This window comes from Physella acuta, unplaced genomic scaffold (genome assembly GCF_028476545.2).
Source record: "Physella acuta isolate Inbredline_101_S28 unplaced genomic scaffold, ASM2847654v3 ptg000006l, whole genome shotgun sequence".
Taxonomy (NCBI): Eukaryota; Metazoa; Mollusca; class Gastropoda; family Physidae; genus Physella; species Physella acuta.
In genome coordinates this window covers 1,380-145,558 of record NW_026731526.1, presented here as the reverse complement: position 1 = coordinate 145,558, position 144,179 = coordinate 1,380, and the positions used below count along the sequence as shown (strand labels likewise).

At 36.5% G+C, this 144,179-nt stretch overlaps 7 protein-coding genes and 1 long non-coding RNA gene across 13 annotated transcripts in view; 4 read left to right on the top strand and 4 right to left on the bottom strand.

Moving 5' to 3' along the window:
• The window catches only part of LOC131938274 (collagen alpha-4(VI) chain), a 27,012-nt gene extending 8,386 nt beyond the window's left edge, over positions 1–18,626 (top strand). For 3 of the 4 annotated variants that reach the window (XM_059296425.1, XM_059296357.1, XM_059296282.1), the window contains exons 4-20: positions 3,126–3,258; positions 3,747–3,879; positions 4,612–4,687; positions 5,932–6,369; positions 6,905–7,045; positions 8,799–8,816; positions 9,871–10,007; positions 10,455–10,738; positions 11,823–12,013; positions 12,610–12,816; positions 13,267–13,446; positions 13,961–14,107; positions 14,645–14,840; positions 15,489–15,654; positions 15,977–16,082; positions 16,516–16,598; positions 18,290–18,626. In XM_059296425.1, the coding sequence (XP_059152408.1) occupies positions 3,126–3,258; positions 3,747–3,879; positions 4,612–4,687; positions 5,932–6,369; positions 6,905–7,045; positions 8,799–8,816; positions 9,871–10,007; positions 10,455–10,738; positions 11,823–12,013; positions 12,610–12,816; positions 13,267–13,446; positions 13,961–14,107; positions 14,645–14,840; positions 15,489–15,654; positions 15,977–16,082; positions 16,516–16,598; positions 18,290–18,328 (2,675 nt within the window). In that variant the 3' untranslated portion in view covers positions 18,329–18,626. The remainder of the gene's footprint in view (positions 1–3,125; positions 3,259–3,746; positions 3,880–4,611; positions 4,688–5,931; positions 6,370–6,904; positions 7,046–8,798; positions 8,817–9,870; positions 10,008–10,454; positions 10,739–11,822; positions 12,014–12,609; positions 12,817–13,266; positions 13,447–13,960; positions 14,108–14,644; positions 14,841–15,488; positions 15,655–15,976; positions 16,083–16,515; positions 16,599–18,289) is intronic. The other variant, XM_059296504.1, reaches the window with a different exon arrangement.
• Positions 18,627–38,681: 20,055 nt separating this feature from the next.
• Positions 38,682–40,222, bottom strand: LOC131936727 (uncharacterized). Its single transcript, XR_009386095.1, has 3 exons — positions 40,171–40,222; positions 39,333–39,419; positions 38,682–38,769 (listed from the first exon to the last, which is right to left on the bottom strand). It is a non-coding gene; the product is annotated as an uncharacterized LOC131936727 (long non-coding RNA).
• A 21,611-nt stretch (positions 40,223–61,833) lies between these two features.
• Positions 61,834–65,561, bottom strand: LOC131937805 (F-box only protein 36). The gene is made up of 5 exons (XM_059295493.1): positions 65,336–65,561; positions 64,308–64,425; positions 63,779–63,948; positions 62,626–62,760; positions 61,834–62,069 (listed from the first exon to the last, which is right to left on the bottom strand). The coding sequence occupies exons 1-5, from the start codon at positions 65,477–65,479 to the stop codon at positions 62,001–62,003; spliced, it is 636 nt and encodes a 211-aa protein (XP_059151476.1). The 5' UTR covers positions 65,480–65,561; the 3' UTR covers positions 61,834–62,000.
• Positions 65,562–74,793: 9,232 nt separating this feature from the next.
• LOC131938105 (uncharacterized) lies at positions 74,794–79,473 on the top strand. Its single transcript, XM_059296040.1, has 7 exons — positions 74,794–74,860; positions 75,687–75,808; positions 76,249–76,407; positions 76,740–76,818; positions 77,021–77,179; positions 77,840–77,949; positions 78,696–79,473. Exons 2-7 carry the CDS (start codon positions 75,695–75,697, stop codon positions 78,750–78,752), a joined length of 678 nt encoding a protein of 225 aa, XP_059152023.1. The 5' UTR covers positions 74,794–74,860; positions 75,687–75,694; the 3' UTR covers positions 78,753–79,473.
• On the bottom strand, positions 79,421–91,196 carry LOC131937990 (nuclear pore glycoprotein p62). Of its 2 annotated transcripts, none has more exons than XM_059295825.1 (10): positions 90,925–91,196; positions 88,693–88,866; positions 87,988–88,338; positions 87,262–87,441; positions 86,901–87,045; positions 81,268–81,424; positions 80,731–80,915; positions 80,340–80,451; positions 79,919–79,985; positions 79,421–79,556 (listed from the first exon to the last, which is right to left on the bottom strand). In XM_059295825.1, the coding sequence occupies exons 1-10, from the start codon at positions 90,950–90,952 to the stop codon at positions 79,465–79,467; spliced, it is 1,491 nt and encodes a 496-aa protein (XP_059151808.1). In that variant the 5' UTR covers positions 90,953–91,196; the 3' UTR covers positions 79,421–79,464. The 2 variants fall into 2 exon arrangements, with proteins under 2 accessions (XP_059151808.1, XP_059151902.1); XM_059295919.1 differs by having other exon boundaries at positions 87,262–87,435.
• A 243-nt stretch (positions 91,197–91,439) lies between these two features.
• Positions 91,440–95,999, top strand: LOC131938199 (small ribosomal subunit protein bS21m-like). The gene is made up of 2 exons (XM_059296150.1): positions 91,440–91,610; positions 95,786–95,999. The coding sequence occupies exons 1-2, from the start codon at positions 91,525–91,527 to the stop codon at positions 95,961–95,963; spliced, it is 264 nt and encodes an 87-aa protein (XP_059152133.1). The 5' UTR covers positions 91,440–91,524; the 3' UTR covers positions 95,964–95,999.
• Positions 96,000–103,319: 7,320 nt separating this feature from the next.
• Positions 103,320–122,325, top strand: LOC131937876 (uncharacterized). Of its 2 annotated transcripts, none has more exons than XM_059295611.1 (5): positions 103,320–103,474; positions 114,525–114,668; positions 115,499–115,615; positions 118,906–119,047; positions 120,841–122,325. In XM_059295611.1, the coding sequence occupies exons 2-5, from the start codon at positions 114,604–114,606 to the stop codon at positions 121,063–121,065; spliced, it is 549 nt and encodes a 182-aa protein (XP_059151594.1). In that variant the 5' UTR covers positions 103,320–103,474; positions 114,525–114,603; the 3' UTR covers positions 121,066–122,325. The 2 variants fall into 2 exon arrangements, with proteins under 2 accessions (XP_059151594.1, XP_059151690.1); XM_059295707.1 differs by lacking the exon at positions 103,320–103,474 and adding an exon at positions 111,623–111,674.
• Positions 122,326–122,684: 359 nt separating this feature from the next.
• LOC131936634 (myelin regulatory factor-like) lies at positions 122,685–140,778 on the bottom strand. Its single transcript, XM_059293718.1, has 19 exons — positions 140,658–140,778; positions 139,684–139,954; positions 139,144–139,268; positions 137,853–138,024; positions 137,299–137,494; positions 136,927–137,003; positions 136,603–136,804; positions 135,981–136,181; positions 135,139–135,363; positions 134,475–134,656; positions 133,843–134,064; positions 133,045–133,280; positions 132,465–132,614; positions 128,290–128,372; positions 127,703–127,850; positions 127,115–127,268; positions 126,306–126,411; positions 126,015–126,107; positions 122,685–125,733 (listed from the first exon to the last, which is right to left on the bottom strand). Exons 1-19 carry the CDS (start codon positions 140,776–140,778, stop codon positions 125,650–125,652), a joined length of 3,048 nt encoding a protein of 1,015 aa, XP_059149701.1. The 3' UTR covers positions 122,685–125,649.
• Between the last annotated feature and the right edge of the window lie 3,401 nt (positions 140,779–144,179).

Sequence of the window (144,179 nt, the reverse complement as noted above, 5' to 3'; positions counted from 1 at the left end):
CTTGTAGAAAACGTTAGATAGATGGTGTGAGTTGGTGGGGGTGGGTGTTTAAACTGCAGACTCAACTACGTCGCTATTTTTTGTGTCAACTTGACCTAATTATCATAAGAGTAACGCATTCGGTAGCCCAGTAAGAAAATACTTGTAGTAACCATGCGTATATCAAAAACTGTAAGAACAATATATATATATATATATATATATATATATATATATATATATATATATATATATATATATATATATATAGTTAATATATAGCCCGGGGCGAATCCTACCCTGTTGGGGCACTGTCAGACGCGCCTGATTCAGTTTAGTGAGCGACTATCAGGGCCGGCGCTACCTATAAGGTGAACTAGGCGGTCGCCTAGGGCGCTATCCATAGGGGGGCGAAAAATGTGTTATCTCCAATAGCAAAAAGTACCTAATAATTAATAAATTTGGTTACATTATATAAACTTTGGACAGGGTAATATATAAAGGCGTGGCTATCTATTTCGGTGCCCCGGACGAACTATCAATTTTGCACCCCATCTTCAAATTAGGCCTATACATAGTTATTCGCGTTGATAAAAATGCACCCCCCATCACTCTCACCAGGAAATGTCGGGGTGCTTTTTACCAGTCACTTTGGCTTTTTACTTTGCTGCCAAGCAATGGTTGTAGAACACAATTAAATAAGTCATTAATACCAAGTAGCAATCAACATTCTTTATTTCAACTGTATAATATAATTCAGTAAGGAGCTTTTAATATTAGTATCTACCGCGTTTGGCGCCCTCTTTTGATCGGCGCCTGTGCAGTTTTGTTTTTTAAATAGAGCTAAGTCCCATATTCTCTCACTTTGAATTAGAACTCTCGTTAGACAGTGAGAGATTTAGATTTTTTATTGCTGGCACCACAAGACCCTAAACATAATTTTTAAGTAATATTCTAATACACACACATATATACACAAACAAACATATAAATATATATATATTATATATATATATATATATATATATATATATATATATATATATATATATATATATATATATATATATATATATATATATATATATATATATGTTAATATATATTAAGTATATACACTCACACACACACACATACATAGAAATAGGGGTCCGTAAAAAAAATTGCGAGGGGTGGGGGGCGTTTTAATAAGTTTTGCCTAGGGCGCTAAATAACCTGGCGCCGGCACTGGCGACTATAATACTACTTCTTTTCCATATTCTATCACAATCTTTAAAACGAAAGGCGAAATGGAATTTTCTTTTCGCAGAAACTTCCCTATGAGTATTCTCAACAACTTGCCAAAGTTTCATAGCGATCAGATGAAAGGTGTAGCAATGCATTAATGATAAAAATAAAAATCTGACGAAATATATTAGGAGGGTTTCATCAATGCTTTGCCAATTATGTATTCTTAGCCGCGTGACCTTGTTTTCTAAAACTGAGTTCTTTAAATGTAAACAATGACTGCGCTTGGAACATATTTCCCTACTCTACCGCCCAAAACAAGCCCTTGTCGCCGGCGGATGCGCCTGTTCATGTTTAGTGAACGACTCTAAAAACCAATCGTATGCATAGTTTTTTGCAATGTTTAAAACAAACGTAGGCGCCATAGCGCTCACGGGAAAGACTTGGGCGCCAAATCGCAACTTGACGGAGGGGGGGCGTGCGAAATTGAATTCCCCCACCACCAGAAACATTCTCGGGAGTATCCTCATCAACTCTCCAAAGTTTTACGGCCCTCGTATAAACGGTGTCGAACCGCATTCTTCTTTTATTTTTTAATATACCGCATATAGAGAAGAATCATACGTTAATTATAGGATTATATATTTTTAATGTTATACGTTTTGGAAAAATAATGTATTCAAAAGCTATTGGCCTAAACGCAACACTACAAGTTGAGATATTAGTGATAAAGTACAGAAAGAACTAAATAACTAAAAATCCGGTACATTTAAAATCAAAGAAATAACTAAATAGCTAAACATCCGGCACATTTAAAATAACAAAGGCTACTAATACTTATTAGAAGAACCCAATTATATACATTATAAGTCAACACAACACCATATTAAATGAATACACTGATCAAAAGACTTAAATGATTCCGTTAAAAACCTGGCTGTGCAATTGTATTTCTGTTGTTTTTTAAAGTAATTTGTATTACTTTTGTATTACTTTTGGCCTAGAAATGTGTATACATTTCATAGCGTGCGTTTTGATAAGTAGATCAATAGATCTAAACCAAACTTCATATTCTAAAGTTGGAAGATGACGCCATTAGTTTTGTGTACTTTCCGTATTTTAACCTTGTGGCACGTGACGTCATTGTTTTTGATTGTTTGTTGTTTTTTGTTTTGTTTTTTGTTTTTTGCGAATTTGAAACCTCCCTTAAAGTGTTCTCATCAGCTCCCCAAAGTTTAATGGCATTCGGATGAACGCTGTCGAGCCACATCCGACTTTTATTTTTTGTATATACCGTATATAGAGAAAAAACGCACCCTCCCGGGGCGCCGCCCTTGTGAAATTAGAAGAAATTTTTTGTAGAAACCTCCCCTAGAGTGTTCTAATCCCCAAAGTTTCATGGCGATCGGATGAACGGTGTGAAACCGCAATCGACGTTTATTTTTTATATACCGTATTTATAGAAAAAAATCGTTTTCTGCCGGGGCGCCACCCCTGAGAATTTGAATTTTTTTAAAATCCGCACAAACCTCCCTAGGAGTATTCTCAACAATTTCATGCCGTTCGCATAAAAAGGTAGTAATGCATAAAAGACAAACAAATAAACAAACAAGAGACACACACACATACATTCCTTTATAAATATATATATATATATATATATATATATATATATATATATATATATATATATATATATATATATATATATATATATATATATATATATATATATATATATATATATATATATATATATATATATATATATATTTATTTATTTATATATATATATATATATATATATATATATATATATATATATATATATATATATATATATATATATATATGTATATATATATATATAATATATATATAATATATATACGTACAAAGTATTGATGTTTGTCCATCAGATATTAACAACCTCACCTACCCTGACGAACAGACCAGAACTGATCTGGCCATCGACAGGGCCATCGAGATGTTTAGCACACAAGGCCGCGGGCCATCGGTGCCCAAACTATTGATGGTCATCACAGATGGAGCGTGAGTACATCTCGGTTACACACGGCAACACACGTCACACACATGACACACGTCACACGCGTCACACGACAAGACACGTCAAACACATCACACACGTCACACACATGACACACGTCACACACGTCACACACGTCACACACGTCACACACGTCACACACGTCACACACGTCACACACGTTACACGTCACACGTCACACACGTTACACACGTCACACACTTCACAGGTCACACGGCACACACGTTACACACGTCACACACTTCACAGGTCACACACGTCACACACGTCACACAGAAACACATGTTTGACTATAACCCAGCACGATCAACGTTTTTTGTGTAACACATCTACTTTATTGTTTATAATTGCTTCGTTCATCCCAACTCAACTCTCCCCCTCGTTTAAACAGAGCCTAAACCAATATAGCCCCCCCCCCATTCCCTAATCAGTATTGTCTGGCACCAAACATAAACGAATGACCGCTCCACAGGTCAACCAAGCCTCTCCTGACCCAGAGTTCTGCTGCCACCGCCAAAGCCAGGAACATCACAATCTACGCTGTGGGCGTCACCGCCCAGATCGACAGGAACGAACTGGAGAGCATGGCCAGCAAGAAAGAAACGGTAACTCCTTCAAGCTTGGCCTCTGTCTATCTGGCACTTTTCTTACCCACTCTCTTTCTCTCTAGCTCTCTTTTTCTCGTTCTAACCAACTCGTCCTTTGCCTCTCTTTCTAGCTCTCTCTCTCCCCTCTATCATTCTCATCCTGTCACTCTTTCTCGCACCCTCAACACTTCTCTCACTCACCCGCTCTCTCTCTCTCTCTCTCCTGGGTTACTCTGTACTCGTCTCGATACACTCTGCGTCGTGGTACTACCATGCCAGCTACAGTTGACATCTACAACATCGTTCAGTCATTCAGTCAAACACCAACACAATCACTTAGGTAGGGCTGACTAATACCAGATTGTAATCGAACCCACACACAATCACTTAGGTAGGGCCGACTACCACCAGCTTGTAATCGAACCCACACACAATCACTTAGGTAGGGCCGACTACCACCAGCTTGTAATCGAACCCACACACAATCACTTAGGTAGGGCTGACTAATACCAGATTGTAATCGAACCCACACACAAGCACTTAGGTAGGGCCGACTACCACCAGCTTGTAATCGAACCCACACACAATCACTTAGGTAGGGCCGACTACCACAAGCTTGTAATCGAACCCACACACAATCACTTAGGTAGGGCCGACTACCACCAGCTTGTAATCGAACCCACACACAATCACTTAGGTAGGGCCGACTACCACCAGCTTGTAATCGAACCCACACTCTTCATGTCGCAGGTCGTCACCACTAACGACTTCACCACCCTAGAGGGCAGTTTGGTCAACGCCACCAACAGGGCATGTGTTGACGTCGGTATGTACTCACCTACACCCGCATACGTCTGCACTACCGACATCTTTTGCTTGCTCACCTGTTTAAAATTGACATTGTCCCCTCGTATCCAGCATCGGTCCCCACCCACATTCTCCTACCCACACCCTCAGCCCCCAACCCCATCGTAACCTGTGTCCTACCCACACGCCCCATCCCACACCCTAACCACAAATCCATCTAATCCCGTACTCTATCCACCCCTCCCATTAAATACAATAAAACCCCTGCCCTCCATCTCTACCCCCTCCCCCCGCCCAATGAACTAAACCCCCATACATTTGAAGCAAGCATTAGATGTTGATTATTCTCTAATACACGGAGATTTTTACTCTCATTATAACCGGATTTTCTATTGCTTTAACTCTTTAACAGCAATTTAACTAACTAAAAATGTGGCTTAATATTATTGTATATAATCAAGAATTGTTAACAACTTAACATAATATAAGGAAAAAACTAATTCTAAATGTAATAATTTAAATAGCATTTATTCGATTCTAACAATAACATTTTGTGCACCTTCTAACTTTAACATTTTAACACATTTCTAACCTTAACTCAACTTCTCTTTCTTTTTATCGTCATTTTTCTCAAAATCGAAGAAATTACGTTCAGTTTTAATTCATCTAAATTTGAAGAGACTTTTCTTACTTTAAGTTATAATTTTTTTTTACTCGAGAATCTATTTTCTATACCAAAGCTGAGAGGCGGATCAATCTTCTTTCTTAAAATAGAATTATTAATAACCAAGTCATTTTCAAAACTTGCAGTATCCATATTCTTTTTAAAACGTGTAAAGACTTCAGATTTCATCGAGATTTCCCTAATATCTCTTTCTTTCACAAAAAGATCCATTTCAGATTTTTCTGTTTTACTAACTTAATTAACGGCTGCACTTAACACCAATCACTGCACAGATAACATCTGCACATTTGTGCACATTTGTGCTCTTACGTGCACTTAACTGATTCCTTATAATGAGGATGAAATCAAATTTTTCCCCCTCTTAAATGTCTCTTAGCTATCCAGATTTAGCGAAAAGAAATCTTCAGTCTCTAAAATGGTGTAAGTTTCGTATGGTTAGTCTAAAGGTGCTGCTAAAATTGTATGTGTATGTCTCTATGATATGACGACCTAGGTTTCGTAATGTTAGTCTCAAGGTGTTACTAATATTTGTATGTGTATGTCGTCCTGTCTGAACTAACACCTCCAGCATTTCGCAGAATGCTACGACGCACAGGTCGACCTAGTCTTTGTTCTAGACTCCACTAACAACATCGGAGCCCAAAATTTCCAGGAAATGATCAGTTTCGTTCAGGACTTTCTGATCTTCGCCTTCGTCGATAACGGCAACTTCCGGGTGGGCGTGATGACCCTGAGTGACCAGGCGTACGTTGAGTTCCAGATGACTAGATACGACCGCAGCAAGAAGGCCTTGTCCAGCGCCCTCAACAGCATCCCGTACAGGACGGGCTACGCCAGCAAGACGGAAGCGTTCGCGGCTCTCAAACAGAATATGTACACGACAGCCAACGGTGACCGGAAGGACGTCCCCAATGTCGTCATCCTGCTGACCTCTAACACGGCCGGCTCAAATGTCGCCCAGATCATCAGCGAGGCCGAGGGCGTCAGGGCTCAGGGGATACAGATCTTCGCTGTCGGTGGGTTCCTTTTCTACTTTCGCTTTCAAACCGGAAGTTTGCAAATGGGTACCTATTGAATAGTGTTAGCAATACCGAGAAAACACATAGTAATTATGGCGAAAAAATGTTTTATTCAGTAAATATTTAGACATGTTACTTGCATAAAATCAATTAGAAAAAAAATTGAATTTATTACAATGGATTATGCGACTAGACAATATAGTATAAAATTAGGTTTTTTATAATACATTGTTAGACTTAGGAATAGGTTGAGGATTAAGGGTATGCTAGAGAGAAATTGGTCCTGCATTAAGGAAACAGTATTAGCTAGGTTAAATGTTAGTATGCAAGTTATGGAGAGGACTTATATTAGTGCAGCATAGTTAAGAAAATATTTCGATTCGAATATCTCCTGCCGACGTATTGAAAATACTCTTCGAGATTACCGAAGTTTATCCCCACAAGCGAAAAGCTGTTAAGTTACAATTTAGTATCAACACTTCAAGTTAATTAAACTCAATTAATTAACCCTTCTTTGGTTTGAAATCATCAGGTATCGGATTATCAAATACTCAAGAGTTGGACGGTATCGCCAGCAAGCCTTTAATCGAAAATCGATTCACTATCCCCAACTTTTACCAGCTTCGCCCAGTAATCGAACAGGTCTACAAAAAATTTAATCGATTCTGTGAAAGTAAGTTTGTCCTCTGTCAACACAAATCGAGAATGGCGTACCAAGTATCGTGGTTGAAATATACCGATACTGCCCGAATGCATGAGAATGTTAAATCTATGATAGATTTTACGTGCATGCCAATGTTAAAATTAGGCGGCATTATTTTAGGCATGTTGGTGTTAAATTCACGACACAAAAAAGGTGTATGCACTTGCATGTTAAACTATGACCGACAACAAAATCATACGAATAATAGTTAGAACTTTGACAAAAACATTTTTACTTGTGACTATGAAAAACATATTTCCTTGTGACTATGACAAAAACATATTTATTGTGACTATAACAGACACATATTTGCTTGTGACTATAACAGACACATATTTGCTTATGACTATAAGACACATATTTGCCTGTAACTATGACAAACATTGGTTTCAATAGAAATGTTGGTGATGTTCATTGTAGGTTTTTTTTCTCATAGAGAAAGAACATTTAGAAATGTTTTATGTTCTTCAGGAATATATCCAGGAGAAACATGTACGCTTTCTCTAGACGTTTTCATACCCTCTGTTGTAACTCTGTCATATATATATATATATATATATATATATATATATATATATATATATATATATATATATATATATATATATATATATATATATATATATATATATATATACACGTATATCTTTTTTAAATTGTTTTTTTTAAACTCAGCACCTACTTGACCCAGCATGACTTAGGTAAATGTACCTACCCTATAACTATTTTTACCAACTCGTAGCTCAGCCAGCAAAAATAAAAAAATACTCCACTTAACCCTAATACCCCCCCCCCCCTACCCCACAAGGTGACGTTCACCTGATGCCCTATAAGATCTGAGTATATTTACTTTTCTCTTCTGGTAACTCTTTCTGTTGACTTTTCCTTTCATTTGGAGATCTCTGACAGGAGAGGTTCGAAACAGGGGAGATAATTACATATGCATATAGATTTTTCAAAATATGTTTTAATAACATTAGTTCTTTTCTTAAAATAACATAGTTCTGTTTATACATAGAAGTAAATTAGTATTTTATCTGTGTCTGTATAGAAATAAAATAAAATAAGAGTAATGACTAAGTAAATTATATTTAACCTGGTCACCATTTTTGATTCCCCACCTTGCATTTTTAACATTCTTAATTTTACTATCTATCAGAATTCTTAATTAATTTGCGTACTGTAGTGCTCTAGAATTCGCTTTATTTGATTCTACCTCTCTATTTGATAATTTATTTGCACGCTTTAAAAATAACACATCTCATCTTTTAGTTAACATTCACCTTACTCAAGGGTCACCTGCAAAACATGCACTAATAAATTAACAACACTTTTTTCTATGACTAAATTAATATGTAATTTATATTTCAGCTCACATTATGAAAATTGTTTAGCCATGTTTCTTAGAGTAGCATAGAATAACTTTATTAAACTTACAAGCTTAGCGTAAACAATAAATTAGAAAATAACATACCATATGAATAACTTTAAATACACATTTGAGTAAATGGAAATTAAATTAAGTCAGAACTGAACATTTTAAGGTTCACGGTATTTTTATAGATTGAAATGAAATTGAAGTAAAATAAAATAAAATATATTTTTTAACAGCGATTTAATTTGTAATTATATTATTAATGAATATGAATTTCCTAAGCAATACATTTATAACAACGAATACATCACTAAACACAAACTAATCTTTTAAACCTCATCTCCACAGCCCCTCCCCCTGTTCCAGGTGAGTTTACCTCATCAAATTCTCACAGTTATCTCATTGAAATCTCAGTTTTATATTATCAAAATTTAAAACCCCTGTTTTATTTCATTGAAATATCAGCTTTATCAAAATCACAGATATATCTCATCAAAACCTGACTTTTATCTCATTAAAGTCTCAACTTCATCTCATCAAAATCTCACTAGAAAAAAATAAAAGGATTTAGTAAGTCAGTAACATCGTTCATTCATTCCATTGTTTGACCTGTGTATGAACTATCCCATAGTTTGACCTGTGTACCATCTATCCCATAATTTGACCTGTGTATCATCTATCCCATAGTTTGACCTGTGTATCATCTATCCCATAGTTTGACATGTGTATCAACTATCCCATAGTTTGACATGTGTATCAACTATCCCATAGTTTGACCCGTGTATCATCTATCCCATAGTTTGACCTGTGTATCAACTATCCCATAGTTTGGCCTATATATCATCTATCCCATAGTTTGACCTGTGTATCAACTATCCCATAGTGTGGACTATATATCATCTATCCCATAGTTTGACCTATGTACAATCTATCCCATAGTTTGACCCGTGTATCATCTATCCCATAGTTTGACCTGTGTATCAACTATCCCATAGTTTGGCCTATATATCATCTATCCCATAGTTTGACCTGTGTATCATCTATCCCATAGTTTGACCCGTGTATCATCTATCCCATAGTTTGACCTATTATCATCTATCCCATAGTTTGACCTATGTATCATCTATCCCATAGTTTGACCTATGTATCATCTATCCCATAATTTGACCTATGTATCATCTTTCCCATAGTTTGACCTGTGTATCATCTATCCCATAGTTTGACCTATGTATCATCTATCCCATAGTTTGACCTGTGTATGTTCATCTATCCCATAGTTTTACATGTGTATCATCTATCCCATAGTTTGACCTATATATCATCTATCCCATAGTTTGACCTATATATCATCTACCCCATATAATGACCTGTGTATGTATCATCTACCCCATATAATGACCTGTGTATGTCCTGTCCACAGCCTGCTATATGGGAGACACTGACCTCTGGTTTGTTGTTGACGTGTCCAGTAAGGCTGAGACCATGTCCAGACAAGACTTCCCGGGGGACTTTGCTCGCCTCAAGAATGGTCTGACTAAGCTCATGGACATTGTCATGGTGAGGGCATCGTGGAAGGGGGGGGGGGGTGTTGTTGAGGTGGGGGAGATATTTCGATGAGGGGGGGGGGGGGGGCGCCAGTGGGGATAACAAAGTAAACATAATCTATAGTTGAGGTTTAGAATAATTTATACGTTATTGTTTTCAATGTAATTTTAAAATTGGTACCAATAGATGTGCTAGAAATGTATGATAATAGTCAATGTGGTCAGTATATGGTTATAAATTATTCTCGTTTTCTATTTAAATGTTTAGCTGTAGCATGTTGACTTACATAATATAAAATTATCCTATTACATTTTTTTTTCTATTTTTTTTCATAAAAATTACGTTCATTCATTTCTAAATTTTTAAACTGAAAAAAATGTTATAAAAGTTTTCATTTTAAATCTTTCAACGTTTGAAAACCTCAGTAAATATAATTTTCTAACGTCCACCCCTCGACAGGACCCCAGTGTGTCTAACCCAGGCATCCACACCGGTCTGGTCACCTACAGCGACACGGTACAAGTCGCCTATGACGTCAGCTCCTACAACTCCGTCTCCCAGACGGCTCAGCTGCTCAGGTCACTTCCGGGCGGCCTGAGACAGGGCGGATCCTACATGACGCCCGCTCTAAGGGCGATAACCAACCCACCCCGAGCCACGGAGTACAAGAGTTACGTGGTGATTGTCGCCCCTGAGACCGCCTACACCAGTGACGCACAAGGGATCCAGACTGAGATAGCCAGGTGAGTTGTCTCTCACATGTAAGGTCAAGGTCAGCTCTGTCAACATTGTGTGGTGCACTTTTAAAATTGTATGGTGCACTATCAACATTGTGTAGTCACTATTGAGATAGTGTAGAGCACTGTCGAGATAAAGTAGTGCACTAGTAACGTTGTGTGGTGCACTATCAACATTGTGGGGTGCACTATGAACATTGTGCGGTGCACTATTAACATGGTGTGGTGCACTGTCAACATTGTATGGTGCATTGTCAACGTTATGTGGTGCACTATCAACATTGTGCACTGTCAACATTGTGTTGTACACTATCAACATTGTGTGATGCACTATCAACATTGTATGGTGCACTGTCAACATTGTGAGGTGCACTGTCAACAATGTATGGTGTACTGTCAACATTATGTGGTGCACTATCAACATTGTGTTGTGCACTGTCAACATTGTGTTGTGCACTGTCAACATTATGTGGTGCACTGTCAACATTGTGAGGTGTACTGTCAACAATTTGTGGTGCACTGTCAACATTGTGTTGTGCACTATCAACATTGTGTGGTGCACTTTCAATTTTGTATTGTCCGCTATTTTTTTGTCTTATATGTGTGTGTCCAACGTTGCTTTGTCCAATTATTTATTGTTCACATTTTAATATCTAATATATTGTTATCCAAATTTTTATCGTCCAATGATTTTCTGTCCATTGTTTTACTGTCAAATGATTTATTACCCGATTATTTATCATTCAATGTTTTGTATCCAAATGGCTTTAAAGTCTACAGAATTATAGTCTAATATTTTATTGCCCAAAGTATTACTGTCCAGAGTTTCTTCCAGGCATCTCTTCGGCGAAGCCCTCCCGAAAAAATTCTACCGCCCCCCCCCCCCCCCCCTCCCGAACGAAATGAAATTTATATAATTTATATAGAAAATGTATACTTTTAACAGTGTCCGCCCCCCCCCCCCCCCCAAAAAGGTCTACCGCCCCCCCCCCCCCGAAAATTTCAAGTGCCCCCCCCCCCGGAGAAAAAAGTCTGGAAGAAACACTGTTACTGTCCAAAGTTTTATGGTCCATTTTCTATTGCGCCACAGACTGAAGAACCTCGGCTACACAATCGTTCCATTCGTCGTCAAGGAGACGGGTGTCTTGAACCAGTACGACCTGATGAGCAGGGCCAGTGGCTCCAACTACTTCTACGGCTTCAACAGCTACTCCGAGCTGGAAGCCGCAGCTAAGAACTTCACCAGAGACCGACTCTGTAACGGCTACGTCGGCTCCCCATGTAAGCTGTGTGTCTGTCACGCTATTGGTCGAATCGCTTACACACAACTACATACATTGCATGTGTGATTGGCTGATACATTATCTAGAATCAAAAATGTTTAAGAATCGTGGAGCTGTAAGCCAACATATCGTCTTGCAACTAAAAAAAAAAACATGTTTTTAACAAAGATCTATATAGGCTATACTGAAACCGAAAGGCAGAGTTTGTAATTATATATTTTTTTTAAAAGTAGTTTAAACAAAGTGTTTATGAAACTGAATAATTGTTTTAAAATAATATCAACTTTATATATTATATTTTTTAAAAAGTAGTTTAAGCAAAGTGTATATGAAACTGAATAATTGTTTTAAAATAATATTAACTTTATACATCTAAACCCATGTTTACACAGTCTCCGAAAAAAATAATAAATAAAAAAATTAATAAAAATTTAATAAGTAAATACAGAATGTAATAGCTGAGAGAAACTTTAAAATCCAAACTACAAAATATGGTAGTACTGGTTCTTTATTTTTGTAGTTTTCATGTGTACAAAACTGAATGTAAAAAAATTGTGTTCCAACCTTGACCTTTGACCTTGGATTGGTCTACAGCCGCCGGCCTGTGCGCCAACAGCGGCCACAAGGAGAACGGCATGAGCCTGGTGCCCCACCCCTCCGACTGCGACAAGTACGTGCAGTGCTACTACAACAACCTGACCAACCTTGACCTTGGCGTCGTCAGACAGTGCCCCATGGGTCTCTTCTGGAGCCAGCAGAACAAAACGTGCAGCCCGCCCAACCTCGTCCAGTGCCCGTACGGTGAGTATTCGCTGAGTTGATCTCTGGATTTAGCTCGCTTTTAGGAATGATGTTAAAGTAAGAATTTTTTTCTGTTTTACGAATGGCGTCAAAATTAGAATTTTTTTTTTTTAAGAATTGTATTAAAATTAGAATTTATCAGTTTCAAGAATGGCGTTTAAGTTAGAAGTAATTTGTTTTAGGAATCGAGTAAAAACAAGAATTTATGTTTTAGGAATTACGTTAATATTACAATAATCCTGAGGAATGGCGTCAAAGTTAGAATCTATCTGTTTTAGGAATAAAGTTAAAGTTAAAATATATCTACAAATATTTAAGCTAAACTATTTTTTGCTTTCAAATTATTGTATACGAATACTGTGGCTAAGCTAATCTAATTTTACTAACACCAAAAGAACCCCATAAATGACCGCGAGAGATTTGTATTTCCTTCCCACCTGCTGCCCACAGATCACTGTAAGGAGGACTGCGAGCCTTACAAGATGGAGGGAGCCTGCGGAGCCTACTGGGAGTGTGAGAACGGCGTGTCCTCACCCAAATGTTGCCAGGAGTACTTCTCTTTCGTGCCAGGCATCGGTTGCCAGTTGGACTTCACGTGCAGGGACAAGTGTGGGCCAGAGAAATGGTGTGGTGAGTTCACACACACGCACACACACACACATACACACACATACACACAAACCGAGTTCACACACACACACACCACATACATACACTCACATACACACATGAAGTCAGATTTACTATTCCAGCAACCCTCGCCACGTACACTTCCCTGTAACCCCCCCCTCCACACACACATACATACACACACACAGACACACACACGCATACAACCGAGGTGGAATTATTGTGCAACAATTACCTACCCTCCCACCCCCATGTAAATTAATTCCTCAGTAACTGATAAGGGAAGTAGTTGGGTACGAGGTGCTTTTATTTCTCTCTTCTCAAGGCACGCACCGTGATTATTAATAATTACTGTAACACACCTAATCACGAAAAGATAAACAAACTTTGAGCTTCAATAAAATACATCAGCACCTGCAAGTTTTACCTGTAACTTAAGATTTGTGAAACCTACCACATGCATGCATTAACATAAGATTGTTTCAATGACATATATTTTAAAAATATTGTTCAGGTATTTGCCAGAAGAAACCCAACTGGGTAGTCGCCTCCGGATATGACGTACAGCTGATGAATGGCGTCCTAGGGTGGATGCCCCGCCCCTGCTTCTATGAGGACTTTGACGTAGTCGACTGCGAGTGTTCTGCCCCTAGAAACCAAGGTAAGCTCGTCTGGTTGTTGCTAGTGTTTAGTTGCAACAGTTGCAGTGGAGCATGTTTATAGGCTCAGTCATTTGGGCTCAGTCATGTGGACTTAGTCATAAGGGTCCAGTCATATGGGTTCAGTCATAAGGGTCCAGTCATATGGGTTCAGTTTCTATGTGTTACTCATATAAACTAAATCATAAGCTCAGTCATATAGGCTAAGTCATTTATGGCTTCAGTCATATAGGTTCAATCACATCCATAGGTTTCTCATATGAGCTAAATCATATAGGCTTAGTCATATGGGCTCAGTATGTGAGTTCAATCAGGTGGGTTCAGTCATATAGACTCATTAATAAAGGTTCAGTCATATGGGTTACTCATATGGGCTCAGTCATATAAGCACAGTCATATGAGCTCAGCCATAGAGGCTCAAATGCACGCATAGTAATACGCATATACCGCCGTTAACAATCACACCATTATCCACACACACACACACACACTCCACCACTGCACTCTCTTATTAACGCTCCCTTAACCCCCCTCCCCAGTGTGCCCACCTGACCGTGAGTACAACTTTATGGACGCCGCCACTGTCAAGTCCGTGCAGGACGGCAGGAGTGAGGGTATCCGTGTGTCCACTGTGTCCAGCAACAACCTCGCCCTGGTCCTCAACAGCCGCAGCGCCGTCCACGTCGACGTCAACAAGATGGCCACTGGTGACGAGCCCTTCGTCATCAAATTTGTGTAAGCTGGGGGAAATATTTTTGATGTTATATTTTAGTCCTAGGTTGTTGTTATTTATTTACAAATCGTGTAATCATTTACCAATTTAATCTAACACAAAAATAACAAAGATATCTATTTTTAATTGATTCTCCTTAAGACAAAAGGAATTACATTGAAAATCCATGTATAAAGTTAAATTAAATTATTTTTTAATTACAACAAAGTTTTAAATTTTAGACTAGATATTGGCCTACGTTACAAAGCATACTCAGTAAAAAAAAAAAAAAAAAATTATAAATTTTTTTATAAAACTTAAAATTTTATAATTGATCATTCTACGAAAACTTCTAGTGTATAGGCCTACACCGCTAACATTTAAAAAAAACGATCTGTAGCCAACTGTATTAAATACCCAGAAAAAAAAACTTTTTAAAATAAAGATTAATTACGTATTAATGTTTATTGCTCAATACCAAACAAATTAAACTTTTATATTTAGGCTAATAATGTTTATTATGAGCTATATATATATGTATATATATATGTATATATATATATATATATATATATATATATATATATATATATATATATATATATATATATATATATATATATATAGTGAATTTATCGAAAATAATGTTCAATGAGTTTCCATGGTTACAGGTACAAAGAGAACACCCCCTTCAGCCCTTACGGCCAGACCCTCTACTCCTCTGGCGTCCAGTGCGGTAACGGCAACGCCCTTATCGTGTCCTCCAATGACCAGTTTGTGTTCGCTGAGATCCGGGCTAGTGATGGCCGCGTTGCTGAGGTGAAAGTCCCAACAAAGGTACGAGTTGACGCTCAGTGTTCAAAGGGAGATAACAATGAATATTAAAATTTTTAAAATAAAGTGCCGTGATTACCTCCCCTTATTTAAAAATATGGATAAAAAATATTGAATAAATAAATGTAACATAATTCCACTTTTTAAATAATCTAGTTAACAAATTAAATTTAAAAATATAAGACAACTAGCTTTCACATTCTAAAGTAAAAAAAAAAAAGATAAATGGTTTTCCTACTGGTTTGTTTGTTTGTTGTTGTTGCTTTTATTTTTAGAATGGACTGTTAGTAAACTGTAGTTAACAGGTTTTGTTTTTGTTTATCAGGGATTCAGCATGAATGACTACAAGAACGTGACCCTGTCATACAACGAAGGAGTTCTCTCCCTGTCCATCAGCACACCAAAACAAGAATACATCGCTCAAACTAAAGGTCAGCCTCGAATGTTTTAAGTTATTACTAGCATAAAAATCTTCAACATAACTATGCGACATGAATATATTAAGATATATAAAGATAATAACAGCTTAAAAATTTAGCCGTGTGGAACCTAGTTTTTCTTTCCCGTGAAACCACAAACAGACGTTCAAATACCATATGCCAGGCCTTCGATTGCAAAAACGTTATTTATTTGGAGAACACCAATACAGCTGTAGGATGAAACAACAGCTACCAAAACAATCTGCAACAACTTTTACTAACGCTATACAACACTAATTAAACATGTCATGTTCCAATAATGTTATACAACACAAATTAAAGTTGACATATTTCACTTCTGCTATACAACACTGAGTAAACTTGTTAAACTCCACCAGTGTTACACAACTCTAAGTAAACTTGTCATTTCCTCCCCCCTCCCCAGCCCCCGCCCACATGTGTTTCTCCTGTGGTATCGACATTGGCGCCGGCCTGAACAAGAACAGTTTTGACGGGGAGGTCCAAAAGGTGAGTCACGTGATGAGGTCAGAGGTCCAAAAGGTGAGTCACGTGATGAGGTCAGGCTGGAACTTTGGCCCGTGCCAGAACACATCTCTGCTGAAAAGTTATTTTCTCTTAATGATTGCCATAACTTACTGATTGTCATAACTTACTGACTGTCATAACTTACCGACTGTCATAACTTACTGACTGTGATAACTTACTGACTGTGATAACTTACTGACTGTCATAACTTACTGACTGTGATAACTTACTGACTGTGATAACTTACTGACTGTCATAACTTACTGACTGTGATAACTTACTGACTGTGATAACTTACTGACTGTCATAACTTACTGACTGTCATAACTTACTGTTTGTCATAACTTACTGACTGAGTAGTCCTTTTGTTAAGAAAAGGCCTCGGTAGAATCGATCTTCTATGGAAAGTATGAGCCAGTACAATAGTATCTTTCTTCTAAAATACGACCCAGTAGAGTAGTATTTTTGTCCAAACTATGAGCCAGTAGAATAGTTCTTTCGTCCAAAGTACGACACAGTAGAACAGTTCTTTCGTCCAAAGTACGACACAGTAGAACAGTTCTTTCGTCCAAAATACGACCCAGTAGAATAGTTCTTTCGTCCAAAATACGACCCAGTAGAATAGTTCTTTCGTCTAAATAACATCTCAACGTCATGAGTCATTTCATCCCTCCAGCTAACAATTTTAAAAAGTTGAGTCATGAGTCAGAAAGAGAAAATTTACTTTTTGATTACGCAATATAAAACAATTTTTTTAAAGTTTCTTTCCTGATGTGTTATGTAAATGAACAGTTAACGTGTAATGTATTCACGTGTGAAGAGTAATTTATTCAAGCACAACCCCAAAAACTTTTGAGACACTGAAACATGGGTGACTTATCTAAAATTAAACCTTGCAGTAACGTACATATAAATATTATACCTTAATCTAACGTACATAAAAAGTTTATGCCTTAATCTAGCGTACAAATAAATATTATACCTTAATCCCTGGCACCTAAATAAAAGAAAAATGTGTACGGCATGTGGTCGGTATATCTTACGTCAAGTGTAGTTTTTAGCACATTTAGAAAAAAAATGATGACATACGGCGTAGTTTCAGTTTTTAGATTCAAGTCTAGCCTTTAAATTTTCTTGGCGTGAGTACCATGTCGTGCCCTTTGACCTATTCCATTGTGCTGTACAGCCCGTTATCTCAGCATCTCTCTACCTCTCTACCTCACATGGTGGAGGGCCAACGTTCGCGGCGTGCAGGCTCTGATTAGGATCAGGTTTATACAAGGCTTCAACAAGGTTTTAACTAGGTTTCAACAAGGTTTTAACAAGGTTTTACAAGATTTTAACTAGGTTCTAACTAGTCCGCTGGGCATTAATCAAGGCTGGTTTCATTGGTCAATGAGCTGGTAGTCGACTTACTAACATGTGTGTATGTGTGTGTGTGTGTGTGTGTGCGTGTGTATATGCATGCGTGCGTGTGTGTGTGTGTGTGTGTGTATGAATATTATAAATATATATATATATATATATATATATATATATATATATATATATATATATATATATATATATATATATATGTATGTATTTATATATATGCGAATAACACTTACTTGTAGCCTAAATGGACTCTGACAAACGCAAAATATAACTGGATATCTTTTGTTTTCTTTCAGATATCTGTACATTCCTGCAGTCTGTCGAAGCTGTATTAAACTGTTTTCTGTCTTTTAATGACAGTCGTTTATTGTTACTCTAAAAATAATTTATTTTTTTAATTAAAATGAAAAAAAATATCAGTTTAATATCAAGGCAAAATATTTCATGATTATATAATGTTGAGGTGGGGTGGGGGGTGGGGGGCTATGTGATTTGGTTTAAGCCATTTGTGTTGTGGAAAAAGTTACTGTCTTGTATTGTTTGTTAAATGCCTGGTGTCACCTGGGATGCCTAATTAATTTCCTAAAAAAAATTGTTTAAAGGCGTTCAATAAATAAAAGTTTACTTTGCCTAGCTTGTGTCCATTGTTTGGTTATTCTGCTATATTTTGTTTTGTTTTAAATTGGTTTTGCTGTGTTAATTAATAATTATGGAGAGATGGGAATATATGGGTTGGGTTAGCAAAGTTTTTTTGTTCCTACTGAAATAATAATTTACAGTAGGGCCTATAATATGAGGGATATGTATTGACTGTCAAAATAAGTGAAAAGAGTACTTTTACATATATTTGTATTTGCACAAACACACACACACACAAACACACACAATTTAAACAGAATTAACTCCATTAAGGATACTTTTGTCAAATTATTGGCACCAAATCTTAAATTAAAAATGTCAACTTCATCGTGTAGTTTGATGAATCAAATATTAACGATACAATAATATTTTTTTTAACTTTACAAGTAAATGATTTATCAGTTATAAAGTTTTGATAGACATCGTTTACGATGGCCTATGTTTTTAAATAATGTATCCACTTTTTTTTCTTTTAGTTTTTTTTTTATTTAATACCTTTATCTACAATTAAATCAAGTAACATCAAGTTGTGTGTGAGTGCATTTGTCTGTAGTAATATATAAAGGATTTACAGCAAACCAATTTACATAAAATGTACACATAAGTGCATAAGACATCTAACATTTACAGAATACAATGCAAAAATGGAATTTTAAAAATGAATTTAAGCTAGGGGTAGGGAGAAGTTGAAAATTGTGTGAGGGGTAGGGTCATAGGGAAGAAGTCGATTAAAGGGAGGGGAGAGGCTGGGGTTAAAGCATGTAGGTTCAACAATTTAGACAATGGCTTATTTTAATCATGTGCACATTACTAAGAGTAAAAGTTTATAACACGGTGTAAACGAAGGCTTGTAAAACATTTGCTACATTGTTTTTTTAAGTCTTTTTTTTTTAAATAATTTATCCGCTACCTAAGAACAACAACCAATAATTCAGATTAAAAAGCCAGACTATTTGTTTAAACAAAAACTGAAAAATAATATTGTTTTCTCATAAAAGGTAAAAAGAGTGAATAATGTGAATTCTTATTTACATTTTTCTACTGCTACTAGTTATTCAGCTTTATATTTATGGAATTAGAATTACATCAAATATAATTCTTTAAAAATTGATAAATTAATTCATAGGTTTTTAAAAACGTGCGTTACAAGACGACTATTTGCTTCCCTTGTCTGTTTAAATATCCCTAACTCTCATGCGTTAAAAAATATCTTTGTAGAATAGTTTTTTAAATATCTTTACTTCACACTTGAAATATAGATCTAATTAAGTTTTAAAGATAGATAAAATTTTATTTTCATTCGACTTGTTTTTAATTTTACTAATGATAGAGAGGTCAATCAACGTAATATTTCGATTAACTCCCTTAAACAAATGTCAGTTTCTTAAAATAGAATCTATTTTTATTTTTACGTAAAGTATGTCTAATTTTAGTACTAACCCAATATATCTGTGACCTTATTGTTATCTTTACGGCCATTCAGAGGTTTTAAATTCTTCAATCGTTTTATGAAGCAAAGACAATTTTACAGCAGCATATTGGACCTTGTAAGGCAACATTGGTCGGTGTAAGACAACATTGCCTTGTGTAATGAGACCATCTCGAGTGTTCCGTGTAATGAGACCATCTCTAGTGTTCCGTGTAATGAGACCATCTTGAATGTTCCGTGTAATGAGACCATCTTGAATGTTCCGTGTAATGAGACCATCTTGAATGTTCCGTGTAATGAGACCATCTTGAATGTTCCGTGTAATGAGACCATCTTGAATGTTCCGTGTAATGAGACCATCTTGAATGTTCCGTGTAATGAGACCATCTCGAGTGGTCCGTGTAATGAGACCATCTCGAGTGGTCCGTGTAATGAGACCATCTTGAATGTTCCGTGTAATGAGACCATCTCGAGTGTTCCGTGTAATGAGACCATCTCGAGTGTTGCGTGTAATGAGACCATCTAGAATGTTCCGTGTCGAGTTGGGCGCCACATTTTGTTACTGTGACACGCACAAGAAAATTGTTGTACATTCGTTTATGCGTGAGACAGCAACTAACGTAGCTGGACCCGTGTCTTCTCCTGGTGAGGCTGGGGACATGGGACAAATGTAGCCAGGGACAAAACACACATGTAACCGGGGACAAGGGACAAATGTACCCAGGGACAAAACACACCTGTAACCGGGGACAAAACACACCTGTAACCGGGGACAAAACACACATGTAACCGGGGACAAAACACACATGTAACCGGGGACAAAACACACATGTAACCGGGGACAAAACACACATGTAACCGGGGACAAAACACACATGTAACCGGGGACAAAACACACATGTAACCGGGGACAAGGGACAAATGTAACCAGGGACAAAACACACATGTAACCGGGGACAAAACACACATGTAACCGGGGACAAAACACACCTGTAACCTGGGACAAAACACACATGTAACCGGGGACAAAACACACATGTAACCGGGGACAAAACACACATGTAACCGGGGACAAGGGACAAATGTAGCCAGGGACAAAACACACATGTAACCGGGGACAAAACACACATGTAACCAGGGACAAAACACACATGTAACCGGGGACAAAACACACATGTAACCGGGGACAAAACACACATGTAACCAGGGACAAAACACACATGTAACCGGGGACAAAACACACCTGTAACCGGGGACAAGGGACAAATGTAGCCAGGGACAAAATACACATGTAACAGGGGACAAAGCACACATGTAACCGGGGACAAAACACACATGTAACCGGGGACAAAACACACATGTAACCAGGGACAAAACACACATGTAACCGGGGACAAAACACACATGTAACCGGGGACAAGGGACAAATGTAGCCAGGGACAAAATACACATGTAACCGGGGACAAAACACACATGTAAACAAACATGTAACCAATAACACCACACCTTTAGACACACCTGTAACCAGGGACAACGCATACCTGTCACCGGGACATGGCACACATGAACAGGCAGTGACATAAGTCGCCTGTCGTCAAGGACAGGTAATTTTTGCAACACACATGTTAGCAACACACCAACATCACACACCTGTTAGATACACACCAACATCACACACCTGTTAGATACACACCAACATCACACACCTGTTAGATACACACCAACATCACACACCTGTTAGATACACACCAACATCACACACCTGTTAGCAACACACCAACATCACACACCTGTTAGATACACACCAACATCACACACCTGTTAGCAACACACCAACATCACACACCTGTTAGATACACACCAACATCACACACCTGTTAGATACACACCAACATCACACACCTGTTAGATACACACCAACATCACACACCTGTTAGATACACACCAACATCACACACCTGTTAGATACACACCAACATCACACACCTGTTAGATACACACCAACATCACACACCTGTTAGATACACACCAACATCACACACCTGTTAGATACACACCAACATCACACACCTGTTAGATACACACCAACATCACACACCTGTTAGATACACACCAACATCACACACCTGTTAGATACACACCAACATCACACACCTGTTAGATACACACCAACATCACACACCTGTTAGATACACACCAACATCACACACCTGTTAGATACACACCAACATCACACACCTGTTAGATACACACCAACATCACACACCTGTTAGATACACACCAACATCACACACCTGTTAGATACACACCAACATCACACACCTGTTAGATACACACCAACATCACACACCTGTTAGATACACACCGACATCACACACCTGTTAGATACACGCCAACATCACACACCTGTTAGATACACACCAACATCACACACCTGTTAGATACACGCCAACATCTACATCAAGGGATTTAAAAAAACAAGGAATTACAAAACATTAGCATCCTAGTAGGCCTGCGCAAAATGTATAGTTCAAATTCTGCAATGACCAGATTTTTTAAACAACTATGCTGGAGAGCTCTATCGCCCCTTATTTACTATAAACACACACAAACCTCAACATGCGCTATATCCAATTTGTGTAGGTGTACGGGGTAGGCGGGTTGTCAAAGCTCGTTGATATACACACGACAACCCAATTCACGAGCACAATGAATTTCGTCTAAAACACTAAAACCCGTCGACAGTTCCAAAACACAACCCGCCGAGCGTTTTAATTCCGCGTGAGTAAACACTTCCAATGCACGTGCATCCAGCATGCTCACAGTGTCCCCCAAATTCTGGTAAACATTTTCGTCAGGCAGCACCAATCTGGCACCTGACGTCTGCACTGAGTCATCTACATCGTCCCCCCCCCCCTCCTTCTCTGTTTCTATCTACATCGTCCTCCCCCTCCTTCTCTGTTTCTGGTTGGCTTTCAATACAACGGCCCGTTTAACAACACTGCACATCTCTTTAACTCAACCTTAAGCCCGACTGTTAAAATGTCCCCTCTTTACTTAATCCCTTAACCCTATCTTTTGTCTGACTCAGATAATCTCAAGTACCACTAATCTGATGTCTGCTACTTCTACTCATAATTACAACTATCTCTTCATATTCTTATAACCTTCAATCATTTGACAATTTCCTCCGAACCCTTGCTCTTTCATCTCTCTCCACTAATCTTAATCTCAACTTTCTGATCGGCAGCTCTCTGCCTCATATTCCCTCAATCCCAACTCACCTGCACCCTCTTCTATCAATCATCTGCCTCTTTTTCTCTTAATCCTATATAATCTGCCTACTACCCTCCATCACTTTTTTGTTTGCAATCACTTCTTTTAATCCTAACTCGCTCTATTGCTTATCTCAATCTTATCTTTTTCCTTCCGTCTGTCTGTCCTCTTTTTTTTCTTCATTCTGTCCTCTACTTTCCTTCTGTCCCCTCAAACATCTACCTTTAGCTCTCCGAAACTTACCCCGTCGGTCTACTCACTCTATATCTCCCCCACCTTACCCCGTGTCTACTCACTCTATAGCTCCCCCAACTTACCCCGTGTCTACGCACTCTATATCTCTCCCCACCTTACCCCGTCTGTCTACTCACTCTATAGCTCCCCCACCTTACCCCGTGTCTACTCACTCTATAGCTCCCCCACCTTACCCCGTGTCTACTCACTCTATATCTCTCCCCACCTTGCCCCGTGTCTACTCACTCTATATCTCTCCCCACCTTGCCCCGTGTCTACTCACTCTATAGCTCCCCCACCCTACCCCGTGTCTACTCACTCTATATCTCCCCCACCTTACCCCGTGTCTACTCACTCTAGAGCTCCCCCACCCTACCCCGTGTCTACTCACTCTATAGCTCCACCACCTTACCCCGTGTCTACTCACTCTATATCTCCCCCACCCTACCCCGTGTCTACTCACTCTATATATCCCCCACCTTACCCCGTGTCTACTCACTCTATATCTCCCCCACCCTACCGCGTGTCTACTCACTCTATAGCTCTCCCCACCTTACCCTGTGTCTACTCACTCTATATCTCCCCCACCTTACCCTGTGTCTACTCACTCTATATCTCCCCCACCTTACCCCGTGTCTACTCACTCTATATCTCCCCACCTTACCCCGTGTCTACTCACTCTATATCTACCCACCTTACCCTGTGTCTACTCACTCTATATCTCCCCCACCTTACCCCGTGTCTACTCACTCTATATCTCCCCCACCTTACCCTGTGTCTACTCACTCTATATCTCCCCCACCTTACCCTGTGTCTACTCACTCTATAGCTTCCCCACCTTACCCCGTGTCTACTCACTCTATATCTCCCCCACCTTACCTCGTGTCTACTCACTCTATAGCTCCCCCACCTTACCCCGTGTCTACTCACTCTATATCTCCCCCACCTTACCGCGTGTCTACTCACTCTATATCTCCCCCACCTTACCCCGTGTCTACTCACTCTATAGCTCCCCCACCTTACCCCGTGTCTACTCACTCTATATCTCCCCCACCTTACCCCGTGTCTACTCACTCTATATTTCCCCCACCTTACCCCGTGTCTACTCACTCTATATCTCCCCCACCTTACCCCGTGTCTACTCACTCTATATCTCCCCCACCTTACCCCGTGTCTACTCACTCTATATCTCCCCCACCTTACCCCGTGTCTACTCACTCTATATATCCCCCACCTTACCCCGTGTCTACTCACTCTATATATCCCCCACCTTACCCCGTGTCTACTCACTCTATATCTCCCCCACCTTACCCCGTCGGTCTACTCACTCTATATCTCCCCCACCTTACCCCGTGTCTACTCACTCTATAGCTCCCCCACCTTACCCCGTGTCTACTCACTCTATAGCTCCCCCACCTTACCCCGTGTCTACTCACTCTATATCTCCCCCACCTTACCCCGTGTCTACTCACTCTATAGCTCCCCCACCTTACCCCGTGTCTACTCACTCTATATCTCCCCCACCTTACCCCGTGTCTACTCACTCTATAGCTCCCCCACCTTACCCCGTGTCTACTCACTCTATATCTCCCCCACCTTACCCCGTGTCTACTCACTCTATAGCTCCCCCACCTTACCCCGTGTCTACTCACTCTATATCTCCCCCACCTTACCCCGTGTCTACTCACTCTATAGCTCCCCCACCTTACCCCGTGTCTACGCACTCTATAGCTCCCCCACCTTACCCTGTGTCTACTCACTCTATATCTCTCCCCACCTTACCCCGTGTCTACTCACTCTATATCTCCCCCACCTTACCCTGTGTCTACTCACTCTATAGCTCCCCCACCTTACCCCGTGTCTACTCACTCTATATCTCCCCCACCTTACCCCGTGTCTACTCACTCTATAGCTCCCCCACCTTACCCCGTGTCTACTCACTCTATAGCTCCCCCACCTTACCCTGTGTCTACTCACTCTATAGCTCCCCCACCTTACCCCGTGTCTACTCACTCTATAGCTCCCCCACCTTACCCCGTGTCTACTCACTCTATATCTCCCCCACCTTACCCCATGTCTACTCACTCTATAAAGACATCCGCCTGTAAACAGAGCTTACCCTGTCGCGGACCGTGACCTCACGAGAACCAGATGTTTGACCCTTGTATCATCGGAGACGCCGCACAATTTGACATTTACGCAGACACTCTATTATCCTTTGACCCCCCCCCCCCCCATCCCCCATATTTCCCCCGCCACCCATCAACAACAAAACTTAACACAACAGATTAGTGAAGTAACATTTACCATTTGTCTAACGATACTTTTATAAAAACGCGCAAACGAATGTATGGTAAATACTAATTAATCACTGATGACAAGAAAATGTAACGCAACTTGCAATACAGTAGGAACGAGTAAACTAATTTGGTGACAGAAAATACAAGAGATACCTTTTAAAAACACGAGTAAGTTCATTATTAAATAAAATCATTTGGGCAAATGTAAAATGTTAGAATAAAATTCAAATGATCTTATAAACTCATTATCTAGTGCTGGGCCGATAAAAAAGCTGATTTATAATCCACTAGACCACTCCACCATATAATCCACTAGACCATTCCAACACATTATCCACTAGACCACTCCACCATATAATCCACTAGATCAGTCCAGTATATCATCCACTAGACCAATCCACCACATAATCCACTAGACCACTCCACCAAATAATCTACCATATAATCCACCAGACCATTCGACCTTATAATCCACTAGACCACCCCACCACATAATCCACTAGACCACTCCACCGACACACCAGAAACGTCTGATGTTCTTACACCCAAACAAATATGTTGCATAACATTTATCCTCCAGGCCCTACGATCTGACGTCATCTGTCTATAATTAATTTGCATACATCGCCTGTTTGGGGACGCCTTTGTTTTCAAGACCTTTTCAGACGCATGTCATGTCGTAAGCAGACGGCTTGAGTTATTTTTTCCAATCCAACTTTTTAACTGACATTTTCATTGATTCGGTTTTTTATTTTTTACAATCCTATTCCTCAATTTTAATATCTTACATTGCGAGTTGGAAATGGGGGGGGGGGTCGTTACGGTGGAGTTAATAATAGCGATGGCTTAAGATCAGACTTGAAAATATTAAGTTGGGTGGAATAATGACTAATTTAATATTTAATAATTTCGAGAATTTTTTTTTTTTTTTTTTTTTTTTTTTGCCATTTAATTACGTTGTGTCTTTTTTTCTAATTAGTTCACAACATCAATTTGGGGTTAAGACGATAATACGTACGCTAACAACATCTGCTTAACTAGAAAATCATTTCTTTATCTCATCAATTATCTCAAACGATCATATCACCTACATATCATTGTTCAGTTCGCAATAATTCACCGCGGTTGCTTTTAGAATTATTTCCCCTTTTAGCAAAGGGAGATAAGCGAGCGATACACAGATAACCAGTCCTTGGGGAAACAACTCGTCGCAGATGTGAAATGTGGACCTGTGATTGTGTGCTGTAGAACCAGTCTAAAACAGTTGCTCGTGTACATGGGGAATTAATCACCGCTAGCCTAGAGGGTTCTTTAACAGTTGCTTTAAAGGAGAGAGAAAAAGCAAACAGATTTTTTTTTTTAAAGGGAAGGGGGTGGGGGGGGGGGGGGGGATATATATGTCTTGACGAACAATAGAAACTAAAGAATGTATCTTAAAAAATGTAATAAAGCTCATATTAAACAATGACTTTCCACGCAATTTTGTGCATTTTAACACGGTTTAAATTTAACACTTTACAGCAGGTTTGTTTACTTATCATCACAATAAATTAGACGAATAGGAAAAATTACTGTTGAAACAAAAAAAAGCTCAACTGAATGTATTTCTTTAGACTTGTTAATATGATAATATATATATATATATATATATATATATATATATATATATATATATATATATATACATATATATATATATATATATATATATATATATATATATATATATATATATATATATATATATATATATATATATATATATATATATATATATATATATATATATATATATACAGCTAAGGCTTATGTATGTGCTAGGGGACATGTACTCACGTGACAAAGTCCTCTATCCTGACTTGCTGGCACCACCAACACTAGTGCTGTACTGACCCCAACATAAACCTCCCTCCGGTTTTATAAGACCCTATGGACTGCTACATCACCTCGCCACTGCACTCAAAGACAGCTGACTCGATGACTAGAACTTTAGCTCAAGTGTTCTACTCTCGTCATTGTTCTAGGTTATAGTTTTTCCAGTCACATCTGAGGTATCCCCCCTCCCACCCTGCTCTTATATCAACCATACAACATTACCAAACAAAGATATATCAAGTTAGCCTATCCCCACCCCAACCAACAATACAAATAACGGTCTACCCTCTCCCTCTACACCACCCCGACCCACACCATCCTTCCCTAACACACATAAGCAAACAACACTGTATCACACTACAGCTGCTAGAAGCTTCTGATGACGTCTTATCTACTTCAGCCCCTCAACAAAACTCAACGACCAGTTCATGTTGATTTAAACCAACTTAGAACTAATTAACTGCTTAAGTTTATCATCACGTGATGCAGGTACTCAATGCCAGTACTTAGTCAAGAATAATCAGCTCCTGATGTTCTGATGGGTATAACGTGACATGGTCATCTATACATACGTACTTACCTAACTAGCCGATTGTCCACCTGTCAATATAAGGCGTCAAATCAATCATCTTTCTAAAATTTATACAGAAACAACTAATGCTCCTGGGATGTATATCAAGTTATCCGCAAAACAATATGATGCTAGAGGGTGTGTTTTTTTTTTTAGTTTTAGAGAATTGTGTTATATTGCTGCCCACATAAGCCCCCCCCCCCATCCCCACCCCACCCCCACCACTCACACAAACCCCACACACATACCAGCACCACCAAATAAAAACGTTTTATTTTATTTGTGGAAAAAATCTTGATCTCGCATATATATATATATATATATATATATATATATATATATATATATATATATATATATATATATATATATACTTTTACTTAAAGCAAACAGCTAATACTAATTAGGAAATGCGTATATGCTAGACACTGAACTCAACATAAAAATACTAAAATATGCTAATTTAAAATGTCGAAATAACTCGAAATTAAAACAATAGAATACCATCGTACCAACCCTAATACAAATTAGAGCTTTAACTAATAAAAAAATTACTGTTATACTCCAGAGTATCAAAGCTTAAAAATTAAGTTACCACAAGAATACACAAAAAAACCTCTGAGACAAGGGTAACGCACTAACAAGATAACAATGGTCCTTGTGGCGATAACAATTAGAAAAAAAAAACATCAAAAGAAAATGATGGTTTAAATATTGTAATGTACAGAGAACCCCTAAACCAAGTGATTGAATAATTCAATCAATACATTTTCGATTGGTGGGTAGGTTATCTATAAACAAGATAAGTGAATATGTCAATAATTGCATTTTATAACGGGAGGGGTCCGTATATTTAGACAATGTTATTGAATATTTGAATATTAAATTTTGTCATAAGCGAAGTCAGTATCTGAATATGGTTGAATATTTTCAATTAAAATTGTGAGAAAAATATAGTTGATAACTGTATGTCTATTAAGTCGACGTTTGTGGGATTAAATGTTATCTAATTCGGTTTTACGTTATAGATTTGTATTTGTGGGGTATGGTGCACTTTTCAACGTTTCTCTTTACAATTTTCTTTAACCTACCTAGCCATGCGTCTTGTACCACGTGACGTGTTCTAGCCGTTAATTTGACGATAACTTGTCTCGAGAAATTCTTATCTTAATCCAACGTTCTCAGTCCCTCGGTACGCCTTGCATCAGCAGGGGGAAAAAAATCAGGGGGCTTAATCTATGACTCAATTTTGTAGTTGTTTCCCTTTGTTTAGCTTGAGCGACTGAGTCCTAGTTTAACAATTGTTTACTTAAGCGGTGTTGTGTAGTCTTCTTTCACTTTTTGAAGCTCGCTTTAAACAAAGGATAGGCCTAAAAAGAATGTTCATTTGTCGGTATATAGGTGGGGACTTGTGGTAATTTAAATAGGAAAACAGAACTAAACTAAAAGCAAAAAAAGCTATTACAACTGCATATATATATATATATATATATATATATATATATATATATATATATATATATATATATATATATATATATATATATATATATATATATATAGGCATATATATATATACGTGTGTTTACCGATATGTGTACATAGGAGAATATAAATATATTAAAATAAAAAAAAATGCAATTGTTTCTATTATAGGTATTTATTTAGCCTTACTTGAAAGTGCATTGCTTATTAAAAATATTCCATCCCCCACACCTTCCCCTAATTACAAAACATGATTACGTACCTAACAACTAAAACATTTAATATACATACCGACACTTGATACCTGAATAACTAAATACTCACGGCAAAATAGAAAGAAATACTGTCGGAATCTTCCTTTTAAAAAAGCACATGTGAAGAGAGAAAGCACACTAGTACAGAATGGCCCACTTTATAGCACGGTGGTAGCTGAAAGGAAGGCTGACGTTTCGTTACATTTTCTGTTATCAATTTACAAAACAAAAACACGGCGAGGTCGAAGCATATCCCATGTGTCTCTCGCTAAAACTTGACAAATGTGTACAGCAAAATTTCACACACTTCTGATTTACAACTAGATTTTTTTTTTAAAGTTAATCTCCATACGTTTGTAAAACAAAAAAAAGAAAATTGCAAGTGACACGCATACTTTAACACAAAACAAGTTTCAGGGAAGACATAGAGGGGGTGGGGGACGGGGTGGGGGCAAACAGGATGAAACGATTTCGGCCTCTCGGTACAGTCGCGTTAGAAAGGGGAGAAAACCCCCGCTTGCCAGGTAGCGTAGCATTCCGTGTCACGTACCGACCCGGTTACCTGCCTTTCCGCACGTTTGCACATCTACTGCGTCGATGGCCTGGGTGGAGAGATACTGGTCTGAACATTGATTTCATTCTGACAAATGTTGTAAACTGATTTGTGCGGCTGTTGTTTTGAAGGTGTGTCTTTTAAAGATATTCTGCATTACATGACCTATTTGAACTTGTCTCCCCTCAAGCTAAATATAACTTGTGGTAAAACTTTTATTGGCGCCATAGTTGCACCACATACCCTTGGCGCCCTAGTTGTAACACATATCCTTGGCGCCCTAGTTGTAGCACATACCCTTGGCGCCCTAGTTGTAGCACATACCCTTGGCGCCCTAGTTGTACCACATCCCATAGATTACCCAACACATACCCAGTTGTAAGTCTTCCACCCCACATTGTGACGCCACTGGTAGAGTGCATTATATGCCTTCGTGGTTTCTGTGCTATTTCAAAGTGAAAAAAAATGGCTTGATCCAGGTCACTGTATATGTTTCATTTCTATCGGGATCATGCTAAGTGGACCGTGATGACCTTGGGTTTTGACCTGTGTTCAGGGATATCCTGCCAGTGTCTATGGCTAAACTAGTTCCATAGAATATAATAGGAGTGGACTTTATTTTAAAGTGTGCCAGACACGACTGATGAAAATGGTACATTACAAAAATAGCCACACGCTGGAGCTGAAGGTTAATAATAAACTGAATCGTTATTCATAAACATGCGGCCTTGAGCTAACTTGATTAACAATTAGGACTCAAATGTTGATGTGCTCTGTGTGGCCATGTTAACTGGTCCAGCAGTTTAGTCGTGTTTCGTCTTTGTGGTCATTGCTGCTTATATATATATATATATATATATATATATATATATATATATATATATATATATATATATATATATATATATATATATATATATATATATATATTGATGCTGGGTGTTTCGCCGTTTTATGACTAAGATTGTTGACGGAGGGAGTGCGACACCCCCCAATCCTCGCCCCTCCCCCCCCCCACACACACACATATATATATATGTGTGTGTGTGTGTGTGTGTGTGTGTGTGTGTGTGTGTGTGTGTGTGTGTGTGTGTGTGTGTGTGTGTGTTGGGTATGATAAAGATTGTTGACGGAGGGAGTGTGGCACCCCCCCCCCCCAATCCCCGCCCCCCCCCCCCACACACACACACACCGACTGTGTGAATCCTCCAATGCCCATCACGACCCATACAGCTATAAAACCTTTATACAGTACGAATGTGTTCAATTAACAAGGCGGGTGTGTCTAACGCCACAGTACGAATGTGTTCAATTAACAAGGCGGGTGTGTCTAACGCCACAGTACGAATGTGTTCAATTAACAAGGCGGGTGTGTCTAACGCCACAGTACGAATGTTTCAATTAACAAGGCGGGTGTGTCTAACGCCACAGTACGAATGTGTTCAGTTAACAAGGCGGTTGTGTCTAACGCTGACTGCTATAGTATCTGTCCAGAAATGTGGCCAAGGTCGAAGTTTACGAAGCTTCAAGTCACGTGTGTAGTAACGCAGACAGGCCTTGGTCGCGGTGTCCCCCACATTTCTAGCCCTGCCCACAGGCCCTCGTGTTGCATTAGAATAACTTTCCTCATTACGTTTATGGTGATTAAAAAACAAAAATGCCACATTTTTATCCCTGTCATGTTTATCCAAAAAATATAAAACATTATAAAATATAATTTTCTAAACGGTACATGAGTTAAAATGGTTCAGTTTTTCTTAATTTAAAAAAAATGTTCATATATGGTTACTTCATGTATGTGTTTCTGTATTATTCTTATTATGAGCCTACCCTGGCTATCATGTATATCGAATATTTTATTTTCTAACCCACACCCCCTACCCATCCACCCACCCCCACGTCGCTCGACACTCTTCTCCTGATTTATATAACTTTCGACCCACCATACTTTACATAATTTATGACCCATCCATGTGCAGTTTTACTATTATGACCCACCCAGCCTTACGTACATGACCCACTGGGCTTTACAGTTATAACCCATTTAGTCCAACACCTATGCCTCACCCAACTTTACATGTGTGATGACCCACTCAGCCCTTCTTGCCTAGCTTTACACAAATAACCCACCCAGATGTAGGTCTCCATATACGACCCACCTAAATTAATTTCTGTCAAACCCACCGTAGTATTGTTTTAGTAATAAAATTCGCTAATTCCCCGACGCTGTTTTACTTTAAGAAACATAAATAAAAAAAAATAAATCCTGTTGTACTTGTATCTAGCGAAACGAGGTCAAGGTTGTGGAAATGGTCTAAAAGTACGAAATGTTTTTAATTAGAGAGGAATTAATATGCAGATAAGGGGAAGTAATTTTTAGAAACATTGTTAGCACCATTACTTTGATTAAATCCCTCTTAATATTTGACTGCATGTGCCTACTTATTTTGGATGTAGAAATTATGTTTATAAATTCTTTATATTTTTCTAATTTAAAAAATCGCAAGCTTATTAACAAATAGACGTAGATATAACCAATAGTGTTAGAGGACTATATTGAAATAAAGTCGTAAACATTATTTCGACTTTTACAAATAATATTAAATTGACTTAATGATACAATAATTATGATAAAACGAATTAGCAATTATAACTGATAATCCAAAGAAGTGGATTAAGTTTAATTAAAATAATTATTAAACATACTTGTCTATGGCCTACGTATATTTTCTTTTTTTTTTAAGACATTTGATATTTGAGCGCTTTTAGTGCATTCTTTAGATTTTAGATTACAATTCTTGTTAAGATAATTGAAATCAATAAATTATGAAAAGGAAAATATTAAATATGTTTATTAATATTTTTTATTAGTAAATCAAACATAATCTAGCCTACATTCTAGAACTTAGGCCTAACTTGTTTTAGAAATTTAAAAATCCGCCCAGGTCGATGATAACGAAACAGGAATAGACTCCTCTAGATCTATCAACAACAACCTGGTGTACCAGATCCACACGATTTTGAACTGCAATTTGTACTTGTAAGGTTTTTGTTAACATAATTTAATTTTTTAAATATTTTATCTTATTTTACATTCTTTTCAAGCGTTCTTTTTGTTTTATTTATCTCATTAAATCATTTTATGTGTAAATTCAGTAGAATCAAATTTAAATCTCGTTCTAGACTCTACTCTAGCTGGTGTCTCTAGTCTCTAGATCTAGATCTAGTAGTACCAGTTATCGATAGGCGTCAGTTTTTAAAAATTAGTAAAAGCAAAAAGTTAGTAGGTCTAGGCCTACTTTTAATTAAGGTCTAGATCTAGTCAAGTAGTCTTGATCTAGCTCTGTTAGTCACAGCTATAAATAAACTAGGCTTTAAAATTAAACTGTGATTCGCCAACTACTGCCAACTAGAAGAATAGAAGATCTAGATCTAGATTCTAGGCCTACCTACTAAATAAATGTAACAACTGACTTAGATTTTAGATCTACTTTAGTTAGAGTAATAGTACTTAGTAAAGTTAGATCTTCGAATAGTAGAACTTAGGCTTAAATGACTTAAAATAAATAAAAGAAGATTTTTAAAATATTAAAAGATAGTTGACCTAGTGAGTCAAACAGTACAAAAGTTAAAAAATGAGTGAAAAGGCAAGGAAATAGGCCCCCTATAAAATATTATGATTAGGCCTATTTATGAGGGGGGTCTAATTGACTCTAACTAATTGTAATTGGGGGTCTTAATTGTAATTAATAATTAGGCCTAAGTTTTTAGTCTCTTGGCCTATATTTTCTTTTGTTGGGTTACAAAGAAATTGGCTTAGAAATATTAAATTTGCAATATATTAATGTTAAAGAAAACAACAAAAACTTGGAAGCTTTGTTGTGGATATTCGTATAAGTTGTAATTAGAAGAGTCTGATTCTATGAAGCTTCTTCTTCTTTGTTCTTAATTTTAGTGTTGGAAGGGATCCCTCTCCAACACAATTAAGGATACATGTCAACTGGTTATGCACCATTGAGGCTATTGACTTCGATTTCACCCTGTTTTTCTTTTTGGATTTGCTTCCATAGCCTTTGTCCAACCAAGAACAAACTACAAGGCAGCAGTTGTTTGATTTTGGAGTTGTCTCTCCTAGAAGAGTGGCTCTCCGCCGTTAAGGAGCCTCGTCTGCCAGAGGGTTCGAACTCGAGACATTTCAGTTTAGCAACCATGAGCATTACCGACTCGACCACGCCGACCGCTCTCTATGAAGCAAAATGTTAATTAAATAGTTAAATCTAGATCAATACAACAAAACTCCACCTGTAGCTTACATCTAATGGAAATCACTAAACATGTATACAGGATCTATTTTCATCTTGAGACATTCTTCAATTCTATCATTGGAATACATGCTACCTATATTTATTTAACGCTTTGATGGAAAGGATAGCATACTACATAAATGCAGCCTATTTAATTATAATATTAATTTTGATATGTTAACAGTTAATGTAATGAAAGTTAGGCCTAAATATTTCATCTAGGCCTAACACTCTAGCAGAGAAAAAAACGCAGTAGGATAGGACCAGGATTAGCATAGTTAATTGTTATACTTGTCTTGACACCTAACTCTAAGCCTAGTCTTTTCATGATTTTATTTGGACTTTATAGTTTCCAGTTAGCTTCGGTATATCACATAGAACCAGATGTATAAGCTTGTTTTTTCTCATCTTGTAACAATAACAAATTTTTAAATTGACATTATATTTATGGGATATTCTCATATTCAGGTCACCATTACTGAAACATTAGTGATACATAATCTACAGTGTGAGTAGTTTTTGCAGGTCTGTTTAGTACTGTAACATAAGTATATTATAATAATTATATAATTTTAATTTTATTATAGATCTCATTTTCGTCATAATTTCTATTACAAGCAAACTACTTTATCTGACATTCAGTTCTTGTTCATTATGGCTTATTAAATATTCAAACAGCAATTCTTAAGTGTCTATTATTTTTCTTGCCCCTAATTTTAAGCAAGTGTTTTCATTTTATTTCCATGGTATTTTTTTCTACTACTAAATTTTGTTTTATTTTTCAGGAGCCTGCTGTTGATTCACAATGATTATTCCCATTCGGTGTTTTACCTGCGGTAAAGTGATTGGCAACAAGTGGGAGTCGTACATTGGCTTGCTGCAAGTTGAGTACACTGAAGGGTGAGAGGCTCTTGTGTTAAATTGTTACAATTTTAATAAATTATTATTATTAAAAATTATTATCTCATTATCTAGTATAAACTAGTGTTCATAATGTTTAACTGTTTATATAAGCTTAAACCCAAAGGCCTGTGTAAGTTCTTCCAGATGCATTAAATATTATTTATATTATATTATATTAAGTTGATAAGCAGTCCTAACCTGAAAATAGTGTAATTAATATTTTAGCCTTTTTAATTAGCCATTGGTTTCTAACACTGACATTAATTTTTTTTAACATATTGTATATATTTTTCTCTCTACCATTTTCTATCACTAACACAGTCTAGTAGTCTAACACTTTATTTCTAACTATATTTTCTCTCCAGAGATGCTCTGGATGCTTTGGGCTTGAAAAGATACTGTTGTCGCAGAATGCTTCTCTCCCATGTTGACCTGATTGAGAAGTTGTTGAATTATGCGCCCCTTGAGAAGAGTGATGCCAAATAGCATTGTAGAACTACCTATGAAGAGTTGGGTCTGGTGAATCATCTGTTACTTTTTATAAACTGTTCTGTTGTTATTTGGCCCCATGTTCTCGGATGTAAAGTTATTTTTTTTTTTTATTTATATTCACCATTATAATTTGAAGTATTTCATTGCCCCAACTTGCTTGTTATCCTAAAAAAAATTTTTTGCCCTGTTTAAGATAGATCAGTTAGGTTTTTTTTTTAATATTCATGTTCCCTAGAATTTATTTTCATGCGGGCACTGTTGTGTGTAAATTTAATGATTCCAATGCTTTTAAAATGTACGGTGTAGTTTTCATCGCACATTATTTTTATTCACATACCATCTCAAACCTGCTATTTCTAAGTAATTAGTAAGGCTACAATCTCGCTTCACTTGTTTTGCTAACATGTAAATAGTTATCAAATTGTCATTTTTATTTCCTTGACTTTGTACCCTACTACATTATAAAAAGGGTGTGTAAATAAAAAATTGTCTGACCAATACCTTGAATTTAGTGTTTGTTGATGTTCAGAACATAAGTAGTTGCTGAGTTATTTCATGTGGTTAAATTTGATGAGCTCATAAATCTTAGCAAAACTACTATCATAAAAAATATTGGCTACTCCAAGCATTAAATGTATAACATACAATTGCAGAATTCATTTTGCATTATTTTATTCTAATATGACAATAAGAATAACTTTTATAAATATACCAAATCTATTTATCTAGATAAAAAACTTATGATTATAGTTTATACTATAATTGGCTGAAAAGCTTTTCTATAAATTACACTCTCTTTTCAGCCTACACTGGTTTTGATGTAGTATTATCTCCCATTAAATTATCAAAAATAAATTATCATAAATACACTGTTAATTTCATCAGCTTGATGAATGCAAGTGCACTGTTTACTATCGAAATAACAGAAATTGATATATAATACTTTTTTCTCAACATTTCCTTCAGTTGCATCATCAGTGGTAACTTAATGAGGTGTACAAAGTTGTTATTCATATCTGCATTAAAAATAGTCATTGTCAACCTTCTAATCTGTGGTCAGTTACATCTTGCAAACAATATTAGTTGCCAATCTTAAAAATACTTCTAAGGCTACCTCAAAAAAGAATAAACAAAAAAAATGGTTAAATCTGTACTGTTATCAAAATAAATCAGCAGAATAAACAATTTTTCGTTTTCTCCAGCTTGTATTCTGATGTTTATTGTAATTGAACATTTTTGTTTACACATAGTTTGCCTAACCACCCATGAGTGAATAAAACTGGCAAATTCAATATTTAGGGCTTAAAAATGTCATTAATAATATAGTGCCAACAATAAATTTAGAGGTAATAATATAACCCAAATAAAATATGCCTCATTGAATAAAAACAGTAGCCTGTCTTAAATTGGATAGCTTTTTTGTTGCATTATGGATGGCAAAGTTATGTTGCTAACTGGGCCTGGGTATTTATGTTCACATTTGTTTACTTTACAAATGTCACTGTGTCTGTGTGTTATTAAATACTAAAATAAAAATGGATTGCCTTGTATATTATAGACCAGAGGTCTCCAAACTGCGGGCCGGATGCGGCTCGCAAAGTCCTCTCATCCGGCCCGCTGAGATCTTTTTGTCCAAAGAAAACTCGTTTGTTGGTAATGGCCAAGGAACTTTGGCCAGAAAAATCAAAGACAAGCCTGGAAGAAACTGGCCCCCAAACTGAAATTTGATAGTTAATGAGGCCCTCGGACTGAAAAGTTTGGAGACCCCTGTTATAGGCTAAGTAGCATTTAGGTCTACCAAATAGTTTGGAGACACTTGAATATCAGAACATCATGACCATGCATGGCATTAGAAAATGTGTATGCATAAAGTGTGTACATGAGCCCACTAACAGTGTTGTAGGGTTGTTTAGTTTTATTCTATAAATAACTAACTATGTAACTGATTGCTCTACTGTACAGCACACAGATATGATTTTATTTATCTAGGCTGATTGATGAAACAAACAGATGAACTCTACTTAATATCCCCCATGGACTGACAGGTTAAAAGAGCAACTTCACCTTGGTGAGGAACTTGAAAGGGGGGGGGGGATTCAGACTTTACTGACCAAAGGGGTAAAACTTTTTTGTATCTTTTAAACATAGGTTAATTTTCATTCGAATTATGGTTGGGGGGGGGGGGGGGGGGGGGAAGGTTTTGTGACAAGTTCATATTTCTTTCCTCTATTAAAGGGAGGGGTTTAATGTGTCCAGGTATCCTAGTCTTGACTCATTGTGTAAGGTCTAGTCTTGACTCATTGTGTATGGTCTCCTAGTCTTGACCCCTTGTGTTGGGTCTCCTAGTCTTGACCCATCATGTAGGGTCTTTTTGTCTTGACCTGCTCACAGAACAGCCTGAACATGTTGACCAGGTCCAGTAGAAAGATGGCGGCCACCACTGTTGTAACAAAAGCCACACCTGGGGGTAAAAATAGAATCTTCAGGTCGATGGTTACCGTGATTGCACTTAACTTGGTGAGTAGTTCTGTTTTTATACTGCTGTGTAGTAAGCTCCAAATGTATATCTCTTCACTAATCTTAGATACTAGTAGGTCCTATCAATGTTCAAATAGTAAAGATGTCGTTCGTAGGCTTAGAATTCGGAATTATAATTAAATTAATTATCCACTAGACACACTCGCATATTCGTGAAGTCATGACTTGTACCTGTTTGTTTTAATAATTGCATAATAATTAGGCCCTCTATGCCTAAGAACGCACGGGCATTGCTTATTGACCAATTGTTTTCTTATTATTATAAGCAATCGTGTTTGTCTTTTGCTCTTGTTGAATTTTTTTCTTATTTTTTTGCAAAGATGCGGATTTTTTTTTTAATTTATCGTTTTTATGTTCATTTCAAGTAAGTCCATGGATTAATATCGGGGTGGGGGGAGGGGAATCTGCCAAGTCCGTCCTATATTACCACCCCCCCCCCCCACCCCTCCCCCATGCAGAAGCGTCGTCCATATCTAAACCGCTTACCGGAAAGTCCGATTGTAGTAGAAGACACCCTGTAGTCAGGTACACTGATGTACATGTTTTTTGTATGGCTAAGACAGGTCCTACAAGCTGTGGAAAAATTAGAAGAATGTATTTTTTGTATGGCTAAGGCAGGTCTTACAAGCTGTGAAAATTTTGAAGAATATATGATAGTGTGTTGATAACGTTGTATTAATTCAAAATGGGTAATTTCAAGAATAGATTTTCTTTTTTTTTAATCATCGTAAGCTAGATCTATGTAAAAAAAAAGGTAAATATTAGACGATAAACCAGATTTATGTTTAAAAAAACTGTAAATATTCGACCTAAAGCTAAATCTATGTAAATACTCGACCATACACCAGATCTATGTGAATATTCGACCATACACCAGATCTATGTAAATATTCGACCATGCACCAGATCTATGTATTTATTCGACCATACACCAGATCTATGTAAATATTCGACCATACACCAGATCTATGTAAATATTCGACCATACACCAGATCTATGTATTTATTCGACCATACACCAGATCTATGTAAATATTCGACCATACACCAGATCTATGTAAATATTCGACAATACACCAGATCTATGTAAATAGTCGACCATACACCAGATCTATGTAAATATTCGACCATACACCAGATCTATGTAAATATTCGACAATACACCAGATCTATGTAAATATTCGACCATACACCAGATCTATGTAAATATTCGACCATACACCAGATCTATGTAAATATTCGACCATACACCAGATCTATGTAAATATTCGACAATACACCAGATCTATGTAAATATTCGACCATAAACATGCGATGTAAATACCTGTCAGTTCCTCCTGTAACAAGCGTATTTTCGTGTCCAGCTGTTTCTGCGTGAGCTGTGTTTGCATCTTCTCCGTGCACCTGCACGCACATTTGTGCGCCACTACAATCCTGCTGTCAGACGTTGATGTGTTGTCGACATTTGGGGCGGAGCTAATAATTTGGGGCGTGGTTAATGAAGAGGGAGTAGACGTGGATGGATTGGGTGTGGTTTGTGTTTCGGTGATAGGCGGGGAAGATGTTGTGTTTGTTGGTTGTGGTGGTGATGTGGTGGCTGTGTTAAGAGGGGCTGATGTCGCCTGTGAGTTTGTTGTAGGTGTAGAGAATGTCAGTATTGATGTTTCTGGTTGGGTTGTCGGTGTAATTGTAGGTGTAGTGTTAGATATTGTTGATGTTTCTGGTTGGGTTGTCGGTGTAATTGTAGGTGTAGTGTTAGATATTGTTGATGTTTCTGGTTGGGTTGTCGGTGTAATTGTAGGTGTAGTGTTAGATATTGTTGATGTTTCTGGTTGGGTTGTCGGTGTAATTGTAGGTGTAGTGTTAGATATTGTTGATGTTTCTGGTTGGGTAGTCGGTGTAATTGTAGGTGTAGTGTTAGATATTGTTGATGTTGATGATTGGGTAGTCGGTGTAATTGTAGGTGTAGTGTTAGATATTGTTGATGTTGATGATTGGGTAGTCGGTGTAATTGTAGGTGTAGTGTTAGGTATTGTTGATGTTTCTGGTTGGGTTGTCGGTGTAATTGTAGGTGTAGTGTTAGGTATTGTTGATGTTTCTGGTTGTATTGAGATGAAAGAGGTAGTAGTTGGTGGTGGTGTAAATGTGGTTACTGCTGTTGATTGCGTTGGTTCGGTTGTTGTGGTAGATGGTGTGGTTGTTGATGTGGTAGTTGTTGATGTGGCAGGTTGTGTCGTCATGGCAGCAGTGGTAGTTTTTGGTGTAGCTGTGGTGGTATCTGCTAAAGTGGTAGTGTTACTGACAGGGTTCGTTGTTTCTTTCGTCGTGGTTGAGGTTGATGGTGCGTGCGTGGTAGCCACAGTGGTAGTTGTCGGTTTAACTGTGGTAGTGGTTACTTTTGTTGTAGTAGTTGTTGTTTTCGTTGTTGTTGTGGTGGTGGTTGTTGTTGTGGGAGAAGTGGAGGGTTGCGATGGAGTGGTATTTGTAGTTGTTGTTGTTGTGGTGGTTGTTGTTGTTGATATATTGCTGTTGTCTTGTGCGTAACTGCTGCCTGTGATTTCAGTACACTTCCTTTGTTGTGAGCTAAATACCTACAGTGTAAATGAATAAAACAAAAAAAGATATTATTATATTGAGATTTTTTTAAATTTAATAAACCAAAGTTCTTACGAATAACTAAACAAGAGTGCATTATTGACTGGTTGGTTTGATCGATATACCATTTTGTTGTATTTCGTTACGTTTCTTCTTACTTTCTTTCTTTCTTTTTTTTTCTCACTCAGTACCCGACGCATGTTTTTATTCTACCGTAGATCCAGACGAAAGTCGAGTTAGACTAACCTAACAATATTCACGTCAACCGGAATGGGGACACCAGTCTCCTGATGACTGGCCATTTTCTTTCTTTTTTTTATTTGGTGGACCCCCCCCCCCCCCCCACTACTGATAAATATAGGTTAACCATTGAAATTTGTCTGAATTATTCTGTTTTGTAGTGTCACCAATCAGAATGACAGCATATGCATGTTTAATAATAAGATCAGAGGCGTAGCTAGGGGGGGATGGGGAGGGGGCGTGGGGTGCGGACTGCAACGGGTGACACCAAGGCAAAAAATAACAAAATTTATAGAGAAAAACTTGAAGGGGACTGCAAATCGAAAGTTTGAGGGGGGGGGGGTGCAAATCGAAAACTTGAGGGGGGTTGCAAATCGAAAACTTGAGGGGGGGGGGGGGTGCAAATGAAAAATTTGAAAGTTTGTCCCCGGGTCGCTACGCCTCTGGGGGGTGACACCATTAAGTGCCGCACCGGGTGACACCCGACCTCGCTACGCCACTGAATAAGATATTAACTTTAAGCTCTGTGTGAATTGTTGTTTTAGATTCAAAGGCTACTCAACAATAGACGGATTGTGCTCATCATTTGTAACACTTTGTTTTTACTTCTCTGATTTTTCATCATTTGTATTGGTTGACAGCTGCCGTAGTTTGTGCTTCCTACTGATTAATGAAGTCTGATTAATTGATGGAAACAAACAAGGCTCCGTATTAATTTTGAAGCCAAAACTCCAAGCAGGTTTTTTAATGTTTATCATAATACTAACGACAAAGACCAAAAATTAAAAACTCAAACTGCACCGAATAGTGTGCTTGACAATAAACCAAACCACAAACTGAAAATGTTAATTTTATGATGAACAAATCAACTTCTAGTTGTCTACAACCTTTAATCAATACCTCTTCACCTACTACGCTTTGCATGTAACCTCTTCTTTGTTTTAAAGAAACCACCCTTCACTTGATTTCATATTCCTATAGATTAACATAGAATGTACAAGAGATGGTGACTACCAAAATGCTAATATCGGCTTTGTTAAGAGTGGAATGAACGTAGCAAGAAATGTATAATTGAGCTATCACTTAAAGAAATTTCTTTTTAAAAGTGTTGTTGAGGTTGAAGGAGGGTCTTTACGCAGTAGAGTTTTGTATTAGGATTACAAAAACAATGATCTGGCTACGGTAAAATGACGGAACAAACCAAACAGAAGAATAAACCTAACAAGTTAAACAGGAACCAGGCCGCTGGTTATTTTATTATTCATTCAGTCAGAGAAATAAATGTTAATTCATAAAAATCGATAGCACAGCTTTAAAATAGTTCGATGGGAAATGAAATGAGGCCCTAATTCTCATTTTACGGCTACGCACTTTCCCAAACGTGAACAAGTATCAGCCAGTACAATTAAATGAGACAGGTTAATGGTAGCAATAGAGTTCTAAAACGGTCGATCATTTAACGAAAACAAAATTTCATGTTGATTAATAATATTTCCCTCACACCCCCGAACCCCTGACGTCACTTGAGTAGGTGGAACCAATGTACTACCTCAGGGTGCCACGCCCACACCCCGACCCTCTGACGTCACTAGAGTAGGTGGAACCAATGTACTACCTCAGGATGCCACGCCCACACCCCGACCCTCTGACGTCACTAGAGTAGGTGGAACCAATGTACTACCTCAGGGTGCCACGCCCACACCCCGACCCTCTGACGTCACTAGAGTAGGTGGAACCAATGTACTACCTCAGGATGCCACGCCCACACCCCGACGTCACCAGAGTTGATGTCACCAATGCGTTACTCTTGAATCAGTGTTTCTTCCAGACTTTTTTCTCCAGGTGGGGGGGGGGGGGGGGAGGTGGCATTTGAAATTTTCGGGGGGGGGGGGGCGGACTAAAATTGTGACACTGTTAAATGTATATATTTTCTATATAAATTCCATTTCGCTCGGGAGGGAGGGGAGGGGGCGGTAGACTTTCTTCGAAGAGATGCCTGGAAGAAACTCTGCCCTTGATCGATCGTGTGGATGCAGACTAAACAAGTTGCTTGCTCGTATTTTACTACCAGTCACATGATTTACATCACGTGGTATTGTTACATAAATTAACTATAAACCTTACTGAAAACAACTTAACCCTCAGTTTCAGATTAAGCTAACCATAGCCCTTAACCTAACAGTAAGTCTTAAAAATCGCATTTTTTTCATTTTAAGGTAGAAGATGGGATTACACTGCTTCAGTAGTGGACAAGAAAGAGGATTGATGAAAATATCAGCAAAACAGAAACATGAAGTTTTGTCGGTTTATAGTGACGACTTTAATACAACCAAAAGACTACATCTTTATTAAACCTTAAACCTACGCAATCTAAAGTGGTATGTCTAACCCATAACCCGGTACGTCTAACCCACACACCACCCATAAGATGGTACGTCTAACCCACACACCACCCATAAGGTGGTACGTCTAACCCACACGCCACCCATAATATGGTACGTCTAAACCCGCACGCCACCCATAAGATGGTACGTCTAACCCACACACCACCCATAAGATGGTACGTCTAACCCACACACCACCCATAAGATGGTACGTCTAACCCACACCCTACCCATAAGGTGGTACGTCTTACCCACACACCACCCATAAGATGGTACGTCTAACCCACACGCCACCCATAAGATGGTACGCCTAACCCACACGCCACCCATAAGATGGTACGTCTAACCCACACACCACCCATAAGATGGTACGTCTAACCCACACGCCACCCATAAGATGGTACGTCTAACCCGCACGCCACCCATAAGATGGCACGTCCAACCCACACACCACCCATAAGATGGCACGTCCAACCCACACACCACCCATAAGATGGCACGTCCAACCCACACACCACCCATAAGGTGGTACGTCTTACCCACACACCACCCATAAGATGGTACGTCCAACCCACACGCCACCCATAAGATGGTACGTCTAACCCACACACCACCCATAAGATGGTACGTGTAACCCACACGCCACCCATAAGATGGTACGTCTAACCCGCACGCCACCCATAAGATGGTACGTCTAACCCACACGCCACCCATAAGATGGTACGTCTAACCCACACACCACCCATAAGATGGTACGTCTAACCCACACACCACCCATAAGGGTACGTCTAACCCACACGCAACCCATAAGATGGTACGTCTAACCCACACACCACCCATAAGATGGTACGTCTAACCCACACACCACCCATAAGATGGTACGTCTAACCCACACACCACCCATAAGATGGTACGTCTAACCCACACACCACCCATAAGATGGTACGTCTAACCCACACACCACCCATAAGATGGTACGTCTAACCCACACGCCACCCATAAGATGGTACGTCGAACCCACACACCACCCATAAGGTGGTATGTCTAACCCACACACCACCCATAAGATGGTACGTCGAACCCACACACCACCCATAAGATGGTACGTCTAACCCACACACCACCCATAAGATGGTACGTCTAACCCACACACCACCCATAAGATGGTACGTCTAACCCACACACCACCCATAAGATGGTACGTCTAACCCACACACCACCCATAAGATGGTACGTCTAACCCACACACCACCCATAAGATGGTACGTCTAACCCACACGCCACCCATAAGATGGTACGTCGAACCCACACACCACCCATAAGGTGGTATGTCTAACCCACACACCACCCATAAGATGGTACGTCGAACCCACACACCACCCATAAGATGGTGCGTCGAACCCACACACCACCCATAAGATGGTACGTCTAACCCACACGCCACCCATAAGATGATACGTCTAACCCGCACGCCACCCATAAGATGGTACGTCCAACCCACACACCACCCATAAGATGGTACGTCTAACCCACACACCACCCATAAGATGGTACGTCTAACCCACACACCACCCATAAGATGGTACGTCTAACCCGCACGCCACCCATAAGATGGTACGTCTAACCCACACGCCACCCATAAGATGGTACGTCCAACCCACACACCACCCATAAGATGGTACGTCTAACCCACACACCACCCATAAGATGGTACGTCTAACCCACACACCACCCATAAGATGGCACGTCCAACCCACACACCACCCATAAGATGGTACGTCTAACCCACACACCACCCATAAGATGGTACGTCTAACCCACACACCACCCATAAGATGGTACGTCTAACCCACACACCACCCATAAGATGGTACGTCTAACCCACACACCCCAACCCACAACCTACCTGTGGTTCCTTACACTCAAAGCTCCACGACAAGGGGTACGCCGCCAGCACCCCACCGCCCGGGTAACTCAGGTTACTCAGAGTGTACCCCGACACCCCGCGACACCCCGACACACTGGTGTCAACAGCCTCAATCACCTGGTCTGTGAGGGACTCGAACTCGCTCCTCACATGGCACGCGACGGTCAGGTTGCCAAGCAACCACAGATCTGACATGTCCGTCTAAACATAAACAAAACAATAATTTAGCATTGTTTTTCTGCGTATGGTGTTATATGGGAAGAGGGGGGGGGGCTACCACGATCACTGACTGAAAACCTACCTCAGTAAACAAAACAATAGTTTAGCATTGTTATCTCTGGGTATAGTGGTATATGGGATGGGGGGGGGGGGGAGCTTACGCCGATACGTGATTGAAAACATACCTCAGTAAACAAAACAATAGTTTAGCATTGTTCGCTCTGGGTATAGTGTTATACGAGAGAGGAATGAATACACCGAATACTGTTTGAAAATCTACCTCAGTAAACAAAACAATAGTTTAGCATTGTTCTTTCTGGGTATGGTGGTATATGGGAAGGGGGGGGGAGCTTACCCCGATAACTGATTGAAAAACTACCTCAGTAAACAAAACAATAGTTTAGCATTGTTCCCTCTTGGTATAGTATACGGGGGGGGGGGGCTTACCCCGATGATTGATTGAAAACCCACCTCACTGAGTTTGAAGCCACACCTACCATATAAGATAAACAACCCATGTCCGTGAACAGGTTGGCGATGTAGTCGATGGACGGCAAGGTTCTCAAGGCCACTGTGGCGGGACGCAGGTCAGCTCGAGGTATCTGGACGATTGACCCGTCCCTGACCTCTCCCTCACCAACCGCATACAGCAACAGCAGCACCGGCTTCGTGGCCAGCACTGTGTAGAACGTGACATTGGGGAATAGATCCATCTGGATAAACTCCCTTGGATAGCCAATCGTGTCAAAGCGTTCGGTTACCCAACTGTCATACGAAGATATCGTCTTAATATTCGTATTATAATCTGATGTTATTATCCTCAAGTTCAAAGTTACAAATGGTATAGTATTTAAAACATAATAAAGGTATCCCCATGCGTAAGTTGGGATCATTTGTTCTATAAATAGATTCGGGGGATTACCGCAAGACTGATCTGAAAGTGAAAATACGAAAACAGCGACCGGAAGTTTACTCATTATCTGCGTGCCTGTTATGTCGGTATTCACTGCGGTGATGTCAATTTTGGAGGCGTTCCCGGTGTTTACACGATACTCTCCCGCAGTAAACCAGAAATGAGACTCGTCTCCGCTGGTAGCCAGGACATAGCTGTTGTTTGTGGTGGTCTGTCTAGTCTTTAGGCTCACGGTGACTGTGTTGGTGTTTGATAGGCTGATCAAGGAAGTGACGTACTCGCAGCTGACGTCAGGGGGAAGGATCAGGATGTAGCTGAGACCCAAGTACCTGGTGGAGAGACACAGGAACTCTCCATACTTTGGTGTCCTGTGGAAACAGAATGCATGTTGGTTTTATTTTATTATATATATATTTTTTTATAACCATAGCCTTTTCAACAGACACAGTAACTCTTCATACTTGGTTGCCCTGTGGAACAGAATTGAAGTTTGTTTTATTTTATTATTATTATTTTTTTTATAACTACAGATTGAAGTCAGTAGACCGTCCCTGAGTCCACTCAACTCTGATGGGTACCTAACTCATGTTAGGGTAAGTAAAGGCGGCTGTGTATAGTGCTGACCACACTATCTCTTCATATGCCTAGGTGACAGAAACAAGTGAACTCTACTTCACTTGCCCTATAGACCGTCAGGTTTGAAAAGGGAATTTATAACTACAGCCTTTTCAACAGACACGGGAACTCTCCATACTTTGGTGCCCTGTGGAAACAGAATTAAAGCTTTTTTTTTTTTGATTCACCTATTCAACAGACACAGGTATTTTCCATACTTCGGTGCTCTGGGGAAAAAGCATTTTAACGTTTTTAAAAATTACAGTCTTTTCAACAGACACGGGAACTTTCCATACTTAGCGCCCCGTGGAAACAGTATTCAAGTTTTTTAAAATGTACAAGACTGAGGTATTTTCCTTGGTGCCCTGTGGAAAAAACTTTCAGGCTTAATTAAGGCTTCAATACCTCCATGATAATTAGACCTAAGTGTACTCAACTTTGGAAAATAATAGTTTTTTTTCTTTCTTTCAGCCATTTCTCTGTTATGTTCTAATAGTTAATGACAAAGCGTTACGTACACTTTGGCCGATTCCAGCATTATTATAATAGAAACGATCAGTGAGATTTCGAAAAAAAAAAAACATAGGCTACAAATAATTTTTATCAAAACAATTTTAACTTCACATAGTAGCCATTCGTTAACCCAAAGTAAACGTGAATGATATTTTGAAACAAAAAAATACATTTACATTTTAACGAAACAATTTTAATTACTGTATTACAATTGGTCAAGCCAAAATTTTAAGAAAACAAATTTTACTTACACGTCGCTGGCACCTGTAGTCTGGTTCTCTACTGTCCAGTGACACGTGACCGTGCCCAGCACGCTGAAGGGGCTGCCCGAGGAGTTCACGCGAATGACGTCACTTCCGGTCACGTTGTCAGCCAGGGCCAGCATAAAGTCACACAAATAAAAAGTTTCCAGTGACCCGTATGTAAGGTCAAGGCCAGCAGTTTCACCACTGCCGAGATCGGTGACATTCACTGCACAAGTTGAAAGTTGAAAGTTGATAGGTTATTATATTTTAATATCTGAAATATAGGCCTACTTATGCCTTTGTATATTTTAGCATTAATTGTGTCAACTGTCATTTTTTATTTTAAAATCGTGATACAATACTGTTTAGTAAACATAAAATTGACAATTTAAAAAAAAATTAACTTAACCTTTTTCTTCTTCGTTCTTAATATTGTTGTATTGGAAAGGGGTTTCCGCCAACAAAATTAAATAGTATGCATCAAAATGTTATGAGACTGTTGACTTCATCTTTCGCCTGCTTTACTTTTTAGATGTACAGCAATAACCTTTATCCTCCCAAAAACAAACTGCAAGATAGCAGTTGTCCAATTTTGGTGTATCTATCCTAGATAGATTGCTACCCCCAACTAACGGGCCTCGTCATCCTAGGGACCAAACATGGGGTTTTTTTAAATTAGCAATCATACGATCTCCCTCTCTCAACCATGCTTTACCCTGAACTCAATCGACCAATAAAATATTAAGAATGAAAGGAAAAATGTATTCCAAAATCCCGTTGAATTTTTTGCTACGACGGGCTAGGGAACTAGTATGTAACGCCTCACCTCTAAAGTAGCTCTCGTTGTTTCTTGAGCCTGATATAGAACTCAGCACTAGGGTGCAGTTGCAGGCATGGACCAAACTCTCTGGCACCGTCACAATAAAATCTGAACCCTCGCTGATTGATGTAGCTAAGATAAAAGATAAAATCTGAACCCTCACTGATTGATGTAGCTAGGATAAAATATACCCGTGTTTACAACGTGGGTAATGTAATAATAAAACAGTGAACACTTTAACCCTCTAACACCTCTAGGATTTTTGTGAACTTGGACACTAAATCGAATTGGGCCTAGAAGTAGTATATTAGGTCCCTTTTGGGTCGTATTTGGGCGGCGCAAAGGTTATATAGCAAAATACTCGTGGCCGCAGGAACAATGAGATATAGCAAAATACTCCCTAGGGTGGCGCAAAGACATATAGTAAAATACTCCATGACCTAGTTACGTAATTTTAATGGGTTTTTAATTAGGTTTAATGGGTTTTTTAAATTTTAATTAATTTTTGACCTAGATACGTAATTTTAATGTTTTTTTTTTGTTTTTTTTTTTTTAATTAATTTGATTTTAATTACTTTGTTTGTGTTTTGTTTGTTTATTTTTAATAACTTTAATTAATTTGATTTTTATTTATTTTGTTTTGTATTTGTTTGATTTTAATTTTTTTAATTATATTTATTTTGTTTTTTAAATTTTAATTAATTTTAGTTTGATTTAATTGATTTGATTTTAATTTATTAAATTTTTAAATTTTAAATTTTAATTTTAAATTTAATTGATTTTAATTACTTTGTTTGTATTTTGTTTGTTTATTTTTAAGAGTTTTAATGAGTTTTTAAATTTTTAATTAATTTTTATTATCGAGTTACGTAATTTAATTACTTTGATTGTATTTTTATTTTGTTTAATTTGTTTGTTTACTTGTTGTTTAATTTAATTACTTTGTTTATATTGTGTAATTTTTATTAACGAGTTACGTAATTTGATTATTTGTTTACTTTTTAATTATTTTTATTTTGTTTATTTTTAATTTTATTTTATTTTATAATTAGTTAAATTATTATTAACTAGTTACGTAATTTGATTTTAATTACTTTTGTTTATTTATTTATTTGATATATTTCTTTTCTTTGATGTATGGTATTTAAAATAAAAGACACTGTTTATTTGATTGTATGTATGTTTAATAGTAAACGGATAGGGGTGTTGGTGGATGAGAGGGGGAGTAATGATGGGGTTTGAGGGTAGGGGTGCGTTAGCGTGTACTTTGTGAATAACATCCATTAACCAGACATGTAACACCTGTTACGTATTGATCGCAGCGACAGGTCCATCACAGCATGATGTCCCACCTAATTAAATTTTGTTATGCATCATTGATTTTCCCCCGCTCGGTTTGAAAGGTCATGGTAATTAACGACGTACATTAAGTGGCTTTCCGCGAAGTACGTAGGTCATTATGCAACAGCTGTGTAATATCGATCGCATCCACTGACCATCACACCTAATTAAATTGGTCACGCATCGTAAGTGTAGCGACATCGGTAACTATTCGCTTATAGCGAGGTCAGCGAAAACCGATCGATTTGTCAGCTCCGTGAAGCCCTTAGGTAACAGCTGGTGCTGTAATTAGTCACGGCTCTCGGCTTTTTTCATTAGATTACAGCTGTCCATGAACTATGTTCACATATCGTACGCCCGGTCATTCTTTGATCAAATTAAAAATGTTTGTTTCCACATGTCCTACGAACCGTCCCTTGCTATGTATGAAAGATTAATGGTTGTAACTATTCGCTTATAGCGAGGGTCAACGAAAACAAAATATATTTAAGGGTCGGAATTTTCTTTCAACCACCGTTAAATCAGGTTTTGAGACGAAACGAAGTCTCGGTAGGTTCGTGCTTTTTAATGGGCGACAGGGGCGACTTAGTGCGTTGGTACGTAAGGTAGGCGGGGGTAGACATGTTTTTTTACAAGTCTGGAAAAGTAATTAAGTTTTTTATGACCGTTCCGATTTTCTTTTGATCTGACCACCATTTGACCACCCTGAGCCAGATAAATTTAACAAATGTTCAATACATAGTCGCTTATAGTAACATGGGTGAGGGGTGTAAGCAGACGGGTGACGGTGTGAACAGGTGGGTGAAGGGTGAAAGGTGGGTGAAGGTGGAGAAGTTGGGTGAAGGGGGGGAACACGAGTAGGAGTAAAGGATATATAGTAAAAGACTCTACCACCTGAGTGAGGTGGGTGAGGAGGCGGATTTTAATTTTAATTTTTTATTTTATTTTTTCAGCATCTGTTAACTTTAAGGTTCTATAACTCTATATATTTAAATACATTTTTTTGATTCAAACGAGTTTACTTTTCCTAATGTAAGTACAGGTAAAGAGGGATTTCCTATAGATCTGTAATGAAGTAGGCCTTGTTGACTATGACTGGTTGTCCAGGTGTTGACATGATACACTTTTTTGAGATACACGTACACACACACACACACACGCGCGCGCGCGCGCGCGAAATTCATACTAGGTCGGTAAAGGCGGAGAGAACTTATAGGTATACATTATCATGGCGACAACAAAAGCGACCCTTATTTTATTAACATGAAAGCGTGTTTTCCAAAAAGTGTCACCAGGCCGTTGCCATTTTCACAGCGGGGTTTATTTTAAGTGCACCTTGTACACGTTTGTTTACATTTTAAAAGACGTATCGCGTGTCTTCCCCACATGTCTTCCCTAATAGAGAAACGAGAGGAAAGACAATTGTTCTAAAATTAGAACAGACTTGTTGACAGCCACGAGTATCATCCCTTGTGAAAAAAATTGCGCGTCAGAATCCTTAACTAAACAGTCAATTTCTTTAACAAGTTAAAAATAATTTAGGAAGACAAGGGTTAACAACATTAGACGCCACCATTTTTGTTTCATGTGACGACAAGGCACAATACACTTTTGTAGTTTATGTCTCAAGTAGAGGGGTGGGATATTTTTTCTTTGTAAGAGTCTTGTAAACAATGGGTAGAGGAGGCGATTACTAAGTAAGAGGGGAGAGAACGTGACTTGCATCGCGATATTTGAAAACATGGTGATGTTTAACCTCAAGCAGATTACCTTCCCATGTTCGCTTTAGTATTACAGTTTTCATCAAACTTCTTTTTGACTTGAACTTCTTTAATTTTTAAGAAAGTTTACTTATACATAAGACGTTATGTCTAATTACAATTTTTTATTTTCACCACTCAATGTATTTTCTTTTTCTATATCTTACATTGTCATCTTAATTTTTGATCACCTTAGTAAAAATTTGCTTAAGATTATAAACTTCGAGTTTTAAAAAACAACAACGTTATAGTACGTCGTGTCAAATGACACACCGTTTAAAATGTCTACGTTTAAAGTTCACCAATATAATGACGTAAAAACTAAATATGATATGACGTTAGCATACATATCATACAATCTAATCACTCTAAAGTACAAATCAATAATTTGTATTGATTAAGGGGCTGGGTGAGGTATTTTTATCACTATTCGCCTTTCCCCTTCCCTTTGTCCGCAACCCCTTTCTCCTTCTCCCATCCCTAACCTCAATACCAACCGAAAGATACACAGACCGTACCACTACCCATTCTATTCCATTTAAGAGACAAAGGATGTATGACAATCCTAAAGACAAATATTTATTCAACTAATATCACAACCCCTAGACACTACTCCAACAGACTGGTCTATGTAACTTGTAGACACTACTCCTCGTTGAATATCTCTTGCACCCTAGCCACCTATGTCTGCCGCCCTCGCCCCCGTCCCTAAACACCCGCTAGATAAACAGACCGTACCTCTACCCACACTATTACTTGGACAGACAAAGAATCAGACAAACATTTATCTGTATTCAACTAATGTTACAAGTGACAACGTTCCCATCCAACTCTGAAACACCCATGGCCGAATTTCGAAACCAGCCTCGTTGAAAACTCCCCTGACCCTAGTTTAACTTTGCCTCACCGATTCCAAAACAGTCCTGTACCAAACACCCATGCACCAACTTTGAAACCTGTCTTGTTGAAAACAAAGACCGTCCCACTCTAGTGTAAACTCTACCCCGACCAACTCCGAAACATGGATTTGAAACACGCCTCGGTGAAACCCAAACTCCCCCGACGCTAGTTTAAACTCTTCCCTCATCACTTCAAAAACATCCCTGTACCAACTTTGAAACACGCCTCGGTGAAACCCAAACTCCCCCGACGCTAGTTTAAACTCTACACCAATCGATTCCAAAACATGCCTGTAACAACTTTGAAACCGGCCTCGGTGAAAACAAAAACCATCCCACCGTAGTATAGACTCGGCCCCTAACACTTCCAAAACATGCATGTACTAACTTTGAAACCACCCTCGGTGAAAACTTCACCGACCCTAGTATGGACTCTACACCTATCGATTCCAAAACACGCATGTTCCGAGTTCAAAACCAACCTTCACCGACACTAGTATGAACTCGACTACCAACAATTCCTAAACATGCATGTTCCGAGTTCAAAACCAACCTTCACCGACACTAGTATGAACTCGGCTACCAACAATTCCCAAACATGCATGTACCAACTTTGCAACCTGCCTCAGTGTTAACAAAACTCCCGACTCTAGTATGAACTCGACTGCCAACAATTCCTAAACATGCATGTCCCAACTTTGTAACCTGCCTCGGTGAAAACTTCACCGACCCTAGTATGGACTCTACACCTACCGATTCCAAAACATGCATGTTCCGAGTTCAAAACCAACCTTCACCGACCCTAGTATGAACTCGGCTACCAACAATTCCAAAACACACATGTTCCGAGTTCAAAACCAACCTCGGTGAAAACTTCACCGACCCTAGTATGAAGACGGCCCCTAACAATTCCAAGGATGCATGTACGACCTTCGAAACCACCCTCGGTGTAACCAAAACACCTCCGTCCCTAGTGTAAACTCTGCCGCATCCAACTCCTAAACATCCATGGTCCGAGTTCAAAACCAACCTCGGTGAAAACTCCCACGACTCTCGTATAAACTCTCTACCTAACAATTCTAAAACATGGATGTACTAACTTCGAAACATCCCTCTGTGTTAACAAAACTCCCCCGACCCTACTATAGGCTCGACCCCTAACAATTCCAAAACATGTATGGTCTAGCTTCGAACCCTGCCTCGGTGAAAACGTCACAGACTCTAGTTGAACGGTGCCCCTAGCCAACTCCAAACCTTCCCTGGGCACCCGAATAAAAATACCTCACCCAGCCCCTTAATCAATAAAAATTATTGATTTGTACTTTAGAGTGATTAGATTGTATGATATGTATGCTAACGTCATATCATATTTAGTTTTTACGTCATTATATTGGTGAACTTTAAATGTAGACATTTTAAACGGTGTGTCATTTGACACGACGTACTATAACGTTGTTGTTTTTTAAAACTCGAAGTTTATAATCTTAAGCAAATTTTTACTAAGGTGATCAAAAATTAAGATGACAATGTAAGATATAGAAAAAGAAAATACATTGAGTGGTGAAAATAAAAAATTGTAATTAGACATAACGTCTTATGTATAAGTAAACTTTCTTAAAAATTAAAGAAGTTCAAGTCAAAAAGAAGTTTGATGAAAACTGTAATACTAAAGCGAACATGGGAAGGTAATCTGCTTGAGGTTAAACATCACCATGTTTTCAAATATCGCGATGCAAGTCACGTTCTCTCCCCTCTTACTTAGTAATCGCCTCCTCTACCCATTGTTTACAAGACTCTTACAAAGAAAAAATATCCCACCCCTCTACTTGAGACATAAACTACAAAAGTGTATTGTGCCTTGTCGTCACATGAAACAAAAATGGTGGCGTCTAATGTTGTTAACCCTTGTCTTCCTAAATTATTTTTAACTTGTTAAAGAAATTGACTGTTTAGTTAAGGATTCTGACGCGCAATTTTTTTCACAAGGGATGATACTCGTGGCTGTAAACAAGTCTGTTCTAATTTTAGAACAGTTGTCTTTCCTTTCGTTTCTCTATTAGGGAAGACATGTGGGGAAGACACGCGATACGTCTTTTAAAATGTAAACAAACGTGTACAAGGTGCACTTAAAATAAACCCCGCTGTGAAAATGGCAACGGCCTGGTGACACTTTTTGGAAAACACGCTTTCATGTTAATAAAATAAGGGTCGCTTTTGTTGTCGCCATGATAATGTATACCTATAAGTTCTCTCCGCCTTTACCGACCTAGTATGAATTTCGCGCGCGCGCGCGCGTGTGTGTGTGTGTGTGTGTGTGTGTACGTGTATCTCAAAAAAGTGTATCATGTCAACACCTGGACAACCAGTCATAGTCAACAAGGCCTACTTCATTACAGATCTATAGGAAATCCCTCTTTACCTGTACTTACATTAGGAAAAGTAAACTCGTTTGAATCAAAAAAATGTATTTAAATATATAGAGTTATAGAACCTTAAAGTTAACAGATGCTGAAAAAATAAAATAAAAAATTAAAATTAAAATCCGCCTCCTCACCCACCTCACTCAGGTGGTAGAGTCTTTTACTATATATCCTTTACTCCTACTCGTGTTCCCCCCCTTCACCCACCTTCTCCACCTTCACCCACCTTTCACCCTTCACCCACCTGTTCACACCGTCACCCGTCTGCTTACACCCCTCACCCATGTTACTATAAGCGAGTATGTATTGAACATTTGTTAATATTTCCCCCTTCACCCGCCTGTTCACACCGTCACCCGCCTGCTTACACCCCTCACCCATGTTACTATAAGCGACTATGTATTGAACATTTGTTAAATTTATCTGGCTCAGGGTGGTCAAATGGTGGTCAGATCAAAAGAAAATCGGAACGGTCATAAAAAACTTAATTACTTTTCCAGACTTGTAAAAAAACATGTCTACCCCCGCCTACCTTACGTACCAACGCACTAAGTCGCCCCTGTCGCCCATTAAAAAGCACGAACCTACCGAGACTTCGTTTCGTCTCAAAACCTGATTTAACGGTGGTTGAAAGAAAATTCCGACCCTTAAATATATTTTGTTTTCGTTGACCCTCGCTATAAGCGAATAGTTACAACCATTAATCTTTCATACATAGCAAGGGACGGTTCGTAGGACATGTGGAAACAAACATTTTTAATTTGATCAAAGAATGACCGGGCGTACGATATGTGAACATAGTTCATGGACAGCTGTAATCTAATGAAAAAAGCCGAGAGCCGTGACTAATTACAGCACCAGCTGTTACCTAAGGGCTTCACGGAGCTGACAAATCGATCGGTTTTCGCTGACCTCGCTATAAGCGAATAGTTACCGATGTCGCTACACTTACGATGCGTGACCAATTTAATTAGGTGTGATGGTCAGTGGATGCGATCGATATTACACAGCTGTTGCATAATGACCTACGTACTTCGCGGAAAGCCACTTAATGTACGTCGTTAATTACCATGACCTTTCAAACCGAGCGGGGGAAAATCAATGATGCATAACAAAATTTAATTAGGTGGGACATCATGCTGTGATGGACCTGTCGCTGCGATCAATACGTAACAGGTGTTACATGTCTGGTTAATGGATGTTATTCACAAAGTACACGCTAACGCACCCCTACCCTCAAACCCCATCATTACTCCCCCTCTCATCCACCAACACCCCTATCCGTTTACTATTAAACATACATACAATCAAATAAACAGTGTCTTTTATTTTAAATACCATACATCAAAGAAAAGAAATATATCAAATAAATAAATAAACAAAAGTAATTAAAATCAAATTACGTAACTAGTTAATAATAATTTAACTAATTATAAAATAAAATAAAATTAAAAATAAACAAAATAAAAATAATTAAAAAGTAAACAAATAATCAAATTACGTAACTCGTTAATAAAAATTACACAATATAAACAAAGTAATTAAATTAAACAACAAGTAAACAAACAAATTAAACAAAATAAAAATACAATCAAAGTAATTAAATTACGTAACTCGATAATAAAAATTAATTAAAAATTTAAAAACTCATTAAAACTCTTAAAAATAAACAAACAAAATACAAACAAAGTAATTAAAATCAATTAAATTTAAAATTAAAATTTAAAATTTAAAAATTTAATAAATTAAAATCAAATCAATTAAATCAAACTAAAATTAATTAAAATTTAAAAAACAAAATAAAAATAATTAAAAAAATTAAAATCAAACAAATACAAAACAAAATAAATAAAAATCAAATTAATTAAAGTTATTAAAAATAAACAAACAAAACACAAACAAAGTAATTAAAATCAAATTAATTAAAAAAAAAAAAAAAAAAAAAAAAAAAAAAAAAAAAAAAACATTAAAATTACGTATCTAGGTCAAAAATTAATTAAAATTTAAAAAACCCATTAAACCTAATTAAAAACCCATTAAAATTACGTAACTAGGTCATGGAGTATTTTACTATATGTCTTTGTGCCACCCTAGGGAGTATTTTGCTATATCTCATTGTTCCTGCGGCCACGAGTATTTTGCTATATAACCTTTGCGCCGCCCAAATACGACCCAAAAGGGACCTAATATACTACTCCTAGACTCTATATAGTAACTGCTGTTTGGGAACTAAAATCAACCGAGACTCTCATCTCCACCGTTGCAGAGTGTTTCATTCTTTAGCCAACACTACACAAGCTATTCAAATAAAAGGTCTACAGATGATGTATGTAAGGAAAGGTAATTGTATTTTTGGAACGTAGTGAACGTTAGGTATTTTAAATTAATAAAAAAATGTCTGTCAACCGTTACAAAATAATTTCTAGGCCTAACATTTTTTGCAATGTTGATGTAAACGTAAGTTGGAATTAGATTTAAGGTACATTTGAAATAGACAAAGTGAACACTAAGTTTCCTTTAGACAATTTATAACAGGTCCCACAGAGGCGTAGCGACCCTTCCCGGCGCCCGGGGACAAACTTTCGATTTGCCCCCCCCCCCCCCTCGGGAACAACCATTCAATTTTCAATATGCACCCCCCTCAAATTTTCCATTTTGAATGCCCCCCCCCCTCATACTTTCAATTAGCATCTCCATCCCCCCCCCCCCCCATATATTTTTTTTTATATTTATAATGCAAAGCTGCAGCTAAAATGAGATATTAATTTGTTTTTATAACCCACGAACATATGTAACCCCCCCCCCCCGCTACGCCTCTGATTTTCCATTTTGTGTTTTCTTCTCTCTTTGAAGTTACTTCCTTGGTAAAGGTAAAAGTAAAGTACCTTTTCGAACCTTACGTACGACGGGGTAAGTGAAGCATCTGTTGAATTTATCTCGGCATATGTGTAGGATAGTGTGGTCAGCACTATGCCCAGCCGCCTTTACTGTCCTTAACATTAGTCAGGTCCCATTCAGTGGTCTCACAGACGTACTCAGTGCCCTGAACTCGAGCTTTTCGTGTTAGAGGCAGAACGCTCTACCATTCCACCACGCCTTCCCTTTTCTACCCCAATAAGATAACGGTTTTACTTAGTTATTGTATCTATTAAATTAAATGCTACCATAAAAATACGTTTATTGTTTAAAAAATCTTACCTGTTGAAACGCCTGTGGGGACTTGTATCAAAAGATGACAGATGATAACCTTCATGAAACCCATTTTTTGAAGCGTAGTAATTGCCAATGAAATGTTCTTGTTTTTTTAAATTAGTCAATTTCTCTTACAACTTTATTCCTAATATCCAACTTTTTTAACTGAACGTTTCGGTCTAAGCTCTCTCAAGCAAAACTAAACTCTATGAAAGATGATGTTTAAAGAACATCTAGAGCTAGTACTTTTAAATATCTAATGAAAGAACTGGTCAGGATTAAGAACGTGTTAGGATTAAGAACTTGGGGATATCGGTTTAATCTCTCAGCACAACGGGGTTGTCATAAAAACATTCGCATTGATGACGTTAACTACAAAGCCCCATCCGTCCCCGCAGACGACCGGTACTGTCTGTGGCGGGAAACAGTCACTTCTGCTGGAGAAAAAAACGTTCGTGGTGAAAAATTGTAATCGATACTGCATTAATATTTAACGCTGTTTAAAAAAAGATAGCAGAAATCCGTGTAACAGGGCGGAATCAATACGATAAAAAAAAATGTGCCGAAATCTGGAAATGATTACAATGTAGAGAAGTGACTTGCTAAACAGACCTAGAAGTGTTGGCCAACACAGAGTTATCTGGTTGTAAGAGTGATTACATGTTAAAATGCGAAAACCGCAAAAAAAATATTATAAATCAAGTATTTACATAATTGAAATAAAAGCAAACCCATACGCTGAGTTGGCATTCCTTTTATTAACATCACAAAGCATGTATTTCTAGTTAAGAAAAAAATATTCAAATAATGGGGGTTGTGAATAATTAATTCATTTGGTTAATTTTTTACTGACCATGCCTTGTTATGGCGACCGGAAACGTGACATCCCATAATGCAAAAATGTGTGACCTTGGTTTTTTAAGCACAAGGAATTTAAACAAGATGCCCTTGAGCAATTTGAAGCGAAGGGAGTGAGGTAGTTCAGATCTTAAAATATTGATAATAATTTTTTTTTTAAATAAAAATTTTCTTTACTTCTAAGATAGAAAAGTATGTTTAAATCGATGAAACATTTTTCAATATTTACATATTTTACTGTGGATGCAAATCAGATTCTTTAAAGTTAAATTAGCCAATATTCATCACATGTAGAGATGCTCAATGGCATCAACCATCGGCCAGGCGATATAATATCAAACAGACTGTCCTTGAAAAATGCCAGTTACATCTATACGTACTGCAAATAATAATATTACTTTCTTTTCTGTTTGTTTTTATGTAACTTTAAGCATTCAAATATTAATTCCTCATCTAATCCTTGATCTTTTCTTCCAAGTATTAAATCAATTAAATCACTTATAATTCCGTTTAATCTACCCTTAAGCTACCATTTTTTAAACCGCTGGCGCTTCACGCTGAGCGGTTTTCTTACTGCTGGCTGCTAATCATAACACATTTTTGAACTACTGGCTACTGAATGGGGCAGCACTTCAACCTAGTTTGTGAAACAAATAGTCCCACAATGATTCTCATACAGCTCTGTGGGGAAATCAATACGCCGGACAATAGATTGAACAGACTACTTAGAGGTTGCCATTTTTTTTTTATTTAAAGAATAAAACTATACATGTTTTTTTTAAGTGAAATGATAACAAGATGTCTCAGCATTAATTGATCAAAGATAGATTGTTAATATAGAAAGTGTGTGCAGTGGTTCCCTTCTTGTTCCTTAGGGAACTTGTCTCGGGTAAAGTTTGAGTAGGACAGGAGGGCTAAACATAATACTGATATAAGCTCATGTCATACATTTTGTTTACATTATTTTTACATTTGGTTATTATATGTCATTTTTTTTTTTACTTATATGTCATACATTTTGTTTACACATTTGTCATTTACACATTTTTCATTCATTTTCTTTACACATATGTCATACATTTTCTTTACACACATGTCATACATTTTCTTTACACATATATTATACATTTTGTTTACTGGTCTGTAAGGGTTAATGTAGTTTCCTGTTTTTTACAAGTTTTTAGTTAGTTCGCTTCTGTTTTTCTTTTTGTTGTTGTTGTTGGATTTATTGCTAATCTTGTGACTCAATTTTTGACCCACTTCTGATGCAGCGATTTCGTTCTAACTTTCTTTTATAAAGGTTTTTATATTTGTTTTATTTAATCCGAAACATTTGACGACCGTTAAAGGTAAATAATCCATTAAAAATTGAATAAAACCCATGGCAAAAGTTTCCACTGTATAATGATAGTGCTTTAATATTCTTCGAGCTATCAATGATATTGTAGAATTCAGCCACCGTTAACTTTGTCGACAGGTTATTGCAGTGCATGTATGTGGAAATTGGCGGTATTAAAAGAACCTGAGGATACTTAACGTTTTCAAATGAAACTAAGGATTGAGGTTTGTCGCACAAATATTGATTTACAGTAGTTTTTTTTTTTAACTTTGGTTGTTCTTTTTAATGTACTGTAAATGTAATAATTCACTTTGTGAAGATGTAAGGTAGGCTGTTTTCTAAAGATTCACTTTTGATGATGCAGACAATAAAAGAAACAATTCACACCCAATGTCAACTGGGACGGTGGTAGGGAGCTAGACTGCTAACCCGAGAGTTTTGAGTTCGAATCCTAGTTCAAATCAGTTGCACGTATCTGAGTCCACTTAAGTCAGTGAAGCAAAAGCGGCTGACCACACTATACCGTCATATGCCGTCGCCATCTGAATCAGATGAACTCTACTTCATCTGCCCCATGTGTCTAGGGCACGAAGAAGATTAACAATTAAAAGGCAAATATTCGCTTTTCCAATAAACTCTTCTTCCCTAGCCCAAAAGCACATGTTAAGCTACCAAATCTGGTAAAAAAAACATGTAGGTTTGGAAATAAATTTATATTTATTACAATCTCAAAGCAGATGAACACAGAATGATCACAGTGTGTAGTAACAAGGAGACGCGTCCTAATAATGAACACACTGTGAAGTTAACTAGGACACGCCTGGATAATGAACACACTGGGAGTTAACAAGGAGACACGTCTCGATAAACTGTCCTACATCGCCCGCGAAGTACGAGTACTTTCTGCCGTAAATGATTTTCGGCCACTCATGTTGTCCGCTTTCTGAAAACAAACAAAAGATACCAGAGTAGTGGTTGCACGTGACGTGTCACTTACAACAGTGACACAAAGCATGACGTGTCACTTACAACAGTGACGTGAAACATGACGTGTCACTTACAACAGTGACACAAAACATGACGTGTCACTTACAACAGTGACATAAAACATGACGTGTCACTTACAACAGTGACACAAAACATGACGTGTCACTTACAACAGTGACATAAAACATGACGTGTCACTTACAACAGTGACATAAAACATGACCTGTCCCTTACAACAGTGACATAAAACATGACGTGTCACTTACAACAGTGACATAAAACATGACGTGTCACTTACAACAGTGACATAAAACATGACGTGTCACTTACAACAGTGACATAAAACATGACGTGTCACTTACAACAGTGACACAAAACATGACGCGTCACTTATATAATTGATATTAAACATGAAGTGTCACTTACAACTGTGACATGAAACATGACGTGTCACTTACAACTGTGACAAGAAACATGACGTGTCACAAGAGTGACATGAAAAAGTCACTTACAACAATCCTGGAGATGACGGCATAAAAGACCTTCCATCCCTGGCTGTGTGCTATGGACTGGAAGGTGGGCGTGACGTACTTCTTCAGGTTGCTTTTCTTGTAGATATTCTTCCAGATCTCGTCATCAGAGCAGAGCTGCAACAAGGTGTTCTGGTGGCGTTACTACAGGTTAGGAAGGGGGGAGGGGAGCGGAGAGGCGGGCACTGGCAAAAGTATATGTTTTGTATATAAATTCCATCTCGTTCGGGGTGGGGGTGGGGAGGGGTAGGCTCTTTCGGGAGGGGATGGGGGGCAGAGACCCCTGAAGAGATGCCTGGGAGAAACTCTGCTACCATCTTAACCGTTTTTTAAATATAAGAGAAGGCTCAGTACATCGTCCACATAGTCACTACAGTTAATGGATGGGGTGGGGGGAGGAGTAGGAGAGAACTACCGTTTTAAAATTGACAGAAGTTTCAGTATATAGTCCACGCAATGTGTTTATGTATGTGCATAAATTGAGATGGAAAAACACATAGTCATAAATAAACATCAGTTATTAAGTATGGATATAGACATGGACATAGAAATTGAGAAATACATTGACATGGACATAGAAATTGAGAAATACATCGACATCGACTTAGACATAAGACATGGACTTTGAAGATGGACACAGACCACGACATCCACATACATTTCTGAATACAGACACAGACCACGACATCCACATACATTTCTGAATACGGACACAGATGGACATCCACATACATTTCTGAATACGGACACAGTCGACAACAAACTTATACATTTCTGAATAGAGACACAGACCACGACATCCACATACATTTCTGAATACGGACACAGATGGACATCCACATACATTTCTGAATACGGACACAGTCGACAACAAACTTATACATTTCTGAATAGGGACACAGACCACAACACCCACATACATCTCTGAATACGGACATAGACCAGGACATCCACATACATTTCTGAATACGGACACAGTCGACAACAAACTTATACATTTCTGAATACGGACATAGACCAGGACATCCACATAATCTCTGAATACGGACACAGACTACGACATCCACATACATTTCTGGACATAGACCAGGACATCCACATACATTTCTGGACATAGACCAGGACATCCACATACATTTCTGAAGCACTTGTTGGTCTGTGCCAGCCTGGTGACCGACATGACGTCCAGGTACCGGATGATGTTCAGCTGGAGCTCACTGTCCAGACGGCTCAGGTAGTCGATCTGACCAGCCAGGAGCAGGTCCAGGTAGTCCAGCTCACCTGTGGTCCTGTGCTCTATCCCACCTGTACAAGTGGAGCACGGCTATGTAACTTCAATGGAGAAACGGTTGGCAAAACTACAATGTAATGTCAATTTCGCATGCTTGTTTATATATATATATATATATATATATATATATATATATATATATATATATATATATACATATATATACACAAGAAAAGGTGTGGTCGGTTGGTAAAGCTTACGACTGTTAACATGAGTCCAGAATTCAGACTTAAATTTCCGGAGGTAGACACTTGTGAAAATACATATTTTTCTTTTTTGTTCAGGGATGGGGAAGGGTAAATTTGTTTCATAGATATGCCTGAAAGAAACACTGCTCCCCCACATTGTGACGCGACAGCTTCTCATGACCCACCTCGTATTTCATAGCTGGTAGAAAAGTCCTCGTAGGAACAGGTGTATTTCTCCGGTGTCAGCTTACTCAAGGAGGAGTTCCCGAACGGTGACGTAATCGCCCACACACGGAATATGACCTGCAGACCAGTCACGTGATCAGGTTATAAATAACAATGTAAGCAGTCAGCGACTGGGACCAGAGAATCTAGTCACAGAATGAGACCTACTGGATAGGGCGTCTCTGGAACCTAATACCTGGGACCTAATACATGGGACCTAATAACTGGGACCTAATACCTGGGACCTAATACCTGGGACCTAATACCTGGGACCTAATACATGGGACCTAATAACTGGGACCTAATACCTGGGACCTAATACATGGGACCTAATAACTGGGACCTAATACCTGGGACCTAATACCTGGGACCTAATACCTGGGACCTAATACCTAGCACCTAATACCTGAGACCTAATACCTGGGACCTAATACATGGGACCTAATAACTGGGACCTAATACCTGGGACCTAATACCTGGGACCTAATACCTGGGACCAAATACCTGGGACCTAATACCTGGGACCTAATACCTGGGACCTAATACCTGGGACCTAATACCTGGGACCTATTGACGGACTTATTGTCTGGGTCCTACTAACTCGGCCTAGTAACTGGGACCTATTGACAGGGACCTTTTTAACTGGGATATATGGACTGGAACCTAGTAACTGGTAACAGTTGAGTGGGATCTATTGACTGGGGCCTAGTAAAATCGACCTATTCACTGGGACCTATTGACTGAGACCAATTGACTGAGACCAATTGACTGAGACCAATTGACTGGACCTAATATCTGGGACCTATCTACTTGTGTCTAGTGGCTGAGATCTAGTTACTGAGACCAAACGGCTGAGACCATAAGACAAAAGCCGACTTACCGATTACCCGTACCCACATATTCATATACCCTTAAATTTCGCGCCGAAACATTCGCCATATTAATGCACAGGGTACGGCTAATCGGCGAGACGATAGAAACGACCTACCTGCGAAGGGCTGATCTGAAGAATAAAAAAATCTTTACACGGCGCTTTGGCCACGCCCTTGAGCTCGTACAAAAAGCCGTCCTCGTTCAGCCAGGGCTGGATGTGTCTCTCCCACTCCGTTTTCTCGTCCTTGTCGTCGCCCATCTTCCTACAGCATCAACATCCGACCACTGCAACCCGGAAATTGTAGGCCAATTGAAATTGCTGCAATGGCTTGTATAGTTTCCGGTTCCATGAAGGCCTCTGCGCATGTGCTGTTTAAGACGTCATCAATTCGTGTGGTTGTGGAGTACAATCGTAATTTTTTAAAAATTTACAATTTGAAAAAGTCAGTGCAGAATATTTATCCCCATAGTGTGGGCACCTAAATCAAAGAATTTAATATTATATCTAAAGAAAAAAAAATCCATTTTATTTCTAGTGCATTTTAATTTTTGTTTCTAAAAAGGATTTTTTTAATAAAACGATTACCATATTTACTTTTTACTTTCTCGTATATACGAAGTATAGAGAAAGTATTGTAATCGTGCAAAAAAATCTCTTGAAATTTTAACAATTTTCACCGTATTACACCTCAGTCCTTCATCACATCCGAAGTATAGAGGACTTATTTTAATCGGGCAAAAATTATCAATCCAGATTTATCAAAATTAAGGGTTTATGCGTAATCCATTCTGAAAAACTGGGCTTTGCAATTCTGTCCGTATGTCTGTGTGTCTGTCTGTGTGTGTGTAAACACGTTTACTTGAGTACCGTTACAGCTAGGTTGATGAAATTTCATATATAAGTATTTTATCAAAATCGTAGATCCGTATCAACTTTTGAGCGATTTCCAATAACCGGAAGTGGTACTTTTTCTACTTTGAATTTTTCAAAAGCCTATAACTTGAGTACTATTTCAGATAGATAAATAGAATTTCACATGTGAGTAAAAGATCTAATTTTCTACCTTCTGTTAAATTTTGAGAAATTTCCGTTGACCGGAAGTAGTAATTTACGCTACTTCCGATTTCTCAAAAAACTAATGTTAATTTTTAAAGTACTAATAATATTGCGCACTATTATGCACTTTTTTATTTGGCGTTCACTTGGTGTGCACTTCTTTTGTCTACGAGATTTTATTCTATTTTTAAAACTTTAAGCATTTAAAATGGATTAAAAATCATGTCTATAGCCCGAGTTCCCATCCCCTGTTGTTTTATATAAGAATATTCGAGAAAGTTTAGGGGAGATCACTCCCGGTTTATTTAATTCGGATAGCCCTTAATTAAATCTACAAAATAAAATAAGTTTGGACACCGCTCATAATATAATAACTCTAAATACCCTCTTAAGCAGAGTTTCTTTTAGGCATTTTTTCGGGTAATCAAGTCCATGTCTGAAAGAAACATTGATGTTGCGTTTGTTAACATCAAAAGAGAACATCAGTACAACATCCCGATCGAGTGATGGTACTTTATACTGTTTTGTTAACGAATTGAGTTTTTTCAAAATAGATTTTTTTAAGACAAATTCAATATGGAATTAGATTTATATATTCTTGCATTGTCAATTGAATTTTGCCGTCCTATTAAAAAAGATGTCTTTTTCTTTGTTATTATTTTAATCCAATGTGCGTTAACGTATGTTTTTTTTTAATGAGCAGGTGAACTACCTAAAAACAATAGTGAACGTATCGAATACCCAAGTGTGTAAACCTAATTGGAAGTGTAGCAGCAACTGTCTTATTGCTGTAGATTAAATTACAACTGTCTTAATGGCGATAACACGTATCTTTATCAGCATGTGTGTCGAGATAACACAGCTACTGTAAGGCCAGAAAATATATCCATTCGGATACCAATACAGTATGTATATATATATATATATATATATATATATATATATATATATATATATATATATATATATATATATATATATATGTATATATATATATATATATATATATATATATATATATATATATATTGTGTGTGTGTGTGTGTGTATACACGTGTGTGCGCGTGAATATAACATAAGCAATACCTATCCAGTGTAACAGTACGGTGTGTGTGTGTGTGTGTGTGTGTTTACTTATGGAACCTGTGACCTACTTAGGTCGAGTCATTTTTATTTTGACATTGTATAATTCCTTATATGGAATGATGGTGTAACACCTGGGGTTTTTCCACTGACTTATTAAGGTGTTTGAGACATAGAAATTTTCCATTAAAATCTGATTGAATGATTCTGATCAGATGATTATCCCAACCAATGGCGACATGAGTTGAGGATAGCCTCCCCTGTCACAGAAGTCTTTAATTGCACTGCACACTCGCAACACGAGGCAGTTTATCTTGACCTGGCAGTCTACGAGGCAGTTTTACCTTGATCAGGCAGCCGTCCATATTGTCCGGCTATAGACTCTGACCATTTGAACGTGAGAGTACTTAAGACCTGTGTGTGCCTTGCTTTCTTCAGTTGATTTAGTCTTCTAGTTTAATATTACTTGTCGCTAAGTAAGTCTTGAAGCTACAGCAGTGTTGTGTGGCCTGTAGCTGTTCTTTAGACAGTGTAGAAATCTGTGATAGTGTTTTTTTCCTGCATTTTGTAAGTTGGGTTTTTGATATTTTATACATTAAATATTTTATCTAGTTCATCTTTGTGTTCTGCCACAACTGTGTTCGCTGATTAAAAGGTCGTATGTAGATTGGATGAGTGTTAATTACAATAGTATCACTAGCTTCCCTAGACATTAAATTCGAGCCCTAGTGGGTCGTTGTGTTAAGTGTTCATCCACTTAGGCCGTAAGGCATTTGCATATAACCCCGAAAAAAGAATCCGGGGACGTTCTCCTTCTATTTGGCTGATAGATAGGTTCGTTACAAAGTGGGAGCTCGCCGAGATTTAATCTGTCGTTCCAGTTGTTGGTTATATCAGTTGAATACTAAGGTTAGTTGGATTTAGTTGTTTTTATATCCAGTAGCGCAGTGTTCTTACAACGCGCGCTCAGGCTAGAGTATCTAGGTCAAATAAGCAGACGTGTCACGTCCTACATTTAGAGGTCAAGTACACGGCCCAACGCTGTGTATTAATTTAAAGGATCTAGGCTTGTTGTGATTTTCAAGTTAGTGTTATGGAGTCTTTTTTGGCTAATCCTACTTTTGAAGAGGTCGAGAAGTTGAGTAGAAAAGTTTTGGTTAGTGTTGTTAAGGAATTGAAATTGGATTATTCTGTTACGCAGAAGTCAGAGGTGTTGAGAGATAAAATTGTTGTTCATTTCATTAATGAAGGAGTATTTGATGAAAGTTTGTTGGCTGGTGTGTTGCTCCGCGAGGAGAAAACTCTAGAGAAGGTAGAATTAGAAGCTAGAATTGCTTTAGAGAAGGAGAAAGTTACTCTAGAGAAGGAGAAAGTTGCTTTAGAGAGACAGGAGTTAGAGGCTAAAATTGCTTTAGATAAGAGGAGGTTGGAATTAGAGTTTGGTCAAGTTAGTGATGTTACTTCTCTGGTAGATCCAAAAAAGTTGTCGGTAGGGCAAGTGATTGCCAAATTTGGGAAATTAGTTCCTAAATTTGATGAAACAGATTTGGTCGTTTTCTTTAACTCGTTTGAGAGTTTAGCGAAGACATGTGAATGGCCCGAAACTTCCATTACTGCTTTATTGAGCTCTGTCCTTACTGGGAAGGCTGCAAAAACATACCAGGCACTCTCTCACGACGTTCAAAATAACTATAGTTTGGTCAAGACTGCCATTTTAAAGGCCTACGCACTGACGACCGAGGCCTATCGGACAAAATTCCGAACACTCCGCAAGTTACCCACACAATCATATGTGGAATTTCTCTTTGAAAAGGAGAAAATATTTTCAAGGTGGCTACACTCGGAGGAAGTTTCTGAGTTTGAGAAACTCAGGTCACTTATCCTAAGGGAAGAATTCCTATCGTCCCTGCCTGAAGAGATACGACTACACATTCTGGATAACAAGATAACTGACATCCAGAAGGCTGCTGAGTCGGCTGACACATATATGTTGGTGCATAAGAAACCACCAGTGTCAGGAAACCGCCTCAACCCCGTGCTTCCCCTTTTTGGCAGCAATCATCCTGTTGGCCAACATTTGAAGGCATCACAGTCCAGAGAGAAACCAAGATCAACTCTCAATCGTCGAGCAGTATGCCAGTTCTGCAAAAGGCCTGGTCATTTTGTCAAGGACTGTTACAAACGTCTTCAGAATAACAGAGAGGTGGTGCGTACTTCCGCGCACTATGCTCTATCCCCTCAAGCAGCCAGTTCAACTATGAACTCTAGAATTCTAAAGGACTCTAACCCTAAGTGTCCGCAAGAAGGTAGTCAAGTCTCCACACATTATGTGCAGTCACATTTTGACTGTTCTCGCCACCATCCAGTTTCTTCCGAGTCTACCGATCTCGAGAGATCGAGAAAAGTTGACTTTTCATCTTTTATTGCCGAAGCCATCATTAGCAATCCAGGTGATCCGTTGTCTCAGAAGAATATCACCGTCCTAAGAGACACAGGAGCGTCACAATCACTCCTTTTGAAAAGTTCAATGGACATTTCACCAGAGACGAACACCGGAAGGATTTCCATTATCCAGGGAGTGGGGACAAAATCTACTGTCGTCCCTCTACACAAGTTTGCCCTGAAACATCATCTCGTCGAAGGTGAGGTCATTTTAGGTGTGATAGATAGTATTCCTGTCCCAGGAGTACACCTACTTCTAGGGAATGACCTTGCGGGAAGCAAAGTATACCCCTGTACGGTTTCAGACCCTTTGTCAACAGTTCCAGATAATGATAATGAACTGTATCCTGCATGTGCGGTGACAAGAAGCCAGACCAAACAATTGGCTGACACAACGTCTGAACCACACCCGCCATCATCGTCAAGAAATTCGACTCCCAAACTGGAGTCTATGCTTCCAGAGAACACAAGTCTGGGCTTACCCCTGAGGATATCTCAGGAAGACATCATTAAAGCTCAACAAGTCGACGCGGAACTCAAAGCAACGGTCGAAAAATCTCTATCATCTGACGATGGAGAATACTTCTCCGAGAACGGCCTCTTCTTTCGTCGCGCTATACCAGTGATTGCCTCACCAGCCGAACCATGGTTGGGTAAAAACCAGCTGTGGATCCCTCCACCTTATCGGCATGAAATACTTAAGCTGGCACATGACCATCCAATGTCAGCGCACCCAGGTGTCACTAAAACGACGGCGAAGATCAAAGAACTGTTCTTTTGGCCCAAAATGAGAAAAGATGTGTCGCGTTACTGTAGAAGTTGCACGAACTGTCAGTTGGCCGGAAAGCCAAACCAGACAATTCCTAAGGCCCCTTTAAGTCCGATTCCTGTATTAGAAGAACCCTTTTCTAAAATCGTCATGGACTGTGTAGGTCCCTTGCCTAAAACCAAGGCGGGCAACGAGTACCTACTTACCTTTATGTGTTCAAGTACCCGTTTTCCCGAGGCGATTCCCTTACGGAACATTAAGGCGAAGACTGTAGTCAGAGCCATGACCCGGTTCTTCACTACCTTTGGATTACCTAGAATCGTGCAAACAGATCAAGGCAGCAACTTCACCAGTCACCATTTTCAGGAAGCGCTAGCCAAGCTAGGCGTTACCCACATCACCAGCTCAGCCTACCACCCTCAGTCTCAAGGCATACTTGAGAGGTTCCACCAAACCCTCAAAACCATGCTAAGGACATTCGCTAATAGTAACACCCAATGGGATGAGTCTGTTCCTTGGATTATTTTCGCCGCGAGGGACTGTGTCCAGGACTCTTTAGGCTACTCGCCTTTTCAACTTGTGTTTGGACATTCTGTCCGTGGCCCCCTGAAGCTGATACACGAACGTTGGACAGGTACCAGTGATCATCCAGTGGAAAACTTCGACGATTTTCACGTTCGACTGAAAGCCGTGTGCGAAATGGCTCACAAGAACTTAAGAAAGGCCCAAGTTAGAATGAAAGAACTGTATGATAAGAGTTCTTGTAAACGAACATTCAATCCAGGCGACAAGGTTCTTGTGTTAGTGCCGAATCTGAACAATGCGTTATCCTTGAGATATTGTGGACCCTTTACTGTGCATTCAAAATTAAGTGATTTGAACTATGTTGTCAATACGCCCGACAGAAGAAAGAAACAGACCGTGTATCATGTTAACTCACTGAAAAAGTATTATGATAATTGTAACAATTTTCAATCCACAGCTAAAATTACTTTACCTGTATGTTCAAATGTTTCTGATGATGTGATACATGATAAATTGAAACCCCCAAAATTGGTAAATTCTTCCTTTTTAGATAATTTGAATGCCCACCTTATGCATTTGTCCACAGAGGAAAGCCATAGATTGTCTCAGTTATTTGAGACATTTCCCTCTATTTTTGGGGATGTCCCCAAAGAAGCGAAGGTTCCACCTCATGATGTAGACGTAGGTGACGCAAAACCCATTAAACAACACCCCTATAGAGTTAACCCGGAAAAAGCTGCTTTGATAAAAGATGAAATTGATTATATGCTCAAGAATGATATCATTGAGCCCAGTTTCAGCAACTGGAGTTCCCCATGTCTCCTAGTACCGAAAGACGGTGGATCTTTCAGGTTTGTAACCGACTTTAGGAAGGTGAATGCGCTCACCAAAGCTGATTCCTATCCCTTACCTCGGATAGAGGACGTTATTGATAAAGTTGGTCAAGCTAAGATAATTTCCAAAATTGATTTACTTTCAGGATACTGGCAAATCCCCTTATCTGACCGTGCAAAAGAAATATCTGCTTTTGTAACCCCTAATGGTTTTTATAGATACAAACGCATGCCCTTTGGTATGCGAAATGCTGGTCAAACTTTCCAGAGGGTCATTAACTCTGTCATTGCTGACATAGACCAATGTGAGGCCTACATAGATGATATAGTTGTATTTTCTAATACTTTTGAAGAACATATTGTTCAGTTGACTAACCTTTTTAGAAAATTGTCTGAAGTTAATTTTACTGTAAACTTACATAAAAGTGATTTCTGTAAAGCTTCAATTACCTATTTGGGTTATCAAGTGGGAACGAACCAAGTTCGGCCCATTGAAGCTAAAGTAGATGCTATTGTAAAGTTGCCACCTCCCAAACATTGTAAAGAGATCAAAAAGTTCCTTGGGATGGCTGGTTACTATAGACGGTTCTGTCAAAACTTTTCAGCTGTTGCTGAACCTCTTACTGCATTATTGAAAAAGGGTGTTGAATTTGAATGGTCCAATAAATGTCAAGAAGCTTTTTTAACCATTAAGTCAATTTTATCAAATGCTCCTGTCATGGCTGCACCAAATTTTAGCAAGCCCTTTAAACTTGCCATTGATGCTAGCAACTTAGCCATTGGCTCAGTCCTATTTCAAGAAGACAACATGGGAGTTGACCATCCCATTGCCTTTTTTTCCAGGAAGTTAAATGAAAACCAAAAGAATTATTCTACTATTGAAAAAGAAGCTTTAGCTTTGGTTTTATCATTACAACATTTTGAAGTCTATGTCTCTTCTTCAACCAATCCAGTCAGAGTGTTTTCTGACCATGATCCCCTGAAATTTACCTCTAAGTTAGGACAGACAAATCAAAGAATATTGAGATGGTGCTTATATTTCCAAAATTTTAATCTGGAAATTTCACACATTAAGGGTAGTGATAATGTTGTGGCTGATTGTTTGTCAAGGATGTAAAATCTTGTTGTACACATTGATCATGTGACATGCTTTGTGGTTCATTAGGACCATAAACAGGTTTTGTTTGAGTGTCACTCATATGAAAATGAGTGGTGTGAGTTAGAATTTTTCAAAATTCCAATCCTGTTGAATATTTTGTTTATTTTCAGGTGAACCTTAATTAAAGGTGGTTTTTGATAATATGTAATCTTTTATAATAATATGTCTCATATGGCTCAATTGATATTGTAGCTAGTCATTGAAATAAAGGTCTTACCCTGGCGGGTTTACCACTTTTAATATCCACATGGAAATATTGTAGTACCCTTTTTTTTGAGGGATTTTGATGTATAATTACCTTTTGAAGGGTTACTCCCCTTTCACCAATTGTAAAAGTTGGAGTTACTTCCCTTTTATGTTCAGGGATATTTTCATCTGGTATTATGATTTTGATTGCCTACATTTGTAAAACATTTTTGTTATTTCATTGCCAGATTGGTTCCCTATGAATGTTTTTGTGGAACCTATCTGTCACTTCCAAAAAGGGAGGGGATGTGACCTACTTAGGTCGAGTCATTTTTATTTTGACATTGTATAATTCCTTATATGGAATGATGGTGTAACACCTGGGGTTTTTCCACTGACTTATTAAGGTGTTTGAGACATAGAAATTTTCCATTAAAATCTGATTGAATGATTCTGATCAGATGATTATCCCAACCAATGGCGACATGAGTTGAGGATAGCCTCCCCTGTCACAGAAGTCTTTAATTGCACTGCACACTCGCAACACGAGGCAGTTTATCTTGACCTGGCAGTCTACGAGGCAGTTTTACCTTGATCAGGCAGCCGTCCATATTGTCCGGCTATAGACTCTGACCATTTGAACGTGAGAGTACTTAAGACCTGTGTGTGCCTTGCTTTCTTCAGTTGATTTAGTCTTCTAGTTTAATATTACTTGTCGCTAAGTAAGTCTTGAAGCTACAGCAGTGTTGTGTGGCCTGTAGCTGTTCTTTAGACAGTGTAGAAATCTGTGATAGTGTTTTTTTCCTGCATTTTGTAAGTTGGGTTTTTGATATTTTATACATTAAATATTTTATCTAGTTCATCTTTGTGTTCTGCCACAACTGTGTTCGCTGATTAAAAGGTCGTATGTAGATTGGATGAGTGTTAATTACAATAGTATCACTAGCTTCCCTAGACATTAAATTCGAGCCCTAGTGGGTCGTTGTGTTAAGTGTTCATCCACTTAGGCCGTAAGGCATTTGCATATAACCCCGAAAAAAGAATCCGGGGACGTTCTCCTTCTATTTGGCTGATAGATAGGTTAACGTTACAAACCTGAGGACGAGCCCACTGGCCCTATTGACGGACTCTAGGAGGGGGAGGGGGGGGGGCGCAGATTTTTTTGCAGGAGATTCTGCTCTATCATCTAATACCTCTAGACTAGGCTTCATAATCAGTTATACTATTTCTTAAGGAGACTACAATAATTAATCTGTTATTGATTTTTAGTGAGTTCAAATCAACTACTATGTTTGTTTAACATTTTTAATACTCATTAGCAATTAATTACCTACTGCAGGGGCGTCGCGACCGCACTGGGTGACACCATTAGGGGGCCTGCCACTATACTGACATAGAATTGCACCTTCACTGACAGATGGTCATGTCGTCTGCCACTATACTGACATGTCATCATAAACACGAGGTTAAAAAAGAAAAGGTTTACTGTAACTGTTTAATCGCATTGAATGTAAAGCTGGCCGTTTTCAAGTTATCAATTGTGTTTGGTACCTTGCCTTTTTTTTCTCAAAAGGATTTGAATAAGCGTAAGCACTTTTAAAATTATATCTAGCGTATTGAACCTTTGGTGCATTATTTTATAATTTAATTAAACTTAATTATCGAGATTGTGTTTAATTTCAGATTATTTTTGTTCATCTAATGCAGACATAGAGAAAGTTATAGTTTTATTTAGTGTTGTTCATCTTATGCAGAAATTAAGAAAGTTATCGAATTGTATTTAGCCTTACTCATCAAAGACAAACGATGTATGTATATGTTATCTATTTGTATTTAGCCTTATCCATCAAAGACACACGATTATGTATATGTTAATCTATTTGTATTTAGCCTTATCCATCAAAGATATACGGTGTATGTACAATCTATTTGTATTTAGCCTTATCCATCAAAGACATACAATGTATGTATATGTTAATCTATTTGTATTTAGCTTTACCCATCAAAGACACACGATGTATGTATATGTTAATCTATTTGTATTTAGCCTTACCAATCAAAGGCACACGATGTATGTATATGTTAATCTATTTGTATTTAGCTTTACCCATCAAAGACACACGATGTATGTATATGTTAATCTATTTGTATTTAGCCTTACCCATCAAAAACACACGATGTATGTATATGTTAATCTATTTGTATTTAGCCTTATCCATCAAAGATATACGGTGTATGTACAATCTATTTGTATTTAGCCTTATCCATCAAAGACACACGATGTATGTATATGTTAATCTATTTGTATTTAGCCTTACCAATCAAAGACACACCATGTGTATGTATATGTTAATCTATTTGTATTTAGCCTAAAGACGATGTTTGTGTAATATATTTTTTTTTACTTTGTAGAGACACGCATGATGTCATTCGCTGGACCAGCAACTGTCGTCTGCTTGCTTGTCGTCTGCGGTCTGGTAGAGGCCCAGACACCGTGCTGTTGGTTTAACAAATGGGAGGGGCAGATTAGTCAGGTGAGGGGTTTTTAAGATACGTTACCAAGGGGAAGTCAGTCTTATCGTTAATGTGGGTAACCCGTTTCAAACTTTGAGTTATTAAACTAACTGGGAAAAATTACCTACATATCCTCAGTTAAATTGGCTTTTTTTTTTCTTGTAAAGTCACCCCCCCCCCCTCATCCCACCACTGCCAGAGTTGCCCTCACCCCCACTGTCCCCTGTCTGTTTCCTTCAGGAATCTCTTCAGGTTGGGGGTTGCCCCCTACCCCTCCCTTCTCCCCCCCCCCCCCCCAAAGAAATAGAATACAATTATAAAGAAGATAAATACTTTAAACCAATATCCCAACGTACCCCAAATGTTTCAAGTGGTCTCCTCCCCCCCCCCCCCGAAAAAAACACTGAAAGAAACACTGCCCTACCGTGTACGTTACAGAGTGTTTATCCTATCTATCTAGAAACTCGGGGTTTACGACCGTATCGGCAACTATGCCTCTGTGGCAGACATCCAGTCGGTCCTGCATGTGGACTACGACTTGAAGAAAGTGGTCAACGAGATGGTGCTGACCAACGCCAGTGTGGTCTACACAATGACCATCTATGAGGATTTTAATCAGGTGAGTGGATGCTTGCTGTGAGTTAAGTGATATGGATTGACAGATATTGTCTGCAAGCCAAGGCGATAAACAGAACGGAATAGATGGCCATGTCATAACAGAATTATTTTAATTGTCAATATATTCTATATATCCCCAAAAAATGTTTTAAAATTAAAATACATGTAAACACATAGCATCTTAGGGGAAGGGGGGGGGGGGGGTCTAAAGCCTAAAGCAATTTGTAAAATATCTATATCCTTGCTAATATTTGAATAAAAAAGACTTTAGAGACTTGTATATTTAGTTTGAAAGCGTTTATCTTATTTAATACACATGTGATTATACAACAGAAAATGACGTACACGGTGATAGACGGCCAGTGTTTTAAATCAAACTTGACGGCCGCGCTAGACAACAGCTGTGTGCCAGGTACGTTTAGGCAAGAAAAGTAAAAATTTAAAGTTGGAGCTGGCAATCTGGCAATCTGGCATCTAAAGTATTCTAAAGTATCATTTAGCTGTTCCTTGAAACTTTAAAAAAATCAGTTTGCTAGATCGAATAATGTTTTAAATATCGTATAATTTTTGTTAAAATGAAAAGCCTAACGATTATAAAACTGTTCTATTTTTAGCGGGCGCCACCTATATGGGCACACATGACTATGTCGGGATCAAAGCAGACACGTGGTTTCTGCCATCGTCTGCTGGGCCAAGAACCTCAACCGTTAGGATTACCGTGTCAAAGAACGAGTGCGTTCCCTTGCATGAGGTTCTGTTAACCATAGACAACAGTGAGTAAAGTCCACACCCATCCTTGAGATTTGTTCATGTTGTAATGGATAAGCTATGTCTATAACTAACAGTAAATCTCGGTAATTAACAACGTGACCCAGATCCCCACACTAGCAGGTTACAATAGGGCTGGTAAGTAGGTCACCAACCAGTTATATGGCTCATGCAGTTTTTATTGAGCCGTAGAACTGGTTGGTGACCTACTTACCAGCCCTATACCTTGTGAAACATGCGTACTACGTCATTTTATTGGTCATTGACATAGCTGATCTAGGATATAGATGGAGTGAGTTAGTCTTTCCTGGTAAAATTTGTTAAAAGATTTTGAGAAAAATTAAACTCCACCCTACCCGCCTATACATAAGTCTCTATAGGCCCAATATCCACTGAACTAGACCATAATTTAACAGTATCCTTAGGGATGACAACTCTTACCCTCAAAGATAACCAGTCATTGGCTGAAGTTAAAATGTTCAATATTTTTCACGTGGCTATTCAAACGACTCATTAGAAATGCCTAATAGTAATAATTAACCGACTGAACCAATTAGTGGAAGAAAGGGATCTGACAAATAAGAATACTTTTCATAGTATAACACCACGAAGTTTTCAACTGTGTATATCGAACAACTGATCAGCGTCCTGTAATCTATTTTTAGCCTCTAGCATGAGCATCCTCAGCATGCAGAACATCACCGCAGGTATAGCAGACGCGAGTATCTTCAACATTCCAGACATCTGCACGATGTCTAGCTCACATGTTAGCGAGGTGAGGCACTTTTGACTTACGTATGTTTAACATTCTACAAACTTTTCCGTAATTGTAATGTTGGACGAGATTTCCTCCACCACAATTTAGTATTACGTGTCAACTTGCCACATAGGCCGTAAACCCCCACCTCAGCCAGAATTCCTTCTGGATTTGCTTCCATGGCCTTTGTCCAACCAAGAAGAAATGTTATGAGGGAACAGCGTGGTCATCTAGTAGAGCTTAGGACAACAAACTAACAATGTTCGAGTTCGGATCCCGGTTTTTGTATCTATAGGAAGGTCCCTGACACACGTTATGGTAACAAACGTGGCTGGGCATGGTGATGACTAAACTATCCACTTGTCTGAACCAGATGAACTCTACTTCACCTGCCCTGTTTCTTGTGCACGAATGGGAGAAGATGATGCTATGGCCTGCTTTCAGACTGCTCTTCAATCAGGGTTTGCTTCCATTCAAGAACAATCTACAAGGCAGCAGTTGTTTGATTTTCGAGTTTCTCTCTCTAACGGGTCACTGGCCCCAGCTATTGAGCATCATCCACCCAAGCTTTCTGTTAATTTAGCCAGGTACTCAGTTAAGCTGAGATTACTGCAACCACTGGTTTTGTACCAGAATTTGAAACTCAGCAACCGGTCTACCTTCCAGTATACCTATAACTGGTGCCAGGTACTCGACAAAGCTGAGTGGACTCAGTGATGCTCTGCAATCCCTCCCAAACTGAGTTTACAATGTTTGTATTTCAGACACCTCGCATGAGTGTGGTGGGGCTTCACGGACACCTTAGACAGAGAACCTTGTAAGATCTGGTGACAGCTATATTTTTCTTTGGAACTACTCATAATGGCATTTAGAGATAAATATTTCGGTACAATTTGAATAAACATGAAAAAATTCATTAAGTGCATGTGTTAATGGCAAATTGTTTGCACAAAAAAAATAACTAGCAGTGTAGCCTGTCAGTCTATATTGACTTAAACTTAAATTAGACTTATTATGTATCCCACATATATAACAACTCTAATACAAATGAAATTTAAAACTAATAAAATACCTTCTGACAACGTTACAACAGCACTAACCAACATAGACCACAGTCATTCTATCAGCAAGATCAGATTGTCACCAAAACGTATAATCATCTTTTTAGTTATTATTTAAAAAGTGAAACAAAGTTAATTTAGTTAGACTATTCAGGTTTTGATTTGATAATCTGGCACTTAAGTGCTGAGTTTTCTGTAGTAGAATACATGTTTGTTGGGTTCACGTGACTATGTGGGAAGCAAATCATAGAAAAAAAATTGTGCCCAGAGCTTTAAGGGTTAATGGGATAGAATGTCAGAATTTTTTAAGTAGCTGGTGCTACAATAAATCTATTTCAACAAAAGTATATTGAACACATAGCTGTTGTCTGGAAGATTTTTTTTATTTTATAAACATGCACATTGGTAAAGTTGTATAAAGATAAGCCAATGTGTACACATAACGGATGAAATGTATTCAAATAAAAAAGTTTTAACTGTAAGCCAATCTGAAATTTTTCTCCTGCTCTCTCTTCTCTCTCTCCATCTGTTTGGTGATGTCATCAACTTGTTTTTGTAAGTTGGCTGCGGACAAGTAGACAACATTTTCAACTTGGGGATTTTTTTTTTGTTTGGTACAAAATAAATTATGTTAAAACTAAAGCAATAATTAAGACTAGGAAATGTCTTGAGAGTGCAAGACTCAAGGCATTGAGGGATTAACTCTTCTACACAGTGATTGATGCTCCAACCTATATAAAAAGGACACAGTAGCAACTATAATTGCAAAGGTGTAAAGGGGAGGCTAAGAAATGAGAGCGCAAGACTCAAGGCATTGAGGGATTAACTCTTTTGCACAGTGATTGATGCTCTAACCTATATAAAAGGGACACAGTAGCATCTATAATTGTAAAGGGAAATTAAACAAGTTTGGACTGAATAAGTACCTGAGTTTCTATCAATCCACATCAAGGAAACAACATGGGCATTCAATATTTTGGTTATTTGCTGAACCTGAGAAATCAAATTGGAGCAAATGTTTAGGAGAGTTAGAAAGTAACGGGCGTACAGTTAAAATCATTAATCAATGTAACAATCACAATTATTTAATAATTTTTAAATATTTTTTTTTATATTTTAAAAGTGTAAAAACGAAAGTTATAATTTCTACTTCTGCACAATAAATATTAATCTGTTTTAACTAAAATAGTGCTAAAATAAATGACAACATCGTAGCAACCAAAAAAGTAACAATGATATTTACAGTAAAGGCATTACTATTCTTTAAGGCTAAACTTTGTAACACTTATAAAAAAATATTTTTAAAAGTTAAAACCATGCTGGAAAGATGAGCTAGACTTGACTTACTGGATCATTAGGATCAGGCTTGGAGTTGGAGGAGTTGAGACGTTCAATGATTTCTTTTAAGTCCTGGCCCATGCGCTTGAGCTGTGCATCCAAACTTTCCGCAAGCATGTACCTATAACATAACGGAATGATAAAGAAAATGTCTTGCTGGGTGGAATTAAATTTATCAGGGGAAAACAAAGCAGCATTTCATTCTTAAGAGGGTGAGATCAAATTTGACATGGCAAAATTAACCAACAACCTTTTTCTTATTTACAATAAGATTTCACAACAAAATGTCTAATTTCTCTCTCGATTAAAAACAAATATATTATATAAACTGTTATAAAAGAAAAAGGTACAATATCATTTTAAGTACTTTCAGCATCAAAGTAAAAAAAGCATTTCTTACGTGTGTTCCCTTTCAACATCTGCATGCTGTTGGTAGCTAATGGCAGGCATGGAGTCTAGCGCTTTCTCTAAGGGCACCAAAATATCTTCTAACTCTTTTTGCTGTGAGTGGACAAAGTCTAGTTCATGGTCAAGCTTCTGTTGATCTAGTTTTACCTTTTCAACATCTTTGTTCAGCTGTATGATCTGAAATGAAGTATTTTATTTACGTTTGATGAGATAACAGTCCAAATAAAGAATGATAGGCATCACAATTAATAACTATAAATTACAATAAATCTTATAGATTTACATATAATAACCATAGAAATAAAGCAATAATATAACATATAAAAAACGGATATACAAGTCCTACTTAAAATAACTATGGTGTTAAGATGATGACAAAAATAAATAGCTAAAGCCAAAACAGTATGGACATATAAGTCAAGGAATGAATGTGACAGTAAATCTAAGCAAGGACCATTATAAAATAAATGTTTGCATTACAACCAGGTTGTACTGTCAATAAATGGATGTGTGAAGCAAAAAGACCAACTTTCTCTCCATTATCCATGACAATCCTGTCCCAGGCGTTGACTTGTGTGGCCTGCTCTAGGAAATATTTTTCCTGCTCCTCCAGTTCTGTGGTCCATTTGTTAATGGTCTCCTCAAGCTGCCTGAAAGTCATCTGTTTCTGACCTACTGCGGGCGCCCTAAAAATTAAATTTAAATATAGATTTAACATTATGCTTTGTTGGAAGAGCTTTCAGATTTAATGGTCCACTGGAGAAATTATTTAAATGGTCTGATGCACTTCCCTTCAGGACTCCATATACTGATTTATATTATTACTTGTATACTCTACAATCACATCCCAAGAATGGACACCAGCGAGAAAAGTCTCAAAGGTATTTGAGAGGTGTATAAATTCATTTAAAAATCATGCACAGCGTAGTTACAATTAATATGGTTATAAAATCCTGTCTATCTGGTTTTTTTCGGACTTTACTAAAGATTGGATGTATTTGATGTTTATAATATTTTCGGTAACTAAATAAAAATTTAAAAAAAGCAAAAACAATTTGGTTTTCACGTGTAATGGCGACATAAACAATGGCATCCTGCTATTGGATAGGCCGCCATTGATTTTATTGTACACATTGTAAGCTAAAAATAGAAAACTAGGTCATGGGGTTTTAAATTTGCATTGTAATTTAAAAACATGATCTGCAAAGTTTTGTAAACAAATAGTTATCGATCACTAAGTAGCTAGGCCAATGCAAAAATTTAATTTCAGTAAAACAATATAATAGTTACATATTTGGATAGGGGCTGTCAATCTGATTTCAGATCAGTTTAAATTTTCAAAATCTGACCATAAACAAAAAAGTTATGATTTTTTTTGTCATTAAAAAACAGCAGTTTTTTCAGACAACCGGGGTAGACCCTGAAAGAGGAAAAATACTGGGAGGGTATGGACCAAATTTTTAAGCGTTTTTCACTGAAAGTGGTATAAAAGCAAGCAGACTTCACCAATTGATGTCATTTTATGATATTTTGTAGATTTTTGTATGCCGAATCCAATGATGCTATTTTAAAAAGTGTCTTTTGATTACATAACAGACTTATTTCATGGATTATGTAATACCCCCCTTCAATTTTTTTTTACAACATCTGATAATCCGTGTGAAAAGAAGTCATTCTTTAAATTAAACACTGTTTTAAACCATAATAGGACATTTGTATATGCTGAAGCTAATGGTGATATTTAAAATGGTCGAACATTATTACAAAACTATAAAGGTCAGGTTATGTAATTCGCACCTTTTGCTCATAATTTACCATGTATTTATTTTAAAATCTCTTTTGCTCATTGTCAGTTAACTTAAGTGAATAGCCTACTTAAAGAAAAGATAACTAATACAGTTTTAATACAAAGAGAAGGATGCTATAACAATAGTATATTTGTGATGATGTAACTTCTTAAAATATGTTATGTAATCTATGTACAATCGTACACTCTATTCCAAAAATATAGGCATATCTTATTATATTTATATTTCTTGTTACTTTAAATGTCATACCATTGATACAACTTTCTTCTATAGAATTAGCCTAGTTACAAATGTCTTATCAGAATCAGTGTGCTTTATGACAATTTTGTAATATTTTTAAACACAAAAAAATTGCTCATTTTTACAATTTTAATAACATAAACATTGGAGGAAAATTGTTTTTTTTAGCTTGTACAAGGTAGTGTAAGTTATAGGTCTATAACATAGATTTATATATGCTCAATGTTTATGCTAGTTGTAAGCTTGTGTATTTTGTAGGCCTACCATAGGCCTATTACATTGGGAAAAAAGCACGTGTTTGAGTGCTTGACTGTGTGTAGTAGATGCTAGGCATTTTTTAAGTTTCAGGAGGCGTTTATCACCATCAGCATTTGCCTAGATTTAGTGAAATCAGACGTGGGTAACCAGGTTTTCTGACCAACGAATTTTATTGCCGTATTACGTAAACACGAGGCTAGATAGGCTAGTCGGCCAACCCGATGAACGTGTCAGACGAATATTATGTAATTTTACTATTTTTAGAGACAAAAGTCTGGGAAGATTTCCTGATCTATGCCCGAGGGTTAGTAACATCAACTCCACAAAGTGAAGGGGGAGAGAGGTGGGGTATGAAACCACCGCGAGCCGCTCGGGTACCGTACGGGTGTTATACAACATCAAAGGCGCCGACCCTCGGCTTGTCGCGTCACGGAGTAGTGGGGGCGGGGTGAGGCTATGGATGTTACATACGGTGTTACAATAGTTACATACCGTGTAGGATGGTCAGTGACTCCCCATACCCACCCCATCCCATTTTGGTAGAATTTGGCAAGCTAGTAACATCCACGTTGTTAAGGGTTTTAAAATTTTTTAGTCAACCGAAAAAAAAGAGCCCGGGGTAAAATTTATTTTTTAAAGTCATTTTTACGAAAAAGTAATGTACACAATAATGAAACGTTACGGCACGCGAATCACGTCAGCATTGTTTGGTCGGGTCGCAGCTATCCGGATTAATTTCTAAAGAAGATTAATTTTGACGATTAGTAAATACTATTACGACTTTTTTTTTTTTGCCGTTTCAATGGTTTAAGATAAAGTTATGAAACATGCCTGTCTACTTAAATATAAAATAGCAATACCCGACGAGTCAAATACGGGAACACATGTATCTATCTTTAGAAATTGTTTATAGTCTCATCCAATCGGATCAACCGCCTAGCGTCACGTGACCACACACTCGGCTGTGCTACACGATGTGTAGATCACGATTCAGTCGGACGGCGGCCGACGCGTTAATTTTTATTTTCGTTCCGTCTTAAAATGTATGGACGGCTTTATTATGAGGCGTTATAATATATGTCATACATTAAAATAATCGGCGGGATTTCAGGAATACAGCTCAAGGTTCAAATGTAAAATAGGTCAAATAATAGACCGGGAAGCTTAGTTCAACTTTGCGGTCCGATATCTCCCGAAGTATTTAACTTATTTTGACCACGAACCTTGAGCGTTGTACGTCTATATTTAATCTGTTCGTCTGCCAAATTTGATTGTTGTAGTACGTAAACTCGATACGTCTATAAAAAAATTGTAGCGCGTCATATTTAAAACACAGCGATTCGAAGCACAGCCGAGCGGTTCAGTCGGACAGCGGTCGGCGCGTCATGTTTTGATTTTCGGTCCACTTCAAAGTCTATAGACGTCCTTATTATAGGACCTAATATGACACATCATACATATTAATAAACGTCGAGATTTCAGGAACACAGCTCAAGGTTCAAATTAAAAATCGGTTCATTAATAGCCCAAATAACTTAGTTCAACTTTGCCGTTCGATATCTCCAAAAGTATTTAACATATTTTCCCCAAGAACCTTGAGCGTTATACGTGAACATTTAATCTATTCTTCTACCAAGTTTCACTGTTGTAGTACGAAAACTCAAAGAGTCTATAGACTCTAAGTAACACCCCTCTTTTAAAAAGGTGAAAAAGCCTCCCCCCTAATCGGCACGTCGCCGCGGGGGGTAAAAAATGCGATTAAATCGGCGATTTCTTCAACGTCTGAAATAATAAAGAAATCAAACTTATACAGTTAAAAAGGTTGTTCAATTACGAACAGAATGATGTATAACATGTTAATATAAACACAATAAAAGCATGCAAAAACCAGAGTTAAACATGCAGGGGGTAGGGAAAGCCGATTTGTCCGATTTTCTCGGCAGCAGCATTGGCCTAGCTACAACATGTCTGTGTGCTTATAAATATAAAGTAGCAATAGCCGTCGAGTCAAACACGGGAACACATGTATCTATCTTTAGACATTGTTTATAGTATCATCCAATCGGATCAAGCGCCTAGCGTCACGTGACCACACACTCTGCTGTGCCACACGATGTGTAGATCACCACAGCAGAGCGATTCAGTCGGACGGCGGCCGACGCGTTAATTTTTATTTTCGTTCGGTTTTAAAATGTATGGACGGCTTTATTACGAGGCGCTATAATACATGTTATACATTTAAATAAACGTCGAGATTTCGGAAATACAGCTCAGGGTTCAAATTTAAAATATGTCCAATAATAGACCGGGAAACTTGGTTCAACTTTGCGGTCCGATATCTCCAAAAGTATTTAACTTATTTTGACCACGAACCCTGAGCATTATACGTCTACATTTAATGTATTCGTCTGCCAAATTTAACTGTTGTAGTACGTAAACTCGATACGTGTATACAAATTTTGTAACGCGTCATCAGGTTAAAGACGGCGATTCGAAGCACAGCAGGGCGGTTCAGTCGAACAGCGGTCGGCGCGTCGTGTTTATATTTTCGGTCCATTTCAAAGTCTATAGACGTCCTTATTATAGGGCCTTATAGGACATATGATACATATTAATAAACGTCGAGATTTCAGGAATACAGCTCAGGGTTCAAATAAAAAATCGGTCCATAAATAGCTCAAATAACTTAGTTTAACTTTGCGGTCCGATATCTCCGAAAGTATTTAACATATTTTAACCAAGAACCCTGAGCGTTATACGTGTACATTTAATCTATTCTTCTACCAAGTTTCACAGTTGTAGTACGAAAACTCACAGAGTCTATAGACTCCAAGTAACACCCCCCTTTTAAAAAGATGAAAAAGCCTCCCCCCTAATCGGCACGTCGCCGCGGAGGGTAAAAAATGCGATTTAATCGGCGATTTCTTCAACGTCTGAAATAATAGAGAAATCAAACTAATACAGTTAAAAAGGTTATTCAATTACGAACAGAATGATGTATAACATGTTAACATAAACACAATAAAAGCATGCAAAAAACAGAGTTAAACATGCAAGGGGTAGGGAAAAGCCGATTTGTCCGATTTTCTCGGCAGCGGCATTGGCCTAGCTACACTAAGTTACTGTACAGCCAATCAATATTTGTCTTACGAAAGTGAAACATCCGGTTATAACTTAGGCTTGATGAAAATAAATAGAAATGTAGCCTTAAACTCAACAAATTATTTTCAAGTTCTCTGGATTTGCAACTTTTATAACATTTATTCTAAAAATATAAAATTTCTAAATTAATTTTAGGCTTAAGTTTTTTTTTTTTTTTTTTTTTTTTTAACGGTCTAAATCTAAAAAGCATGTTTTTATTCCATGTCAACAACATTGGGGACGGAATCTCGTCAACTCGCTCGCCTCCATTAAGAGCTGACCTAATTACCCATTGTTTTAGATTATGACTCATACACCCCCCCCCCCATTCACTACACGAACTAAGGGTTGAAATACTATACCCAATGTTTTAGACTATGATTTATACACCCCCCCCACCTGAACTAAGGATTGAACTATTTGCCCAATGTTTTAGACTATGATTAATACACCCCCCCACCTGAACTAAGGATTGAACTATTTGCCCAATGTTTTAGACTGATTAATACACCCCCCCCCCCCACCTGAACTAAAGATTGAACTATTTTCCCAATGTTTTAGACTATGATTAATACACCCCCCCCCCCCACCTGAACTAAAGATTGAACTATTTGCCCAATGTTTTAGACTATGATTAATACACCCCCCCCACCTGAACCAAGGACTGAAATATTTACACCCCCCCCCAACCTGAAGTAAGGGTTGAACTATTTACCCAATAGTAGTAACTGTGGAGGTTGCCAATGTGGATGTTACAGCAGATGAAGATGAGGGAACTCCAAAAGTACTAGATACATTTCCTCCACCCAGACTTGAAGTTGTCAAGCTCTGTTGTGTTGTGGTTGACCCAAAACCAAAACCTGAAATTAAACGGCGAAAATATACAAAATTAAATTAAATTGCAACATTATCATCAAATGATTACTCATATTTGGCTTAATTATAAAAATATAACAAACTGCACAAAATTCCAAAAATAAATCTGACATTACAAATCATGTAAACAAAGTAGAAAATGATGATTTAAACCCATAAAAAAAAAATGTTAGTGTCCATCAAATAAAACATTGATTTACCTCCAACTGTTGAAGCTGTAGAAGCTGGAGCTGTTATAGAGCCTCCAAAGCTAAACCCAGAAGGGGCTGAGGTAGTTGACGCTGGAGCTGTAGAGGTGGTTGTTGTAGTGGGAGCGCTGAGAAGTCCCCCAAGCAGTGACCCAGTGCCTACCCCAGATGTTGTGGTAGCTGCACCTACACATGGAACAGAAAACGTTGGTTAATAGCTTCATCAAACAGTACAAGCCTGGCTGTGGACATTGGTCTTTCATTGACCAAAGTCAGAACTTGCAAATAATTATTAAAATAACGGATTAGTTAGAAGAAAGTGTACGGTAAGCATTTATAATAACCAAATATACTTGTGGCTAGTGGATGAGATTGATTTATAAACATTAATATTGGTTTAAAAATAATGGTTTTAACCAATAACAACCTTAAGTCAAATGAAAGGTGTTAAAATTCATCTGATATTTGTAAAAGAAATAATGTACCATTTGTTTCCTAGCGTGCAAATAAAATTTATAATGGCCAAAACAGGACCAAAAAATTACAGGTTTTAGAGGTGTAATGTCATGGATTCTGACTATTGAGCTTATCATTAACATTAATGGGAATGCATGACTTTGTCATAAAGTTGTATAATATTGCTTGTGTGTTACATTAAAAACAAATGGTTAAACAGAAATCATTTCTTAAGATATAAAGCTAACACCAATTACAAGACAATAAGTATGATGCTCTTACCAAAACCAGTAAAACCACTTTGTGTGGTTGAAGCTGGAGGTTTTATCCCGAAGCCAATTGTACCAGCTGTTGCGGTGTTTGTGGCGGTTGTGTCACCACCACCTGCAGCTGAGACCTGCCCAAAAGAAAACCCTGTAGCAGGCTGTGAGGGCTGCGACGGCTGAGTCAATCCTAGAGAGAATCCAAATCCTGTGCTAGATGGCTGAGAGACTTGAGCTGGCTGCTGGGTGCCTAAAGCTGGTTGTTGTGTGCCTAAACTGGGCTGCTGAGTGCCTAAAGTGGACTGTTGGGTGCCTAAAGTGGGCTGTTGAGTGCCTAAAGTAAACCCAAAACCAGTTGCACTTGTAGGGGCTGAGGAATAAATATAGTAAGTAGTGACACATATAAAACTAACTTTACTTTTTGCTATTATTAACAAATATTATTTTAGAAGAATCTGTTTAGGATAATCTAGGATTTTTTTTTCTGAATCAACATAAAAAATGCCATTTTAATTTTTTTTTTTTTAAATTTTGATTATTTTACAACAAAAGTTGTCACTTTTGTTACTTTACTTGAAATCTTGTGTGCGTTATGAAATCATTGTTTGTGTTACAAGCTGTGAAAGTAATTGATCTAGTAAAACTAATTGTACCAAAAATAAAAAACATAAAATGCAAGTGAATATCGGCAGAATAAATAATGACATAAATAGCAGGTCCCTACGCTTAGTGGCAGCTGCTCCAAAGTTGAAGCCAGTTGTTGCAGCTGTTGGTGCACTTGTTGCTGCGGCACCTGAGAGACCAAACCCTCCAAAACCTCCAGCTGTGCCACCCGAACCAGCTCCAAAGGAAAACCCTCCACCAGAGGTTGAAGAACCGAAGGTAAAGCCTGTTGACCCTAAAACACAAGATGAGAAATACATTTTTTACACTGGCTATTAACTTATAGAATATAAATGTGTTTCTATTATAAAAAAAATGGCCTCATTTTAATTTTAACTCATGAAAATGAGATACTTATCCTAAAATTAGCAGCTGCACTGAAGCCAATTGTTAAGAGATTGCTATTCTTACTTTATATTTGAAGGACACAATCGCCTTCACCACCATGCATTATAATTAAAACTCTCCATTAGCCGAATACAACTAGGCCTAGTGCTATCTTTTAATATGTAAGGTGCTTAAAAAGGTTCTTTTAAAAAATGTTGATTGTCAGGCGCAAAAAAACAGCTTAACAAATTCTTGACTAAATAACGGAACAAAGCTGCAATTTTGAGAATTTGTCCCAGGATCAAAGATGCATTTTAAAAAAAAGTAAATCAGGCCTAGATTCTAGACCTAGATCTAATCTATTACTATTACTTTATTAGGCCTAATTATTTTAAAATAAATTTAGTCACTTAGGGCCTACATTTACATTTGAATCATTAATTGATTAACATAGGCTTTAAAAAGAATTAAATTTAGATCTAGAATCTAGTTCCAGACTTGAATCTAGATCTAGATTTTATATAGATCTAGACATCTAGACTAGATCTAGACATCTAGATCTAGTCTAGTATTAGGCCCTATATAGTATATAATATCTATATATATAATTCTCTTCTGGGAGACGCTAGAAAACAAGCTGTAAACGCGCTTCCTACCACCCCCACCCCTACATGGTCTGGTGAGCTGTGGTTCACTCTAAATGTTTACAAACAGAGCCGGGTTTAGTGTCGACTATTAGGGGCAGATAATTTAGTTTGAAACGATTTTAAACGTGGGGGGGGGGGGAGGTAACTAAGTGGAGTTTACTTTAACGGAGGGGGGGGGGGTTTATCGTCCTTAACGAGCTACTTATAGTGTTTTAAAGAAATATTTTCAGTGGCAGCGTTGGTAGTGTCGAATTCAAATTCACAAATTATGAATAACAGAAAAGGAAAAAAAAACAACAACTAAATAGCGGCGTATGATATGCCGCAGGTCGGCTCGTATAATATATTTTTACTTATGTTAGTTTTGGTTAAGCCTACTAAATTCAATTGTAATAGTTTGGGGTAAAACTCCATTTTAGCGTATTTTATTCCCCACTTGACGTTCACCTCCAGTTGAGCGTATTTTATTATAAACACAACCGAAACACACAAAAACGTCAGGAAAACACTAGATCTACTTATTTTTTTTAATGAATGTGATTTTTAATTAGAAAAGGTAAAAAAAACATAAAAAGCATTAGAACTGTTCCAATTAAATATCGAATCTCGTGTAATCGTCAGCGGAAGAAAAATCCTTACACGGTCATGGGTTCATCGTGAGTTCGCATTGACATTGAATTATCATCATACGTCATAGCTCGGGCAATAGCTATTTGAAATTGTGTTGGCCTCAGTTTTGGGGTCATTGTAAGTTCATTAATGTTTATTTATAGTATCATGCCTGGGAGATACTTGTAACAATACAAACTTAACCGCCTTGAGTTACGTTTACGACTTTACCTACTTCACCCATTGCCATGAAAATTCTGACACACGAACATTGCACATTCAATATTCTAAGTTTGGATTTTTCTCAAGTTTTAACAAAACTAAATTATCAAAATCTAAAACAAAGTCAGTCTCTTTGTTTTTTTTATATATTTTTATTAATTTGTTAAAACAAAAATACAATGCAAATAAATGAATCATGTTTTGGTGTGTTTCGGTTGTTATAATAAAATTCGCTCAACTGGAGGTAAACAAGCAGCGGAGAAATAAAATATGCTAAAATGGAGTTTTACCTAGTTTGGCTAGGCTACTGCTACTGGCTAGTAGGCCTTGATCTATTAACTATTAATAAAATAAACAGTAGATCAACTGTAAAGTATTAGTAATAGCAAGTACTAAGTCTAAGGTAGTTGTCTGGATCTAGACTAGATCTATATCTAGTCTAGATCTTAATCTAGATTCTATTGAAGGCACAAAAACATGGGGATTACCTGCAGTAGTTGTTGGAGCCCCAAGCATTTTGTTGATCTTTTAAATTAAACGAACTCAGAATATTAACAGAAACAACTTGACAGTAAAAATGTGAATTATGAATGGAAACAATGAGGCTTAGATCTATATAAAATTAAAAAAAAACCACACTAATTTATAACAACTAGATCTAGATCTAGATCTTTATTCCTGTCACAGTGTTACGACTAGTACGGTACGGTGTTTGTAGGCGACCGCCATAGGGTCTAACTGCTTACCGAGAACCAAAATCTTTTTATTTCACAATTTTAACTAACTTTAGGGTAAGACCAATAAATTGAAATAGTTAAGAAAATTATGTGCAAACTGATTACTTTATGATACAGTTATGTGTTTTATTTTTATTAAAAGTTTAATTAAATGTTTTAAAACAGATCCGTAAGATTATTATTTAATTAGTATAATTACAATTTAACCGTAGAATTGTTTTGTAGTCAGATTTCTTAGTTAGAAATACGTTAACAACAAAATCTGGCTTATAAAAATAACCACGAAGGAAAGATAACTGTCATTTTCTTCAACCTTCCCCATCTAAACTAGGCCTGACAAATATTTTTAAAATGACCTCAAATCATTTGCGCTTTATAGCAAGAACTGTACTTGTAAAAAATAATGACATAGAACCAGCATACAGACTTTTGGATAAGTAAGTGTGCAAAAAAACAAAAACATTATTTGGCCTAGGGCCTAGATGGCTAAGATCTATATTCTAATATTAAAAAAAGTCAGGCAAAAGTCAGTGTACTGAGTGTAGGGCGTAGGGGTCTCCAAACTTTTCAGGCCGAGGGCCGCATTAACTATCAATCAAATTATATCAAATATATTAAGTTCGGGGGCCAGAGTTTCTTCCAGGCATCTCATTGGGGTGGCATTTTTCCACAGCCACCTACAACAAACATTTTTTTCCGTGGACAAAAAAGATCACCGAGGGCCGGATGAGAAGACCTTGCGGGCCGTAGTTTGAAGACCCCTGGTGTAGAGCGGTAGATCTAGTAGTAAACAGTAGGCCTAAGTAAGACCTAAGTGTAACACTGTAATGATGTAAAATTGTAATCACTGTAACAGTAATACAGACAGTGGCTTAAACTCCATTTTAGGGTATTTTATTCTCCGCTTCTTGTTTACCTCCAGTTGAGCGTATTTTATTATAATAACTGAAACACACCAAAACATTAGGAAAGCACGATATATTTATTGGTCAAGTGTTGTATTTTTTTTTAACAAATGAATAAAAAAACAAAGAGACTGACTTTGTTTTAGATTTTGATAATTTAGTTTTGTCAAAACTTGAGAAAAATCCAAATTTAAAATATTGAATGTGCTATGTTCGTGTGTCAGTTAGAATTTTCATGGCAATGGGCGAAGTACATAAACGTAACTCCCAATTGTAAGGCGGTTTGTATTGTTACAAGTATCTCCCAGGCATGGTACTATAAATAAACATTTATGAACTTACAATGACCCCAAAACTGAGGCCAACACAATTTCAAGCAGCTATTGCCCGAGCTATGACTTATGTTGATAATTAAAGTCAGTGTGAACTCACGGTGAACCCTTGACAGTGAAAGGATTTTTCTCCCGCTGACGATAACACTATATTTAATTGGAACAGTTCTAATGCTTTATGTTTTTTTTTACCTTTTATAATTAAAAATCACATTCATAAAAAAATAAGTACATCTAGTGTTTTTCTAACGTTTTTGTGTGTTTCGGTTATTATAATAAAATACGCTCAACTGGAGGTAAACCAGAAGCGGAAAATAAAGTACTCTAAAATGGAGTTTTATCCAGACAGTGTACTCTAGTGATAATAACTTTACTAACTATTATTACTAAACTTACTAAACTTGTGAGGCTAACTCCTGTTTTTTTTTTTTAAAGACAAGACATTTTCTAAGTTAAGTCCTAGATCAGTGGTTCCCAACCTTTTTTGAGTGGCGACCCCCTTTTATAAAAAGTAAGTGACCCGCGACCCCCATAGAATTCAAAAGCCGAAATTAGTATAGAAAATAACAAGCACTAAAATAAGATTTTCTTGTAGACTTTCAATATGAACTACCATTGATATCTGTTTTAATACCATGAATAAAATTGCATACCATTTACTAAACATTCGTGGTTAAGTTTTTGTTAACGCTAACCTGTCATCATCAACATTCAATTTATTTCTTAATTTTGTTTTTAATTGGAGAATAGTGTTGAAAATATATATTCTCGAAAAGTCAATCAATTTTACGTTTGGGTATGAATGGTGAATACTACACCAAATTTGTTTGTACAGTTTTTCATCTTAAGCGAAATCATTCTGCAAATCAAAGAATTCATCGGGAACTCTGGCAACATCAAAGAAAGCAGAGTATGGGTAATGTGTCAATGCAGATTCTTCTTTTTTCAGCTCAGAGAAATAGCGCTGCAGTTCGTTTACAAGAGATTAAGATGCCTAGAAATTGTTTCTTTCAAAAATGTAATTATCTCACAATCAGATTCATCTACCACACTGCAGAGTTTCTCAAATTTACAATAGTTCCTAGATTTATTTTCTTCGCCAATTTTGCAGCTTTCATAAAAATGCCCCGAGATTATCATGGAAAGCGATAATATTCTTTCATTTTTCCTGAAGCTTCAGGTTAAGCTTATGTTGATGTTCGGATATTTCTGCTAGGTATGATACGCTCTCCAACTACTCTATGTCGTTTTAAGTAAACCAAAAGGTCTTGATTCGTTTGCACTTTCAAGAACAGTTTGATTTTAGATTTCATTTCAAAAACACGATTCACAACATTTCGTTTGACAGCCAGCGTACTGTAGTGTAGAAAACCAGAACATCATTATCTTTATTCATATCTTTGCTCAGTTCTTTGAAGGCTTCAGATTTAATTTATAACTTTTTCTAGCAATGCAGTCTTGATGGCGTGGGCAGTGGTCAGGGAGGTAAATCTTTTCGGTTTTCTGAAAGCCCGATTTTGACCTAAACATAGATGGCACACCATACGTACAAGCCCCCACAGCCGTTTTAACCCATTTTAATCATCCAGCTTCATAAAACGTGTTTATTGTCTCCATGCTATCTTCACAAAATAGCAACTCTTCTTTGCTAACATATGAATGAATATAGGACCAGCAACAGAGAACACGAACTCACGTCTGTTGATTTATCAACTTGAAAAGCAAACAATGGTAAAAGCTTGATTTCATTAACACATTTTTATTTAAAATCTACGGACATGTCTGCTATAAGCCGCTGAATAGTATTGCTAGGCAGATATATTTGTTGCATCTTTATTGCACTGGAATCCCCAAGAATTAACTTCACCATCTTCAATATGCTGCGTTTGATGAGATTTTCTCCTATTGTGCTTTTTTTTGCTTGGCGATTTCTATCGCAACTCCGTTTGATGATTGCACTAATGCTGTGTTTCCTTGGTGAAAACTTCCTGTTCGATCAAGTCTCTGACGTTTGCAACTAGCTTCATGCAGACGAAAGACCTCCATATATTTTTTGTGTGTTCCGAATGACTCGTCTAAAATGACGTTTAAGTTTTGGAGATTTCATAAACTCGTGACTGAGAACAACTTTGTACAGTACGCATGGCCTCTTCCCTATTCCATTTCCAATGATGTTAGTAAAGCCGAATTTCAGATATTCTTCTAAATATTTATGTTTTGTTTCTCATTATTTAGGTTTAGTTTACCAGTTGGCGACCCCCCAGAAAGGCCTTCGCGACCCCCAGGTTGGGAACCCGTGTCCTAGATAAATAAATAGTAGATATTCTAGATCTAATTTTCCTATCCTTATCAGCAATTCCCTCTCAATTTTAAATGTTATGAATTTTATTAGGCCTAGGCCCTATTTTGCAAATTTAAACATTTTATGATTTTACATTACCAATGAAAATTACCATTGTTTGTTACTATTGAGATTAATCTTAAATCCACCAAACTCTTTACTTGGAGCTAAATTACTAAAATTAGGGTCTAAAGTTTTAATTTTTGACAACCCACAGCTGTGGCTTAAGCCTTAATAAGTAACAAGTTAAGCCTTAATAAGTAACATGTTAAGCCGTATAGATTTAGGCTTCTAACTCTAACATCTCGAGTTTGAATCGTAGAACGTCCTTGAGTCCACCCAGCTCCGATGGGTACCTAACATGTTACTGGGCAAACAAAGTGCTGTCCACACATTCCCTTCAAATGCCGAGGTCTAAAGAGGATTTTTTACTTTTTACTAATAAATATTAATGATATTAATTAATATTATATGAAAGTTTAGATAGCATGAGTTTGCAAACATTTCCAAGGCTTATTAGTTTAAGCCTATTATAATTATTTATTGTAATTATTTAGGTCGCTTCCATCTATTCAATTTGACCGCTAGTAAAACTTGTTTTTATCTTAATAAACATGCATAGGCATTAAGACTTAAAACTGTGGTTTTCGTTTTAAGTTTTTAGATTAATTATTGTATTAAAAAGCTGTTTTAGTTATGGCTTATTAAAATACATATTTGAAATTAAGTGTTACAAAAAGTAGGGAAATTACTTTTCAAAAAAGGTCTGTCACTTTAGACATTTGTCTAATCAAACCATTACTTGCACTAAAATAATTAATTTCTTGAAATCATTTTAAAGGATTTAATCACTAACTTGACACTGGGTATTAAAGTATATCGGAGTTAAGGAAGATGTAACACAACACGTTTTTTTTTTGTTGTTTTTTTTTTTTTTTTTTTTTTGCTTTTTTTGCCTTATCTTTTAAATGTAGCTAAATAATGGACAAATTCGCCTTTAAAATATTAATACTTTTTAAAACTTTTTTCCTCAGTATTCTGAGAAAGGAGCATTTTTTCTCTGATGTCAAAAGAAAAGAAAGATATGAGAAACCATTTCTTAAAAGAAGTCGCCTGACCTATGAAAGATGTCGGAGAATTTATGATTCTGAAATGCGCAGAAAGATTGAATTTGTCATGAGAAAGAATCGACCAGATCCATTTTTGAGATAATATGTGAAGTTTTCTATGCCATTAAATTTGTATGACTACCTGTATTGGTTTTTTTTTTTTTGGTCTGTCTAACAACAGACTGAATGTGTTCTTGTTGATTGTAATTTTGCATATAATAGTTCTAGAAGCAAGTAATTGTGTAAATTTATCTATAACTAATAACAAAAGAGCCTCTAGTAATTACAATGTAGGCAAATCTTGTCATTAACTTTTTTCTTAGCCCCGTGTATAAATAAAGGTATACAAGATATAGAATCTAGAATTAGTCTCCATAAAGATGCGACAGCTTATTTCATATTTGAAAATTTTCTCCCCCCCCCCCCCCCCCCCAAAAAAAAATGATGCTTTAGTAAAGCCATCTGTAACAGAACTGAAGCTTTTGTGCTGAATTCCCTGCACAAATAGGAAACTTAAGGAGTTTACTAAATGAGGTGTACTGCCCCATTAAGCATTTGGTCCAAAAGAATGTTTTGCAAATGCATGGGTATAATAACTTTTTTATTCTTAAACAGTTTATGAATAACTACTCTTTTATAGTATTATAATTTATAAAGTATCACTTTATGGATTTAGTCAGTGACATTTGGCTAGTTGGAGCTTCATAACACAACATTGCTTGTGTAGATCTTTATGTTTAATATCTATTGTTTAGTCCTCATAGGCGTTTTCATTTTATTTCCACGTTTGAGCGTTGAGAAAGTGTAAATCAAGTGAGCCCACATTAGTTTAGTTACATGAGTTTTTTTACTACTGCAGTTTTAGGGAGGTAACTCTATAACGGCTATTTAGAATTTATTTTCATTTGTTACCTCCCCTGGTCCAGGATTTAAACACAAGTTTTGTTGATCAGAGTTTTCGTTCCTGGTACGAATTTAGAACTGCTTGATCTGTCAACTGTCGTGGAATATTGATTTGGATTACTGCGAACTACTTCCAGGATAATTGTTCTGTATGAGCTGACGAGGACTGAATTTTGCCACTGAGAAACATTATGTGATCACTACAAGAGGCGCTACAGGGGAGCTAATTGCTATTATTTAAGCATAACCTAAGATGTACAATTATTGGTTAAGTGTAGGCGTGTGAAATATAGTACACCATTAAATGCCTTCAATTTTTAGACTTTTTTACCCACTTCTCCCCCATACAGCTACGTTGTCGCAATCACTTTGCACCTAAACGCCATAGGCCTATTTCAATTTGAAAATAAATACGTTACATCAGATATTACATATTTTAACAGGTTTATACGTAACACAGAGTTATAAAAGATATTGGCGCCATGTCTAGACACCCCCCACCCCCATTTGAAAAGAAATAACAGTTTGGTGGTTTATTCAACTTGTTAAATAGACAATAGCTTGTTAGCTCACTGGGTTATTCTGTACTTAACATGTCCTATATTTTTTCTTATACTTTGTTTTATTTTCCTACAGATAACGTACATAGCTGCTACAGAATTATGTCCCTTTACTTACTTGCCGATATCATTTCAGTTTCCATTGTAAAGCAATGAAACCTCTTTCATCAACCTTCTATTCAAATCTCATATAACGTAGATCGTATGGTAAAAACCGACCAGTACAAAATGTAAAACCATCAAATGATGACTTTATGTGCACTTTGGAAGTACGTAACTCAGTAGAGCATGTACTGATTGCCATTTGAAACAAAAACGTCATTACGTGATGGACGATTAAATTCAATAGGAAGAACTCAAGTGAGCACAATGGAATAGGTCGCTTGATTCAACACGCTCAGCCAATCAGTAGCGTCGCAAATTAGATTTTATTACTTCGTTTTACAAACAAAAAAAAAACCTTTAAACGATGCATCAGTTTAAATCGAATTGACCGGCGCACACGTTACTTCTACCAGAACAATCTAACGCACGTCAATACGCGGATTTGTTTGCCAAGTTATTTACTGTAGCCAGTTTGTGAGAGTCGTGTAGGTTAAATGGCTACCCGCTGGGTTCTTACGGTGTGACGCTTGTTGTCGTGTTACATATTACTGTTTGTATAAGGGATTGTATATCGCATTACATATATCATTCAGTATAACAGATCAACCGTAATACATCTTACAGTCTGTATAAGGGATTGTGTATCACATTACATATATCATTCAGTATAACATATCAACCGTAATACATCTTACAGTCGGTGTAAGGGGTCGTATATCACATTACATATATCATTCAGTATAACAGATCAACCGTAATACATCTTACAGTCGGTGTAAGGGGTCGTATATCACATTACATATATCATTCAGTATAACATATCAACCGTAATACATTTTACAGTCTGTGTAAGGGATCTCATATCGTGTTATATATACAGACTGTATATGAGAGGTCCATCTTGATACATATTAGTCTGTATAGAGACGTCCACCTGGCAACGTATTACATATAATAGTGGACCTATGGAGGACGTTTATCTTATTATATATTACACTCTGTACAAGGAATGTCAATTGTGCTACGTATGTCCAGTGGCGTAGCCAGGAATTGGTCATGGGAGGGATTCAAATAGTTTTCCATATGTATTAAGTCAAATCTAATATATAAAGCTCAGTTCTGTATGTAACGCATATGTTTGTCGTTGGTCTTGGATGGATTTAAGTGTTAGACAATTATCGTGCGCATTTGTCTAAATTTATGAGTTAAAAAATTACTATTGAAAGTGTTGGGAAATAATTTTCATTTTTCAAATTATAATAATAATTGTCGGCATGTTCATTAAACACAAGTTTTAAAAAAATATCATCTTTTACAACAATTCTAATTATGTCTTTATTTAGTCCTATAGCACTTACTTCCCTTCGATAAATTAGGAAAACACAATTACTTCCCTTTATAAAACCATTGCATTAGTGCAGGGGTCTCCAAACTTTTCAGTCCGAGGGCCGCATTAACTATCAATATTCAGTACAAAGGGCAGTTTCTTCCAGGCATGTCTTTGATTTTTCTGGACAAAGTTCCTCAACAATCAGCGACCAACGATTTTTCCTTGGATAAAAAAATTTCCGCGGGCCGGATGAGAGGACTTTGCGGGCCGCATCCGGCCCGCGGGCCGTAGTTTGGAGACCTCTGCATTAGTCGAAAAGAATTTACTTTTTAATTACTTTGTTTTGGTGTTGGGAAAAAAAAAATTACATAATTAGCGGGGATTGATCAAGTGCAAATGTTGTAGGTATTTTACGGATAAGCTTGGAGTATTATAATTGTTCATCAAATTGAAACAGGCGCGTTCGTTTAAGTGAGTGCAAAAGACTATGAATAAGTTGGGGTACTATAGTCGTTCATTAAGCTAAAACAGGTGATTCCGCCCCGGGCGTTTATGTTCGCGTTAGTGTTTTCTTTGTGTTTAGGTGGGTTTGCGTTAGTGGTTGCGTTTTGATTTGGTTCGTTTTTGTTCTTTCTTTTTTCATTTTTGTTTGTGTTTTTTTGTTTGGGTTTGTATTTGTGTTTTTGGTTGGTTTTGCGTTTGGATTTGGTTTGTTTTCGTTTGCTTTTTCGTTTTTTTTTTCGTTTTTTTTTGTTGGTATTGGTGTTTGTGGTTGGGTTTGTTGTTAGGTTTTTGTTTTCGTTTGCTTTTTTGTTTGTTTTTTCTTTGTGTTTGTATTGGTGTTTGTGGTTGTGGTTGGGTTTGTTGTTAGGTTTTTGTTTTTGTTTGTATTTGTAATTGTGTTAGCGTTATGTTTGCGTTTTGTTGTTTTGGTTGGTTGTGGTTTGGGTGGGCAATGCCGGGTTTATGATGATTACTAAACACACAGGTAATGGTCTTTAACAGAAAGGTTTTTCACAGAAGCCAGAGCAGGGCCTGGCTGGGACGGCTAGTATATATATATATATATATATATATATATATATATATATATATATATATATATATATATATATATATATATATGTATCGGGGTACGAGTCCATGGGAGGGGTAATAACCCCCTTAACCCCTCCCCCCTGCCTACGCCACTGCATATGTCATTATATGTAGAGAAGTACATAAAACTGCATATTACAGTATGTAGGCCTATAGGTTACATCCATAATGACGTCACACCCCTGGGAAGGAAGGGGTTTGGATAACTACCTGCAAAGACTTTAAAAGTTAGCTAATTATTTTTAATCAAGTTAATAAACTTGATTGGGTGTTCTTTTGCCTATATCCAATTACAGGAACCTAAAGACAAAAATTATCGAAATTTGGTGGCTAATTGCTCAACACAATAAAAACCAATGTCTTCCTGGTTGGTGCACACGATACCACAAATAACATCAGCTGATTCTGTTTTCATTAATTGTTCTATTAAACATGTGGTAAAAATGTTCTCTCAAATATTTGGTTTAATGTGAAAACGTGTTCTCCAACATGTGATTTCATGTGAAAATGTGTTCTCCAACATGTGATTTGTTGTGAAAATGTGTTCTCCAACATGTAATTTGTTGTGAAAATGTGTTCTCCAACATATGATTTGTTGTGAAAATGTGTTCTCCAACATGTGATTTGATGTGAAAATGTGTTCTCCAACATGTGATTTGTTGTGAAAATGTGTTCTCCAACATGTGATTTGTTGTGAAAATGTGTTCTCCAACATGTGATTTGTTGTGAAAATGTGTTCTCCAACATGTATTTTGTTGTGAAAATGTGTTCTCCAACATGTAATTTGTTGTGAAAATGTGTTCTCCAACATGTGATTTGATGTGAAAATGTGTTCTCCAACATGTATTTTGTTGTGAAAATGTGTTCTCCAACATGTGATTTGTTGTGAAAATGTGTTCTCCAACATGTAATTTGTTGTGAAAATGTGTTCTCCAACATGTGATTTGTTGTGAAAATGTGTTCTCCAACATGTAATTTGTTGTGAAAATGTGTTCTCCAACATGTAATTTGTTGTGAAAATGTGTTCTCCAACATGTGATGTGTTGTGAAAATGTGTTCTCCAACATGTGATTTGTTGTGAAAATGTGTTCTCCAACATGTGATTTGTTGTGAAAATGTGTTCTCCAACATGTGATTTGTTGTGAAAATGTGTTCTCCAACATGTGATTTGATGTGAAAATGTGTTCTCCAACATGTGATTTGATGTGAAAATGTGTTCTCCAACATGTGATTTGTTGTGAAAATGTGTTCTCCAACATGTGATTTGTTGTGAAAATGTGTTCTCCAACATGTAATTTGTTGTGAAAATGTGTTCTCCAACATGTGATTTGTTGTGAAAATGTGTTCTCCAACATGTGATTTGATGTGAAAATGTGTTCTCCAACATGTGATTTGTTGTGAAAATGTGTTCTCCAACATGTGATTTGTTGTGAAAATGTGTTCTCCAACATGTGATTTGTTGTGAAAATGTGTTCTCCAACATGTGATTTGATGTGAAAATGTGTTCTCCAACATGTGATTTGTTGTGAAAATGTGTTCTCCAACATGTGATTTGATGTGAAAACGTGTTCTCCAACATGTGATTTGTTGTGAAAACGTGTTTTTTTTCAACCCAGATTTATTGTTAAAAAAAACAGCAACCCATACAACACCCTTTGTTTGGTGCCGCCGGAAATAGCAATTAGGTGACTACCGTTTCCTTTTTTTTGGTGGCTTGTGGCATATTGCGGGACTGTACGAGGGGGCAGGGGAGGATTGGTGAGAGAAGGTTGTTTTAAACGATGACAACAAATAACTCTAGAGTAAAATGTAAACACAAGTCCATTTGTCCAATGTCATTTTGTTTGTTTAGAAATTATGGTTTAAAAGATAGTTTCAAAAAATGTTTAGCACGCACAATTAGTTTATTTAATCAACCAGATTCGTGTTTACAATTGTGCTCACTGTTGTTATCCTATAGTGTGGAGGGGCAGCCATCTTGTGGAGGGGCAGCCATCTTATGGAGGCAGCCATCTTGTGGAGGCAGCCATCTTGTGGAGGCAGCCATCTTGTGGAGGCAGCCATCTTGTGGAGGCAGCCATCTTGTGGAGGCAGCCATCTTGTGGAGGCAGCCATCTTGTGGAGGCAGCCATCTTGTGGAGGCAGCCATCTTGTGGAGGCAGCCATCTTGTTGAGGCAGCCATCTTGTGGAGGCAGCCATCTTGTGAAGGCAGCCATCTTGTGGAGGCAGCCATCTTGTGGAGGCAGCCATCTTGTGGAGGCAGCCATCTTGTGGAGGCAGCCATCTTGTGGAGGCAGCCATCTTGACGGCCAAGTCTCCATACAGAACTATTGGAGAGCGACTAGGGTCGGGGATTGTGTTTTGGGGTAGGGTTTGTGTTGGGTTGGGGATTGTGCATTGGGGTGGGGTTGTGTTGGGGTAGGGGTTATATTGGGGTAGGGGTTGTGTATTGGGGTGGGGTTGTGTTGGGGTAGGGTTTGTGTTGGGTTGGGGATTGTGCATTGGGGTGGGGTTGTGTTGGGTTGGGGATTGTGTATTGGGGTAGGAGTTGTGTTGGGTTTGGGTTGTGTATTATTGGGGTGGGGTTGTGTTGGGTTGTGTATTGGGGTAGGGTTGTGTTGGGTTGGGGATTGTGTATTGGGGTGGGGTTGTGTTGGGTTGGGGATTGTGTGTTGGGGTAGGGGTTGTGTTGGGGTAGGGGTTTTGGGTTGGGGATTGTGTATTAGGGTAGGAGTTGTGTTGGGTTTGGGTTGTGTATTGGGGTGGGGTTGTGTTGGGGTAGGGGTTGTATTGGGGTAGGGGTTGTGTATTGGGGTATAGTGGTGGTTAAGAGGATGGCTTTTATAGTGTTGGGTTGTGATATAGACGATATGAATTGTAGTGCTGGTAGTTGGGTTGGGCGTAGCGGTGAGGTTGGTTAACGTGCTAAGATTGGTGGAGGTTGTGGATTTGGTCAGTAAAGGGTTATAGTATAGTGCTGGTGCTTCTCACATGTCAAAAGATAAAAATAATGACGGGGTGAAGTAGAGTTACTCTGTTTTTATTTTCATGGCATTTGAATTACCTGCATGGCCACTACAATACTTTACCGACTACAAATTCCAAAATTCAGTCACTGGTTCTGGACGACTACACATGAACTTAGAACCGAACCCGAGACTTGAGGGTTAGAATATAGCGCCGGTGTTCGCCACCCCGTTTTGTCACAACCCCCTCTCCCCCACCATACTTTACAAAAGACCCTTTGTCGTGTTATTTATCTATTTTATTACTTTTTATAAGCGCCAGCAATTACTGTTGTTTATTGAAAATGGTCGATGCAATGCTTTTTTTTCTGGAAAAATCGATTACTCCATCAAGTGGTTAGCTTTTGAAAACTCGTGTGTTGCCATCTTTGATCCGCGATCACTGTCACTTTGCCCGAGAAATAATCGAATCCGCCCAACCGTTGAGCATGCGCTGACGACAGTTCATGAACAGGACAGACTGTTGTGACAAGTTCGCGTGCTACCGTACAGAGGTTTCTTTTTTCTGTGGCTCTGTGTCCTTTTAGGAGCGTTTTCGGGTGGATTATTACATTTCGGTGTATACACTTACACATTGAAAGAAAATAAGGGGTATTTTGTTCTTTTCATTTTTTTTTATCTAGATATACAGTAATTTTAAACGTATTTCTACATTAATTAAATAAAACGCTGGTTTCTCTTATATTAAATTTAATTTTAAAAACGCGATGCTGATAGAAGATAATGAAAATTGATTTCCTATCATAATTAAATCTGTCCAGTTGTGTATGCATAAGTGAGGTGTGCTATGGTTTACCTGTAATTTGCGGGGGGGGGGGGGGGGGGGTATTGATTAGAAAATTGATCTTTACAAGTTGTATGTAGAAGAATGTAGACTTCGTTAGTTTTACAGCTGTGTATTGTGCTGTGGGCTTATGGTGTTATCTGTTGACTTTACATTGAAGTTGTTCTTGTATTCATTTTCCGTGTCGTGTACAGGCTATATTAATAAACGCTATGGAGAAAGTACGTCTGTTTGTTTGTAGAAACGGTGTCTTGCTTTTGTTACACAACAAATAATGGTGGCACAGAAAAAGCCACTTAACCCTAACTTTGCCCCCCCCCCCTTCCTTTTTTTAAAAATATACACATACGCCACACATACGTACACTACACAAACTTTTTTCGAGCTTAGGCCTAGCATGTTTTCATAAAATTCTAACTCACCCCCCCCCTTCCTCCTTTCTACTAGATATTTTTTAAAGCCCCCCCCCCCCCCCCCTTCCTACAACAACCATCAATAGACAACAATGAACAATACGACCAGAGAACAGCTCAACGCTTCATGAATGAGAAGCCAGCAGGTGTCTAGACTAATCTTAGGGCGAAAGGTGAACCATGTAAATATAAGGCAATATATTACGTGCGTACAAGTTGTGTACAAATATAAGGTGGTGTATTACGTGCGCATGTGATAACTTGTGTGTAAATATAAAGGCGGTGTATTACGTGCGTATGTGGTAACTTGTGTGTAAATATAAAGGCGGTGTATTTCGTGCGCATATAACTTGTATTAAACAAAATCGACAGTTTACGACTGGCGTACATAAAGTGTACAAAAACATTTGCCCCATCCTACTAGACATTTGCCCCATCCTACTAGACCTTTGCCCCATCCTACTAGACCTTTGCCCCATCCTACTAGACCTTTGCCCCATCCTACTAGACCTTTGCCCCATCCTACTAGACCTTTGCCCCATCCTACTAGACCTTTGCCCCATCCTACTAGACCTTTGCCCCATCCTACTAGACCTTTGCCCCATCCTACTAAACCTTTGCCCCATCCTACTAGACCTTTGCCCCATCCTACTAGACCTTTGCCCCATCCTACTAGACCTTTGCCCCATCCTACTAGACCTTTGCCCCATCCTACTAGACCTTTGCCCCATCCTACTAGACCTTTGCCCCATCCTACTAGACCTTTGCACCATCCTACTAGACCTTTGCCCCATCCTACTAGACCTTTGCCCCATCCTACTAGACCTTTGCCCCATCCTACTAGACCTTTGCCCCATCCTACTAGACCTTTGCCCCATCCTACTAGACCTTTGCCCCATCCTACTAGACCTTTGCCCCATCCTACTAGACCTTTGCCCCATCCTACTAGACCTTTGTAGCACGTGATCAGCTCCACAGTAACGAGTAAAAAAACCAGAGCATTTTTCATGTTTTAAACCGTAAATCGCAAAATGTAGATACTGACTGCGCTTTGTTGTGTATGGTATAATTTATTTGACAGTCAATACAAAAAATCGCATAAAATGTCGAGCTATGACTTATGTCCCTGTACAAACGGGGTGATTTACATGCTATTGTTAGACGTGCGGGTTTTCAAACAGACATTGCTATTGTGGTATTTAAGCGACGAGGGCAGCGAAACACTGAACGACAACTACAGCTACTCGACTAAGACAGGTAACTAAAATATTTGTTGCTCGTTTTATTTGGTCCGAGTGGGTTCGTGGAGAAAATCGCTGTCATTTTACAGACCTCATTTATTAGATTCTGCCAATATAGCAAAGGATTTCATTCAGACATTTTACCCCAGGGGATGGCTAAACACTTTATACTTCCGAAGGGCGAATTTAAGATTTCCGGTGGGTGGGGGGTCGGATTCTGATTTAAGAATATATTTAGAGGATATTTTCTATCAAATGTCCACATTTGTAAAACCAGCGCAACAACCAATCCGCGATAGACTACGAACCGCGAAGTACAGAGGGAACATTGAATCACATAAGGTCGTGAATGTAATAGGTTTGGTTTTGTTGTATGGGGGTAAGGTGTGGTATAGTGCAGTGAAATCCAACATCACCGTGTGAAAGGTGGGGTGAATACGGCTCAACTGGCTTACGTTCCTTGCTTGATCTCAAAGTTTAAATTTTTTTTTTTTTTCAGTTCAAGTTGTAAAAAACGATTTTCCATTAATACGATTATGATTTAGTTTTTAAAAATCACAATTGTTAGTAGGTGTTGTTCTTTTTAATATAGGGGGAGTGGGAGGGAGGGGCTGTTTTATATGCAGTGTTTCTTTCAGACTTTTTTTCTCCTGGGGGGGGGGGAAGTACTTGAAATTTTCGGGGGGGGGGGGACTAGAATTTCCGGGGGTATGAGGGCGGACACTTAAAAGTATATATTTTCTATACAAACTCCATTACGTTCTGGGGGGTGGGGGGTGGGGGTCGGTAGAGGTGGGTAAAATGTCCTGTGTTTTAAAGCATGTGCTCGACCCCATAAGATGGCATTACATGATTCCTCACAGCTGAGCTAAGCCCCATTTCACATCTCGTTTAGCAAGCCCCCAGCCCCTCCGTTGTATCAAGCCCCTATCCCCTTCGTTGTATCAAGCCCCTATCCCCTTCGTTATATCAAGGCTGGTTTGAACTCATTACACGCTACTCGCCAATCTCCTCGATGCTCATAATAGATCGATGACCATCGCAGCTCACAACACTAGGTGGGATATTTCTTCCGGTGTAGGAGTTTGTTCTGCACCCTGATAATCTATCCGCTAGTGTAAAAAAAAAAAAAAAAAAAAAAAAAAAAACATAAAATTCATTTTACTTCAAAATTTCCAAAGAAAAAATTCTTTAAACGTAAAATTGTTTAAACTTAAACTTCTTGTCAATAACAATTCAAGCTGAAAATAGAAAATATAGTTTGAATTGATACGAGAATCAGTTTATCAGGTTTTTATTTTCAATCCACCCGTTGGGTATCCTTCGATATAATGAAATATAAATACTTTATCATTCACTTAATAGTTTGTACTAAATAGTGAAACACATACACACACAGACACACACACACAGACACACACACACATACACACACACACTCACGCACACACACACTCACTCTCACACTCACACTCACGAACACACTCACGCAAGCACACACTCACACGCACACAGTAAAGATTCTGCTTAAAAATTGCCTCACTCATAAGGAGGCCCAATATAATAAAGATAGAGATCTAGATCAAAATCAGATATTAAATAGCCAGATGGATTCATGGGTAATAATTACCATCTGCCGTTCGATTGGAAGATAAAAATAGCATCGGATATATCCAATAAGTGCAATTATAGCCACCGGAGCGGTATTACAAGTAGCCAATCTGGCCACGTTTGTGGCAAATGGTTTATGTCTTGTCTGTGTGGTACGTCCGGTGCTAATGATACTGGCATTAGGCGGGGTGGGGAAGAGGTGGGGTCGGTTTGAAAGCCAGACGTCAGTTTTCACGTGGTCTGGGTTGTCTAGTGGGGACTGACGAGATTTCTAATACAGAAGTCAATTTGGTGAGGGGATTAAAGGGTGGTTATGACCGTTATAGAGCCATGTTGTCATGATTGTTATAAAACCATGGGTGGACTGACCCGCCGGTCTACCTGGGAAAATCCCGATGGTTCCCCGTGAACGATGCTGTAATAGTTTTTTTATTTGCGATTTGGTTTTTATTTTTTTATTACTTTTTCGCGTGAATTCCCATCAACTTGGGGAGGATAATCGGAGTTTGATGGGGAAAAATGCACAATGGATAATTTAATCATGGGTCTGGGCCCCCTTATAAAATTTCCCGGGTCCCTTGTACATGACCAGTCCACTCAGCATGCTTTCATGACTGTTATATAGCCCAACGACAATGACCATTATCTACCCAATTCATTAACCGCACTTATCCAACCATTTTGTAATGGCTGTTATATATCCAAGTTGCCACCACTAAAACTCTCCTGGTATAAAGATTTGGAATTCCTGTACGTTAAGTTTATCAGAAAAATCACCATAACTTCAAGATGATTAGTGTTTAGCTGACCGTAAGCTTCATAGCACTCGACTGTCCGAGGTTCGAAACTAGACTGGTTGCATGAACTTGCAATGTTTTTAAAAATGCTAATAAAATTAGTACAATAACTTTTTAAATAATAACACGATAATAGTTGAACACTGAGTGAGGAACTGAAACATCTCTTCGAAATAAAAATATATAATATATATAGTTTATCTAGAAAATGTATATTAGTATCAGACCTCCCCCCCCCCCAAGTTTCAAGTATCCCCTTCTCCCCAGAAAAAATGTCTGAAAGCAACACTTGAACAGAGTCTATGCAGTGTGCATTGAGTGGTCAGGCACACATCTTCTAGAGCAGTGGTTCCCAACCTTTTTCGAGTGGCGACCCCCTTTTATAAAAAGTAAGTGACCCGCGACCCCCATAGAATTAAAAAGCCGAAATTAGTATGGAAAGTAATAAGCACTATAATAAGATTTGCTAGTAGACTTTCAATATGAACTACTCTTGATAACTGTTTTAATAGCATGAGTAAAATTGCATACTATTCACTAAACCTTCGTGGTTAAGTTTTTAATTTAAAAAAAAATTTTTAACGCCAACCTATGTCATTATAAGTATCTTAATTTTGTTTTTAATCAAAGGATAGTGTTGAAAATATATTCTCGAAAAGTCAATAAATTTTACGTTTGGGTATGAATGGTGAATACTACACCAAAATTGTGTCTGCAGTTTTTCATCTTACTCGGAATCATTCTGCAAATCCAAGAATTCATCTTGTAATTCATCGGGAATGCTGGCAACATCAATGGAAGAAGAGCATGGATAATGCGTTGTAACGTTAACCTATCTATCAGCCAAAGAGAAGGAGAACGTCCCCGGATTCTTTTTTCGGGGTCATATGCAAATACCTTACGGCCTAAGTGGATGAACACTTAACACAACGACCCACTAGGGCTCGAATTTAATGTCTAGGGAAGCTAGTGATACTATTGTAATTAACACTCATCCAATCTACATACGACCTTTTAATCAGCGAACTCAGAAGTGGCAGAACACAAAGTTGAACTAGATAAAATATTTAATGTATAAAATATCAAAACCCAATTTACACAATGTAGGAAAAAACACTATCACAGATTTCTACACTGTCTAAAGAACAGCTACAGTCCACACAACACTGTTGTAGCTTCAGGAATTACTTAGCGACAAGTAATATTAAACTAGAAGACTAAATCACTTAAGAAAGCAAGGCACACACAGGTCTTAAGTACTCTCACGTTCAAATGGTCAGAGTCTATAGCCGGACAATATGGACGGCTGCCTGATCAAGATAAAACTGCCTCGTAGACTGCCAGGTCAAGATAAACTGCATCGTGTTGCGAGTGTGCAGTGCAATTAAAGACTTCTGTGACAGGGGAGGTTATCCTCAACTCATGTCGCCATTGGTTGGGATAATCATCTGATCAGAATCATTCAATCAGATTTTAATGGAAAATTTCTATGTCTCAAACACCTTAATAAGTCAGTGGAAAAACCCCAGGTGTTACACCATCATTCCATATAAGGAATTATACAATGTCAAAATAAAAATGACTCGACCTAAGTAGGTCACAGCGTAAATGCAGATTCCTCTTTTTTTCAGCTCAGAGAAATAGCGATGCAGTTCGTTTTCAAGAGATTCAAAATGCCCAGAAATCGCTTCTTTCAAAATTTTAATTATCTCCCAATCAGATTCATCTACCACACCGCAGAGTTTCTCAAATTAACAATATTTCCAAGATTTATTTTCTTTACCGATTTTGCAGCTTTGATAAAAATGCCCCGAGATTATCATGGAAAGTTGTAATATTCGTTCATTTTCCCTGAATCTTCAGGTTAAGCTTACCTTGATGTTCGAACACATCTGCTAGGTATGATACTCTCTTAAACCACTCTATGTCGTTTTAAGTATACCAAAAAGTCTTGTTTCCTTTGCACTTTCAAGAACAATTTGATTTCAGATTTCAATTCAAAAACACAATTTACAACATTTCGTTTGACAGTCAGCGTACTGTAGTGTAAAAGAGCAGAACTTCGTGATCTATATTAATGTTTTTGCTCAGTTCTTTGAAGGCTCCAGATTTCATATAATTTACGACTTAAACTAGCAATGGACTCTTGATGTCGATTGGTTAGGGTAATGGTTAGGGAGCTAAATCTTTTCTGTTTTCTGAAAGCCCGATTTTGAGCTAAACATAGATGGCGCACCATCCGTACAAACCCCCACAGCCGTTCTAACCCATTTTAATCATCCCGTTTAAAAAAAAATAGTATTTATTTTTTCCATGCTATCTTCACAAAATAGCAACTCTTCTTTGCTATTATCCGCATGAATATAGACACAGACTAGCAACTGCCAACACGAACTCACGTCTGTTGATTTATCAACTTGAAAAGCAAACAATGGTGAAAGCTTAATTTCAATAAAAATGTGTTATTTAACATTAACGTATATGCAGCGTTTGATGAGATTTTCTCCTATTTTTTTTTTTTTGCTTGGCATTTTCTATCGCGATTTCATTTGATGCTTGCACTAATGCTGGTGAAAACTTCCTGTTCGATCAAGTCTCTGGCGTTTGCAACTAGCTTCTTACCGACGAAAGAACTCCATATATTTGTGTGTGTGTTCCGAATGACTCGTCTCAAATGACGTTTTAGTTTTGAAGATTGTATACATGCGTGACTGAGAACAACTTTGTACAATGCGCTTTGTTTCTTCTCTATTACATTTCCAGTGATGTTAATAAAGCCGAATTTCAAAAATTTTTCTAAATATTTATGTTTTGTTTCAAACTACTAAGGTTTAGTATACCAGTTGGCGACCCCCCAAAAAGACCTTCACGACCCCCAGGGGGGTCGCGACCCCCAGGTTTGGAACCCGTGTTCTAGAGAGACGTTGTTAAGTAGCCAAAAATCTCCTGGGTATGTTTACACCCAACAATTTAATATCGCGGTATTTTTGAAGTCTCAACTCTTTTTTAAACTCCTCACAGGAGTGTCTCCCCCTGCCAATACTCACGTGCTCCACAGACTGCCCGGGGGTGGGGCAAGTTCTGATTGAGCAGGAGAAATGAAATACAGCTCCAGATCTCGCCTTTAACATCCAACATGCCCTCGGGAAATGCTCGTCATATTATATCGCAGATGTTTAAATATCTTTATTAACCCTTTACAGCCCAATGCGACATAAAGCGCGAGTTTTTATTCTCATGAATTATTTTTTTGTCTGGAAAGAAAACTGATATTTTATGCAACACAATTTACAATTTTTACTCCCCAATAGAATTTTTTTGAATATTAAAATGAACTGGTAGTCATTTTTTTTTCAGGTTTTTATAATCTTAAATGAAGTTTTTATAATCTTAAATGAAGTTTTTATATACTTATACCCGTTTTTTATGTTCATATTAAAAATGATTTTCAGACAAGTTTACTGTCGCATACACACGTGGCTTTGTCAACTTCCGGTGTAAAGACCTCGTTTTGAAGTAGTCTGTTTCATCTTGCCAGACACCGCTTATCATTAAAATGTATCAGTTCACTTATCAAACACTATCGATTACCGAAACCACTCAATCAAATACCAACTAAAACCACGCCCCGATCAAACCGAAAGTTCGATTCAGTTTTTATAGTTGCTACACCGCGTCATCGAGGCTATTGTTTCCTCCGTAACCATGGCAACCCATGTTTAATGTACGAGTATAGCGACGCATGCTACATCGGCATCACAGATTTTTTTCAAGTAACGCTACCTAGTCGAGTTTTTGAAGTGTCCTGTCTGCGCATGTCCCCAGCTGTGCACGTGTAGGTCAACACATCCGATGATTTAAATCAATACTTTCTCCACGTTTTTTCCCCCATCAATACATCATATGAAACACGTCGGCTTTGTTATTTACTCTCAGGTCTCATAAGTAAGAAACAAGTTACTTCTTGCCTGTGGATATATATATATATATATATATATATATATATATATATATATATATATATATATATATATATATATATATATATATATATATATGTTTTTAGCATATTTTCTACATAAATGATAGAATGATAGAACTATTTCTTCCGGTGGAGGAGAGAATTGCGCTCGAGGGAGTGGGGAGGGGGGGGGGGCATTCCCCCCCTCCCCTGAAGAGATCTTGAAAGAAACTCAGTTTGTGTTTATTGAAACTTGTTTGAATAATGTAACATTTGACTACAATTTTCTAATTTCATTATGTGTGGCAGTGGTCTCTGGTTGTCAACAAAATGGTTTTCTCTCCCAAACCACCTACCCTACAAAACGTACCAATAGCTTTTATACAATGTCCGGGTACATTTTATTTAGCAAATAAAAAAAAAAAGATTCACCTTCAAGTCATTTAACCGCCTTTAAAGTATCTGCCTGGATAAAGGTCGACAACTCTTACATGAATGTGACGGTGATCGGAAAACTGCGCTACGGAAAACTGCGCTTTCATAAGTGCGCAAGGGCATTTTTATTTTCTTAAAATTAGCATTTATAGACATTAATTGCATGTACACTGTAGCATTGTAAAACATGTTTCCACGAAATATGACAACATTAAAGTGTATTAGTACAATTAGCTTTTATTTGCGCATTTTTCTATTTGCGCAATTTTTCGTTGCGCAGTTTTTAGATTACACATTTCTCTTGGAACAGTATGTAACGTAGGCCAAATAGTATCGTTATGGTCTAATATCCGAAAGTCTAAAACAGTGCTGAAAGTGTATGATGTGAAATACTTAATAATTATCGAAGGCGTGTTTAAGACTTCAGATTAGTTGTATAGTTGCGGTATAATGATAACACTGGTTTTATTATATAGAAACTTGTTTGTTATATGTAAAAAAAACCTGATGGTAGTTGTTGAAAAAACACATAACCTCAACTATTAAAATGTTAAATAACAAAATCTTAATGTAATCACTGAACTGAAGAAAGAATACTTTGTCAACAGCCTCAAGAAAACATCTTTCTTAAATCTGTATTTGCTTATGGGTAACATAACAAAGTAGTATTAAGGAAGTTTACTTCAAAAGATTTATTAACTTATTTCACGTTTTACACATTTCACTAGCCACACAACATATTTTCTATTCACCGAAAGTTCGATAACTCACCAGGAAAATAATTAAGCTTCATAAAATTTAAAATATTCTCTTGCTTGAGTTAAAAGATCAAGTTTCTATGCCCAGGCACAATACGGCAATTAGCTAATGCCTTTTTATTCGGCTAAAAATAATTGCAACGATTAATTAATGAGGAGGCTCCAGGGATGTTGGAAAGGTTTCCGTATAGCCTCTGGAGCTAGCGGGAGCGTTATCGATTGCCCGGAGTGTAGGAATGTTTCATCTGCCCGGAGTGTAGGAATATTTCATCTGCCCGGAGTGTAGGAATGTTTCATCTGCCCGGAGTGTAGGAATATTTCATCTGCCCGGAGTGTAGGAATATTTCATCTGCCCGGAGTGTAGGAATATTTCATCTGCCCGGAGTGTAGGAATATTTCATCTGCCCGGAGTGTAGAAATATTTCATCTGCCCGGAGTGTAGAAATATTTCATCTGCCCGGAGTGTAGAAATATTTCCTCTGCCCGATGTAAGATGGCACAAATTATAATATGTGGTGGACATCTTTCTACATGGGGAAAATTGACATTTGCTTTGCATGGGGGAAATTTAGGCCCTATTTTTGATGCACATAGATGAATCGACATTTCTTGCACATTGGGAAATGGGCATTTGGTGAAAATAGGTAAAACGGACATTTACCTCACACGAGATAAATGAACATTGGTTTCAAATCAAGCAAGAGCTATACATTCAGCGACGAACATAAAATAATAGGCAGTAACAACGCTGTGTTTGTGTGGGTACTTTTAAATCTTTGTATGACATCAAACAAAATCACGCATGCGCACATGAGAGTGAATGAAAGAACCTTAACTCTCAGTACTGACATAAAGCCTTCTGTGAACGACGTTGGGACGTCTTGTGACGTTTATCTGCTCTAGCTTAGTGACGTCAGGCTATTTTTTTATGTTCAAGGTTTTGTCAACAAGGCACATCATGTTTCACACGGCACACAATCAATTTTTTTTTTACTTGGCATAAAATTTGATTTCTACCAGACAGCCCAAAATCTGATCGCACATGAGAGCCCAAAATCAAATTTCTTGCACAAAATCAGATTTCTCCAAGACAGCCCAAAATCAAATTTCTCTCTCACAGTTCAAAATCTATTTATATAGAAAATATATACTTTTAACAGTGTCTGCCCCGCCAACCCCCCCCCCCCCCCCGAAAATTTCAAGTGCCCCCCCCCCCTCCCGGAGAAAAAAAGTCTGGAAGAAACACTGACCCCAACACCCCCCCCCACACCAAACGACCCACCCTGCTGTGTAGCAGGCGTATAGATATGGACTAAACCACGGTCTCAGAACCTTGAGTGAGCACATACCATGTTACGAAATTCTGTCAGATTTTTTAAGCTGTCACGCGATTTTAAAAATTTTTAATTTCAAAGCTGCTGCATGGGGGAAAGTAAGCCCAGGGACGGATTATTTAAACACGAAATGCTTAGCTAATCCCAGCTTTCTGACCAGAAATATCTTTAATCCCTCAGATAAGATTAAACTATGCATTGGACGATTGATTTCAAAATATCACACAAGTCATCGCTCCCATTCTGTGATGATTCATGATTTTCTCTGTAACAATGTTTTATTTTCCACTTTCTAACTTGGCCGCAGGTTGTGTCTAAGACTGGCCAGGAGTTTGCCAGATAGGATGTGAAAAACTTGCGTCTGTAATTCAAATGAAACCTGTTGCATGGGTGGATGTGTGACCAAATCTTCCTTCACCGTCAATAAGGCTCACGATATTAAATTTCCAAGGTAAAGTTTATTTTTATTATTAGACAGAATAGCCATACCAATATAGGCAACTTCTTCTTTCCATGTGCTTGTAACAACGCTCTGCCATTGGGTCATCTATAAATGGTTGGAAGGAGGGGGGTCTGGTATCAAAAGTTTGCGTTTAATTCCCGCTAAACTTAAGTGTCAATATAGGTTTCGTCATTTATGCCTTGCTTTGATAAGTTAAGGTTGTTATTTTTTTTTAAAAGAAAAATTCCAAAAAACCTGCTCAATGACTTACTAGCTGCCCTATCCTGCCTTGATCTAAGTATATCTTTAAGTTTAAATGCAAGGGTTGACTGGATGTGCCTGGGAAATTTTTAAGGGTCCCCCATCGCCAGGGTGAAATTTTCACTGTGCATTTTTCCACCACTAAAGCCTGAATTTTACACCTAGATATTAAGGAATAGAAATGGTAAAATTATAAATACAAATTATTTTTTTTTCAAATGAAAACATTAATAAGACTATTACAGCAACTTTCCTGAGGGGCCTCAGAGATTTTGCCCGGTATACCGGCGGGCCAGTTCACCCCTGGTTAAATGTAAGGTTAGGGTTAGATAAAAGAATACCCTAACGTCAGTTCAGAGGCGTAGCGACGGGGGGGGGGGGTACATATGTCCCAAGAGGGCCGACCCTAAGGGCGCCAAAATAAGCTCATTTTAGCTGCTATTTTGAATTATAAATATAAAAAAAAATATATGGGGGGGGGGGTGCCAAATTGAAAGTTTGTCCCCGGGCGCCGGGAGTGGTCGCTACACCTCTGTGTCAGTTTGATATTGTGATGTACCCTGTTGTGTTGGTGCCAGGATCCAGCCCTTCCTGTTCAGTAAAGGCGATGCCGAACAAGCCCTGATCGACGCCGACGAGGGCGACTATCTGTTGTACGTGGATCATGAAAGCGGGAAACTCGTCCTATCAGTGAGGTAAGATTTAGAACTCTTCTATGTGGAGAGGTGACATTGTTAATGTGTTGATAGAAAGGGCAGACAGAAGGGAAGTAATGGCCCAAATCAGGGGAGATTAGTGTACAGAGTTGCAAAATCTACAAAATGGAGTCTAGAAGAATCGGATGTTGCCCAGAAGTCTATTAGAGAGACGAAGCTTCCGTGTTATTTCCCCCTCCCCATCCTATAGATTCTTAGAAAATGAGGCAAACAAATGTAGGCGGGGTTGCTTCAAAAATGTTTTGTCCACAATCGTAAAAATACTTGATACAAGGAATTTAACAATAAATACAAGAGCGACACTTATTTTAAGCGTTATTAAACAAAAGTTGCTGGCATTAAATTGTTAAAACAAATGTAGCTCCAATGTCAGTGCGGCAATGCTAAATTTTATTTCAAGATTTTTAAAAATTTTCAGAAGCAAATTTCTCCTGAAACGTTAGAAGTAAGCCTACTCTTTTCATCTAATTTAAAAATCTAAATCATCCCTTAACCCTTGTTTTGGGTCATTGCGACACCCAGGGCCGGCGCTACATATAAGGCGAACAAGGCGGTTGCTAGGGCGCCATCCCAAAGGGGCGCAAAATGTTTAATCACTATTATCATAAAGTACCTAGTAATTAATAACTTTTATAAAGGAGTAGCGATCTATTTCGGCACCCAGGACGAACTATCAATTTTACATCCACCTCACCCCAAAATTAGTCTATATAGGCGTATATTTATTCCCGATGGTGAAATTGCAACCCCACATCCTTAATTTGGAAAGGTCGGAGCGCTTTTTACCAGTCACTTTGCCTTTTTAATTTGGTGTCACATATTGATGTTCGAACCCTCGGGCAGATGAGGCTCGTTAGCTGGGGACAGCCACTCTTCTAGGAGAGACAACTCCAAAATTAAACAACTGCTGCCTTGTAGTTTGTTCTTGGTTGGACAAAGGCTATGGAAGCAAATCCAAAAAAGAAAAGCAGGCTGAAATCGGAGTCAATGGCCTCAATGGCGCATAACCAGTTGACACGTAACGCTTAATTGTGTTGGAGGCGTGGTCGAGTCGGCAAAAAGCTCATGGTTGATAAATTCGAACAAAGTCTCAAGTTCAAACCCACTGGCAGATAAATCTCGATCCCCTTCAACACTAATAATTAAGAACGAAGAAGAAGAAGAAAGACATATTGATGTAGAAAACGATTAAATAAGTTCGTTATTTAAGTTTCGAACATTTCAAGCGGTTATCTAATTTTAATAAGGCGTGTAAGTCTCGTTTTCTCTGACTTTGAATTAGAAATTTGTCCTGGTGTATAGATTTTTGTAATGACGGGGTGTTCAAAGTATTGTACTTGTTAGGTAAGTTTTGATGAATTGTTTAGATTTGGGAGTGACGGCGGAAGGCTGTTGCTGATATGTTCAGCAGGTATAAAGTATCGAAGTGTTAAAGTGTCTTAATTTTTATCTGCCTGTTTTGTAGTTGATCTAGTGGAATCTGATTGGTAATAGAGAAATGAGAATGCAGGTGATGAAGTATCGTAGTTTTGGAGTTCGGGAGTATTGATTATTGTGGTATTAAGGTATGGAATTGTATTGACTGTTAAAATGTAGTAGTAGGTCCAGTGAAATTGTTGTTGATTGGGAGTATCGTTTGTAGACCTTAGTGAAATTAAACGAATTGGTGTCGTAGTTCTGGAGCATCGATTCTACTTATGTTTAGGTATCGAAGTTTGAAATGTGTTGTGAATGTAGTAGAGTATATCGAGTAGTCGAGTTTATCGTAAGTTAGATGATTTTAATTCAGTACGTAACGCACTACAAATAAAGGTAGGCGTTCGCTAGTTGAAAAATCCTTAGTTTTTTAGGAATCTATATTACGACTCTTAAAGTATTAATATATAATATTAAATAGGATGGAATGTATAACTAACCGTAGACTTTTTCAAATGATGATTTTTTTTTTAAAATTAATCAGTAATTCTAACAATGTCTAAAATAATTATCCGTGTTTGATTATTTGAAAGGCGTCCCTTTATTTAGGCGATCCAAAAATTTTCAATATTTTTTATGGAAACAAAACTCTAAAAGAATGTCATCGAAATTGAATAGAAGTATGTTATAATAAAGCTACAATTTTTAGACTTTCAAACAAAACCTACAGTTAAGTATTCAATAGGTAACATGTATTGTTTTTACATGGATACATAGCTAATATAAAAGAATTGTTACAATTATTACGTAAGGAAATTTAGAGCGTTTTATTGTTTTTCAAGCATGTTTTAGTTATACATGGTTAATTTAGCTATTCTTGTGTAAGTTATTTCCCTTGAAAAAAAAATTGGTGTTTGGATTTTCAAATGGGAGATAATTCATTGCTTAACTTTAGGTTCATTTTAAATTCCTGCACCTTAGGTTGACCGCTTATATACAGTGGCGTAGCGGGGGGGGGGGGCGGACCGCACCGGGCGACACCATTTAGGGGGGTGACACCAAAGAGAAAAATAGCAAAATATATAGAGAAAAATGATAATTCCACTTAATTAAGAGATTAATTAATTCGAGTGTTAAACAGTCTTTTAAGAGCAAATTTGACAAATCCCGACAAGGGTGGAAGTTTGAGGGGAGGGGTGCAAATCTAAAATTGAAAGTTTGTCCTCTGATTAAATGGCGCACCGGGTGACACCCGACCTCGCTACGCCACTGCTTACATATAAATACAACTTTAAGTTATTCTTTGCTATTGTAAAAATTATATAGAGCTTAAGTTCTAAACAAAATAGTTTGGTAGGTTTTTTTTTAGCATTATCAAGTTGAAATACAAATACATCAGTAGCCTTTATAGATTGCAATACAAAGCAGATTCGTGCACTTAGCAACAGTTTCAATAAAATGTTATTACTAATATTACGCTTGCAAATTTGAATTGAAGGAATTAGTACAAACTTTTGCGTCGAAGGAGGCAAGTAAAATTTGATTTTGATGTCACTTTTAAATAATTGTTTTCATATACATATGTTTTAGTAATTAATTTGTGTGAAAAGGGGGCGTTTTAATAAGTTTTGCCTAGGGCGCTAAATAACCTTGCACCGGCACTGGGGACGCCACTTTTTCATCATAGCATAATCATAAAACAATTACTAGATTCAAAATCTATATCCATTGACCTATTGCCATAAGACAACAACTATATTCAGTAGCTATTAAAACAAAATGCGCACCCTTATGGAACAAATCATTTGAATTAAGCCAAGCTGATCACTAACCCCGCGCTGATTGTGTTTCAGAATGAAAAGCTACATACGTCACTACCGTATCTCAGAGCTAAACGGGCTCTATTACTTAGAGGGACAACCTTATGCCTACATAGACTCGATTATTTTATACCACAGGAAGTACAAGCTGAACGGTGCCAAGTTAAATAAACAAGTAAGTTGCGCACTGATGCTTTTGGGTTCAAATGGCAGGTAGATAAATCTGACTTGGAAGTTTGGCCTCATCCCCCCCCCCCCCACACGCCAATATATGTATTGAGGCCTTACCCCCTCACCCGCCCCCCCCCCCCACTATGAACAAAGGATTTTTTTACCACTCCCCCCCCCCCCCCCCCCCAATCCATCTATCTATCTATCCATCCATCATCACACATAGTCACAAATCGTTACCATTCCATCTGCTCCCATTTCATTTAAACTGTTATTTTTTTAAAAGATATCGCGATTTCTCTCTAGAATAATTTGCTGAGCTTGGTCAACATGGAATATGTTGATGAATTTATACTGCTCTTTACTAAATTACTTTTTATTTTTAAAATGCCAAATAACGGCTAACATTCAGTTGTAATGTAACATAATGCAAACGTGTGACGTCACATAACGCCAGTGCTCACAAAAATTGAAGAAAAACAAAATAGAAAACTAAAATAAATAGAATATATACTTTAATCAGTGTCCACCGTCCGCCCCCCCCCCCCCCCCATTTCCGGAAACTGGTACACTGGTACCTAGTAAAAGCCCATGCTAATATAAACAAAATGTTCGCATATAAATGATCAGTTATCTTAAACTTTATACAATGAAGATCACAAGTCACAACACTCCTGTAAACAGTGAGTCATTCAACCAAATTTATCCCTAGGCTTGATATTGATTTTATAGATTTGATTAACAGCTGTTGGATCCTATTTATAGGATTAGAAATTTTTCGCCAACAAACATTTTGCTCGCACATTTAAACAGAAATATTTGAACTTCTATAAAATAGCTGCTAAAAGAGAAATCGGATCTAAATAAATTAATTTTAATCAGAGTAAGCATGTCAGGGATAATGATCACATTAAATTTCCAATCCAGCTTTTATTAGTTTAAGGGAGATAATGAAAACAAATTTACTCCTTTTGGTCTGCAGTTTTTTTTTATAACCCTTAAAAATCAATGGAGATTATTAATAACAGTCCTTTTATTCATCTTGATGGCTCATTGAACTTACTATGACATTGTGAAAGGCTTTAATATTTTTAAAATTGCATTATCATTAATGAAAACTAATAATTTTCTGCGGCTTAGTTTAAAAGAAAATAGAAAACATCAATCATACATCATTGTGAATAAAATACCATCGTCTTCATGTCGCTTTGAAGAAAACATTTTACTTTTACCTAGTCTATATAGATCTATATATCTACATAGAACAGGGGTCGGCAACCTGCGGCTCGTGAGCCGCATGCGGCTCTTTTGATATCAAGATGCGGCTCTCCAGCTCCTTGATCAAATACTAGATCTAATAATCTTAATAAAAAAATCAAATATTTGAAATAAAAAATGTTAGTGGCTCTTTAAAACCAGGGAAATTTTGAAAATTATAACTTTTGGCTCTTCCGCTTTAAAAGGTTGCCGACCCCTGACATAGAATGTCTCTTTCTTTCTCTCTCTGTCTCTCTCTTTCTCATATGTATGTGTATATATTATATAATATATATATATATATATATATATATATATATATATATATATATATATATATATTTAAACATCATTGCACTTTAGTTTAGTTTTGAAATTATTTTTGCAATATTTGTTGCTATAGCGTAACTTTTACCCTGGGCAGTATACAAATACTTACAGGGTATGCTGCCACAAATGTTGTGAAACAATAAAACACGATGTGATAAACTGTTGACACTTCTCCCCACCTTTATAAGCCTATGTTTTCTTCTCTTTCAGGCTCATTTGAGTGCCAGAGTGGTGCAGAACTTTGCGCACCGTGTGGCGCGGTCTAATGGGAATCTCCAGAGCTACACTAACAAGAACAACCACATGGAATCCTCCCCATCCAGCATGTATCTGTCTGTCAATCCTAGTGCCAGGCATTCACATTCACGCACCAGTTCCAACGCTTCATTAATTACATCTTCTTCAGATTCTACTTGCAAAAAAAAACTTTTGTAAGGTGGATCTGAATACTTAATGTATATTTAGTTTTTTTTTATTCATTTAAGTGCAAGGTACTTTACTAGCTGTTTGTAAATACTTTTTCCTTATTAGATCTAATTGGTTGATTTATTATATTAGTTTATAGTTTTCTTTCTTTTATTCATCTAAGGATTAAAGTTTTAATTACATGTCTCTAGCTATACCAATTCTGTTGCAATTTTTTCAAGACAGCTATATTTATTTTGTTAATTAACTCATACATTTTGCTTAGAATAACTGTTCTTAATTGTGTTTCAAAAGTTAAGTTATATGTAAATAACATATGCTATGATTGAATCCTTTTTACAATATTTCTACCTACTTAAATGTTTACTATTGTAAAAAAAAACAATTTGCAAACTTTTTCTTTATGACAAATTTATGCAGAAATTGATAACTACTTTTTTGAAAAAAGATTTACGGTGACAAATAATCCACAACTGTTTATTAAACACTAATAACCTACTCCCAATTGCTCTAGATTTATCCTTTATGATAAAACTTGTACTGTAGTGTTCACAAAAAAAATTGACAGTGTTCATTTGCTCATCATGCTAGAATTCTTGTGATAAAACTGCTGGCTGGCCAGATTTGTGTACACTTGTACAAAAGTGAACTTTGTGTGATACATATCTATATAAATTAGACATATTTTTCTAGTCTATTTTGAGATTATTTATTATTGGAAAAATGTAAATTGATCTGAGTGAACAAGTTGTATTTTAATATTTTTTCTCATCTAGCTGCTGTGACACGGATCACCATCAGCTAAAATTAGTAATTAATTAATTTTTTTTGCTAATTTGTTGTTCATCACATTCCATGCATATTTTATGCAACAAAAGTTATTTAAAATTGCCTTTGAGAAAAGAATTAAAGATTTTTAAAATGTTTGCAGACCAAAACTTTTTCATTTTGCTAATTATAAAATACCTTTAGGTTTTAAATTTTAAATGTCATGAAATTAAGAAAATACCTTTTGCATTTCATCATTCTATATCCACAAAATTTAATTTTTGTCAGCTTTTTTTTTTTCATTTAATAAATTTTTAAAGTCGATTAAAAGTGCAATTGTTGTAATAAAAATAAAATTTAATTTATAATTTTTGATAGATTGCATAAACTAAGTAGCAAGTATATATTTTTTGTTTCATTAATTGAATTATTAGTTGATAACCCATTATTATATTAAATTGATGTTTAATTTTGTCTTCAGAATTAAAGTTTTAAAAAATCAGTGTTGATTTGCTCAAATTATTTCCGTGTTTTCTACCGGTGGTTTTCTTTAAACATTTTAACAGTTTTGTTACTTCTAAGAGTAATTAGCTAATACTAATTGTAATTTAACTTCATACAAGACCAGTATTAAAATATTGTTTTTAAAAATATGTATTTGTTTCTCTGGCAGTTCTAATTAAATTTTTTATGCAATGAGCATTTTACTAAATTCCAGAAAATCTAGCACAAAAGAAAAATCATAGCATATAAACTGTACCCAATACCCATACCCTCTACATTTAAATTTTATTAGGTAACAACTTGTAACAAAGTATTTTTATATGTAGAACAAAGTAAATGCAAATTTAGTACTCAACAAAAGCAAATTATTTAATTTAGTTCTTTATTTATTTGTTCTCATGTTTATTTATACTGACAAAAAGATCCAATTTTAGACAAATCTTTACAGAATCAGCAGACTTTATATGAATAACTGATGTAAAATGTTAATAGATAACTCATTATTATGTAAAAAAAAAAAAAAAGACAACATTTTAAGGAATGTTTCTTTTGGAATTTCATTGGAAACAAAATACTCAACACTTTGGTGTCAACCCACAGTGTACATGACTATGATTAAGGGGAAGGCACTCAATGGTGGTTTTTTTTTTTTTTTTGGTCTTGCATAGTTAAGGTTACATCACTATAATATCTTAACAGTCAACAAATAGGACAAAAATTGTACACAGCCCTACTGGGCTGAGTTGTTCAACAAATTAAAATCGCTCAACAAATCAAGAAAAATGTACAACAGTAAAAAATAATTATTATAAAAATATAATAGCTGATAATAAAAATCTCTTTTTTTATGAGAATTGCATACAAATGAAGCAGAAGAGCCTGTGACAGATGTACGTTAACTCTGTGTAAACATAATTAACGTATTGTGATAAATAGCAATGGCGTAAACATGAAACCCTGGTGAAAACAAACCGGAGTGATACATCTTTATTTTAAAGATATAAATCTTGTAGAGACAATTATAGATCCTAACTTAACCATCTTAAAATTTGGTAGTGATTTTAAAATAGAAAGACAGGTAGCCTATATATTTATAAGAAAATGTTTTTTTTAAACAGTATTTAACAAATAAGACCATCACTGCAATTATGAATCACTTACTAGTTGTAATTGAAAGGACTGTAATTCCAAATAGATAATTTAAAGAAATTCACTAAAAAATGCAAAATAACAAATTTATACCTGAAATTTTGAGATTCTAATTAAAACTTGTCTGTATTGCTAAGAAAAAGGATTTGTAAAAAAGATGTTATACATTTAATCTTTCATATACTGCTGTTTCATTTAATCATACTTTCTTAACAAGAAAAATTACACATTAAATCAACGCATTTCTAGAACAAAATTGAAATAATTTGTTACATAATAGATGAAAGTGGGGGAATGGTATAAACAATGGAATGTACATTTTGAAGGAATGTTTTATAAATATACGAAATATTCAATGATATGACAACTAACTATATTACAAAATCCCAAATGTAACATTTAACTGATAAAAAGTTAACACAAAGAACAACTATACAGTTATTGTTATTCTATGGTGATAATTTTAAAAATTACACTTGCAAAAAGTTCAGCTGTTTGTGAGGTAACTTTTCCATGGACAATTACTTCACTAAAGGAAATTTTAATAGTATATGTTTAAATATTCTAATGCAGTAATTCTTAAACTTTTTAGACCCACCAGTTTCATTTGCACATTAACCGAACCCTCCTTAATAGTTCTGACAAAATCTGATCGTGAATCATATGAGTTGGGTGTGTGTCTTAACCTCCAAAGATCCCTAGAGACAGGCTCACCAAATCTCTGGGGTTCATTCAAACTCAGGTTTAGAACCACTGCTCTAATGTTTAATCAATGAAAATTATTCTAGCCGATTTAAAAAAAAAAAGCATTTAATTAAACTAAATTTTAAATCTCAAAAACATATCTACCTACAAACTGATTCATTGATGTAGACTCACATATAATTATCACCTTACATGTTTAAAATATCATTTTGATTTGTTAAAATAAGATCTACAAATAATTATAGGCCTATAATTTTGTTCCAAACTATTCAAACATTCCAAAGGTTATTTTAATGACTAGTGAACAACGCACATGTATACAGTTTCTTTTATAATTATATCGGTAATGGTAATAATTACATTATTAATGGTTTACAAAAACAAACTTTTGGAAATATTTTAAACCATAAATAATGTTTTAATTATTGTATTTGAAATTTTGTTACATGTTAAAATCTAATACAAACTGAACTCATTACTAAAATTTATGTTTTAACAGTCACTTAAACAAAATGAAACACAAAGCAAAATATGATACATGTTTGGAATGTAATATATTTGAAAATAAAAGTTATGAAAATGTTTTTATCAAATTAAAAAGATGAATAAATGAATTATCAGCTAATTATCTTTGTTTTACTGTTTTAATGTAGTAGGCCTATTTAAAATTATTGTGTTTTAATGTTATTTTCTGACTAGCAGAATAAACAGTAAAACTTGGAAAAAAAATCTCATCTAAACATGTATTTAACTTGGTCAAATTTTCATATTTACCAAAATATTGCAGTATTTCTTTTGAGCCTTCAATGACTTTAGAAACTTGAGATGAGGATATTTATTGATATTAAGTAATTTTACTGTAGCATAGAGTGTATTCTTAGAGTAAATTTAACAGGTGAAAGTACAAAGACATAAAACAGTGACTTCTATAGTTATTTGGCACATTTATATTTGAATATCTTTGACCTGTTGCAAGTTGTTTACATTTTCTAGCTCAACTTAGACCTTTCAATACAAACTAGTTCATTATTTTCATTGAGGTGAAATATTAATTCCAACAAAACCTTTGGCTGAAACATGTATTGTTATCTTATCATTACATGTTGAGCTTAGTCTAGTTTCTTTATCAATGAAGTGTTTAAAAACTACTTACAGGATATGGAACAAAGTATGTTTTAATACTTTTTTTGTTTTAAAGAAAAATTTAATTTCAAAGTTTAATTTTGATAACTTGTTTGTTTTAATGTTAAAATTCAATTTTTGTGAAATTATAAATAACTTAATAAAAATAAAATAGGCACAGCCTGTCAAATAAAATGGAAGTTTTTTTTTTTCCAGTTGGTCAAGCTAAAACTGAACATGGTAAAAATAAGATTGTAAACTATCAGAAGTGATCACAATTAAATGAATAATTACTGTACATTAAAATAATAATTAGATGGTAAAACTCAACAGACGACCTTTGACCTAACACTGCCTTTGAAATTGTATTGTGTAGTTCATGACCACAAAGTCTGAACTTGACTGCAGTTGACAAGCTTGGTCAGGAGACTGAAAAAAAAAACATAATTAAAAACTGCAAGGGTTATTGTTTTTTATTCTAACAGTGGAATAGTATTGGGGAGAAGCTAGTGTAAATCTTGTATTTGTTTCATGTCTAAAGCCAGTTGAACTTTCATACATTCTCTTGTTTATAATTGGTAGACTACAGTACATACACAGGGGAAAGAGGAGATAATAAGGTCTACAGTGGCCACCTAGAAAACAACTGTCTATAAGCTATGACCTCAGGAAAATATTGATTATCAGGTGCAAAAAAAAAATGTTCTTACCACTGAATGTCCCAGCAAAGAGTGGATAACTCTAAAATTCAGATAAGTTTTATAGTGGTTGCCTATCCTAACAGACCAAAATGCTTGGTGAGTCTGCAAAAGTATTAAGAAAGAAAATGATTATCTGTTAGCAAAATATTTCTTTTAACTTATATTTTTTAAAATTAAAAATAAATGTTATTGTGATTAACGGCTTTTAATTGGTGATCTTAGACACTTCTCTAAATGAGGAGAAGCTATTTTGTATGTATGTAAGTGTGTTTGTGTATTAAAAAAGAGAAATGAACAAACCTGTTGCACCAGTTGTCCTACAACTTCATTGGTCTGCTGGGCAGGTGGTGGGCAACTCCACAAAAATCTGGACGAGCACAGAGCGATGTAGCTCATGGTGGGTGTACTGAGGACAATAAGGGATGCTGATTAGTTCTCTCTTTGGTAGACCATAACAGATGCTAATTAGTTCTCTCTTTGGTAGACCATAACAGATGCTAATTAGATCTCTCTTTAGAGGACCATAACAGATGCTGAGTAGATCTCTCTTTGTGATTAGAGGACCATAACAGATGTTAATTAAATCTCTCTTTGTGATTAGAGAACTATAACAGATGTTAATTAAATCTCTCTTCAGAGATGCTGATTATTAGTTCTAGATGCAATAGAAAGGTGCACATATAACTGCTAATTTGTTGCAGATGCTTTGAAAAGTTGGACAATTTAAAAAAGTGGTAGATAATCAGTCATTTGTGGTTTTTTTAATTAGTCATGGATGCTTTGGATGGACAGACATTAAATTAGGTGGTTTATTTTGAATTGTTTTAACGTTGTAGATGCTTATGGTAGGTAGACATAGATAACAATAAGTAATGATTGAGCTATTTTTAAAAATCAGCAATTGATGATGTATTTGGGAAGCAATTAATTAAACATTTATTAATGTTACAAGAAGCATAAAAAATAATAATAATATAAATTCTAACATTTAAACATGATGGGTAGTTATTTTCAAATGTTTGCCTAATGGGCAAAAAAACATTTTAGTGAGAAATTTTAGGTGTTTAATTTCAATTTAATATTTAAGTTAGAAGTAGAAGTGAACTTACGATAGTTCCAATTTGATCTCATCGTAACCAAAAGATTCGTTGAGTGGAACATAGTACGAGTAGTTATTTGTCCGACAACCATTTACCAGGCAAAATACATCATCTATGACATAATCCAGTTCTACAATACGAATGGTTGGTCTGGGTGCATCATCTAGGAACATAAACACATTTGTGATTGTATAAAATACATCCAATTTTAAAATATTAACAACAGCGTGTATTAATCACATAATTTTATATTTTTAATATGTACATGAAGTATATAAGATATTTACATAGGTTTTGTAAACAAATGTTTCAAAGGAAATTATGTGTACACATCCTAGTGATATTTATGTTTTGTATGTAGGAACTCAGTAGAGGTCAACAGTCATCAAAATACGGCCACCCCCACCCCCTTTAAAGTGTTGAATGTTCATGAGTAATAGGACTAAATCAAATGTATACTTTAAAAGGCTAATGAAACACTGAGCTGATACAATGGTTATTGTTTAAAACTGTCTTCTTATTTTAATAGTTATTATTTTAGTACTTTCTTCTAGCAAACAAAGTGACCTCTCCTGCATAAACAAAATGAGTACACACCAGCGCCTCTTCTCCTGCGATATTTGCCATTTCCTCCTAGGTGGGTTATTACATTGTACTTAGGGGAGCCTTCCACAACATTGTCGCTGATGGTTTCTGACTTGCCAGGTAGGTTGAAGATAGTTGCCACATGGGGTATGGCAGTACTCTGCAAAAGTAAAAATAATAAATGCAACTTATAATGCAACTTGCAATTAAAAAATGAATTAAGATAAAAGTTATTAAAAAGTATTTTTCATCATCTTGTATGTGCCTATCTTTTTGTTTCTTCAATTCTAAAAAAAATCATCATTTGGATTGGATGATATCTAAATCTATATTCTGTAACAATTTATTTTCATAAAATAAGTACTTTGCTTTTACATTTTTTTTTTTTTAGTGAGAATTTGAGGCATCAGTTGTGTGCTATGACATAGAGCATAGTGAACTTACAATATATTTGTTAACAGATGAGTGTACTCACAATATATTGGTTAACAGATGAGTGTACTCACAATATATTGGTTAACAGATGAGTGTACTCACAATATATTGGTTAACAGATGAGTGTACTCACAATATATTGGTTAACAGATGAGTGTACTCACAATATATTGATTAACAGATGACTCCTCCTCATCACCTGTGGGTTGCTGCACCATCTCCCCACTTTGGTCACCTGTTAAAATATCTGCAATAGCCAGAAAGTTGATGAGTTTTAGGTTTTAATATATCATTTTAAATACAAAAACAGCAGTTGATGAGTTTTAGGTTTAATATATCATTTTAAATACAAAAACAGCAGTTGATGAGTTTTAGGTTTAATATATCATTTTAAATACAAAAACAGCAGTTGATGAGTTTTAGGTTTAATATATCATTTTAAATACAAAAACAGCAGCTGATGAGTTTTAGGTTTAATATATCATTTTAAATACAAAAACAGCAGTTGATGAACGTTAGGTTTTAATATATCATTTTTAATACAAAAACAGTCAGAAGTTGAATTTTAGGTTTTAATATATCTTTTTAAATACAAAAACCATTTTCACAAAAAATAAAATTAAGTTGCCTATGTTTGTAGATTTCCATGAAAATAATTTGTAGTTGCATTTTAAATAATAATAAAAATTACTCTTAGTATATAGGCTTAATATACATCAAATAAAACAATTAAAGAAATGTTATGAAAGTTTCATTCAATGTAATATTATCTTAGTAAGATTTGTAATTGACAATTTGTATTAGTGTTAATCAGCAGATGCCAGTGTGGCTATTTATTTGATTAACAGATATTTCTATAGAATTTTATTACATAACTTATTTACCTCATGGTCTTTTAATTATATAAATTCATTTATATATTGATTTTCATTAAGTAAACCACTGCCTATGCTACTTATAATTAATATCTGAACTGAATCAAATGAAACTATTATCCAAAGACAATAAAACTATTATCCAAAGACAATGAAACTATTATCATAAGAAACTATTATCCAAAGACAATAAAAGTATTTTCCAAAGACAGTGAAACTATTATCCAAAGACAATGAAACTATTATCCAAAGATAATGAAACTATTATCCAAAGATAATGAAACTATTATCCAAAGACAATGAAACTATTATACAAAGACAATGAAACTATTATCCAAAGAAACTATTATCCAAAGACACTGAAACTATTATCCAAAGACAATGAAACTATTATCCAAAGAAACTATTATCCAAAGATAATGAAACTATTATCCAAAGATAATGAAACTATTATCCAAAGACAATGAAACTATTATCCAAAGACAATGAAACTATTATACAAAGACAATGAAACTATTATCCAAAGAAACTATTATCCAAAGACACTGAAACTATTATCCAAAGACAATGAAACTATTATCCAAAGACAATGAAACTATTATCCAAAGAAACTATTATACAAAGACAATGAAACTATTATCCAAAGACAATGAAACTATTATCCAAAGAAACTATTATCCAAAGACAATAAAACTATTATCCAAAGACAATGAAACTATTATCCAAAGACAATGAAACTATTATACAAAGACAATGAAACTATTATCCAAAGACAATGAAACTATTATCCAAAGACAATGAAACTATTATCCAAAGAAACTATTATATAAAGACAATGAAACTATTATACAAAGACAATGAAACTATTATCCAAAGACAATGAAACTATTATCCAAAGACAATGAAACTATTATCCAAAGAAACTATTATCCAAAGACAATGAAACTATTATCCAAAGACAATGAAACTATTATCCAAAGACAATGAAACTATTATACAAAGACAATGAAACTATTATCCAAAGACACTGAAACTATTATCCAAAGAAACTATTATCCAAAGACAATGAAACTATTATCCAAAGACAATGAAACTATTATACAAAGACAATGAAACTATTATACAAAGACAATGAAACTATTATCCAAAGAAACTATTATCCAAAGACAATGAAACTATTATACAAAGACAATGAAACTATTATCCAAAGACACTGAAACTATTATCCAAAGAAACTATTATCCAAAGACAATGAAACTATTATACAAAGACAATGAAACTATTATACAAAGACAATGAAACTATTATCCAAAGAAACTATTATCCAAAGACAATGAAACTATTATCCAAAGACAATGAAACTATTATCCAAAGAAACTATTATCCAAAGAAACTATTATCCAAAGACAATAAAACTATTATACAAAGACAATGAAACTATTATCCAAAGAAACTATTATCCAAAGACAATGAAACTATTATCCAAAGACAATGAAACTATTATCCAAAGAAACTATTATCCAAAGACAATGAAACTATTATCCAAAGACAATGAAACTATTATCCAAAGACACTGAAACTATTATCCAAAGAAACTATTATCCAAAGACAATGAAACTATAATCTAAAGAAAATGAAACTATTATCCAAAGAAACTATTATCCAAAGACAATGAAACTATTATCCAAAGACAATGAAACTATTATACAAAGACAATGAAACTATTATCCAAAGAAACTATTATCCAAAGACAATGAAACTATTATCCAAAGAAACTATTATACAAAGACAATGAAACTATTATCCAAAGACACTGAAACTATTATCCAAAGAAACTATTATCCAAAGACAATGAAACTATTATACAAAGACAATGAAACTATTATACAAAGACAATGAAACTATTATCCAAAGAAACTATTATCCAAAGACAATGAAACTATTATCCAAAGACAATGAAACTATTATCCAAAGAAACTATTATCCAAAGAAACTATTATCCAAAGACAATAAAACTATTATACAAAGAAACTGTTATCCAAAGACAATAAAACTATTATCCAAAGAAACTATTATACAAAGACAATGAAACTATTATCCAAAGACACTAAAACTATTATCCAAAAAAACTATTATCCAAAGACAATAAAACTATTATACAAAGACAATGAAACTATTATACAAAGACAATGAAACTATTATCCAAAGAAACTATTATCCAAAGACAATGAAACTATTATCCAAAGACAATGAAACTATTATCCAAAGAAACTATTATCCAAAGAAACTATTATCCAAAGACAATAAAACTATTATACAAAGACAATGAAACTATTATCCAAAGAAACTATTATCCAAAGACAATGAAACTATTATCCAAAGACAATGAAACTATTATCCAAAGAAACTATTATCCAAAGACAATGAAACTATTATCCAAAGACACTGAAACTATTATCCAAAGAAACTATTATCCAAAGACAATGAAACTATAATCTAAAGAAAATGAAACTATTATCCAAAGAAACTATTATCCAAAGACAATGAAACTATTATCCAAAGACAATGAAACTATTATACAAAGACAATGAAACTATTATCCAAAGAAACTATTATCCAAAGACAATGAAACTATTATCCAAAGACAATGAAACTATTATCCAAAGACACTGAAACTATTATCCAAAGAAACTATTATCCAAAGACAATGAAACTATTATCCAAAGACAATGAAACTATTATACAAAGACAATGAAACTATTATCCAAAGAAACTATTATCCAAAGACAATGAAACTATTATCCAAAGACAATGAAACTATTATCCAAAGACAATGAAACTATTATCCAAAGAAACTATTATCCAAAGACAATGAAACTATTATCTAAAGAAAATATTATCCAAAGACAATGAAACTATTATCTAAAGAAAATATTATCCAAAGACAATGAAACTATTATCCAAAGACAATGAAACTATTATACAAAGACAATGAAACTATTATACAAAGACAATGAAACTGTTATCCAAAGACAATGAAACTATAATCGAAAGAAAATATTATCCAAAGACAATGAAACTATTATCCAAAGACAATGAAACTATTATCCAAAGACAATGAAACTGTTATCCAAAGACAATAAAACTATTATCCAAAGAAACTATTATCCAAAGACAATAAAACTATTATCCAAAGACAATGAAACTATTATCCAAAGACAATGAAACTATTATCCAAAGACAATGAAACTATTATCCAAAGAAACTATTATCCAAAGACAATGAAACTATTATCCAAAGACAATGAAACTATTATCCAAAGACAATTAAACTATTATCCAAAGAAACTATTATCCAAAGACAATGAAACTATTATCCAAAGACAATGAAATTATTATCCAAAGACAATGAAACTATTATCCAAAGACAATCAACGCACTTGAAATTGTAAAGAGAAAACTTACAAGGTGGGTTCTCGTAGCCACCATTTCCATGAATAATGACCTGGGGTGGGTCTGTGGTGTCAGGCTGGTCTTCATGTGGGCTGGGGCAGCACAGCTTCTCACAGTAGCCTTCAATGCAGGATGGGTAAGGGGGGACAACTGGCTGAGTCACTGAAACAAGCAGACCTCAACAGGTTAGATACATTTAATCAACAGTGAATTTATTAATAATGCTATGTATTGTAGTATTTAATTAGTAATTACTTCTTTAATTTACCAATGCTAATAGTTTTGTTTCTTTTAATGATTTTTGAATATTAAGAATTCTTTAATTATTCAATTGGCTACTGGTTAAAAACATAAATAAAAACGTTTTAATTTATTTGTACATAAATAATAATAGTTTTTAAAGCAAATGCATGAAACATAAATTAATTCCAAATTATTACAACCTATTATCAAGTAAAATTAAAATCTTTCATTTAAGTTATTTCTAGTGACAGTTTAGCCAAATTACATTTTAATTTGAAGTTTTTTTTTAGTATAAAAACTTATTTTAATATATTTGGACTTAAATCTAAAAAACTGGCATGTTTCTTACTTCTGCTGGTAGTGCTTGATATCATGACCGGCGTTGTCCGCAATGTTGTTGATTGTGTGGACGTTGATATAGTTGACATTTCTTGAACCACTTCAGTGGGTGTGTTTATTGTGGTGCTGTTGGCACCCATTAGGCTTGGGGTTGATGATGAATCTATGTTGGGCAAGTTGGCTACAACCGATGAAGAATCTGGTTTTTGGCGTTCCAGAATGTACAGCCACGCCAAGGCTACAACACTAAATAGAAAAGATTAAAAAAAATTTTTGATAAAAATTGAATAGGTTTTAATTTTTAAACCCACCAAAACTGTTTTGTTTAAATATTATTTAGAAATATATTAAAATATATTGATATATATGTAATAAATATTATTAATATATCTTGGTGCGTTATATGCAAATTAAATTAATATTTTTACCAAAATAATGTATATAATATATATTGTATGGTACATTCCAAAACTTTAAAACCAATGGACTTTAATTCACTTTGAAAATCAGTTTTCATTCTTTTAAATCTTGCAGAATAATTATCTAGTACATCGTGAAGACAATTTCTCTATATGTTGTGATCACAATGCTAAAATTTACTTAATCTTGCCAAATCACCATCGGGTATAAGAGGATGCTCAATCAATTTTTCTTTTAATTTAGTGCTACTGAAAAAGACAATCTCTACTTCACCTGCTCTAGTGATAATTTGCTATGTCTAACTACTTAACTATGTACATTTTACTAGCTTACCAAAATATCATGATGAAAATCAAACATATGTTGGTGATGTATCTGAAACGCTTACCAAAATATCATGATGAAAACCAAACATATAATGGTGATGTATCTGAACCGGTTGCTGCAGATATTTTTCAATGGCTGGGAGAACAAACTGGCAAGTGAAGATTTGCTGCTGCCCATCATGTGATGACTGCTATGACTGCTGCTGCTGCTGTGATGCTCGTGATGATGTCTCTTACTGGACGATGACCTATGACCTGATTCTTGATGAAGACTTGGAGTAGAACTGAAATAAAAAAAAATTATTTACAATAAAAAAATGTAACTATAAATAACATAGGCCTACTCATAAAGATAAAGATTTACAAAAGAAAAGAATGCACTTTTCCATTATGTAATTCTAGGCATAACGGCTTTCCCCTTTACATGACTCCAGCCTTAGCTCTAACTTTATCACTTTAAAACCTAAGTTAAACACTAACACACACTTTAGCCATAACAACAAGAAACAGTCTTAATTTCATTTCAAACATTTATTTATTTAATTTCAAATCATTTTTTTTTGTAAAAATTAAAACTTGCCAAACTACACCACAATAATGGATTTAATTTTTTTGTAATCTTTAAACAGTGTAATTTTCTTAAAATTAAATGAAGGAATTAAAAAAAAATAATGTATCCAAAATATCTAGTTACCTGATGGTGCTAATGTTTGACCTAGAACTGAGAGTGCTGCCTGTGGATTTTAAACTGTCAAAACGTTTGAGTTTCCCCAACCTTTGGTTCATCTTCTCCAGCTGATTGATGCGCACCTCCAAGTTGTCCGTCAACTTACAAAGCTCTTTGACGGCTCCCACGTTTTCCATAAATATCCTGTCCTGTTCACAGTGAGATTAAAATATATATTTTATTATTACAAAAATTAGTTTTATTATAATTATAGTACCATAAATCTACAAAGGTAAAGAATCATTTTTTAAAGGTGTAAAATGTAATTAAATTAATTAAATTAAAGCAAGCACAATGTTTCAACATATACCACAATAAAATGTATCAGTTTCCAGTACAACTGTCATTTTTAATACAATACAAATATGAGAAAGCATATTTTAAAACATTATAAAAAACCACAAGAACAATCAATCTATTTTTATCTCACATTTCATCATCAGAATAAAAATAAAACTATCTTTTTAAAATGATTTGTTTGAAATATTTTTTCATTTTTTTTAATATCAATATCTCATTACACCATCAATTATTCTATACTGCAATTAGAATTAGATACTGATTATAAATAATAAAAGTATTTTAAGTTATGTGAGACAACAACCTTAAGCAAAAAGTATGAACTGCTTACTTTATTCACAACTAAAAAATTTTCAATGGTCTCCCCATTAGAGAGCACCACATCACCAGTTTCCTGTACAGCGTCAGGGATAACTTCCTTGATCTCCTGGGCCAGCACGCCTGTCTCCACGTGGTTGTCACGGGGGATCCCCACCTGCGAGGCGTACTCGTCCTTGTAAGAATACTTGTAGATGCGCAGCTTGGAGACATTTTCAAGCTGACTCTTAGGGTTTATCTGATGAAATGTAAAACTAGGAATTACATTTTGTTATTATAAAAAAAAAATTATTTTCACTTTTTTAAATCTCATACTTTGACGTTTGATTATTCCGATTTAGTAACACTTTCAGGCCAGATACATGTCATGGCCAAAAAGAACAAAATAAATAAACTTTCTGGCTGAGAATCTTCTGTCCAACTTAATTTTAGCTCCAGTTAAAGGCATACTGTGCCATATTAAAAACCATAATAAAAACATTTACAAAAAGAGTTAAGTAAAGATAGGATAAATATTAGCCAAGTGTTTCACCTAAATTGCTGTTCACACTAAGTAGGCTTATATGTTTATGATGAAATACAAAATTTTCAAAATATAAGATCACTCTTTATATATCCCTAACTTATTTTTCTTGTGTAGAAACAATCTGACAATTTAATTTAATATTGTTGCTTTCCTTATAAGCCACAACAAATGGTTAAATTTAATATAAGTTGGACTTGTCTAAATCCTCCACCATATTCTCAATTAAGAATGAAGAAGAAGAAGAATATAAGCCTAATAATCATTAGAAATAATGACTTTGGAATACAAAGGTGATTAGAAACAAAGTTATAAGTTAAACTAGAGCTCACCTCTTGCACATTTTTCTTGACTCTCATATCAGACGGCTGCGTCAAGTGTCCTGTCAGTCTCATGTTGCCATGGACAGTTAAATTTTCGTCTGGGTGGTCAGTGTTGACCCCCACCCTCCCCATGTGGAACACTGATTCCTGTGTTTGGCCCTTCTGCCACATGACATCGACATCACTGTCAAACTGACCTGGGTTGGAGGCCTGAAAAACAGATATGTAGCTAAAGCAATATCTTTAAAAATTGTTATTAACAAATTCTAAAGTAAGACCTAGAACATTGTACGAACATTAAAGCAATATCTTTAAAAATTGTTATTAACAAACTCTAAAGTAAGTAATTGTATTGACATTATTTATAAATTTAAGTTCACTAAATTAATATAAAATCCACTTCAACATTTTATTTACATTCTGCAAACAATATCAGAAAATTTAAAAAAAAATACTCAATATTGAAAAAAATAAGACAAATTAATTGAAAACAAACACTGTTTTATTTTTTTTTTAATAAAGCTATTAGAAAAACAAAACATACCCCCTTTTTAATAGTGCTCTAAACTTCTTTAAAAAAAGTTTTATGCAATAAACTAAATAATCCCGATCAAAAAACAAATAGACCTACCCTGACAATAATTCTATCTGAAACATTTCCAACCAGCATGTAATCCTTATCACCAGTATGTGCGTGCAGGCTGACTACAAGCAGAAAGTAGCGCTGGTCTGGGTTGGGCTTCCCCTTCTTCCTCATGTTGTTGCTCGTGGTCTCGCTGAAGTGCAGACGCCCCACAGTGACCTTTGTCTCCTGGTCAGCTGTGAGGTCAACCCTGTTGAAATTGTCACATCTAAATTTTAAAGCTTTTTCCATACTATTTTGTGTACAAATCAAAGCTAAGTATTGTAGCTTAAGTTCAACATTTTTTTACTCTGACACTTGTCATGTACTCACTTCACTGGGTGGAAAGATTTTTTACTTCTGTCAGACTGAGACTGTTCTATTTTTATACTCTGGTTCTGAGATTCCATCTGTAAATATGGTGGTATTCAAATATTTTAGCTTTATATCTATGAATCATTGTATTATAAATGTTTGCTTCTTTAGTATTTAAGATGTGTATTGCACTGTAGTAATTCAATTATGTAGCCTATTTTTTTTTTAATTTTCTGAATTTTACATATAAGCCTATAATTTTGTTTTAAATATATGAATGCATTATATTTTAGGTTTGGTCTCTAAATGTAAAATCTTACATTTACATTTTATTTTTTGAATTTCAAAAAAAAAAATTTATTTAAGAAACAAAAAATATTACTTATCTACCTTTACACCATAAAAATGAAGAAAGAAACTCTCAATTTTCTTCACACCATCTATGGTACGAATATATTTAGCATTGCCATGCAGGCGCATGTGAACGGTGACCTGGAAATGATTTTTTTTCTGGCACACAAATGCTTCATCTGGGACAGAGAAGTTGAAGCCTTTATCTGCATCTACTCTGTACTGTGGTGTAGGTCTGGGAATTTACAAAGGCAGTTTTATACATAGTTCTGCTTACAAGATTAGTTCTTAAAGGTCTACTAGAACAAAGATTAGCAGTTAATTTAGGAAATAATAAAGACTATTATAAAAATATTTTAAGAGAAAAATATGTTAAAAATTATAAATGTAATAAATAATTATTTAAATTGAAGAATTTCATAATTTTTAAAATAATTTCTAATTTTAGTTCTGATCTACTTATATTTAGGGGAGATTGAAAAGTATTTTTAAAAACTAGAATTAGTATTTTTTTATTTGAAATTTCAGCAAATAAAACACTGTAACTGATCTCAGAATCTCATCTGTGGTACTGTTTATGTTAAGTGACTTACAAATCCTTGAGGTCTCCGTCAGTTAGGATGACCCACTGGGCCTGGGAGTAAGGCTGCCACTTGATGACCTGATATGTGCTTTCAATGAAGGCATCGTTAGAATCCACATCATACTGCGGCAGGTCATCATCCCCACCTGGACAATCCCCCATGTAACTGCTGAACTGTGCACCTAATTTGTAATTATCGTTTCATTAATACCTTGCTAAACTCAGTTAAATATATTTTTTAAAATATTAAAATATAACATGAATATTTCTCTATGTGTATGGGGAAAATAAAAATTAATTATTTGTTTTATGAAAGTCTGCTATAGTTAAATATAACCCGCGATAAAAATATTATTTGAGAGGTTTCTTTCTTTGAGACTGTGTAAGACATGTCGTTGTAACTCAACTTTTTATTAACAATTAACTAAATAATTCTTCTGAGATAAAATGATTCTATAACTTATAGGACTAAAGTCCTCTACATCATAAAGCCAGTTTAAATTACCCACATTCTAAGGTGTGTTTTTTCAATAATTTTTGTACAATTTCTTTCATGATTAGTAGGAATATGTTTCTGCATTATATTACTGCTCACTTAAGGTCATATTCACATTTATAACACACAGCTTACTGCCATAATTTTATTTAGCTTATTCTTGTTGAAAAATAAGTTATCAAATAAAAGCTGTTCACATACTTGAAATAAATTAATTACTCAGCAAAGATTAATTAACTCATTAAACTGCCAACAGGTCACTAACAACAAGCTGGCTGTATAAACAATAGTGACTTTATTTTTGTGTATACACCTACAGATTGGTTGTAATGTATAAACAATGGTGCCTTTATTTTTGTGTATACACCTACAGATTGGTTGTAATGTATAAACAATAGTGACTTTATTTTTGTGTATACACCTACAGATTGGTTGTAATGTACACCTACATTTTTAATGAAATGTATAAACAGTGGTGCTTATATTTTCAGGTAGGTCTAGAGTTTTGTTGAAACATTTTAATGGTGGTGGGGGGGGGGGGGGGTTAATAAAGTCTTTGTGTGGGAAAATAAGAGTTCACTGTGACCTATACTGTTAGTCAGAGATCAGAGGTCAAGGGTGGGAGAAACAGTTAGTTGAGACTTACGTCCTTTAATTGACCTTTAATTAAATTTAATCAATGACTTTTAATTGGTGAGTTGAAAGTTAAGCTCAAAGATGAGATGAGTTGAGAGTAAATTAGAGACTGAAGTTCTAAAACACCCTATGATGCTAAAGTTTTGACTGGGTTACATCCAGCACCCACCTGGAGGCTCCTGTTTGATGCTCATGACGTTGCCCATGCCATGCATCATGTTGGGGTTCAGGGTACCTGTTGGTGACTCGGAATATTTGCGTTTCTTGGTTGACTGACTGGCGATATTTGACAAACTGATGAATAAACATGAATCATTATCTTAACATGTTGCTTCATCAATAGCTAAATGATGATGATGACGGTAATTATGATGATGGAGATGGTAATGTTGCTGTTATTGGCAATGATGATGATGATGGCAAAGACAATGATGTTGATGGTGTTGATGATAATGATGCTAGTGCTGATGATTATGATGATGATGATAATGATGAAGAATATGTTGATTTTGATGTTCACAATGATGATGATGCTGATGATAAGGATTAAAATTTTGATGATGATGCAAATGGCATTGTTGATGATGATGATGATGCAAATGACAAAAATGATGATGATGATGCAGGTGATAATGATGACAGTATAGATAACAATGATGAGGTTAATGGCAAGATGATAATGGTCAAGCAGATCACAACAAAAGCTTACCTTCCCATGTGTGTGGGTAGGATGGGGTGGGACAGGGGTGGGGAAATCTGTTGTAGAGAGGTCATCTGCTGACCCATAGATAAACCAGAGGGGTACTGCATGGGTAACCTCTGACCTTGCTGGTGCTGGCCCTGGAGGAGGTGGTTGAGTTTTTGGGACTCCCCAATGTAGGCTGGGGGAGCCTTTGTGGGCATCCCCCCCAGCCTGTTGTGGCCGAGGTACATGGACTGAGGCAGGGTGGGTAAACTGCCAGGTATGGTCGACTTCAGATCTGTCAATCAAAGACATGGTATATGTGAGTTGAGTTAAGCTCACAGATGTGATTTAAAGAGTTGAGAGTTAAGCTCACAGTGTGATTTAAAGAGTTGAGAGTTAAGCTCACAGATGTGATTTAAAGAGTTGAGAGTTAAGCTTAAGATCTACATATCACAGGGTGTATTTTCTAGAGCCTATGTATTTTTTCCTAACAGGAAACAACAAAAACTTCAAGTAATCACCAAGAAAACTGTCTTTTTTAACTGCTTGATATTACAATATAAATAAACAGAATAAGAAATATTTTTTAGTAGTTGACTTTTCAAAAATAGATTGAAAATTATTTGGAAATGAGGAATGTAAACAAGAGATATACTTTAAATGATACAGGATATGGTGGTATGTGATGACTTTTGGTGTCCCCACAGAGGCAATGATGTAAGCCATGTACAATGATGAGAATTTTAGTGACAGTGAATTGAGAGATTTTTTTAATTTTTAAAGAATAATAGATCTAATTATTTAAAAGATTTAGATATTTGAGAATTTTAGTCCCTAAGAGTTAGAATAATTTTAACCTGATGAACTAATACATTTAGAGTAATGAGGGTTTAAGCTCTAAAGAGTTAAAAGATTTACATTTTTGAGAATTTTAGACCTAACGAGTCGATAGATTTAAACTAATGAGGGTTTTATCTTCAGAGAGTTAAGAGACTGACCAGCCAAGGCTTGATGGTGAAGGGTCCCATCAGGGGGGGAGTACGGCTCTGACCCAGAGTCTGGGGGACTGTCCGGTAGTGACCTAGAGATATAATGTGGAACAAGATAACAGCACGGCATGATAAGTCATGATACAATAACTATAGTTTTTGTTTGAAAGACAATAGTTTCAAGTGTAATATTTGGATTGTTAAAGATAGCACTAGGGAATATAAGTTTTCATGTAATGTTTGGGTAAATAAGAAAACTTTTATTCAGGTCATTTGAAAATCAGTTATTCGCAACTAAAAATACTATTTTAACTGCGTGAAACTTTATGGTAACAAAAATAACATACAGGTAACAGAACAAAGGCAATACAGGTTGCACATAGTACATAGGTACACACAGTATGTAGGTGTATACTATATACAGACAACATGCAAGTGTACATAGATGTTCTCAAATAATACACAGATGTACACAGACAAGGCACAGGTGTATGTAGACAACACATAAAAGTGTACAATGTACACAGGTGTGCTCAGACAACACACAGGTGTCCTATATGGAAACAAAGGTATGTATGAAGACATTCATACAATAGCCCAGTGTACCAGTGGCATAGACTGGAATTTATTACAAGGAGGGGGGAGGAAGTTCAAAACAAGTTCTTAATACATATACATTATATACATATACATATACATTTTATATATATATATATATATATATATATATATATATATATATATATATATATATATATATATATATATATATATATATATATAAAGGCCATATATGAAATGATAAACATAAATAAATTGTGTATACCTTGGCCAATAACTGTAATTTAACAGAAAGAATTTTCATTTTAGGTTTTCAAGGGGTGTTCTGCTACCCCCCCCCCCTCAACACACCCTGCCTGCTCACTGTATACTACTGTATAGAGATCAAAGGATAATGTCCTCAACTTGTGGAGGCACACCTGAGGACATGACAGACACTTGTCCACTATATTTAGCACAGACACCTTTCAGAACTTTTTAACCTAGATCTATCTATAAACTTTATAATAAACTTAACGCTACAAGTTTTTAACCAAAATGTTTTCATGAGACTAGATCTTACATTAGTCATACAAACCTAGATTTAGGCCTATCTATTATTAGGCCTAGGCCTATATAATAGGTATTTATCTAATTAATTAAACACATCTAGACATCTTGATCATAATAAACTAGAATCTATATGGCTCCTGAAAAAGTATAAATACTTTTCTTAAATACCAAATTCAAAGCAAGAATAATTTTCCTACCAATCATCGTGTACCAAGAAACTAACATGTAAACAATTTGCTTGTACTCTTTTTGATAAAGAAGATTACATTGTCTAATCAACGAAATAATTATTACATGTTCACTAATAAAACGAAAATTACTCCATCGTGTGAGAGTCGTGGACCACCTTCATAACAGAAACTCCTTTCAAATTTTTCAAGTTAACCAGAATCCCCAACACACAGACACAATGCCGGGGCCTGAATATTCAAACGGCTTCATTGTCTCCTAGTTTAGGCGGGGGTCCCTGATTCGGTTTGTAGGTACATCCTTGTCACATAATGCTTGTTGATTTAGTCGTGTGTGTGTTTGTGTACAACTGGATGTGTGCGACAAAGAGGGGGGGGGGGAGTAAGGTAATGTGTAGCGTATTGAGTTTTGGGAGAGTGGAAGGGGTAGGGGTTAATAATATTATTCTAAAATGGCTAATTACAATGTTTGAAAGCTAAAAAAAAAAAGTTGGTTATTTTTAAAAGTTATTGCCATTTTATGAAAGTTAAAGTTGCAACTGTTTTCAAATAAATTAAAGCCCTTTTTTTTCAAAACCTGGCTAAGCTTTTATTATATGTAACAGCCGCTAATACCTTCAATTCGGAAAAAATTTCATGTGCAGGCCTATGTAGGAAAAAGCTAATTCAAGGGAAGCTACTCCAATGTTCAACTGACTCCTGCTTGCTAGTGGTACATTAACATTTCAACTACGGGTTAGTAAACAAAGCTAATTATCATGTAGTGCTTGGTACTACCAGTCTCTTCCCCCGGCCGCGCCATTAATCATCTAGCGAATATGGTGGTAATGGTATTTCTTGATAAAACATCAAACTCAATTCTTTACGATGAGAATACATGTGATTATGTCGCTGTTTAAAGGTATTCGCCTTTTAATCAAAGACATACTACAGCGATTATAATCATTATAGATCTACTACTCTAGTTTCATCGAAAACTGGCCTGAAAAGCATAACAACATATATGTTCAGTACTGTCCTTTTCCAAGAAACATATCACCCGAACGTTCAACTTTTTGAAATACATTATTTCAATCTAAAAATGTCATTAATAATTAACAGAACATATGTTCATATACTGTTTTAAAAGCTTGTTTATACAATTAAAAAAGCAATGTTAAAAATTTATTTTGTATTATTTTACAACATGTTTTTGCTCCTTTGAAATCAATTATGATGTATGTGTAGTTTGTCTCCCTTGGTTATGTTATAATTATCGAATGGGAAGTAACCTATGTACTTTTATACACATTTAATGACGATCTCTCTCTCTCTCTCTCTCTCTCTCTCTCTCTCTCTCTCTCTCTCTCTCACTCACTTTCTATATACATACACACGCATATATGTATATATAATATGGAAATAGTTATTACAATAGGAGATATAATATGTAAGTTAAAATTATTATCATTATTATTAATTTAATTAAACTATCATATGTTTAGTAAATTATATATATATATATATATATATATATATATATATATATATATATATATATATATATATATATATATATATATATATATATATATATATGAGTATTTAAACAAGAGTGTCAATAGCCGAATTTTGCTACGATAAATACACCAATAGAGCAACTTAAAACAAAAACTGGTGACTTGCTTACCTTTATGTTTACGGTTAACTTTTTTATAACTTTACATTGATACAGTCTGTACCATTTCATACCTAATCACATCACTTCATACTCCACTAAACTTCCAAGAAATGGCATTGGCCCATTTTATTAAGGTATAAAAATTGCTTACATTTACAGTAAATTATTTTAACGAAAATGCGAGTCACTGTATTAGCTAGCGAGAGAAAAATTTCAGTAGGCCTGTTTAACGATTGTAAAATTACGAGTTTGCGAGGTCGGACGGTAGAGCGCTCGACAACTAACCAGAAAGTTTTGAGTTCGGATCCCAGCTCTGATGAAAACATGACTCACGTTAGAGAGAGTAAAGGCGGCTGGGCATGGTGCTTTCCACGTTATCCATGCAAATGTCGCAGCGACGGAAACTGATTAACTCTGTCCACCCCTCCCCCACATACACACGAAACATACATACCCATACTATTATTGCGGAATATAGCCCTGTATTTTCAATTGGAATCTGTAGGCCTACGTATGGTATTATGTATATGTGGTCAACGCTAATCAAAAGGTGCAAGATAATTAGGCCTG

Excerpts from the sequence above, each read along its gene's own strand:
- LOC131937805 (XM_059295493.1), bottom strand. The coding sequence starts at position 65,479 with ATGGGCGACGACAAGGACGAGAAAACGGAGTGGGAGAGACACATCCAG. Across the intron at positions 64,426-65,335 it reads TTCAGATCAGCCCTTCGCAG|GTCATATTCCGTGTGTGGGC; the intron begins GTAGGTCGTTTC and ends ACTGGTCTGCAG. Across the intron at positions 63,949-64,307 it reads TACCAGCTATGAAATACGAG|GTGGGATAGAGCACAGGACC; the intron begins GTGGGTCATGAG and ends CCACTTGTACAG.
- LOC131937876 (XM_059295611.1), top strand. The coding sequence starts at position 114,604 with ATGGGTGGATGTGTGACCAAATCTTCCTTCACCGTCAATAAGGCTCAC. Across the intron at positions 114,669-115,498 it reads CACGATATTAAATTTCCAAG|GATCCAGCCCTTCCTGTTCA; the intron begins GTAAAGTTTATT and ends TGTTGGTGCCAG. Across the intron at positions 119,048-120,840 it reads GTGCCAAGTTAAATAAACAA|GCTCATTTGAGTGCCAGAGT; the intron begins GTAAGTTGCGCA and ends CTTCTCTTTCAG.
- LOC131936634 (XM_059293718.1), bottom strand. The coding sequence starts at position 140,778 with ATGCCGTGCTGTTATCTTGTTCCACATTATATCTCTAGGTCACTACCG. Across the intron at positions 136,805-136,926 it reads AAATCTTTCCACCCAGTGAA|GGTTGACCTCACAGCTGACC; the intron begins GTGAGTACATGA and ends CAATTTCAACAG. Across the intron at positions 134,657-135,138 it reads ATTTTTTAGTTGTGAATAAA|GACAGGATATTTATGGAAAA; the intron begins GTAAGCAGTTCA and ends CACTGTGAACAG.
- LOC131938199 (XM_059296150.1), top strand. The coding sequence starts at position 91,525 with ATGACCTCAAATCATTTGCGCTTTATAGCAAGAACTGTACTTGTAAAA. Across the intron at positions 91,611-95,785 it reads GCATACAGACTTTTGGATAA|TATTCTGAGAAAGGAGCATT; the intron begins GTAAGTGTGCAA and ends TTTTTTCCTCAG.
- LOC131937990 (XM_059295825.1), bottom strand. The coding sequence starts at position 90,952 with ATGCTTGGGGCTCCAACAACTACTGCAG. Across the intron at positions 81,425-86,900 it reads TCCACAGTTACTACTATTGG|GGCGCCCGCAGTAGGTCAGA; the intron begins GTAAATAGTTCA and ends TTTAATTTTTAG. Across the intron at positions 79,986-80,339 it reads AGCCTGATCCTAATGATCCA|GTTCAGCAAATAACCAAAAT; the intron begins GTAAGTCAAGTC and ends TTGATTTCTCAG.
- LOC131938105 (XM_059296040.1), top strand. The coding sequence starts at position 75,695 with ATGATGTCATTCGCTGGACCAGCAACTGTCGTCTGCTTGCTTGTCGTC. Across the intron at positions 77,180-77,839 it reads TCTGTTAACCATAGACAACA|CCTCTAGCATGAGCATCCTC; the intron begins GTGAGTAAAGTC and ends ATCTATTTTTAG. Across the intron at positions 77,950-78,695 it reads CTAGCTCACATGTTAGCGAG|ACACCTCGCATGAGTGTGGT; the intron begins GTGAGGCACTTT and ends TTTGTATTTCAG.